Genomic DNA, 120113 nt, shown 5'->3' with positions numbered 1-120113 from the left:
GTGTTGTGTGGAATGAGAGTGCTGTGCTGTGTGGTATGGAATGAGAGTGCTGTGCTGTGTGGAATGAGAGTGCTGCGTTGTGGTGGAATGAGAGTGCTGTGCTGTGTTGTGTGGAATGAGAGTGCTGTGCTGTGTTGTGTGGAATGAGAGTGCTGTGTTGTGTGGAATGAGAGTGCTGTGCTGTGTTGTGTGGACTGAGAGTGCTGTGCTGTGCTGTGTGGAATGAGAGTGCTGTGTTGTGTGGAATGAGAGTGCTGTGCTGTGTTGTGTGGAATGAGAGTGCTGTGCTGTGTGGAATGAGAGTGCTGTGCTGTGTTGTGTGGAATGAGAGTGCTGTGCTGTGTTGTGTGGAATGAGAGTGCTGTGCTGTGTTGTGTGGAATGAGAGTGCTGTGTTGTGTGGAATGAGAGTGCTGTGCTGTGTTGTGTGGAATGAGAGTGCTGTGCTGTGTGGAATGAGAGTGCTGTGCTGTGTTGTGTGGAATGAGAGTGCTATGCTGTGTTGTGTGGAATGAGAGTGCTGTGCTGTGCTGTGTGGAATGAGAGTGCTGTGCTGTGTTGTGTGGAATGAGAGTGCTGTGTTGTGTGGAATGAGAGTGCTGTGCTGTGTTGTGTGGAATGAGAGTGCTGTGCTGTGTTGTGTGGAATGAGAGTGCTGTGTTGTGTGGAATGAGAGTGCTGTGTTGTGTGGAATGCGAGTGCTGTGCTGTGCGGAATGAGAGTGCTGTGTTGTGTGGAATGAGAGTGCTGTGCTGTGTGGAATGAGAGTGCTGTGCTGTGCGGAATGAGAGTGCTGTGTTGTGTGGAATGCGAGTGCTGTGCTGTGCGGAATGAGAGTGCTGTGTTGTGTGGAATGAGAGTGCTGTGCTGTGTGGAATGAGAGTGCTGTGCTGTGCGGAATGAGAGTGCTGTGTTGTGTGGAATGAGAGTGCCGTGCTGTGTTGTGTGGAATGAGAGTGCTGTGCTGTGTGGAATGAGAGTGCTGTGCTGTGCTGTGTGGAATGAGAGTGCTGTGCTGTGCTGTGTGGATTGAGAGTGCTGTGCTGTGTGGAATGAGAGTGCTGTGCTGTGTGGAATGAGAATGCTGTGTGGAATGAGAGTGCTGTGTTGTGTGGAATGAGAGTGCTGTGTTGTGTGGAATGAGAGTGCTGTGCTGTGTTGTGTGGACTGAGAGTGCTGTGCTGTGTGGAATGAGAGTGCTGTGTGGAATGAGAGTGCTGTGCTGTGTGGAATGAGAGTGCTGTGTGGAATGAGAGTGCTGTGCTGTGTGGAATGAGAGTGCTGTGTTGTGTGGAATGAGAGTGCTGTGCTGTGCTGTGTGGATTGAGAGTGCTGTGCTGTGTGGAATGAGAGTGCTGTGCTGTGTGGAATGAGAATGCTGTGTGGAATGAGAGTGCTGTGTTGTGTGGAATGAGAGTGCTGTGTTGTGTGGAATGAGAGTGCTGTGCTGTGCTGTGTGGATTGAGAGTGCTGTGCTGTGTGGAATGAGAGTGCTGTGCTGTGTGGAATGAGAATGCTGTGTGGAATGAGAGTGCTGTGTTGTGTGGAATGAGAGTGCTGTGCTGTGTTGTGTGGACTGAGAGTGCTGTGCTGTGCTGTGTGGAATGAGAGTGCTGTGTTGTGTGGAATGAGAGTGCTGTGTTGTGTGGAATGAGAGTGCTGTGTTGTGTGGAATGAGAGTGCTGTGCTGTGTGGAATGAGACTGCTGTGTGGAATGAGAGTGCTGTGTTGTGTGGAATGAGAGTGCTGTGTTGTGTGGAATGAGAGTGCTGTGCTGTGTTGTGTGGAATGAGAGTGCTGTGCTGTGCTGTGTGGAATGAGAGTGCTGTGCTGTGCTGTGTGGATTGAGAGTGCTGTGCTGTGTGGAATGAGAGTGCTGTGTTGTGTGGAATGAGAGTGCTGTGTTGTGTGGAATGAGAGTGCTGTGTTGTGTGGAATGAGAGTGCTGTGTTGTGGTGGCAGTCAATCTTATGCAGTAAAACATATCAAAGGCACCAATATGTAGTCTGAAAGTATTCAGTAATTTACATAAATGCTCTGGTGCAGTAGGTCTGCTTAAGCACATTCATGCTCAGATTAGTCTCCTTCAGTGGGAATGTGGCAGATGCCTTTAATTTTTAGGTGATTCCTTCATAGGATGTGGTCAATGGTTAAGAAGCTCAAATATTTTTCATTGTCATACTGTCTCAAATGATTTGACTTTGAATAGCTTTCATTCAAATCGCATTGTTCTGTAAAACCATATTCAGTATAGTGGTCCTTGACTCTAGTGTTAAGAGATGTCTTCCGGCAGCCTGAGGTGCTCTCCTTACAATTCTGTAAAACAATATACAGTAAATACATGCAAGACATGTTCTGTTCAACATATTGTCATAAGTATAAACATTCCAAATTTTATGCATGAAACACATTACAGTAACTGTGCTCCACTTGCAGTGTATGAGGTACAGTAATACCATGCAGATACGGATTGCTGCAGTATATAAGGTACAGTAGTACCATGCAGATACGGATTGCTGCAGTATATAAGGTACAGTAGTACCATGCAGATACGGATTGCTACAATACAGAAAAGAAGCGCAGACAGATTATTTCAGTGTTCGCTCATCGATTCTCATTCCTGAACGTCCTGATAATGGACAGGACAGTGAAGCTGCTAACCCTAACCCTCACAGACAAACCATAGTGGAACACACGGCCAATCAAAGCTGCTCTGATCTCATCTGAAATATGTCAACCCTGAATCACTGATCTGTGTGACATGTGTCTCCCATTCAGACAGACAGCACCACACAATGACAGATTTTATTTTAGTTTGAAAAATGGCACCATTGTACATAAGTTGGTACAGTACAGTTTGTCATACATTTAGATTTGTTTTGTAACATCAACTGTTGACAATGCCAACACTTTTAAAATGCATATATTGTGCAGGCAGTCTAACTCGTTTAACTTGTTAATGAATATAGGTTGGGAAAATGTACACTTTTAAACCCACAGGGGCCAGACAGTGAGACTGAAAAAACGGTGTTGGTTAAATGCACACAGGCTTCAGTCTTCTCTTTCCCACTTTAACAGAACACTCTACAGATGCAGCACTGGATATTTAAACTTCATGACCCTGCGACTGTATTTAACATCTGTATAACTGTATTTAACATCTATGTGACTGTATTTAACATCTGTATGACTGTATGTAACATCTATGTGACTGTATTTAACATCTGTATGACTGTATTTAACATCTGTATGACTGTATTATCATCTATGTGACTGCATTATCATCTGTGTGACTGTATTTATCATCTGTGTGACTGTAAATGGTAAATGGACTGCATTTATATAGCACTTTTATCCAAAGCACTTTACAATTGATGCCTCTCATTCACACACACACTCATACACCAATACACCAACTGTGAAAGGCTGCCATGCAAGGTACCAATCAGCTCGTTGGGAGCAATTAGAGGTTAGATGTCTTGCTCAGGGACACTTCGACACACCCAGGGCGGGGGATCGAACCGGCCATCCTCCGACTGCCAGACAACCGCTCTTACCTACTGAGCTATGTCGCCCCCCAACTGTATTTATCATCTGTGTCACTGTATTTATCATATGTGTGACTGTATTTATCATATGTGTGACTGTATTTAATGTATAACTGCAGCTCTAATTGTGGTTGCAGACAAGCAGGTATGTAAATCCAGCATGGTTTTAACCAGGACCATAACCACAGTCTTACATGGTTAAACATGTGGGGTGTACGGTATGGGGCACACTGTGTGTTCTGAGGGAACAGCCACAACAGTGGGCAGTAGCTGTAGCAGCAGAGGAAGAGGAGGAGGAGGAAGAGGCCACTCACTGTCTGTTGCAGCATGAGGTGAGACAGAATGCTGCAGCTCAAGTTCTCATGTGATCCAGCCTCGTATTGCTAATAAGATTATATTATTGATTAGCTTAGCGGACCCTTATTCTGAGAAAATCTGTACATAGCTTATTTCACATATTATTCATTTGTATTGGTGGAGTTACACTAGCTAACATTAACTACCAAGAAACTACCATTACCTACCCAGCTCACGGCAACACCTGCCTGCCCATCTCAGCCCAAAAATGGGAATATGTCCAGCTAGCCATGGACCAGGGCTGGGCGATATATCACAGTGATAATTATTGCATGCAATAACGGTCGTCGCCACCGTGTGGCGTACCGCCTTCCTTTTTGCCTTTTTCTCTTTAATTATATCTGACGCAATAGCAAACAATCACACTTTTGGAAGCCGCGTGAAACGCTTTCTGGAAAAAAAACCACCTATTGCTTGACCGTAAGATAGCCAATCAGCAGCAAGGCCTTGCAGCTTCCGTGCGATTGGCAGAAACACATCACATGATCACACGGAAGCTGTGCGACCTTGCTGCTGTTTGGCTGTCTTGGCTGTCAACACCCAGTAGGTAACAGCGGTTGTGTTTGCGAAACATTTTACACAGCCTCTTTAGTTGTTTAGTAACACTTCAGGTATAATTAAAAAGAAGAAGACAAAAGAAAGGTGATATGCCATATGGTGGAGACAACCCTTATTGCATGCGATAATTATCACTGCGATATATTGCCAAGCCCTACCATGGACTCCCACTTTCCAAAAAACCAGTCCCCAGGCCCCATCACTGATTGGCCACACAGTTCCCATCACTGATTAGCCACACAGTCCACATCTCTGATTGGCCACACAGTTCCCATCTCCGATTGCCCACACAGTTCCCATCACTGATTGGCCACACAGTACATATCACTGATTGGCCACATAGTCCCCATCACTGATTGGCCACACAGTCCCCATCACTGATTGGCCACACAGTCCATATCATTGATTGGCCACACAGTTCCCATCACTGATTGGCCACACAGTCCATATCACTGATTGGCCACACAGTCCATATCACTGATTGGCCACACAGTCCATATCTCTGATTGGCCACACAGTTCCCTGTTGTCCAGCGGATCTAGCACAGATTTTGAGATGTCAGTAAGGCACTCCCAAACCTGGTCCTGTACATTCAGGCTGAATCCCAGAATCATGGAAAATATGAATACTTCACCTGTCCATGGTAAATATAAAACTTTTAGGTAATAAATGTTGCCATGGTTCTTCCAGTTTCCAAACAACAGAGCACCTTTCCGTACTTCTCAGCATCTTTGGTAAGCATTCATTTGTACGTCAACAGTTAAATACGACTCCATCTTTAACACGATGACACTACTAATAAATATTCTGTAACAGTACTGATTTGAAAACAACAAAATGATCCCTGTTCAGACCAAACCTTTTTGGCTGCATAATCTTAACACTTATTTCATTTAGTTGAAGACTGCAGTTGCCGCAAAGGTTGGTTTGCCTACATTAGCTACTAACATCAGAAATATGGCTGCCAAGCCAAGCGAGAGGGCCCCCAAAGACTTCCTTCAATAGGGAACAATTCCCAGGGATGGTACAAATACAAAATACGCAACAAAGACAACAAAGTCCTCAATGAATTGAAGTAAGTAAGGCTGAACACTATGTTGCAAAAATTAAAATCATAAACTCAGTGCAGACACCAATATTCACCACCATCTTTGTGGTTTATGTACAGTGAGAGATTCCATTACAGAGTTCCTGTTTCCACTGATCCTGTATGTGATGTGTCCAAATGAGCGAAGCAAGATGTTCCCAGACCCAATCAGTGTGAAATATTATATTTGTGTTTCGAGATGGGTTTTATCTGTGGGGAAACTAGGCCTTTTTGTTGGGGATAATCTGGGGTACCCCATCCCTTAAAAGAGAGAGAAATATAGCTGTGTATTCAAGAATGCTACTCATTTTATCTCTCTGTCACACATACACTGAATTAACTGTTACTTACAGAATAATTTCTCCATTATCTCTTTGTACTAAACCCCACAGACCTGAAGCTGGTCATTAGAGGCATTAACACACATATGTACCATGAGCAAACGTCTACTGCAAACATAAATATGTACCATGAACACATATACATACTGTGAACGCACATGTACTGTGAACACACACGACTCTAGCTATACTCTCTCTGTGGGTGTTCAGTCTTACGATGGTTAAATAATACGCATTTGGTTAGGAGTGATTTTGCCTTTAATTCTATGAATAAATTAAACCAGAAAATAAAACTGCTGTATTCAAGCCTCATATTGACTCACTTCTGCAGGAGAAAAACCTGTTTATATTGAGTTAGGAAGACAACAACATGATTAAGCTGTATCTGAATGGACAACAACATGCAAAAAAGGCATCTGCAAGCTAACATGGCGGGGGGGGGGGGGGGGGGGGGGGGGGGCATTTTCCCTGACTGTACCACAGTCCACCACGGTCCACTCAACCAAGTGTAGACCCACAATCCAGCTGTCTGCTCTGATTTGCTCCAAGGTTAGTGGGCGGGGCCCCAGGTCACTCCTGCAATGATGGCTGGCATCAGTGGGAGGAAAGGGGGATTGTGGGAAATGTAGGAGGATTAACAGCTCAGCTCCTGGTCACTTAGCTCCCCTGTTTTTGTGGGTGAGGGTTGAGGTCCCCTCTGTCCCACTGCAGCTGCTCTCAAGCTCCCACAATGCCTCTGGCTCTAAGCCAATCAGCACACTCACCCAGTGCAGGCCCCCCAATAATAAACTGCACATCAGTCACCTTCTTTTATCAGCATCCACCCCATTGGCTACTTGTTCTTCGGTGCACCGGCAGCCAACTGGCTGTTGAGAGGGGTGTGATTGCTGTTTGGAGGGGTGGGATTACTGTTGGGATGGGCGGGGTTGCTGTTGAAAGGGGCGGGGTTACTTTTGGGAGGGGTGGGCTTGCCATAGAGAGGGGCGGGGTTTCTGTTGGGAGGGCCGGGCGTGCCGTTGGGAGAGGCAGGGTTTCTGTTGGGAGGGACGCGCTTGCCATTGGGAGGGGCAGATTTTCTGTTGGGAGGGACGGGCTTGCTGTTGGGAGGGGCGGGTGTGCCGTTGGGAGGGGCGGGCTTGCTTTTGGGAGGGCCGGGCTCAGCTGGGTTTTGCTTGTACGAGGCGTCGGGTTCCCACAGGAAGAACTCGTGCAGCAGAGTGTTGACGGTGTCTGGGCACTCGAGCATCACCATGTGGCTGCCCTCCTCAATCACCTTCAGAAACGCCATCAGCAGGATCTGCAGAATACACACCAACCATTACCATGGGAAACCGTTACCATGGGAAACACAAGCTGGTCCCTCCCCATTCACAGCCCTGTTGGGACGTCACGTTCATTTCCAATGTGACATCAACTCTCCTGCCCCAAACTGAATAATTCAAGTGTCAAAAATGTTTGGGGGTTGTTCTTTAAACAACATAAATGTAAAACATAATAAAGCCAGTACAACAACAGGTCTCCTCAGTCAGTACGAAACTACAGAGCAGAGCTTCAGAACCAATTTACACTTTACATCTCTCAAATGTTTCCTTAATGAAAGGATCACCAAACAACCAATAATACAGAGAACAGCTGGACTCTTTCATTCTGTAACTATCTCATTGGCTGCAGGCTTCTGGGTTTCTACTGGTTGACTCCTAGGAGGAAATGATGCGAGCTCCAAAGGAAGTGAGGGCCACAGGGTTGTACCTCCGCCATGCGCTGGTCCTCCTCCATGGGGACGAACTTGTCGTGCGCCCCGTGCAGCAGCAGGATGGGCGTGGTCAGCTCAGCGTGGTACACCTCGTCCCCCTCCGGCCAGTACTGGCCACTCATCATGGCCCGCAGAACAAAGGACGACACGTTAAATGCGTTTCCGTCCTTCAGCAGCTGCTTCTCCCGCGCACCCTGCTGCGCGAACGCCGCCCTGGGGGGGGAGAGGTAGTATACATGTTTGTGTACAGTAGGGCTGGTAGTATACATGTTTGTGGACAGTACGGCTGGTAGTATACATGTTTGTGTACAGTAGGGCTGGTAGTATACATGTTTGTGTACAGTAGGGCTGGTAGTATACATGTTTGTGTACAGTACGGCTGGTAGTATACATGTTTGTGGACAGTAGGGCTGGTAGAATACATGTTTGTGTACAGTAGGGCTGGTAGTATACATGTTTGTGTACAGTAGGGCTGGTAGTATACATGTTTGTGTACAGTAGGGCTGGTAGTATACATGTTTGTGTACAGTACGGCTGGTAGTATACATGTTTGTGGACAGTAGGGCTGGTAGAATACATGTTTGTGTACAGTAGGGCTGGTAGTATACATGTTTGTGTACAGTAGGGCTGGTAGTATACATGTTTGTGTACAGTAGGGCTGGTAGTATACATGTTTGTGGACAGTACGGCTGGTAGTATACATGTTTGTGGACAGTATGGCTGGTAGTATACATGTTTGTGGACAGTACGGCTGGTAGTATACATGTTTGTGTACAGTAGGGCTGGTAGTATACATGTTTGTGGACAGTACGGCTGGTAGTATACATGTTTGTGGACAGTACGGCTGGTAGTATACATGTTTGTGTACAGTAGGGCTGGTAGTATACATGTTTGTGGACAGTACGGCTGGTAGTATACATGTTTGTGGACAGTACGGCTGGTAGTATACATGTTTGTGTACAGTAGGGCTGGTAGTATGCATGTTTGTGGACAGTACGGCTGGTAGTATGCATGGCTGTGTACAGTAGGGCTGGTAGTATGCATGTTTGTGTACAGTAGGGCTGGTAGTATACATGTTTGTGGACAGTACGGCTGGTAGTATACATGTTTGTGTACAGTAGAGCTGGTAGTATACATGTTTGTGGACAGTACGGCTGGTAGTATACATGTTTGTGGACAGTACGGCTGGTAGTATACATGTTTGTGGACAGTACGGCTGGTAGTATACATGTTTGTGGACAGTACGGCTGGTAGTATACATGTTTGTGTACAGTAGGGCTGGTAGTATACATGTTTGTGTACAGTAGGGCTGGTAGGATGCATGTTTGTGTACAGTAGGGCTGGTAGGATGCATGTTTGTGGACAGTAGGGCTGGTAGGATGCATGTTTGTGGACAGTATGTTGGCGGTATGGCGGACTCACTTAAGGAAGCTCCAGGCCAGGAACGGGGACAGGCAGTGCAGCAGGCAGGCTGGCAGGTTGAAGATGGAGCAGAGGCTGGGCTCCAGTGCTGTGGGTCCTCCCCCGTTTATCATCACCACTTTATGCACCTGCTCAGGATACTCATGGGCCAGGAAGGTACAGAACGACACCCTGGAGACAGAGAGACAAGCAGGCACAGCATTACACATCCACAGAATTACATTATTAAAAAAAAAAAAAAAAGAGTATTGTTTACATACATTTGACAGTAAACATTTTCTTTCACTCACCCACCCCAATACTGCCTATACAAAACATAAGAAACTATCTAAACAGGGAATGATAATACCAAATTAAATAGTAAAATAAATGCACGTAAAATTGTACATGTACATGTACACATAAATGAACATTTCACACTCCTTGAGCAGTTCATGGGGAGGATCAATCATGAAGGATAGTTATAGTTCCAGTTTAATACAGTCCGGAATACAGTAGTCCAGAAGTTGTTCAGCCTATTACAAGACCAGAACATGTGGGTTAGGTCTGCTTTTTCTGTGTGACAACGATTGCATATTTCATTTACATTAGGGTAGATCTTGGACAGTCTAGCCTTACTATAATGAGAACCTTGAACTGAATTAAGCCAAGGCGAGCACATGAGGTTGACCTATGACCCCACAGAGTTACACACCGGTACACAGTGATACACACCATTACACAGATACACAGAGTTACACACTATTACACACACACACACACACACGTGTGCACACACACACACACACACACACTCACCCGTAGGAGTGTCCAATGAGGATGTTGCGTTTGCGGGCGTATCTCTTGAAGATGGCACGCAGGTCCTCGGCGAGAGCGTAGAAGGTATACGCGGCGGCGATGCGGGGGGCGGAGCTTGCGCCGTGCCCCGCCAGGTCGGGGGCGATGACCTCATAGCCCAGGCGGGAGAAGAAGTCCAGCTGCCGGCCCCAGATGTGCAGCGAGCCGCCCACGCCGTGCAGGAAGAAGAGCGCCAGGTCGCTCTGGCCGCCCTTGCAGCTGCTGACGCTGCGCTGCGTGTCAATCATCACCGAGCGCTTGGGCTTCCTGCGCCGCTGGCGCGGAGGCGGGGCCGGGGGCGTGGCCACTGGGGCGGGGGGTGGGGCCACGGGGGCAGGGGGTGTAGCGTTGCTGTTGTAGTCAGAGAGCTCTAGCTCCAGGGTGCTGTTGCGCTCAGCGCCCCCTCCTGGGCAGTGTAGGACATCACCCAGGTTCTCGATCACCAGCTGGCCGTCGCGGTACAGGCTGATCCGCCGCTTGCAGTGCACGCTGACGCTCGCCGTGGAAACCGGCTCTATCACCGGCCTCTCGGGCACGATGTGCCGAACGCGCAGGACGCGCCCGGGCTTCACCTCCACAAACTCCATCCCGTCGCCAGGCTCCAACGTCTCCACGGGAACCAGCACATCAGCAGACTTCCCCGTGAGACAGCACAGAATCCCATCTGTGATGGTGGTAAGCATGGCGCCGCACTGCAGGCAGAGAGAGAGCTGCACATTTCACTCTGGGCTAAATAACTGCTAACTGCCTTTCTGTGAAAGCCCAAAGCCAATGCTGAGTGTGTCAGTGCCTTTTTGTGAAAGCCCAAAGCCAATGCTGAGTGTGTCAGTGCCATTCTGTGAAAGCCCAAAGCCAATGCTGAGTGTGTCAGTGCCTTTCTGTGAAAGCCCAAAGCCAATGCAGTGTGTGTCAGTGCCATTCTGTGAAAGCCCAAAGCCAATGCTGAGTGTGTCAGTGCCTTTCTGTGAAAGCCCAAAGCCAATGCTGAGTGTCAGTGCCTTCCTGTGAAAGCCCAAAGCCAATGCTGAGTGTGTCAGTGCCATTCTGTGAAAGCCAAAAGCCAATGCTGAGTGTGTCAGTACCTTTTTGTGAAAGCCCAAAGCCAATGCTGAGTGTGTCAGTGCCTTCCTGTGAAAGCCCAAAGCCAATGCTGAGTGTGTCAGTGCCATTCTGTGAAAGCCCAAAGCCAATGCTGAGTGTGTCAGTGCCATTCTGTGAAAGCCAAAAGCCAATGCTGAGTGTGTCAGTACCTTTTTGTGAAAGCCCAAAGCCAATGCTGAGTGTGTCAGTGCCTTTCTGTGAAAGCCCAAAGCTAAAGCACACGTTTACAGTCATGATAGGATATGATTAGATTAAAATACTGCCAAACTGATATTCTCAACTACTCCAAAAGCATATGGCACTTTCATATTCTTATTGGATGTATCACTTCAAATTATCATTGAAAGGTGGGCTTTAAATTAGTCAAATCTGTATTCCTTTCCTCGTGATTAAAGTGAAGTCATTAACTCTCCAGTATCAGCTACGTACCCTCTTCCCTATTTTGTTTGGCAATACTTTTTGCTGACCAGAAAAAATCGAAAGAAAAGACGACACTGCAGATTCCGGGTGCCTGTGCAGGAGGACAAATGAACGCCCCTGTGAACCTGAGATCAGACATTTGATTCTCTTTTTCCCAGACAACAGTTCAGTATAAATAGACGAGACTCAACGCTATAAAAAGAGGAGGGAAACTGCACACCACTGAGTTTCCTCTGCAATCGAGAGAATGACTCAACATCAAGTGGATCCTTGCTAATATGGGGGTGTCTTGTGTCGAAAACAGGACTCCTGAATTTGGAATAGAATGAAATTGGGATTAGAACGTGTGGGTTGGCTCCATTTCAGTCCAGCACCACAGATCTGGTCTATTCCTAATGCACATCTGCAGCTGCACGCTGTCCCACTGCATGGCTGCAGAAGAGGTGCAGATGTGCAGCCCACTGAACACAGCTGCAACGCACAGCTCAGCGGGGGGGGGGGCTCAGCTGCAACACTGCTCAGCGGGGGGGGGGGGGGGGGGGGGGGGGCTCAGCTGCAACACACAGCTCAGCGGGGGGGGGGGGGGGGGGGGGGGGTCTGGTGGGGCTCAGGACATGCAGTCAGGCCCGTTAGCCAACAGCATCTCTTCACCATCAGGCTCACACTACAGCTCCTTAAGCACTGAATTCTGCACTGGGATCAATATCCCACAAACATTCCCTGCACAGAGAGAGGGAGGCAGAGAGAGGTTTAACCTTCCATCCCTTTATATTCACTGTGTGTGAAAGGGAGGCATATTCACAGTTTATGTGATTAAGGGTCACAGCATCTTTCTGCTGTTGTCACATTGAAAGCAAGTTCCCCTTTCTCTGCATCTGTTAATCCTAAACCTGCAGCATAAACAAGCTTCCCATCACCAACAGCTCCGCCCACCACCAACAGCTCCACCCATCACCAACAGCTCTGCCCATTACCCACAGCTCCGCCCATCACCAACAGCTCCACCCATCACCAACAACTCCGCCCATCACCCACAGTTCTGCCCATCACCAACAGCTCCGCCCATGACCCACAGCTCCGCCCACCACCAACAACTCTGCCCATCACCCACAGCTCTGCCCATTACCCACAGCTCCACCCATCACCCACAGCTCCACCCATCACCAACAGCTCCGCCCACCACCAACAGCTCCGCCCATCACCAACAGCTCCGCCCATCACCCACAGCTCCGCCCATCACCAACAACTCTGCCCATCACCCACAGCTCCGCCCATCACCAACAACTCTGCCCATCACCCACAGCTCCACCCATCACCAACAACTCTGCCCATCACCCACAGCTCCACCCATCACCAACAACTCTGCCCATCACCCACAGCTCCGCCCATCACCAACAACTCCGCCCATCACCCACAGCTCTGCCCATCACCCACAGCTCCGCCCATCACCCACAGCTCCACCCATCACCAACAACTCCGCCCATCACCTACAGCTCTGCCCATCACCCACAACTCCACCCACGAACAGGGTGGAATTATATATATCTGTAGAACAGAGAAGAATCGGAATTATATATCTGTAGAACAAGAGAATCAGTATTATATATCTGTAGAACAGAGGAGAATCAGTATTATATATTTGTAAAACAGAAGAGAATCAGTATTATATATTTGTAGCACAGAAGAGAATCAGTATTATATATTTGTAGCACAGATCTGTACTATACAGTACGTGCAGAACAGAGGAGCAGTATATGAAAGCAATAGAAACTGATACCGTAATGGTGCGTAAAGTGCACCTCGGATGGAGGCATCATTATTACAGCCTGCGGTGGATATTGCGTAATGCGTCTGCACAGAAAGAGAAAACAAACCCATGTCCTAATGCTCACCTTGCAGAGAGTGGCGGGGGGGGGGGATTGGAGCCGCAGGGGATTCCTGTGGGCCTTCAGATCCTGCACTCACAGGCCCCTCTAAAACCAGGTGTGCACCTGTGGCACAGGCCCCTCTAAAACCAGGTGTGCACCTGTGGCACAGGCCCCTCTAAAACCAGGTGTGCACCTGTGGCACAGGCCCCTCTAAAACCAGGTGTGCACCTGTGGCACAGGCCCCTCTTAAACCAGGTGTGCACCTGTGGCACAGGCCCCTCTAAAACCAGGTGTGCACCTGTGGCACAGGCCCCTCTAAAACCAGGTGTGCACCTGTGGCACAGGCCCCTCTAAAACCAGGTTTGCACCTGTGGCAGCTAGCGTTCCATGTGTACAAGGTTCCAGAGGGACACATACCCTGTTCCTATGTACCTCCTTAGAGACCATTAACACAAGGTTTACCTTTTACACGCTTTGTTAGAGCACAACCGTACCATCTCAATACCACTGTGATAATTATTGCAGTGCAAAAGTTTCAATTTAAAAGTTTTTAGTCTTTTAAAAATAAATCTGTGTAAAGGCAATATTACTTAAAATATATGCATGCATGATGCTGTTTTCTCCTTGTTTGGATATCAAGTTCACATAAAATATAAAAATAGAATAGCAAGTAGTCTGTAACTGAAGTTCATAAATCAATCATTACCCCTAGCCTCACGGGGCTGAACCCCCCCCCCCCCTTCACTGTTGCTATGACAGTAGGAGGAATCCGCCTGAAGCTAGCCAAGAATACAGCCCCCTGTGCTTCTAGCGTGGGCCCTCCCACTGGATACAGAGGGAACAGGCAGTTCCGGCAGTGGCCATGTGATCCTGCTGCAGCAGAATCTCCCCAAAAAAGGGCTCTCTGGATCTCTGAGAGGTTTCATAATCGACTTCACTGTTCCTCTGACTTTACAGCTGTATCATAGCCTGCTGCTGTTTGCACTACTGAAACAACTACACATCTCTGTCTCACACACACACGCACGCACTCTCTCTCTCTCTCTCTCTGTCACACACGCACACACTCTCTCTGTCACACACACACACGCACTCTCTGTCACACACACACACTCTCTCTCCCTCTGTCACACACACTCTGTCTCCCACTGTCCTACATGCATGCACACACACACACACTCTCTCTCTCTGTCACACACACAGGCACACACACTCTCTCCCTCTCTCTCTGTCACATACACACACACACAGGCAGACAGACTCTCTCTCTCATGCACACACACTCTCTCACACTCACACACTCTCCCACTCTCTGTCACACATACATGCACACATACACACTCTCCCCTATGTCTCTCTCTCTCTCTCTCACACACACACACACACACACAGGCAGACAGACTCTCTCTCCCACGCACACACACATACAGGCACACACTCTCTCTCCCACGCACACACACATACAGACACACACTCTCTCTCTCTCACAACACACACACACACACGCACACACACACACAGACGATTTAGGTCAGTCCAGCAGGTCTAGTCTGCCATTGTGATTGGTCTCTTGTTGTCTTACTGTAGTGCTGTGCAGACTCGATGCAGTAGTGTATTAATGGGTAATGTGTTAGCATGTATATTTCATCCAAAAAGATTGTATTGGACATGGCTGAGTATTATTGGGTTGATTTAATTGAATGGTCTTTGATAAAAAGACCATTTGTGCACATATCTGCCTAAAAATACATTTGTCAGAAGAGGTAACAAAACCGTACACGGATTTTCAACCTGTCGGTGAAGATGACTCATTACAGACATTTCAATCGCGCAGCACAAAAAGCAAACCACTAAGCATCTGAAGTAAATTCCTTCTTAACATTGTATTTTTAACCAAGAACATAGGTTCTGTTCTACAAACCACCGTCCTACGATGCATATTTATTTTTTATTAGTCATATAGCTGAAATGGCGATCTCCAATATTTTTAACCACCACAGAACAGATTATTTTAAAAATGGTAAAACATTAACATTCTCCGATGCACGATGCATTAACTCTTAGGTGCAGACACACACTCCTTCATTATCCTGTTCATCGCATTGCAAACCACAGACTGGCTCGTGCAGCGCAAAGCTGACCTATAATGCACAAAACCCGCGGCGGAGAGCTGGCTGGCAAACTGACCCAGTAAATGATGCGGCGAATTTTCTGTAAATGTCAGAACATTTTAAATCCTTCGTCGTTACAAAAATCCAACAGTTGTTCATAAAGGTGTGACACACACATTAAACATGAAAACCCCTGAATTTAGAAATGAATTAAATTTTGAGCGTGCTGCGCACCAAGGTCGGGATGCATCACAACGGCTCTACAACGTTACGGTTTTCAGTCCCTTATCACCTCACGTGCTCAACAATATCATTTTTCATTTATTACATTTCTATTGGCATGCTAGGAATTTCACCTCCTATTGAATGCAAAATCTTACCTGTAGGACGTTTTTTAAATGTTTTTTTTCTTAATTCTGCAAATCAGTTAGCGAAAAGGCGGAAAGACGAATTGGAGCTTGTCTGCTGCAGCCAATCCAATTGTTTGATTCCATTGGAATCTGCCGCGCTGAGTTTAGTGCTTATATTAAAGCCTCCCGTTTACATATTGGAGCTGAACAATGAATTCTGTTGGATTATATGACATGCGCTACATGTGCTGAGATTGCTCTGACACTAGATGTCATTACCGTCCCCATCCCTCCCAGAAGCAAATCTCCGTTCTCACCTTGCCCTTAAATTCTGCATCCACGGGGATATTTCCGATGTGACAGACAAGCATATGGGCCAATGATGGGTCACTACTGCCGTTTTTTCGCCAATGGGATGGCTTCTGTTCCTGTTGCCAGGGTAGGTGGGAACAAGAAGGTAACGAGGAGCTCCACTGGAGTGTACCACTAGGAACTCGTACACAACCCACAAAAAGAAGGTAACAACATGAATGAATAGACTCGTTACTTACGCATTCAAATATCCGTTTCACAGTTTCCATCGCAACTGAAGTTCACTTACCTACATTAACAACTGTAATATGGGATCGAGCCAACATCCAACAACATCACAAAGCGGGATTACTGAGTTAGTTGATAACTGCGCTGACTAAAAGCAGCTCTTTTTATCCCAGTCCGTATTCCACATTTGTGAGAGGCGCTGGTTTTATTTAGTGCGGTTATCCAGCTAACTCAGTAATCCTGAATTGTGAAACAGGGCTCTGGTGTGGGTGCAGATTTTTGTTTTTGTCCAGGACTACAACACCTGATTCATCTAATCTCTGTCTTAAATAAATACCTCAATAGGTAGAATTGGGTGTCATTGTGTGAATACAAAAACCTGCACCCACGCTAGCTGGCTCTTTTCGGATAAGACTGCACACCCTTGCTCTAAACTGTACACCGCTGTTTGTGATAACTAGACATCTGGTAAGGGTAATACCATGCCTGAAGGCAAAAGTAATAGAAACTAGAAGAGTCACTCGGTAGAGTGCAGATCTCCGCCAGGCGTGTTAGCTTTGCTGATGCAACAATAGAAGCTACACAATCAATGCAACCAGACAAATACAATATTGCAAGTATTTACCATGTGCCACTGAAAATCCCAAAAATGCCGATTCAGTGAAGTAACGCTAAAGGTGGTGACATGTTAGCTAATTTAATTCATATCAGCCACGATGTGTTAGACAGAGCTAACGCTGACGGTATAGTCTGGCACTTGCGTTTCAAATCCGGACGGGAACAATTCCAAAATGTCAATTTCAACGTGAAAATATCAACAAAATAATTGCCAAAGATTTAAACATTAACGTACCCCGTTTGTTGGCATTTTAACATTGAAATTGACATTCTACATCGCTGGTCTTTCATTCCAAACGGAAGCAGATGTTCATTTGCGGCCCCTACCGGCCGGTTAGGAGTTAAAACCGAATGTATTTCAATGGACAATAATGGAAATGAATTCAAATAAAATACTTGTCGTCGACCGATTTGCAAAATATTCGAGAATTCAGGTCCTTGGCCTGCTGCCAGCATGCACAACAAGTATTAGGCCGATCGCCCCAGTAGTATGCGAGATTAGCTGACCGATACACAAACACACGCACAAACGCATAATCCATTCCAGGCTCTCACCTGGCGGAGATAATGAATACAGCGGTTTTTTTATGTTATCGTGTAGATGATACAGCGGTATGGCCAAAATAATACAGATACTTGCTCCAATGCAACCTGCACACTGCTCAGTGCTCACGTGGTTACGTGACGGTCACGTTTTAAATACACAAGAAACCACAAATGCCTCCTCCCCGGCAGACGACTGTTTCGCTTGATCGCAGGGGAACAGACGGGAGTAATTGAGCGCGAGATTCGAAGTGGTGGAAGGAGGAAAGGTGTTATTGGTGTCAGGACTATGGACACGTGGCAGCAGTGTGTAGAAGGGATCACAGGTGTAGATGGGGTGGGAAAGATGAGTGTTCAGATGAGGACTGCATGGTGTCTAAAGACCAGGGAATATGCACTGTGGTGAAAATCATGAAGTGAGAGCAAAGCAATGTGAACGAAGGAAGAGGGAACATGAGGTGGAAAGAACATGAGTGCAGAATAAAATAAAGTACGCAGAAGCAACAAAGAGAGTGAGGGCAGAAACGGGAACTGTGAGAAAGGAACAGAATAGAACTGAAACAAAGGGAAAAGATAAAGTGAGATATGACAGAGAAATCATGCATATGGATAGAAGAAGGTTTTTGGCGTTTATTGCGATGGTGATTAGCAAGATAGAGACAAAATCAGAGAGGATCAGGGTGGTGATGGATGCCGCAAAAGAGATTTTGGGTATAATGAATGTGAAGGGGGATGAAATACAGGGAATTTGGCGAAAGGGTTTGGAAGGAATCAGACGCCAGGAATTTATGGAAATAATAAAGAATCGTGGTTCAGGTATAGGAGAGCTGGGTTGTTGTTAAAAACTAAAATTAGAAGACAATACACACAGTAGGTGGCGGTAAAGCACTAGTTTGTTAACCGCCATTGGAAACCTGAGAAGAAGAAGAATGCCTCCTCCCCGATCGCATATGCGCATTACACATGTGGCATCCAGACCGAGCGCCTGTGCAGGAGATGACATTGACGGACCGTAGCAGGTAGATATTCGCAAATAGTAAACAAACTACGATGAACGTATTGAAGTCCGCGTTTCGGCTGCCCCGTGGACTTGGATGTAATACGTGCAGGTATTGTACGATCTCCCACTGCAAATTAATGGTACCATTTTGCGATTCGTTGGCTAATTACTCCGGAAGCGTGTCATTATGACTTAGTTAGTATTATATAGCTACAATCATAGATGGCTACAATAGTATCGGCAGTAGTGTATTTGTATACTTGGTGTCAGCAGCCAATGAGTAGTCAGTTGGATAATTTAGCAATTAGCTAACGTACTGTTAACGTGCCTTATAACAAGCAATGTAACGTCAGTAGTCCAGCCGAACAGTAGCTAATTGTCAATCATACAATTTTATTCGTTATACCCTTCAAATTCGACGTTTTTCCGATCTAGCCTGATAGATTGTTACGTTATTAACTGGCTAATACAAGCCGAAATATAACTAACAAGACTAACATTAGTGCTCGAGAAGGGGACTGTAACAAACAAGCTAACGTTAGCTTGCCCTTAGCTAGTCCTGTGTTCAGCAGCTAGGAAGGATTATGGTCATGGGTGCTCTTTAAATAGTGCTTTTTTCTTAAGCGAGTTGGACAAGGGCATTGTGGTAAATAAAAGGGTATCTAGTCTGTCGAGGTACTACTAGTTACCCTTGTTATTTGCTGCAGTGTTAAGTGAAAAGTAGAATATATTAGCCGATTTGTTATTGAAGTACATGTCCAGGTCTGAATACGACTGATGTGAAGTTATTTAATTATAAATAAAATAAATGTATATGTATAAATAAAAAGTTATTTTAATGATATGAAATGGTTTCCCCCACAGTGTAGTGATGCAGCAGGCATTGCCGCTCTTGCGTGCAGCCAGCAGCTGGATTCTGTCCCGCACGCCTGCAGCGTGCGCAGTGGCTGGCAGAGGAGCCCTGGGGCCAGGGGCAGAAGGGGCTGGAATCTTCCGGAACCTGCCCTGGCGACACCAGCAGGTGCGCAGCGTGAAGCGAGGAGCGGAGTATCAGCCCAAGAACATCAAGAGGATGAGGACGCACGGCTGGGACAGGAGGGTCCGGACACGCGGCGGCATCGAGGTCATACTCCGCAGAATGCTGAAAGGACGCAAGTCCCTAACCGTCTGACGGCTGGCCAGGTGGACAGAACACACCTGTGCTCTTGCAGTGCGCACTGGCTTACCTGGACAGAACACATCTGGTCTCTTGCAGTGCACTGGCTTACCTGGACAGAACACACCTGTGCTCTTGCAGTGCACTGGCTTACCTGGACAGAACACACCTGGTCTCTTGCAGTGCACTGTCTTACCTAGGAGGTGCTCTGCTCCCCCAGACACATCACATGTTGGGGATTCTCTTTGTAATTCACTGATAAATAAAGCTTTGCAGATCAGCCAATCCAAGCCTAGCATTTTTGCTTGTTATAGAAGTGTACATTTTCATATACTCCCCATCTTTTGAATTTACCAGCAGTGCATATGCCATATGCCTACTGTAGGTACAATATGGGTATATTCTGCACATTAGACCTCTGTATTTGAACACTCTGAAGGAACCGTAGGTGTGAGCCAAGTGTGGGCAGTTCATCCGTCAGATCACCCCTCTCCAAGCAAAACTCACAATCTCCAGAGCCTGCTCAATAGATTTATTAATCATTCAATAGATTGTCCATCATTGATGACATACAGTATAACCCTTCCAAATTGAGGCCATTTTGTAAACCATTGCTTTTTTCTGATCCTTTATTTTTTGTCTGGAATATTGTTCTGATGTGCACGATTACTTTGTGGTACTTTATTGCATTCTAATGAATGACAAATACCTGTAATGTAATGTAATGTAATGACTTCAGTATGAAGAATGACCCTCAGTAACAGCTTGTTGGTTCAACATTGGGTCAGTTACAAGAAAAGCTTTAGAAAGAGCTTCTCGGGAAAATGGCTACTCGTGCATGAAAAAGGTGTTAATGAGAACTCCCTGGGAGCAAAACAGGTCTGTTTCTTGCCCAATTTTCCAGTTTCCTTCGTAAAGTGTCTTTGTGAAGGTGTCTGTGTTAAAAGCGCTGTACAAATAACAAATCAATTAATGAGGAATCTACAGGCAAAATAATCTGGTTGGGCTGATTATATCCCAGAGTATTAGACTACCTGGTGAAAATGACAGCCCAAGTAAATAATAGTTTTATTTGTAGTTGTGGCTTTTGTGAGTTTATAGTTAAAACTGATCATGAATCAGTTGCTTGCTACAGAGAAGGGTCACTTTAACATTGTTCCCTGTAAAAAGCGCTACACAAATAAAATTGAATTGGATTGGATCCCAATAACACCAGTACCTCGAATGGGTGACCTATGACCTTGCTGACGTTTGGTTGTCAACCTACCGCGCTTGGTAATGACGCCAGTGCCGTAGGCAGATATCTGACCAACGAGAGCTCAAAGGCTGCTCACCCCATTAGCCCATTGGCGGAGGGACACGGTAGACTCAACATGTAACCAATGAACAGGTCAGTTTGAATGGCAACGCCCAGCAAACTAGTGTGTTCTGCTAAATCGTGCGTGTATGTAGCTCCGAAACCGGTTGGGCTCAGTTCGCTTAAATAATATATTTTCGCAAATATATTAAGTCTTTCAAATCAGTCGTACCTGTAAGACAGATAAGAAACCTTAGCTGATGTGTTTTGTCATGGTTAAATCTAAAGCCATTTAAGTTGGCTAAAACAGTAACGTGCTGTTTTCTAGCTAACGCTACGACTTGGTTCTGTAGTTGAGCAACGTAATAGCTAATTTGACTTTAGCCGTCTCCGCACAATTTCAAAAACCGGGTCGACAAACCATGGATAAGGTAATCTGCAACGTAGCTAAAGCTTTTCGATTTTGTGCTAGTTGCTAAGTCCATATCTCGCTAATTAGCAGTGCGCTATTTTTAGTATTCTGGCACCCACCAACCAAGTATATAGCGAGCTTTAGTATACTGTTATTACCAACCTGTACTTGAACTGAAGACATTAATACCATTATTCAGTTTGTCGTGGGTTTACAGCGAGTTAGCTCTATATTATCGATCGTTTCCTGTATGCATCTGTGTGTAGCCGAGATTTTCAGCTACATATGCCGAGACACCACCCTAAACACTACAAACGTTATATTAATCTTATACGCCCAGTCGTTAACTTTATTTCGCCCGGAATATCCCCTAAAATGGCCTTGTTTGTAATTTAAGTATCCCGATTTGGTTAGACTGATTTAATAAAAAGGTACACTAAATGGATACATTGCTACTGCAGTTGTCGTCCTGTATCCTACAATGCAGGCTAACATTAGATTAGTTGGATCATCTAACCCAGGGGTGTCCGACCTTACCCGAAAAGTGCTGGTGTTAGTGCTGGTTTTTGTTTCATCCCTGCACTATGACACCCGATTCAACTAGTTAACTAAATTGTCTTCAATCAAGACCTTCATAAGCAGAATCGGGTGTCTTAGGGCTGGGCTAAAACAAAAGCGTGCACGGACACCGGCCGTTTTCGGATAAGAATGAACACACCTGATCTAATGCTTTGGGCCAGTTTTGTGGTGTTTGTTGTCTAGCCATGATCCCCAACCTTGCTACTGTGATTACTGCGATCAGCGGTGAAAATAAATGTTTTTTTGAAGTTAACTTCATTGCCGGCAGGACTCGAGGCAGTCTCGTGTTGCTGTGCTAACCCACTTGGGGCTGTTGCTACAGATTTATGTCGCTCGCTAGTCGCCGTTTCAGTTGCGATTGCGCCACTCTTTGCTGGCTTTGGTAGCCTATATGTGTAATTTCTGGCGGTATTGAATAGTGGGCATGGCATTGTGGTGTTGGTTAGCGTAAACCATATTGTTGCTACATCATTCAGACTTAAACCCAACAATAATGCCTCTCGCGGGAGCTCACGCATGTATTCATCTTGCTTTCCATCTAGTGGAGGCTCATGCCATAGAACTGTAGTTGCGGGCAGCGTAAGTGAAGAGCAAACATTGGGATCAGTCACACGCCCGTCTCCAAAGTCTCTCACATTTCAGCTAAAGCTACCATGTTCGACGGTGAATTTGGTAGGCCTATGGTGTTAGACCCAACTAACGATAAATTGGTATGTTTTATATGGAACTGTGTTAGGCACCCCCACGGTTCTATGGCATATGCAATTTGCCGACTTCAGATCTGCATTGTTGATGTTTGATGGCGCGGTTTGTTATGTTGGTGGTAAGATGGAGGTGCAAATGCCTGATGTTGCTGTCTTCAGTTTACAAAGTTCCTCTTGTCTTGTCTTGCAGGCTGATTTTCTAAAAGGCTTGCCTGTCTACAACAAGAGCAACTTCAGCAGATTCCACGCAGACTCTGTGTGCAAAGCCTCGGTAAGTCTCTTCCTGGGGCTGCAGTTGGGCAGTGGCAGAAGCAGGCTGTGTGAACCCTTATTTGCCTGATTAAACAGAATTGAGTTTTATTGTCTGAGCCAAGCAAGGGCACCTATAGAGTATTTATTACATACTTATTTAGGGTCGGGCAGAGATGCCCTTAAGGCCCAGTTCTTTCAGTGGCTGCTGCTCAGACTGATGGTGGCTGTGACTGCTCTGAAGGATTACTGCGCTAGCTGAGCCCCTGTTGCCTGGTAACTGCCACCGAGCTGGCAGATCCTGCAGGGGAACTGTTGCCAGTGGAGAAAGGCTGTGCCACGTCTGTGTCTCAAACCCTCAAACGTGTCGCTGGCAGCAGCTATGGCTTTCCAGAACATTGGTGCAGCAGATTCCAGAGTGCAGCTCAGTGGGTCTGGATTGGTCATATTTGCTGGCTGAGGTGAATCATAGGTGCCCCTGCTGGGTCACTGCTGGGTCACTGCTGTGGCTCTGCTGGGTCTTGGCAGCAGTGTCTGGTCCTGGGCTTTAGGGCTGTCAAATAATATCTGAAGTTCGAAAACTATTCAAAAGTCTTTTCTTTTTTTTTAAAGTTCCAACCTAAATTTGAGCATTCGAATATTAGTTTTGGATCCCGCGTTTTTGATTCCCCTTTTTGTAATTAACATAAATATACAGGCTTTAATTTCATGCAGTGAATCATGTTCATGCACGCAAAGTTCATTTCCTGTGCTAACGTTACTGGTCAGCTAACAATTTACATTACATTACATTACATTATAGGCATTTAGCAGACGCTCTTATCCAGAGCGATGTACAACAAGTGCATAGGTTTCATGATGTAGAGGCGCAAAAGAAACACTAGAGTGAAGTAAGGATCGTAGTGCCAGAAGTGACCACATCGATCAGGACTCCAACCCTGTAGAGTAAGCTTGTTCAGCAGCAAGAATCCTACCAAGTACAAAGTACAAACTAGCACTGGAATCACACCTAATCATACAAAAACAATCCTGCCAGATACACTAACATAATCAAATTATCCTAGCTAGGTACAATGAGCTGAACTATAGGCTAGGGAGGGGTGGGGAGAGGTGCAGCCTGAAGAGATGAGTCTTCAGTCTGCGTTTGAAAGTGGTGAGATTCTCTGCTGTTCTGACCATCACGGGGAGGTCATTCCACCAGCGAGGGGCCAGGACAGACAGCAGACGGGAGCGGGAAGTGCAGACGCGAAGAGGGGGAGGTGCCAAGCGGCCAGAGGTGGCAGAACGGAGAGGTCTGGCTGGTGTGTAGGGTCTGATGATCCTCTGAATGTACCCTGGTGCTGACCCCTTAGCTGCCTGGTATGCAAGCACCAAGGACTTAAATTTGATGCGAGCCATAACAGGCAGCCAGTGGAGGTCAGTGAGCAGGGGGGTGACATGGGAATGTCTGGGGAGGTTGTAGACCAGACGCGCTGCAGCATTCTGGATGAGCTGCAGGGGTCTGATGGCGGATGCTGGCAGACCAGCCAGTAGCGAGTTGCAGTAGTCCAAGCGGGACAGGACCATCGCTTGAACCAGGAGCTGGGTTGCGTAGGTGGTGAGGAAGGGGCGGATTCTCCGGATGTTGTACAGGAAGAACCTGCACGTTCGACTCACCGCCGTGATGTTCTGGGAGAGGGACAGTCTGTTGTCCATCACCACTCCAAGGTTTTTTGCGGTGGGTGATGATGACACCACAGTGTCCCCCAGGGAAATAGAAAAGTCAAGAAGGTTAGAGGATGGAGCAGGGATGAAGATCATCTCCGTCTTGCCTGGGTTCAGCTTAAGATGGTGGTTATCCATCCAGCTCTGGATGTCCCTCAGGCAGGCAGAGATCCGAGCAGAGACCTGAGTGTCAGAGGGCGGGAAGGAGAGAAAGAGTTGGGTGTCATCGGCATAACAATGATAGGACAACCCATGGGCAGAGATTACAGGACCAAGAGATTGGGTGTACAGGGAGAATAGGAGGGGACCAAGGACAGAGCCCTGGGGAACTCCTGTGGCAAGGGGGCGAGGTGCTGATACTGCACCAGCCCAGGCGACTTGGAAGGAGCGACCGGAGAGGTAGGACTCAATCCAGTCAAGTGCTGTGCCACAGATCCCCATAGCTGCCAGGGAGGACAGGAGGATGGGATGGTTGACGGTGTCAAAGGCAGCAGAAAGGTCTAGGAGGATCAGGACAGATGAATGGGAGGCTGCTTGTGCGGCGTGAAGCGACTCATTGACCGAGAGGAGTGCGGTCTCTGTCGAGTGGCCAGGTCTGAAGCCAGACTGGTAGGGGTCTAGGAGGTTGTTCAGGGAGAGAAAAGAGGAGAGTTGATTAGAAGCAGCTCGTTCAATTGTTTTGGATAGGAAAGGGAGAAGGGAGACAGGACGGTAGTTCTGGATGACAGAGGGATCCAGAGTGGGCTTTTTCAGCAGTGGGGTGACGTGGGCCAGCTTGAAAGAAGAGGGGAAACGTCCAGAAGACAAGGAGGAGTTCACGAGGGAGGTGACATATGGGAGGATGTCAGGTGTGATGGTCTGGAGGAGAGAGGAAGGGATAGGGTCAAGAGCACAGGTGGTAGGGCGGTGGGAGAGTAGGAGCTGGGAGCTGGGAAACATCAGATTTAGGCTAAATAATGTTCCCATGGCGGGCTATGTTTCCTTTCTGTTCTGAAGATTTTGATAAAATTGCATGATGAAAGAAGTTAAACTAAACCGAGCAAGTAATTTGTTGTTTTAGGCTACAGGTATTAGCCGTTTGAATAGCTTTTGTGTTAAGAAATAAACAGGGATTTCCTATAAACAATAATTTCCCTATTATTGTGTTAAATGCAGAGCTGTGGGAAATTACATCCATGAGAAAGTACTTTATTCATTTGTGCATTAGGCTATAGAAACTGCAGGGGGCTCATTTATAAAGTGAACTTGCCTACATACGTCAAGTGAAGAGCCACAACCGTTTCCATAGTCAAATCGAGTCATGTTGAAATTTTATAAATCACTACTTTGACGTGATTTTCTATGTACACGCCACACAGTTGATCTAAAATACGTTTTATAAATGAGGCCCCAGATGTAGTAACCTAGTATGAAAGTTCACCGTTGTCCTCTACTCTACTGCTCGCTTGTGGAAAATAATGCGCAGGCCAGCTTAGAGGGAACGTCACGTGCATATTGCGCCCGACAATAAGCAGCTTATTTTTGTGAATTATAGACAATATTCAAATATATGCAAACGCTAACTAATTACAAAAGCTAATATTCAAACCCAATTTCATGGCACTTTTGACAGCCTCACTGGGCTTAGAGCCGGGTCTTCAGACTTGATGCTGCTCAGCGAGTCATCCTTTCAGCCCGCAGGTCATACACACCGAGACTAAAAGGAGAACTGCTGTTTCCCACCCATAAGCTGTTCCTTTATGTGGCTGTTCTTCTGTGTGGCTGTTCCTCTAAGACTGTTTCTGTTTCTACAGAACAGAAGGCCATCGGTTTATCTTCCCACCCGCGAGTACCCTTCTGAGCAGAGTAAGTGCATTCAGCCTCATCGCACCCTTTATACAGCATGCATCTGTACATGTGAGTGTTTCACATATGCTTGGCAATAGCATTATTATTATTATTAATATTATTGTTGTTATTATTATTTTTATTCATAATAATAATGGTAATGATGAGAATAATAATGGTTCTTAGTGTGTCTTGAGATGCAGGACACTTTATCAGGGGGGTACCCTGCATATATATTTTAGGTATTTAGCTAGCACTCAATCAGAGCAAGTTACCCAGCTGCCATTCTTTACATTTAATTCACTTTCATAGCTCGATATGTACTGAAGCAGATCAGGTTAAGTTCGTTGTTCATGAGTATATGTGGCAGTGTTCCACTAACAAATCAAACCAGCAACCTGTCAGATACAAGTTCAGTTCTGTAAGTATCGTACTGCACTGCTACCCCCTGAACCCTTCAGTGCCTCAGTGGAGTCTCCGCGACTTCCCCCGGTGCCTCAGTGGAGTCTCCGCGACTTCCCCCGGTGCCTCAGTGGAGTCTCCGCGACTTCCCCCGGTGCCTCAGTGGAGTCTCCGCGACTTCCCCCGGTGCCTCAGTGGAGTCTCCGCGACTTCCCCCGGTGCCTCAGTGGAGTCTCCGCGACTTCCCCCGGTGCCTCAGTGGAGTCTCCGCGACTTCCCCCGGTGCCTCAGTGGAGTCTCCGTGACTTCCCCCGGTGCCTCAGTGGAGTCTCCGTGACTTCCCCCGGTGCCTCAGTGGAGTCTCCGTGACTTCCCCCGGTGCCTCAGTGGAGTCTCCGCGACTTCCCCCGGTGCCTCAGTGGAGTCTCCGTGACTTCCCCCGGTGCCTCAGTGGAGTCTCCGTGACTTCCCCCGGTGCCTCAGTGGAGTCTCCGCGACTTCCCCCGGTGCCTCAGTGGAGTCACCGCGACTTCCCCCGGTGCCTCAGTGGAGTCTCCGTGACTTCCCCCGGTGCCTCAGTGGAGTCTCCGTGACTTCCCCCGGTGCCTCAGTGGAGTCTCTGCGACTTCCCCCGGTGCCTCAGTGGAGTCGCCGCGACTTCCCCCGGTGCCTCAGTGGAGTCTCCGCGACTTCCCCCGGTGCCTCAGTGGAGTCGCCGCGACTACCTCCGGTCCCCCTGAGTCCGTCAGTAGGCAGGTCGTGTGATAATTTTCGCTCTGTAGAGGGAGAAATAGTTCTGGTTACAGTTGAATTTCTCTCTCTTCCAGTCATCGTCACGGAGAAGACCAATATTCTGCTGCGCTATCTTCACCAGCAGTGGAACAAGAAGGTGAGTGGCCAGACTGTCTGAGGAGTTCAGGCTGGGAAATAGCACCCCCTGCTGACCCTGTTTCTGTTTGCCTTTCTCCTGTGACAGAACGCAGCGAAGAAGCGGGAACAGGAGCAGGGGGAGGGGGAGAGCCCGGCCCCCCCTCGCAAAGTGGCCCGGAGAGACAGCCAGGAGATGACCGAGGACCCCTAAACCTGATCCGTGTCTGCGCTACATACATGTACATACCTGCACACGGATGTGGAATACTGGACTGGGTGTGGCCTGCCCTCATGTTGGGAAAGACTTGGACACCCTCTTTAATGTTAGAAAAGTACATTTCCCATAATACACTTTGAAAAGAGCTTCCAGCTGAGCTCTCTTCATCTGCATTTCCCTTCATGACCAGAGGGGGCAGTGTGCTCACTGTTAGCAGGGGAGAGGAACCTGTGGTCTATGTTCAGTGTGTGCATTAGAAGATTCTGGAGCGCCTGTGCTGTGCTATGCTAGCTTTATCCAGTTAATATTTTAGTTAGACTGTGTTTCTTGGCTTAGCTTGAATGTTTGTAGCAGTCTGTCAGAGTGGCTCAAACTGGGTAAAAGAAAGCAAGCTACCTTATTGCCAGATTTGCAATGAAATGGCCTGTGTTTTTTGCGTTCTTTGGATTCCTTGCACTGGAGTGTGCAGTCTCTGGATGTGATTTTATTTTTAGGGTGTGCTTCCTCTTGTCCCGAAGGGGTACTGCCCCATATTACTCAGTACTGCGCTGGGTTACTCGGTAGTACTTGGTAGCGCGCTGGGTCGCCAATGGTGTCCTGGGTTACGTGAACTCCATACAGTGTCTACCACATGACCTTACTGGCGTGCATGTGCGTGCGTGTGCAGGAGTGTGTGTGCAGGAGTGCGTGTGTGTGTGTGGTATAGGACTGAAATGGCCAAAGAGGGCGCTGTGTTGCTGCTTTAGTCGGGGGTTGGGGTGGTGGGCGAGGAGGAGGGGCATGGCAGTTGTGTACTAGTGCACCATGCCAGGGGGAGGAGTCAGTGGAACCTGTGCCAATCAGAAGCCTTCAGTTACTCATTGATGCGGAGTCCCCCAGCCCAGTCAGATGAGTCATGGCCCCGCCTGCTCAGTAACAGCCCCGCCCAGTTTATCAGACACACCCACTTTTGCCATTTCATCCTTTCTTTTATTGCTTCTAGTGTTGATATTTGTTGTATCAAAGCACATTTTCACTGTTTCAGAATGGCTTAAGGAATAGCGATTCAGTGTAATAAAGGCACAGTCCCTTTTTTTCACCTTTTTTTTATTGTGGTATTTTTCATAAAGGTAGCGGGCTGTGCTAGCGTGCAGCTTGGAGACCTGTTGATGTTTCATCTATAGATGGATTTATAGTCACCGTTAACACAGTGCCTGTAGCTGCTCAGGAAAAGCGTATGGTCACATGACCACCTTTGGAAGCACTAGCTATAGTTTAGTCTCTGTGGTAACATGGCGTCTAGCTGACCTGTTGTGTCTCTGTGGTAACAGGCCTTTTCGCTGACCATCTGTACTTGTGTCTCTATGGTAACAGGCCTTTAAGCTGAGCCCCGTTCACTGGCCTCAGGGCACTCATACACGTGAAAATGCACGCATACGCACATGCACATGCGCACACCAACACACTCTTCTGCCTCCTTGGATACGTGGCCTCTGATTGGTGGGTATGAGGAGATGTGGCACCAGGCCTGAAAACCCAGCCCATGCACCTGACTGTCTGCAGGTAAGCATGACTGAATAAAGTGGGCAGTTTTGGTGTCATGTGGAGGTCTGGGTGAACTAACAAGCAGAGGTTAGATTCTGCTTTTGATCCAATGAGGGTGACAGCAAGGTAAATTTTAGTTTGGGGTGAGGGGGCGGGGGGTTAGATGTGGAAATGAGATGTTTACTCACTGGTGATATAAATCTGGAGTTCTGTGCTAAAGCACAATGAGTTAAATGACATTCTTGTGTTATTAGAGTCAACTTCATTTCATTTACCTGCCATTGCCAAGGCTGTTTAATGAACATGTTTGGTGTTATAACTAGCCGAATGAATGGTCTTATAGCTGCATTTTATTATAATGTAATCTAATGCCAAATCATAACTACATTATAGACGCATTCTTTAGATTTTGGGACTTAGCTGTATCTAAAGATCGTATAATGCACCAAAATTGCAAAGTGTTTTGAAAATAGACTTAACAAAAAAATCAATCAAAAATGTAAATTCACATTTTTAGCATTTAGACAAATTAGACCAAATCAGCAGGATGCCAGTCACCTGCAGTCTTATCCTGCTGTTGCATAATTACGCCACTAGAGGTTGCTGTTGTGCAAGTGTAGAGTCTTCCGCCAGAATGGAATCAGTCGGGGGCAGTGAGTTGGTCTGTATGGTTGGTGTACTGCAGAATCAGGACTTCTGAACGTCTCCATTGCTATAGATACTGTATCTGCTAATGGGAGGCAGTTGGGCATCTGGGTTTTGTGTCAAATATGTTTTTGATGGGGGAAGTGGCTGTGACATTAATTTGCTCAGCCAGACCACCAAGCCACTGACACAGTCACCAAATGCCTCTGGTCCTCTGCTTCTCCCTATAGCCACTGAGCTAAGATATACTAACTCTCCATACAGATTAATGCACCAGCATGGCTTTAACCCTGGATTTATGGCTCTGAGCATTCCTCACTTGCATTTTTTGAACTTCACAACTTCATTGCAATGTTCAGCTTAAACTGTTTCCACTTTTATCTGGTAATTGAGCTCATGAATGATTGAATATATTCCACAGTACTCTTTGTTAATTCTTTTAAATGTAAAAGCTTCAATTACATTTTTCTGTTAGGTTACACTCATAAATCCACCTCTGTGCCTTCATGGTGATCTGTTTTTCATTGCTGTGTGTTCTGGATAAGAGTGTGCCAGGTGTTTGTAATATGACGTTTGCTGAAGCTAAAAAAGGTTAAAATGTTTTAAGTCCTCATAATGTACATAGCAGGATAGAGATTTGTTTCCCTTCTTTGTACTCTTTCTAGAGCTTTTCTGTGTGTGTGCATGTGAGGGATTGTGTGTCAGTGGTTATGTGTTATGTGTGTGTGAGTGTGAGTGTGTGTAAATGGTTGTGTGTGTTTATATGTGTGTGAGTGTGTGTAAGTGTGTGTGTGTGTGTTTTTGCGTGTGTGAGTGGTTGTGTATGTGTTTGTGTAAGTGTGTGTGTGAGTGGTTGTGTGTGTGTGTGTGTGTTCGTGAGTGTGTGTGTGGTTGCGTGTGTGTGTTCATGAGTGTGTAAGTAAGTGAATGAGTGGTTGTGTGTGTAAGTGAGTCTGTGAATGGTTGTGTGTGTTTATGTGTGTGTAAGTGTGTGTGTGTTTATGTGTGTGTAAGTGAGTCTGTGAGTGGTTGTGTGTGTGTGAGTGGTTGTGTGTGTTTATGTGTGTGTAAGTGTGTGTGTGTGTGTGTGGGTGTGTGGTTGTGTGTGTTTATGTGTGTGTAAGTGTGTGTGTATGGTTGTGTGTGTTTATGTGTGTGTAAGTGTGTGTGTGAGTGGTGGTCTCTGACTTCAGTTACGTAAGGGTTGTTTTGTGTGATCACAGCCATGTGGCCAGGCGGTAGATTAGCGATTAGCTCAGCTGCTTCCGGAATTTAGCTCGGGGGGCAACTCGAGGACGTAGAGGGACACTGTTTACCTCAGAGGAGGGCGGGGGTGTGGGAATGAGGCTTTGCCCCGTAATGTCTTTACCAGGCTGCCCAGCAGGTCCCGTGGAGCCGCACAGGAAGTGCAATCAGAGTCACAGCCTCAAACAAAGAGTGTGAGAGCCAGGAACCCGACAGGAACCTGACACAGGACAAACGGTGAAATCCTCTGTGCTCTCCCTCTCTCTCTGTCTTTCTCTCTGTTTCTGTCTCTTTCCATCTCTCTCATTCCCCCTCTCTCCACTCTCCCCCCTCCTATCTATATGTCTGTTTATATCTATCTATGCGTGCCCTTTAGAAACACCTCAGGACAGTTACACCCAGTCCTCCAAGCGTGATTCTGATATACACCAAGTTTTACGAGCATGATTCTGATATACACCCAGGCCTACAAGTGTGACTGATATACACCCAGCTTTACGAGCGTGATTCTGACATACACCCAGTCCTACAAGTGTGATTCTGATATACACCCAGATTTACGAGAGTGATTCTGATATACCCCCTGGCCTACAAGCGTGATTCTGATATGCACCCAGTTTTATGAGTGTGATTCTGATATACACTCAGTTTTACGAGTGTGATTCTGATATACACCCAGTCCTACAAGTGATTCTGATATACATCCAGATTTACGAGTGTGATTCTGATATACACCCAGTTTTACGAGTGTGATTCTGATATACACCCAGTCCTACAAGTGATTCTGATATACATCCAGATTTACGAGTGTGATTCTGATATACACTCAGTTTTACGAGTGTGATTCTGATATACACCCAGTCCTACAAGTGATTCTGATATACATCCAGATTTACGAGTGTGATTCTGATATACACCCAGTTTTACGAGTGTGATTCTGATATACACCCAGTCCTACAAGTGATTCTGATATACATCCAGATTTACGAGTGTGATTCTGATATACACCCAGTTTTACGAGTGTGATTCTGATATACACCCAGTTTTACGAGCGTGATTCTGATATACACCCAGTCCTACAAGTGATTCTGATATACATCCAGATTTACGAGTGTGATTCTGATATACACCCAGTTTTACGAGTGTGATTCTGATATACACCCAGTTTTACGAACGTGAATCTGATATACACCCAGGCCTACAAGCGTCATTCTGATATACACCCAGTTTTACAAGTCTGATTCTGATATACACCCAGTTTTACGAACGTGAATCTGATATACACCCAGTCCTACAAGTGTGATTCTGATATACACCCAGTTTTACGAGCGTGATTCTGATATACACCCAGTCCTACAAGTGTGATTCTGATATACACCCAGTTTTACAAGCGTGATTCTGATATACACCCAGTCCTACAAGTGTGATTCTGATATACACCCAGGCCTACGAGTGTGATTCTGATATACGCCCGGTCATAAATTGTGATTTAAGAAATATTTGTTCCTAAAAAACCCATTGGTAATCTGTAATTATTGTGCTTTTGGTTTCTGTGTTTGTTTTGATTAAAACTACACAATGAGTATGTAGGGTTACATTAGATAGCAGAAAAATTACTGTGACTCTTAGCTAGCTGATTAGATCCAGTGTGTATTGCATAGAAGGCATATTGAATTAATAATAGTAGGCTTATCATGGTGATCAACCCTGTCACTAGCAAACTGGCATGTCCAGCTACTGTAGCCGTTAGCTTGATGTGGGTATACCTTCATTTCAAAACTGTAATAAATTAAGCCACAATGGTTCTCATGATGATGACTTGGATGTGCTGTGTGAAAAATCCTTATGAATTAACCTTGTCTAGCTCAGTAATACGGTAGTGTCTGTGTGAACCTTGCCTAGCTCAGTAATACGGTAGTGTCTGTGTGAACCTTGTCTAGCTCAGTAATATGTAGTGTCTGTGTGAACCTTGCCTAGCTCAGTAATACGGTAGTGTCTGTGTGAACCTTGTCTAGCTCAGTAATACGGTAGTGTCTGTGTGAACCTTGTCTAGCTCAGTAATACGGTAGTGTCTGTGTGAGCCTTGCCTAGCTCAGTAATACGGTAGTGTCTGTGTGAACCTTGTCTAGCTCAGTAATACGGTAGTGTCTGTGTGAGCCTTGCCTAGCTCAGTAATACGGTAGTGTCTGTGTGAACCTTGCCTAGCTCAGTAATACGGTAGTGTCTGTGTGAACCTTGCCTAGCTCATTAATACGGTAGTGTCTGTGTGAACCTTGCCTAGCTCAGTAATATGTAGTGTCTGTGTGAACCTTGCCTAGCTCAGTAATGCGGTAGTGTCTGTGTGAACCTTGCCTAGCTCAGTAATACGGTAGTGTCTGTGTGAACCTTGTCTAGCTCAGTGATAGGTAGTGTCTGTGTGAACCTTGTCTAGCTCAGTAATATGTAGTGTCTGTGTGAACCTTGTCTAGCTCAGTAATACGGTAGTGTCTGTGTGAACCACACGCTGGCCGGCCTCTGGGGTTACTTCAGGGCAGGCCCACAGTACCAGAGGGAAAATGCAGTTTAACAGAGGATATCCTGATAATAGCAGGGGGTTCCTTCTCCTGAGTCTGCTGTTTGCTTTGAATGACACCTTGTGTCATTGAATGTGAGGGGTAACCTATGCAAGGAGCCCAATTCCACACGTTTACAGGACCTTACCTGCGGGGGGTCATCTGCGACCACACGCTTCACCAGGGTTTCCTAGGGAAGCTCCACTTAGACACAGAATGGAGCGTGGATGAATTTGGTTTCAAAACGGCCCTATGGCTTTTCGTCACAATGGCTGTCAATGTACCCCAGGAAGCAGGGTTAGTGTGGGAGGCCTGTCGGGTTTGGGTGTATCCCAGGAAGCAGGGTTAGTGTGGGAGGCCTGTGGGGTTTGGGTGTACCCCAGGAAGCAGGGTTAGTGTGGGAGGCCTGTGGGGTTTGGGTGTACCCCCGGAAGCAGGGTTAGTGTGGGAGGCCTGTGGGGTTTGGGTGTACCCCAGGAAGCAGGGTTAGTGTGGGAGGCCTGACGGGTTTGGGTGTACCCCAGGAAGCTGGGTTAGTGTGGATGGTCTGTGGGGTTTGGGTGTACCCCAGGAAGCTGGGTTAGTGTGGGAGGCCTGTGGGGTTTGGGTGTACCCCAGGAAGCAGGGTTAGTATAGGAGGCCTGTGGAGTTTGGAAGCAGACAGAACAATGCATTCCTGAGATCAGTGGCTGACGATGCCTGCAGTTTATGACAGGACTATGGGAAGGGCCCGTGTTTATTTTAAAGATACACTTCCCTATCATAATGCAACAGTAATGGGAGGTACCCTGTACAGTGGCCAAGGCTATTATAGCTGTGGAATTCTCCAGTGGATGCTCCATGTCTTGCTCTCTCTCTCTCTCTCTCTCTCTCTGTCTCTGTCTCTCATGCAATAATACAATTTTGCATCCATCTTAAGTGATGAAACATCCGCCTTTCTTGCGCAATGGGTTTTTCTCATTGTTTTCTCTGTAAACACCGGTGTTTTGGCTGGCCTCATCACCTCTGCGGTCCTCAATTACCCTGTCAACAGGTTGGAAGATTATCATAAACACTTGAGTGTTCCCAGAAGTCCACCAGCACTTTTAAGACAATAAGAATAAAACCCTGTGGGGGGGGGGGGGGGGGCGGGGCTGGGTGCTGCTGGGGACAGGTCTGCCCAAAACAAAACTACAAGCCGACTCCAAAGGTTCCCATAAAATATATTTATTTTTTATGAATGTATATACATCCCATACATTGCTGTTTACAAGGTGCTGGTGGTTAATTGGTCTGAGCGGTCTATGGCAGCTTTAAATGCGTGTACACAGGGAAAGCAACAGGACAGTTATGAGTGTGTCCTCTTCATATGCTCATAAAGTTCCAGAAGGCTGTAGATTAGAGCTGGCAGTGTGGCAGTCTCCTCTCTTCCCTGGAATTACCCAGAGACACTAGAGAAAAGAGAGATGGACAAAGTGAGATGCAGAAGGGGCTTGCAAGTTTTCATGTTGGCCAGATGTCACACTAAATTACAATTTTGTTTTCCCATTCTGGAGCACCCAGTCATACTTGTAAGTCTGTCCTGTCCCTGTAACACCCTCTCCCTGTAACACTGTACCTGTAACACTGTCTCTGTAACCCCCTCTCCCTGTAACACTGTCCCTGTAACCCCCTCTCCCTGTAACACTGTACCTGTAACCCCCTCTCCCTGTAACACTGCCCCTGTAACCCCCTCTCACTGTAACACGCTCCCTGTAACACTGCCCCTGTAACCCCCGCTCCCTGTAACACTGCCCCTGTAACCCCCTCTCCCTGAAACACTGCCCCTGTAACCCCCTCTCACTGTAACCCCCTCTCCCTGTAACACTGCCCCTGTAACCCCCCCTCCCTGTAACACTGTACCTGTAACCCCCTCTTACTGTAACCCCCTCTCCCTGTAACACTGCCCCTGTAACCCCCGCTCCCTGTAACCCCCCTCCCTGTAACACTGTCCCTGTAACCCCCCCTCCCTGTAACACTGTCCCTGTAACCCCCGCTCCCTGTAACACTGTCCCTGTAACCCCCTCTCCCTGTAACACTGCCCCTGTAACCCCCTCTCCCTGTAACACTGCCCCTGTAACCCCCTCTCACTGTAACACTGCCCCTGTAACCCCCGCTCCCTGTAACACCCTCTCCCTGTAACACTGCCCCTGTAACCCCCCTCCCTGTAACACTGTCCCTGTAACCCCCTCTCCCTGTAACACTGCCTCTGTAACCCCCTCTCACTGTAACACTGCCTCTGTAACCCCCTCTCCCTGTAACACTGCCCCTGTAACCCCCGCTCCCTGTAACACTGTCCCTGTAACACTGCCCCTGTAACCCCCTCTCCCTGTAACACTGTCCCTGTAACCCCCGCTCCCTGTAACACTGCCCCTGTAACCCCCTCTCCCTGTAACACTGCCCCTGTAACCCCCGCTCCCTGTAACACTGTCCCTGTAACCCCCTCTCGCTGTAGCACTCCGTCCCTGTAACTCTTTGCCCCTGTAACGCCTCCCCCCATGATGCTCTCTCCCTGTAATGCCTTGCCCCCTGTAACACACAGTCACTATAGCACACTGGCCCTATAACTGCTCTGCCCTGGTGACAAACTTCCTGTTTTGTCAGTGCTGTCTGAAGTACATGTCCTCTAACTTTACCAGAACACTTCAGAAGGTTTAAGCCCAGAACAGACTTACCCAGAGTCCTTGTTTGCCATTTCCTGGAGCTCCTTTAAGTGCTTCTGAAGATCTGTAGAATCAGAACAATCACAGCACAGCATCAACCACAGTATCAATTACATCACAACAGCAATCACTGCATCAATCACGGCACAGAATCAATCACACCATCAGTATATCACAGCACCAATCACTGCATCAATCACAGCTCAACATCAGTCACAGCACAGCATCAATCCCAGCACAAACACACGTGCACGCACTAAGCGCTGCACACAGGATATTTCACCACATTCAATGCCTTTTAAAAATGGCGAATAATACCAATATTAAAGCCTGAAGTCGTTCCGGGAACATTCATCCCCTGTGAATTCATCCCTGTTCCTCCAATTCCTGGTACATTCAATCCTGGTTTAGTTAGTCCCAGAAAATTAAATCCTGTTCCTCCCAGTCCTGGTTTGGTTAGAACTGGGAAAGTCCCTCCTGTTCCAGCGCTGCCGGGTAGCAGCCCTGGCAGTTTGGGGGAAGCCGGCTGAAAGGCAGAAAACGTGCCTGTGACCTGCAGTAAATACTCTTCCTACATGTGCCACTATCCTGCAGTAAATACCCTTCCTACATGTGTCACTGTCCTGCAGTAAATACTCTTCCTACATGTGCCACTATCCTGCAGTAAATACCCTTCCTACATGTGTCACTGTCCTGCAGTAAATACTCTTCCTACATGTGCCACTATCCTGCAGTAAATACCCTTCCTACATGTGTCACTATCCTGCAGTAAATACCCTTCCTACATGTGTCACTATCCTGCAGTAAATACTCTTCCTACATGTGCCACTATCCTGCAGTAAATACCCTTCCTACATGTGCCACTATCCTGCAGTAAATACTCTTCCTACATGTGCCACTATCCTGCAGTAAATACTCTTCCTACATGTGCCACTATCCTGCAGTAAATACCCTTCCTACATGTGCCACTATCCTGCAGTAAATACCCTTCCTACATGTGTCACTATCGCACAAAAATATGGAGAAACAATAGGACTCATTCGGGAGTCAGATTTGATTGTGTGTGTATTGCATGTGCGTGTTTGCATGTGTGTGTTGCTTGTTTGTGTGTGTGTATTGTGTGCGTGTGCTTGTGCGTGTGCGTGTGCGTGTGTGTGTATTGCGTGTGTGTGTATGTATGTTGCATGTGTGTCTGTGTGTGTATTGTGTGTGTGTTGCATCTGTGTGTGTGTGTGTCTGTCTGTGTGTACTGTGTGTGTGTGAGTGTTGCGTGCGTGTGTATGTGTCTATTGTATGCTTGTGTGTGTTTGTGTGTGTATTGTGTGAGTGTGTGTATTGCATGTGTGTTTGTGTATTGTTTGTGTTTGTGTGTGTATTGCATGTGTGTGTATTGTATGCTTGTGTGTGTATTGTGTGAGTGTGTGTATTGCGTGTGTGTGTGTTTGTGTATTGTTTGTGTTTGTGTGTGTATTGCGTGTGTTTGTGTGTATTGCGTGTTTGTGTATGTGTGTGTGTGTGTGTTTGTGTGTGTATTGCCTGTGTGTGTGTGTGTGTGTATTGCGTGCGTGCGTGCGTGCGTGCGTGCGTGTGCGCGTGCGTGTGTATTGCATGCGTGCATGTGTGAGTGCGTGCGTGTGTGCGTGTGTGTGTATTGTGTGTGTGTGTGTGTGTGTGTGTGTGTGTGTGAGTGCGTGCGTGCGTGTGTGCGTGCGTGTGTGTGTATTGTGTGTGTGTGTGTGTGTGTGTGAGAGAGAAGGCTTACCTTGGGGATGCAGTTTCTGAGTGACTGGTTGAGGTTGAGGACCTGGTTGGTGAGCAGGCTGATCTCGCTGCTCTTCACAGCGATGCCGTGTTTCTGAAGCTCATTCTCATTTCTCAGCTTGCTCTGCTCCTTCAGCAGGCGCTCCAGCTCCTTATCGTACCTGTCCTGCGCCTCCTGGCTCCTCCTGCGGCTCAGCGCGGCCTCGGCCGTGTGGTTCTGCCGGCTCCAGCGCAGGTCCTCCTGCAGCCGCGCGTTCTGCACATTCAGCCGGCTGCTCTCGGCCTGGATCCGCGACACCTGCGAGCCCACGCTGTCCAGGTAGCTCTGGAACTTGGTCTCCACCTCACGCGACAGGCTGCTGCAGTTGCTGCGGATCTGGTCCAGCTGCTCCTTCTGCTTCTCGCAGGTGAGCTGGAAGGGGAACACGACTGGGAACAGGCCATCAATCCGGGTCATGAAGGCGCGAGTCACCGTCTGGATGCCGTCCAGTGATTGGACAAAGTCGCCCTTGCACTTCCTGCCATAGGCGTCCAGCTGGCGCTGCAGGTCAGAGGAGTTCCTGCGCAGGCTGATGGCCTCCAGCGTCAGGCTGTCCCGCGCCCGGTTGGCCAGCTCCAGGTCCCGGCTCAGGTGCTGCACAGTCTGGGTGAAGTTGGCTTCCAGGAGTCTGTACATGGCCTGCAGCTGAATGAGCCGGTTGCTGGTGCTAGCTGAGGGGAGAGAGCACTGAATGACTTCCTGTAACTGTAACATAACCATATCGGCCAGAACATAACCCTAACAGCCACAACACAACCAGAACATAACCCTAACAGCTCTCAGTTTCTCCGAACATGCAGTTTAACATTGTTGTATGGATTTCATATGGTTCCTGTTACTTTTTGACACAGACAGTACATCAGTGGTCATTGCAAGTGGCCACAGAGAGAACAGCTTTGAATGATCCCTTATGAAAAAATCACGTGAAAGTTGCCTTTTTACATAAGAAAATCACAATTTCAAAAGTGAAGTTCACATTTTCTCATGTGAATTTAACAGAAAATGTAACATATGAACTGGAAATTCTCACGTGAAAAAATGTTTGACAATGTGAAAAGAAAATTGGATTTGCATGAAGTCATGAGAAATGTGCATCTTCTCCTTTATAAAACATTAAGTACAACTTTCACGTGAAAACAAAATGTGACTTTTTCTGCTATCATCTTATGAGCGGGATTATTTTTATAGTTCACGTGTACTCTTCACATGCTGGGCGTTCACATGTGGTTTTTGAGCACATGTGGTTTTTTAACATGCTATTTTTTTTGTAAGGGATGTCTGAGCAAATATGTGCATGTTTTTCTCATTAACACCCAGAACATCCTGAACTTATAAGTTATCCGAACTTCTTATCTATGAGCTACACACTTCAAAAGCATCAACACTCTGCTGTAGCAAAACGCCATACACACACTTATTGCATAACTAATTGCACCTTTCCTGTTACCCATCAGCAAGGAAGAATGATGTAGATGCCATGCATTAAGGAGCAGAGCAGGTGTAGACTTACGGTTCGAGCTCCCGGGGCATGCTGCGGGAAGCACAGGCGCTTTGTTCCTTTTCTCTATCTCACACACGTACTGCAGAAGAGAAAAATCAACAGTCACACAGTCCATTTTACACACATACCTCAGAGGAGAAAAATCAATAGTCACACAGTCCATTTTACACACATACCTCAGAGGAGAAAAATCAATAGTCACACAGTCCATTTTACACACATACCTCAGAGGAGAAAAATCAATAGTCACACAGTCCATTTTACACGCACTGCAGAGGAGAAAAATCAACAGTCACACAGTCCATTTTACACACATACTGCAGAGGAGAAAAATCAACAGTCACACAGTGGCATTCAGATCCTCCAAACATTTAATGGGTTTTGTTTTGTATAAAAGAACCAGTCATTTTGTAAATGATTCCTGAGTATTTGGGTAAAAAATGGTTTGTTGTGCCCTATTCATTACTATAGTCCGAGGGCCCTGTGTAGAGCCAACCATGTTCAGAATGAAAAGGCAAAAAAAGGCATATTAGGCCTAATTGTCACATTATCGGCATAATGAATTTTAATATATTCGGCAACTTAAAAACTGAAACATTTTCCTTAATTCAAACAAATATGATTTTTAAAAATAATTCATTTTATTTATATAGCACCATTCAAGCATAGAGCAAATTTCTTTCCAGAACAAAAAAGAATGAGGTACAAATTAAAATAAAATTACAACATAAAAACAAAGAAATAAAACAAGAAGAAATATGCACAGTAAAAGTAAACACAGTAAAAACAGAATTGAAACCCGGCAATACAAAATCTAAAAAGATGGATGGTAAATGGCTATTAGTCATTATGTAAGCCAATTTAATAAAAATAGGGTTTAAGGTGATATTTAAAAACAGGGACTGTACCAGATTTTCTTTAATGGTAGGTTACAAATATGGTGAATAAGGGGGGAAAAGTTCCCCATAAATTTAAGACCGTGTGTACTTCTATTTTTCAATGACTTACAGGGACAAATCCAGGCCTGTCAATAATGACAGATTTATGAATGGAGCATTATATATTTTAAATGATAATTTATTAAACGCCAGATATAAACCCAACAAAGTACTTATCAATGTAACTCCAAAGATCTGTTTGAGAACAAGCACAGATCTGTGCCTATGCACAAGCCCCTCTATATTAGATTTCAACACAAAATATATCCAGAACTTTAACTCCTCCTTTGAACACTAAAGAAATAAAAGATGTGTAAAATGTTTGGGTTACCCACCAGTTTGGTGTTGAAATTGAGGATGGTGGCAGCGGACACGTTGGCGAGTCTGCGCAGTCTGTGCAGGTCCTGGTCGTCCTTCAGCTTCTTGGTGAGGGTGGTGTTGAGCAGCCGCGTGAGGTTGCTCTTCAGCTGCTGCAGCTGCTTGTTTTCGGCGGTGAGCTGCGTGAAGCTTTGCTGCAGGTCCTGCGCCCGCTTTTCCTCTGACGACTGCTCCGGATGCCCGTACACCATGAACAGCACCAGGCTCACGATGATCAGCGACTGGATCAGTGAGCTGAAGAAGAAGATGATGCGCCAGTAGTAGCCACAGCTCTTTTCTTTGGACTTGTGCATTTTCTTTGCGTCCAGAGCGAACTTGGTCTGTGGATAGCTTCCGCTGTACATGGCTGTTTGAGCGGAGTTAGCCGCTGAGCTGGAGCCTGTCTGCTTGAGATTCTCCTCTTCAGGTCCTTGGGAAGTCAAACATCAGACACGTTCTGCTGAGAATGCCGGTCTCAGACGGGTGGGAAATATTCACTGTTTATAAACGAAGCTCCACTGTTCCTATTGCATGACTCCTTCCTGCTTTGCACTGCCCTTGAACATCGTTCCAGAGGTTATCATAACATCGCACATTGGGGCGGGGCGGGGGCGGGGGGGGGGGGTAGTGCGAACATTGTTCTCACTATGGCCTCCTGTACCCACCCCATCTAGCTTGACAGGTAATTGTAAATAAGTACAAGTAACAATTGCAATGGTTTTTTTTGGAACTTATTTGAGTCATTCCTAAACAATATCATCAACAGATTTCCGTATCGCATCAGTGTGTTTGGAAACAGACCAGATGTCAGCGGTGGAAAAAACCCAAGGGGCTGCTGGGAGGTTAGTGCTGTTTTAGTTTTTTTCTGTGAAGTGGTAACTGAGGCCATTGCCCTGGGTTTTACCTGCTCTATCCTGCAGGGACAGACGGGATTCTGCTGTAACTACACGTTCCCAGGCCCCAGCTGCGCAGAGGACAGTCTGCTGCAACTCCCAGCTGCGCAGAGGACAGTCCGCTGTAACTATAACATGTTTACAGGCCCCAGCTGCGAAGAGGAAGGCTTTAAACCCGCCATTTTAATTAGACTATTTTTATTATGAACTACAATTAAATCCAAAATATGATTTAAAAAAATAAGCTGTCACAACTTTAAGATTGTAGGAGGTTTCTGTGATTGGTCCCAATGTGTGCTGTACAGTCAGTTTCTGTCTCACCATGCTGACATGCTCTCAGGTGTTCTCATGGTTATTCACTCTTTGCATTCATGAGCTCTGGTTTGTTGTCTCATGCCAAAACTTCTACTATTTGAATTTGTCTGTGCTCTGAAGATGTGACTCTTAGACACAGCCAGGCTGTGCTCTGAAGATGTGACTCATACAACCAGGCTGTGCTCTGAAGATGTGACTCTTAGACACAGCCAAGCTGTGCTCTGAAGATGTGACTCTTAGACACAGCCAGGCTGTGCTCTGAAGATGTGACTCTTAGACACAGCCAGGCTGTGCTCTGAAGATGTGACTCTTAGACACAGCCAGGCTGTGCTCTGAAGACGTGACTCTTGGTCACAGCCAAAATACACAACCTGTTTAGTGGACCCACAAAATTCAAGCCATCAGAGAAATAAAAAAGAAATAAACACCTTTTCTTTTGCACAAAAAATTCTAAATCTTAAATTCATCAGAATAGCTACCATTTACAATACTAACTGCTGAGCATATTCCCTCTGCTTCTCTGCCTATAGACATCATCAGTACACAATCTCTGTTTTCCTATCCTGCAGACCATTTCAAGTCAAATTTTGGATAATAATGAATAATGAATTTCTGTTATGGTGCATTTTCAAATCTTGACCAAACGTGTCCTCAGAAGTCTCAGAGAGTTGTCAAGCAGTTTTGTGTTTGCTCAAAATTATGATGCATTGTCACTGTAAATAATTATAGTTCTTTGCGATAGAAGACAACATTTACAAGAGACAAAAATGAAACCAGTAGTTTCCTTAATCAGCACAGTGCTCTCTCTTATGTGATGGCTTTATCGGTTGTGTCTGGCCATCGGGTATTCAGTGTAATGCAGTATAATGCAGATGATGATGATGTTGATGATAATGGAGAACAAGTTTCTGATGTTAATGTAACTAATGTTATAACAGTCATATTTTGCTTTTATTACACTGAGTGTGTGCATGTGCAGTGTGCACGTGTAGGTAGCAGTGTGTGCTGTAGGGAGATGGGAGAGTAAACTTTTCCATAGTTTAACTCCTTCCTATTCCATGGTGGAACGCCAGAGTCAGAATGGATCCCTGTGGATCTGCCTGCACTCTGAGGGGTGAGAAGTGAAAGACTGTCCCCCTGGGTGGGGGGTGCAGGTGGGGGTGAAAGGTGCCCCCTGGGTGGGGGTGAAAGGTGCCCCCGTGGGTGGGTGGTGCAGGTGGGGGTGAAAGGTGCCCCCCTGGGTGGGGGGTGCAGGTTCCAGCAGCTCAGTTGGGATCAGTGAGTCCCTCACGGTTCCCATTTCTGACACTAGTTGGGGTCACACTCTCCTTCTTTAGGACGGGGTGTCTTTTAAGAGGGGGGTTTGGAGAGGGAAGTTGAGCACAGCACAGGGTCTTTCCTGTTAGGCAGCGAGTCCATGCCAGAGCCCATGACTGCAGGAAGCCATAGCTCATGGAGCCTTTTATTCTGACAAACTCTGAGTGCCTGTCAGGGCTGGATTTTACATAAACTTTAGAACAAAGGGCGGAAGCAGCATGTGCAGCCCTGCAGACGGTGGTGCTGCAGCCCACCATGGCCTTCCGTAATCTCCACACACAACACCTCTCCCTTTACCCACTGATTCATTCTCCAGACATGCACGGCACATTTTAGTTCTTGGTCAGTGAATCGGGTGTGGTGGGGAGATTCATGGCGTTTTGATGGTGATTCTGGGCGTTTTGATGGTGAGTCAGGAGGTTTTGTTGGTGATTTTGGGTATGTGGTGATATTGTGTAGTTGGTGAATTAAAATGGCATTTCAACAAAAACATTAGAAAAGTCCCCCTTGTATACACAGACTGACTTAATGAGGAAAATGGCCATATAATTAACTTAAGTAATCCCTGACAATGGCTGAACTGCAATGGCCCACAGAACGATAATGAGAAATATCAATGGGCTGGTATGTAAGAATAGCAGGCAGTTTTTTCTACAGTGGATCCACCTTTCTATGCAATATACTGCCATCCAGTGGCAGAAGTACTAATTGCATGCTATATTTTTCATACTTTGTTGACGGTATAATATTCTCACTGGATCATGCGCTTATATTTCCCTTTGTGACTCTGGTTTTACCCTTCCTTGAGAAGTGTTCAGTGTAGTATGAACACACACACACATGCATACACACACACACACACACACACACACACACGCATGCATACACGCACAGGCACACACATTCTCACTAAATCCCCAAAAAAGTTGTCTTGGTTAATTTTTAATTTAAAAAATATATTTTAAAAGTATATGAATGTTTCCCCATCTCTCAGGCTGAGAAACGTGTAACGTTTTTCATTGTTTAGGGAAAAACGTTTCATGTTTCTCAGCCTGAGAGCGCAATATGGAGCTCATGTGGCCTGTTCTTGTTACTCCACCAGATGGCAGTAGAGTGCTCATTGTGGCCACTGCAACAACATCGCTCAGTGCAACTATTACTGTGCTTTGGTCATTGCCTAGCAACAGACATCTACATGACACATTTTATGAGCTGGACTGAACATTGTGTGGGTTCCATGGTTACTGGCATTCACTGAGGAATGCACTGACGGGGGTCACTGTAAACGCTCCGAATGCAACACAGCCTTCACGATTGAATATTCACCCACAAAGCTACATACTGAACAGACTTCACATGTGGGGGCAGTCTTTCTGGGCCTTAAAAAGGCATTTGACACTGTTAGCCTTAATATTCTTATTATTACAAAGCCACACCCCCAGGGCCCAAACCCCACCTCTCTGTACAAAGCCACACCCCCAGGGCCCAAACCCCACCTCTCTGTACAAAGCCACACCCCCAGGGCCCAAACCCCACCTCTCTGTACAAAGCCACACCCCCAGCGACACAGAGTGTGGGTTTTTGTACTTGCCCCCCCCACACACACACATACTCATGTATAGAAGCACATACACAAATACACACACATGCGCATACACACATTCATGCATACAGATGCACACATACGCACACACACAAGCACACAATCATGTAGGCTATACAAACACACACACACAGACACATGCACACACACACATGCACACATATGCAGGCACACACACATGCACACCCACACACACATACGCACTCTCACACACACACACACACACACATCCACACACATACACACATACGCACTCTCACACACACACACACACACACATCCACACACATACACACTCTCACTCACACACACACTCTTGCAGAACTCCCATTCAGAGTGAGAACATTACAAAATGTCGCAAGCTAAACAATATAGCTAACATTATTTATTTAGCTAGTATGTATTCATCTAGTAATCAACAACATTGACCTTATGTTTTGTAGTGATGTAACTTTGCTAGCTGACGAAGTAAGCTACCTAGCTAGCTTCACAGAAACATAACGCGATTACCTTGCCAGCTAGCTCTATAGTTTGCAGAGACAGTTTTACCATTTTATTTATGCATCTCTGAAGCTGGTCATCTACCGGTTAGCTGCGAGTCTGTTTAGCTAATGTTATACTGGTAATGTTGGCTTGCTAGCAAACTTACTAGCTGCCAAAACTGCCTACCTAGTTACCAAAGCATATTAGCTACTATAGTGAATTTGTTACAGCCAACAAACAAAAAAGCAATAAAATTGAAGGCATACTATGCAGATTTTTTTATTTTAAAATATCATAAAATAAGTGAGCTCAAGCATATCTATGATGCACTGGAAATCTTTGTCTTTACACACTTTAGCTGAATTCATGCACCTGTTACCTGTATTTGTCATTCTAAAATGTGTTCTGGGTGTTTTCAATTTCAATTCAATTTAATTTCATTTGTATAGCACTTTTTAGAGAACTGTCACAAAGACACTTTACAGCAAGTAAGCAAGCAAGCAGTAGCAAGGCAAAGGACAGAGCAAAAAGCAAACGACAGACACCAGGCCTGAACCCCCAAATAGCAAGTACATAAGACAGAACTCCCAGTGGGGAGAAAACCCTCCAATGGTGGTTTGAAAATACTTACCTGCAGGTTTAGAATTACAGAGTTGGCTGGATAACTTCGTGGAGTAAAACCCAGAACAGCTCTTTTTACTTCAGTTCATGTTCCACATTTGGGAGGGTTCCAGGTTTTACTCAGTGCAGTTATCCAGTTAACGGAGTAATCCTGCTTCGTGAAATGGGGCCCAGAATAGCTAAATACTAAATGATGAAAAATATAAAATAGTTACAACAGCACTACAGATTAGCTATCGTACAATGTCCTCATGCACTAAGGGGTGCACTCAGTGTAGTGATCATTATAACTCTGCCTAATTACTTTTACCATCTATATGGAATAGTTCAAAAATTGCTATTTTCAATATCTCTCTATTTTCACCACCTCACCATTTTGCTTGACATTTTGCTTGTAGCGCTTGAGGGTGTGGTATAGGTGGGTTAAGGATGAAGGAACACACTTTTTTGTTTACGAACACAGAGACCCTGTTTACACCTGGTTTTAAAATGTGTCTTGGGCGATCGGATCACAAGTGGACAGCACTAAATACAAGTGTAAACGACCACCAAGATGCATTGTGATCCGATCACTCAACCACTTGCCGAGGTGGTCTGGGACGCATTTGACCACGTATCTTTTGTAGTGTAAACGCTAATGTGTCCTGATGCGTCCCTGACAAGGACGCAACAAGAAAATACGTCATCAATGCTGGACGTGGTGGTTGTTTTGCAAGTGACTTTGTCCTGCCAATCTCAACAGTTGGAATAGCTTGTACATGTATATTAGTTCTTGAAACATTTTTGCTTTCTTAGCTAGCCCGTGCGAAACAAATCTGGCACTTGTCTGGCGGCCTTCTAGCAGAAGTGACGTAGGCAGTAACGAAATCTGAACACAAGTGGTCAGCTGGACAATTTAGAGACGCATGATAGGCACAGGTGTGAAGGGCAATGTGTCTCGGCTGTCCACTTGTATTCGGATCACTGAAACGCATTTTAAAACCAAGTGTAAACAGAGTCTACAAGGGCCGCAAAATCCTACATAGTGTACCGTTAAGTGATGATTAACGTTAGTAAAAATGTACTTCACTGAAATTGCATTCAATTGCATTAGCCTAGGACACTGCTAGAATTCTCCTAGCAGTTACTGTAATAAAGGACACTTGTTTGTTCAGCTGCTGGACTGGTATTCTACTGTAAGCTGAGCCTTACAACAGTGTTACATCAGTGGGGGTTGTTTTTTGTAGCTTTATTATTTAAACGGTACAAATCATATTGCTTAACAACTTCAGAAGATACCAAGATACATTATGGTTAGGGTTAGGGTTATATTATTATTATATAACCCTATAAAAATAATAATCATCATCATCAACAAGAAATAAAAGAAGACAATGCAAATTGAAAAAAAACAATAGCTAAGAAATTAATTTTTTGATATTTATACATCAATTCACCATTTATTGAAAAAACACACAGCAAACAATAGCCTACAGACAATTAATTATTAGCTGTGTTTGTACAATAAAAGATGGATTAATGTATTGTGAATTAAAGATTAAGTCATATAGTGTGTTTACAATTAAAGTAAGTTCAAATTAACTTCCTAGGTGTTTCTGTTTTTTTAAATATTTATTTATTTATTTTTTATATTTATTTATTATACTGAACCCCCCATATTTGACAATGGACACCTAAAAACTATTTGGCCCCCTCTAAATGAACCCCTACCACTCACAGTAGGTCTTGGAGGAAGAAAGAAAGAAAGAGAGCTAGAATGACAGGAAGAGGTTCAGAAAAGAGCGAAAGATAAAGGGGGAGAGGGAGAGAGAGACCGAACAAGAGGGGGAGCCACAGAGAGAGGGAGGGAGGGAGAGAGGGAAAGAGCAAGAGAGGGAGGGAGAGAGAGAGTGAGGGGGGAGTGGGAGAGAGGTAAGGAGAGAGAGAGAGAAGGAGGGAGGGAGAGAGACTGAGGGGGGAGCGAGAGAGTGAGGGAGGGAGAGAGAGAGGGAGGGAGAGAGAGGGAAAGAGAGAGAGAGGGAGGGAGAGAGAGACACTGCAGTCGGCCTTTCTCTGCTCTCTGACTCCCATGTCCATATAAGGCAGGGTGCCATGGCAACCGGAGGGTTTGAATAGCAGTGTCAAATCCCTGAACACACTCACACACACGCTCACACAGACACACACACCAGGAGGAAAGAGAGGGTGAAAGGAGGGAGGGACAGAGAGAAAGAGAGACGGAGGGCGAGGATACTGCGGGCAGCAGCCAGCCTAAAGCACTTTAATCCTCTTTCTCTTTGCGCTGGCCAGACCCGAATGGGGGGAGGGAGAGAGATAGAGAGGGAAACGGAGAGCAGGGAAGAGAGAGATAGAGAGGGAATCGGAGAGCAGGAAAGAGAGAGATAGAGAGGGAATCGGAGGGAAGGAAAGTGAGAGATAGAGAGGGAATCGGAGAGCAGGAAAGAGAGATAGAGAGGGAATCGGAGAGCAGGGGAGACCCACGCTGGAGCACTCACTGCAGCTCACAGGGAAACCGCTCCAGGGACCCAGGGAGCAGGAGCCATTTATTCTTCCTCTGTCTTCCTCTTCATCCTCATTGTCTCACCGCCATCGAGAGAGAGAGAGAGCTGTGGAGTTCCTTCAGCTATGATCCTGTTTAAGAGAAAGGGAGGGACAGAGACTGTTTTTCTCCCGCTCTGATGGTGAATTGGAGCTGTGCTGTTTTTTTTACCGTGGATAATCACAGCAGCTGCCGTGTTCGAGTTCTGCTGACCTGGAAGATAAAACTGTAAACAAGAGAAGCAAAAACAGAAAGTCTGCAGCCCAGGGGGATTGTGGGAAGGCGCCAGCATGTGTGGTGTGCTCTCCTGGCTCAGCTCTGTGTTCCAGAGGAGGGGGGTATCCCGGAACAGCCAGCCTGTGAAAAAAGGCTGTTCCCACACTGCCTCCCTCCCCAGGTCTGACCGCGCAGCTGGAGAATAAAGGGACGGTCCGTGTGCACCCTCGCCTCTCGCGGTAAGGAGCTGTAACCGCGGCAGTAGGGCTATCTTCTGCAGTTTTAGCGGCTGTTTTATGTGCTGCTTGTTCTCTGAAGTGGACAGTGAGCAAGCGTTGGGGGTGGGGGGTGTTTCTGCCTGCTCAAACTGAAACTGGTTCAGCTGGTTTGGGGGCGGAGAGAAACACTCGGAAAGTCCATTTTTTACGCTTATTGTCAGAGGTGAAAGGAGAGAGAGAGAGAGAGAGAGAGAGAGGGAGGAGACTTTCTCTGCCCGCTTTCAGAGGGGAGCGGAGAACAGGAAAGTGTTTCTGTCTTGTTTTTCTGCAGGAGAGCGTGTGGCGTGCTCTGGGAGATTTACTGCTTCCTGTGAACCCAGCCGTGACTTTGAGACGTCTGAAAAGACGAAGAAGAGAGAGAAAGAGAAAGGGAGAGAGAGGGACAGAGTTCCTGCAGGGGAAGCGTTTCCGGGTCGCCACAGTGCAGGGGAAGCGTTTCCAGGTTACCCCACTGCCGACAGAAGCGGATTTGATCTGAACTGTTTACTCTTTACTCTTTATGATTTTCCATTTCCCCAGAAACAAACTGTTTATTTTTTTTCCATATGGGGATATTCTCTTGGTTTGAACTTGGTCTGAAAATCATCACCTTTTTTTGCTGACCAGAATAGCATCCTGAAGACCGAGGAGCTGAAAACCTGGAACTTAAAGCTGATTGTGTCCAAGCTTGCTGCATTCCCAGTGAGAGACAGCAGGGCGCAGGGCAATGGCCATGGTGACCGGGGGGTGGGGCGACCCAAACGGGGACACTAATGGGCTGGGGGGGGAGAAGGGGGGATACCTGCATGGAGGGGAGGGGGAGGAGTCTCCCCAGGCAGGGGGCAGTGACACAGAGCTGGGGGAGGATGATAAGGCCTGTGTAGTGGACTGTGTGGTGTGTGGGGACAAGTCCAGCGGTAAACACTATGGCGTCTTCACCTGTGAGGGCTGCAAGAGCTTCTTCAAGAGGAGCATTCGACGCAACCTCAGCTACACCTGCAGGTAAGGGCGCTATATCAGCTACACCTGCAGGTAAGAGCGCTATATCAGCTACACCTGCAGGTAAGACACTATATCAGCTACACCTGCAGGTAAGACACTATATCAGCTACACCTGCAGGTAAGGCACTATATCAGCTACACCTGCAGGTAAGACACTATATCAGCTACACCTGCAGGTAAGACACTATATCAGCTACACCTGCAGGTAAGACACTATATCAGCTACACCTGCAGGTAAGGCACTATATCAGCTACACCTGCAGGTAAGGCACTATATCAGCTACACCTGCAGGTAAGGCACAATATTAGTCATGCCTGCAGGTAAGACACTATATCAGCTGCACCTGCAGGTAAGAGCACTATATCAGCTACACCTGCAGGTAAGAACACTGTATTAGTTATACCTGCAGGTAAGAGCGCTATATCAGCTACACCTGCAGATAAAGATGTTTTGTCTGTGCTCTAATGGAGCAGGCATATGCTTTGTCTATGATTGGTAATGTTTCTGACATCTGTTAGCTGTTCATATCAATATTTAACTGTCAGGACTATGCATCTTGCCTTGATTCATGTTTAAAAGAGGGTTCCATGTGATTAAGCAATTGTTGAATATTGCAGCTGGTCTGTGCAGTAAACAGACTCTGCAGCTGGTCTGCGCAGTAAACAGACTCTGCAGCTGGTCTGCGCAGTAAACAGACTCTGCAGCTAGTCTGTGCAGTAAACAGACTCTGCAGCTAGTCTGCGCAGTAAACAGACTCTGCAGCTAGTCTGCTCTCTCCCTGATTGGCTGAGGACCTTGTGGAGATGGGGCGGGGAGGGGGGGGGGGGGGGGGGGGGAGGCTGGTGGTAGCCGGTCATGCTGATGGTGTGCTGGGCTGTGCTACAGGTCTAACAGGGACTGTCAGATTGACCAACACCATCGAAACCAGTGCCAGTACTGCCGACTGAAGAAGTGCTTCCGGGTTGGAATGCGCAAAGAAGGTAACTGTCTCACCCTGCACTTATACACATACATACACTCATACACACGCACTCATACACACTGACTCACACACACACACACACACTCACACTCATACACACTGACTCACACACTCATACACACTCACTCACACACACTGACTCGCACACACACACACTCATACACACTCACTCACACACAAACATACACACTAACTCACAGACACTCACTCACTCACACACACACGTACACACTGACTCACATGCACACACACACTCATACACACTCACTCACACACTCAGATGCACTCACTCACACACACAAACACACACTCACACAAACACTCACACACTCAGACGCACTCACTCACACACACACACACACACACTCACTCACACATACACACTGACTCATACACACTCACACACACACACTCACACACTAACACTATCATTCAATCAATCAATCAATTTTTATTTGTATAGCGCTTTTAACAAAAGAGCTTTGTCACAAAGCAAAGCACTAATGTTGCCTAAACACTGGCCAGTAGCACTACTTGAACACATTTTGCCCTCCTTAATAATACAAAATAATATGTAGCGATGACAAAATGCCCCGCATTAATGAACCGCCACTGAGGCCTAGATATATATGAATATCAATAAGAAGCAGGAGCACCCTTCCTCCCCAGAACAGCTTCAGTCCTGCTTGGAATGTTGTCATACAGGTTCTGATCTGTGTGTAGAGGAATATGAGCCCAATCTTCATGAAGGAAGCTTACTTTTACTCTGCATTCCAGAACTTTCCGTAAAGGGTGAACGGTATTTAGATCTGGTGATTATGGAGGCCATGTAAGGCATTTAACCTCTTCCTAGTGTTCATGAAACCACTCATGAATGTTTAGCAGTATGTATGGAGGCAATATCATCATGGAATACAGGAACATCTCGCTTCTTTGGACTCTGTCTGTTGCTTTGGAAACTGACATACCAAAGGGCTAATCTGACCTCTCTTATGACTGGCACACACTCATACACGCACACACGCTCATTGGCGTTAGTGAGTGAATGCGATGATAAGAATATTTTCGGTTACGCTGACCTATAAAACGCTATTCCGAAAGCAAAATTAGACATGTTATACATCGTTAGAAAGCTTATACCTACTAACGAATTGTCAATCAAGCCAGACTGTTCTAAAAGGGCGACAACGCCGTAAACGCCACATGTGGTATTATGCACAGCTATTTTGGAAGGTACCCAGGCATCACAAATGCATGTATATTTCACAAACGGATTGTCCAAGACAATATATGACCACGCAGTCTCAAAAGGGATATCTCTACGCGTAAAACCAATGGTAAGGTTATGTATTTATTCAATATTTAGTCCCAGATATTGACTGTAGAATGACATGGTATCATTTTTTAAAACTTTGTCTCATTTATTTCGTTATTCAGTGAGCAGAATTTTCACTGCTGTATTGGCATATCTTAGGGCTATTGTCGGGTTTATCTTGTTGCTATGACGGAATACGATATTTGAGTGGCATTTTTATTTATATTAGCTTCTCTACCGACCTAGCTTATGGAAGAAGACGTGAAGAGACCGGATGCGGAGTCACAAAACTGATGTAATGTGAAACCAATCAGTGAATACCTACGTCATTAAGTCCGCCCACCCGAACGGTTCTGCTGTACTGAGCACGGTTGTCTAATCATGCTGGGCACGGTTTGTAAGCGTTCCGCGCCAAACCGTTTCCAGGAGGAAACACCATTGGAACCGTTCCGCTCCATGCTCAGAACCGTTCGCCCCTACAGTGGAAAAGGGGCTTATCACTGAACTGTCGTCCTGAAACGTACATACAGAGATTTGCTAGCATTGGAAATTCATTACCCAGTTATCCATGATTCCCAAGTCACTTCCCTGTAATTTCCTGGTTAGTGTTGGTCTATTGCTGATCCAAGTTGGGCAGTGATAGTATACCAGCTTTATCAGGCTAATAAAGTGATGGTCACGTTGGTAGACCTGTCAGTCATTCAGCATTCCGGGCTGCCATGGTTACTGGCCCGTGCTGGTTTTTCTGCAGGGATATCACTATAAATGGGCTTCATTAGCCCTATAATGAGCTGTCAGTTACTGAGCTGTCTGAACAATTCAAAAGATTTGGCTTTCAACAAAAAAACACAATGACTGGTTGAGTGAGTGACAGTGAGTCAGCTCCGCCCCTCTCTCTCTCAGGACTGCATACAGTATGTCATTCAGAGCAGGCCAGTCCCAGCCCCACACAGCTGCTGTTACTCCATTTCTTCATCAGCCAAGTAGTGTGTCTTAGTTTCCTAAACAGTTGGTATTTTTTATAAGTCAGATGAAGCAGATAATTGAGCTAATTATAAATAATTAAGAACAGAAGACAGAAAGTCCTGCCCTGTGAAATCCTGAAACGGACCAGCCTTTGCTCTGCACCGCTGCTTTATGAAGTCACCATTTAAAATTTAGTTTTTACAGTAGAGGCCTGAAAATGACGAAAGAGCATTATGGAATTAAGCTGTTTCAAAAAGTGCTGCTTAAAATATTTTAGCAACTGTTGAGGAAAAAATCAAACAATAAATGTGTAATCTCCCAGTTTTTAACCCAGTTCATTAACTCAGTTTTGGGCTTTTCTCTTTCCCCTCCCCCAACCCCCCTCCCCCCCCAGCAGTCCAGCGTGGGCGTATCCCTCCCTCCCACTCCAGTATCAGCCCCTCCTCCACCCCAGGGGGTGCGGTGGGAGGATCAGTGGGCGGAGCGGGAGTGGGCGGGGCTGGAGTGGGCGGGGCCGAGTTTATTAACGGCCAGCCGGTTTCGGAGCTCATTGCCCAGCTGCTGCGGGCGGAGCCATACCCGCCGGCCCGCTACAGCACACAGTACGGCCAGCAGGGCGGCGCTGTCATGGGCATCGACAGTATCTGTGAGCTGGCGGCCCGGCTGCTGTTCAGCACCATCGAGTGGGCCCGCAGCATTCCCTTCTTCCCCGAGCTGCCCCTGTCCGAGCAGGTGGCCCTGCTGCGGCTCAGCTGGAGCGAGCTCTTCATCCTCAATGCCGCGCAGTCTGCTCTGCCGCTCCACGTCGCACCCCTGCTGGCCGCGGCCGGCTTCCACGCCTCCCCCATGTCCGCCGAGCGCGTGGTCTCCTTCATGGACCAGGTGCGCCTGTTCCAGGACCAGGTGGACAAGCTGACACGGCTGCAGGTGGATTCCGCAGAGTACAGCTGCCTGAAGGCCATCGCCCTCTTCTCCCCGGGTCAGTCACACGCTCTTACAGGCACCCCTTTCACACGCGCCAGCATACATTCTCTGCCTGCTCATTAATAAAAATGATAGCAGTAATAATAATAATAGTAAGAATAATAGCAACTTCAAGAGGCAGAGGTAGAGGTAAATGTGACAACCCTATATAATAGACATTTTTGGAAAGGCTAATGTATCAAGTGCATATAGTAGGGGTCTTGGTAGTACACTAAAATATGACAGTTGTGACATAACAGTTGTAAAGGTCTGGATTATGGAGGGGCAAAATGGATGACCTGATGTGGTGATGGCCATATGATATTTAGCACCCTCAGCTGGACAAGAAGTGCAAATGCAACCTCAGAAATTTCCTTGATTAATCTGTGAATGTCTCATTAACATTAAATGAGATTACTGGCTGGTTTGTCAGATTATAATTGCTGTTCTGATTCCACTGTGAAATGAGTACATGATCTGAATTATTTTAATTCTATATTTAATTCCACAAGTGCCACACGAATACATATTTAATGTGAATCTTCAGAAGTTCTTCAGAATGATCCAGTCACAACAACTTTAGCAGGGAGTTACTCCTCCGGTTTAGACATGTGAAGTCAAGCCCAGCTCCAGTTCCAGAAGAATGGTATTTAGTAGAACCACTGTGGCTAACGTGTCGCCAGTTTAAAGACAATTCTAACTGTTAGCAGCCCCACTGTGGCTAACGTGTCGCCAGTTTAAAGGGAATTATAACTGTTAGCAGCCCCACTGTGGCTAACGTGTAAACCGTTTAAAGTGAATTCTAACTGTTAGCAGCCCCACTGTGGCTAACGTGTATACCGTTTAAAGGGAATTCTAACTGTTAGCAGCCCCACAATGGCTAACGTGTAAACCGTTTAAAGGGAATTCTAACTGTTAGCAGCCCCACTGTGGCTAACGTGTCGCCAGTTTAAAGGGAATTATAACTGTTAGCAGCCCCACTGTGGCTAACGTGTAAACCGTTTAAAGGGAATTCTAACTGTTAGCAGCCCCACAGTGGCTAACGTGTAAACCGTTTAAAGGGAATTCTAACTGTTAGCAGCCCCACTGTGGCTAACATGTAAACCGTTTAAAGGGAATTCTAACTGTTAACAGCCCCACTGTGGCTAACGTGTAAACCGTTTAAAGGGAATTCTAACTGTTAGCGGCCCCACTGTGGCTAACGTGTCGCCAGTTTAAACGAAATTCGAACTGTTAGCATCACCACTGTGGCTAACGTGTCGCCAGTTTAAACGAAATTCGAACTGTTAGCAGCCCCACTGTGGCTATTGTGTAGTCATTTAAAGGTAAAGCCCTGCTAAACTCAATCCTCCAATATGGCAATGTGCCTACTGTGTGTAGCCATCATAATGGTGTGTGTGTGTGTGTATGTGTAAAATATTGTGCATGCGTCTATTAGTATGCATAATTCCGCATGTGTGTAAGGCTGTGTGTGCATAGTATTGTGTGCAACTGTGTGTGTATTAGTGTGTGTAATGCTGCGTGTGTGTTTCAGATGCGTGTGTAACGCTGTGTGTGTGCATGCGTGTGTAACGCTGTGTGTGTGTTTTAGATGCGTGTGTAATGCTGTGTGTGTGTTTCAGATGCGTGTGTAACGCTGTGTGTGCATGCGTGTGTAACGCTGTGTGTGTGTTTCAGATGTGTGTGTAATGCTGTGTGTGTGTTTCAGATGCGTGTGTAACGCTGTGTGTGTGCATGCGTGTGTAATGCTGTGTGTGTGCATGCGTGTGTAATGCTGTGTGTGTGTTTCAGATGTGTGTGTAACGCTGTGTGTGTGTTTCAGATGCATGTGTAATGCTGTGTGTGTGTTTCAGATGCGTGTGTAACGCTGTGTGTGCATGCGTGTGTAACGCTGTGTGTGTGTTTCAGATGTGTGTGTAATGCTGTGTGTGTGTTTCAGATGCGTGTGTAACGCTGTGTGTGTGCATGCGTGTGTAATGCTGTGTGTGTGTGTTTCAGATGCATGTGTAACGCTGTGTGTGTGTTTCAGATGCGTGTGTAACGCTGTGTGTGTGTTTCAGATGCGTGTGTAACGCTGTGTGTGTGTTTCAGATACGTGTGTAATGCTGTGTGTGTGTTTCAGATGCGTGTGTAATGCTGTGTGTGTGTTTCAGATGCGTGTGTAATGCTGTGTGTGTGCATGCGTGTGTAATGCTGTGTGTGTGTGTTTCAGATGCATGTGTAACGCTGTGTGTGTGTTTCAGATGCGTGTGGGCTGACAGACCCTGCTCAGGTGGAAGCACTGCAGGAGCGTGCTCAGGTGGCTCTGACGGAGTACGAGCGGGCGCAGTATCCAGGGCAACCGCAGCGTTTCGGCCGTCTGCTGCTGCGTCTGCCCGCGCTGCGAGCCGTGCCCGCCTCGCTCATCTCTCAGCTCTTCTTCGTGCGCCTGGTGGGCAAAACGCCCATCGAGACCCTCATCCGGGACATGCAGCTATCCGGCAGCTCCATCAGCTGGCCCTACATCCCGGGACAGTAACTGCCCAGAACAAACCCACACCGACCACACCCAGACCAACCTTCCCCACATCAACCGCGCCCACACCGACCACACCCACACCCACCACGCCTACACCAACCACACCCACATTGACCACGCTCACAGCCACCATATCTACACCAACCACTCCCATGCCCACCACACCCACACCAACCACACCCACCACACCTACACCAACCACGCCCATGTCCACCACAGCTACACCATCCACGCTGACCACACCCACACCGACCACGCCCACCACATCCACACTGACCACACCCACACCAACCACGCCGTCACCAACCACACCCACACCCACCACACTTACACTGGCCATGCCCACCACAGCCACGCCCACCACACCGACTACACCAACACTGACCATGCCCATGCCCACCACACCCACCACACCCACACCCACCACACCCGCACCAACCACACCCACCACGCCCACACCCACCACACCGCCCACACCAACCACGTCCACACCCACCCCAACCACACCCACCACACCAACCACATCCACTATGCCCACACCAACCACGTCCACACCGACCGCTCCCACCACACCCACACCAACCATGCCCACTCTCACCACTCACTCTCAGAAATCTGGTACTGCTGACCACTTTCTGGGCCTGAGACAGAGAAGGAGAGAGAAAGAAAAAGGGAGGGAGGCAAATGGGGTGAGAGAGAGCACACATGGGCTGTGTTGAACGTGGTGTTGTGGACAATCGAAGGCTTTATATTTCTGTGTTTTGGGGGTTTCAGTGGTGATGAGGAAAACTGGGCCGCAGCTGCTCAGAGAAAGAGGGAACTTAAATATTATTTTATTTGCTTTGTTTTTAAACTGGATTCTGACTATGACACTGGAATGAAAGATGGGGAATTACCTGAAAGCTAAAGCCACTAGCCTGGAAATAACTATGTGACTGACACTACTACGGAGTTATTGTAAACCAAACCTTTGCAACTCACCACTGAATAGGTCTTCACCACAGACTGCCTTCTTTTCAATGACAGTGTTTCACTTCCTGCCACGGACATCCCTGCAGGCACTACTGGATCAGAGACTGAACTCTTCTGGCAATCAACCAAATCTTCAAACACAGATTATTTCAAGAATAATCCTTCTCTTTCAGACATGACTATTTTAAGGGATTTGAAGTTAAATCCTCACCAAAGCAAAATGTGTTACAGAATTTTGGTGAAACTGTCACAAAATATCACCTTCAAATAGCAATTTTCAGTTTGTTTAAAGTGTCTATCCTTAATTTTTCAGTTTTGGAGGATTTAGCAAAATCTGTGGTGACTGGTGGTCACAAACATTCGTTTTCACTGTCCAAATTCCAGTTCCATTCGAAACTAAGCTATTACTAGAAGATAATCCAGTGGTACCATATTTTGGAGAAAAAAGACTGCCTAGACAACCAACATGTCATCTGACATGGTAATATTGAGCCACATATGAAACCTTGTTTTAAAGTAGCTTTTTGAATTTTCGGCACTTGCTGTTTTGCACTCGGCGTGTGTTCCGGTGCCTGCGTCATCATATTTGAATCCTTGGCGGGATTGGCGCACCCGACACCACCAATGAGGAGCAATTACAGAACGCAAACACACTGAAACAATATTGCTACAAAAAGTCAATTTGAAAAGGTACCTAATATGGCATTTTTTATATGAGAATGTAAGGATTGACACTTTAAAAAAGACAAGGCTGAAAGTTACAGGTGCTTGCCTGTGACCTTGGGTGCATTCGACCAGGGCCTGTATTCATCTGTGTCTCGGAGTAGGTGGGCAGATCTCGGCCCAGCCTGCGTTTTTAGCTCATCGTGCTTAATGTGGGGACATGGGTATGGGAAGCTGGATCCTAGATCAGCATGTGTACTGTTAAGCACCTAAAATACTGAGCATGAGTGATAAATATCTATCTGATAAATGATCTATATCTATCTGTACACATGCTTAGGGAACACATCTCCATAAATGTAAAAAAGAGCTCTGGGACCCACAGCAGAAAGCCAGGAAATAAGCCACGTGCTGCATATGTCACCTCCTAGATGCATTTTTTGTGACATCACAGAAGCAAACGATTATGTGACAATGTTGTCTCCAGGATAGGGTAAGAAAAATGATTTGTTTTATAACTTTTAAAAAACATTTTAAGATTGTATAGTTAGTTTCCTCTATGTGGTGTTCTTATATATGAATTATATGTTGACCAAAAACATTTAAATATTTGCTATACTTGGATTTTAAGCCATGTCCTCTTCAGCAATGATTCATTGGCATGCTTATTAATTGAAAACATGTACTAGACGTGTCTGTGTCATTCTCTGAAAACTATTAATTCTATCAAGTCTTATCATTTATTGCATTTGTTCATATATCTGACTGAGCTTAATTAAGATTTTCAACTGATAATTGTTAAAATATGAATGCTGTTTAAATGGGGTGATTAATAAATGCTTGGTGCAGCCAAGGGATATTCCACAGTTTAGAACATTGCTAGAATGTTTCAGAGAATGTCTGAAGGTGCCCTTTCAGAGAAAGTGAGAGAAAGATTTCCCTTAATTATCTTCAGCTGAATGTGATAACATGAAACAGCCTGTCTCAGAGTGATGGCTCGGTGTAGAGCTGGGAGAGGTGATGGGGTGCATCACAGACTCAGTGGATTTGTCCTCTGCCAAAGGGGATGATGAAGACACACAAACACACACCCTACAGTAATGCAGGGCAATGGCTGTGCTTTAGAATGGTTTTGGTCACATTACTTGGTATCCTACAGTGTGGTCTACTGTTCACAAAACGGACAACCCCACTCTGCCTAACCCTAACCCAACCCCACTCTGCCTAACTCTAACCCACCCCCACTTTGCCTAACCCTAACCCAACCCCACTCTGCCTAAACCTAATCCAACCCCACTCTGCCTAACCCTAACCCAACCCCACTCTGCCTAAACCTAATCCAACCCCACTCTGCCTAACCCTAACCCAACCCCACTCTGCCTAACCCTAACCCACCCCCACTCTGCCTAACCCTAACCCAACCCCACTCTGCCTAACCCTAACCCACCCCCACTCTGCCTAACCCTAACCCAACCCCACTCTGCCTAACTCTAACCCACCCCCACTTTGCCTAACCCTAACCCAACCCCACTCTGCCTAAACCTAATCCAACCCCACTCTGCCTAACCCTAACCCAACCCCACTCTGCCTAACCCTAACCCAACCCCACTCTGCCTAACCATAACCCACCCCCACTCTGCCTAACCCTAACCCAACCCCACTCTGCCTAACCCTAACCCAACCCCACTCTGCCTAACCCTAACCCACCCCCACTCTGCCTGACCCTAACCCAACCCCACTCTGCCTAACCCTAACCCAACCCCACTCTGCCTAACCCTAACCTAACCCCCACTCTGCCTAACCCTAACCCAACCCCACTCTGTCTAACCCTAACCCACCCCCAGTCTGCCTAACCCTAACCCAACCCCACTCTGCCTAACCCTAATCCAACCCCACTCTGCCTAACCCTAACCCAACCCCACTCTGCCTAACCCTAACCCACCCCCACTCTGCCTAACCCTAACCCAACCCCACTCTGCCTAACCCTAACCCACCCCCACTCTGCCTAACCCTAACCCAACCCCACTCTGCCTAACCCTAACCCACCCCCACTCTGCCTAACCATAACCCAACCCCACTCTGCCTAACCCTAACCCACCCCCACTTTGCCTAACCCTAAACCCAACCCCACTCTGCCTAACCCTAACCCACCCCCACTCTGCCTAACCCTAACCCAACCCCACTCTGCCTAACCCTAACCCAACCCCACTCTGCCTAACCCTAACCCACCCCCACTCTGCCTGACCCTAACCCAACCCCACTCTGCCTAACCCTAACCCAACCCCACTCTGCCTAACCCTAACCCAACCCCACTCTGCCTAACCCTAACCCAACCCCACTCTGCCTGACCCTAACCCACCCCCACTCTGCCTAACCCTAACCCACCCCCAGTCTGCCTGACCCTAACCCAACCCCACTCTGCCTAACCCTAACCCAACCCCACTCTGCCTAACCCTAACCCAACCCCACTCTGCCTAACCCTAACCCAACCCCACTCTGCCTGACCCTAACCCACCCCCACTCTGCCTAACCCTAACCCAACCCCACTCTGCCTAACCCTAACCCAACCCCACTCTGCCTGACCCTAACCCACCCCCACTCTGCCTAACCCTAACCCACCCCTGCCTCCACTGCACTATGAGTCCTGACTTTACACCACTTACGCCGAGGAAAGACTTTACTGATAAATGATTTACTTTGAATCTCTTTATTATTATTATTATTATTATTATTATTATTATTATGTCATTATTAAGGTCATCATCATTGTGTTGTTTGTTTTTTGTTTTTAGCTTTATAAGCTACCAAAATTACAACAAGAAGGAACTGAAAACCATGATTTTCCTTCTGAGATCAAAATGTCAAAGTTCAACAGACTTGAATCTATATAAATAAAGATGTTCATTTTGTTGGGGATTTGTTGTTTTCTCACTATACATAAGGTTTAGTGTGTGTGTGCGTGTGTGTGTGTGTTTGTGTGTGCGCGTACTGTGTGCGTGCGTGTGTATTTCTGTGTGTGCGTAGTGTGTGAGTGTGTGTGTGTACGTGTGTGGGTGAGTGCGTGTGTGTGTGAGTGCGTGTCTGTATATGTGGGTGAGTGCGTGTCTGTGTGTGTGTGTGCGCGTGTGTGTGTGTGGGTGAGTGCATGCATATGCATGTCTGTGTGTGTGTGTGTGTGTGTGTGTGTGTGTGTGTGTGTGTGTGAGTGCGTGTATGTGCGTGTGTGTGTGTGTGTGTGGGTGAGCGTATTATATGCACACACATACACATAAGTCATTGGTAACATGAAATATGTTTTCCAGCTTTGTGCTCCTGGGTTCTTTGATATAAAATGTTAAAATGATGACTCTGACGGCACGGCACTTCACCCTGCTGCCTGAGTTTATCTGACGCTCACATTCTGTTCTCCGGACAGAAAGGCGCTCCTATGTCCGGCTGTTCAATGACCAGCGCTACGTAACCGGCACTGCTTTATGCAGAATCACGCACTCTGAAGGAGCGTATGTGTTTGTGCGTGCGTGTGTGTGTGTGTGTGCGTGTGTGTGTGTGTGTGTGCCCGTGTGTGTGTGCCCGTGTGTGTTTGTGTGTGTGCGTGTGTGTGTGTGCGCGTGTGTGTGCGCGTGTGTGTGTGTGCGTGTGTGCGTGTGTGTGCGCGTGTGTGTGTGTGTGTGTGTATGTGTGTGTGCGTGTGTGTGTGTGTTTGTGTGTGTGCGTGTGTGTGTGTGCGCGTGTGTGCGTGTGTGTGCGCGTGTGTGTGTGTGTGTGCGTGTGTGTGTGTGTGTGCCCGTGTGTGTGTGCCCGTGTGTGTTTGTGTGTGTGCGTGTGTGTGTGTGTTTGTGTGTGTGCGTGTGTGTGTGTGCGCGTGTGTGCGTGTGTGTGCGCGTGTGTGTGTGTGTGTGTGCTGATTTATGCAGAATCACGCACTCCTGATGCAGCTGCTCCCTTGACCCGTAACTATACACCTGCTCCCAAATACAATTAGCTCCCATTCTTCAAGATAAAAACATGACACACAGATACACTAGGTAAATAAAATCATTCTCCAAGGGCACATATGTTATCTTTTCACAATGAGTGCCATAGAAATACGATCCAGATATTGTGTGGTTTTCTGTAAACTTGTGTGCTCTTCATTAGTTACGGATGAAAAATGTACATTAATTCATCCCGACATTAATATATATCTGCCTATCTATTGGTATTAATCTGAGATTAATATTTTGATGAAAGAGTAGGATTTTATGGGAGAAGCTAAAACACATAAACCAGTCATGAAGATTTAAAAACCAACTCCACCCTCCCCCACCCCTGCCCCCTGGCACTCAAATTTTTTAATTGCTCATGTCATCTTTAATGTTGGAGCCCCCACTTCCACGCACTGTCCCAAAGCAGACATTATGTCCTGGGAAAATATGCTTGTGTGAAAGATGGCAACTGAGGATGGAAGCCTGTGACACACCCTTATCTGGGGCAGTTCTGGCCTTGAGGCGTCCACTGCGATTCTGTCATCCTGAAGTCCAGAACATTCTGTGGCGAAGGCCAGCGGGGTCCCCTGGCCCATCCCATGGCTTCACCCCAGCAGTACTTAAGGCCCCAGGACGTCCCAGCAGCCACTCCTCAGCTGCGTCTTTGCTCTGCTCATCGCCCAGGAAACCTGCTGTCTCTGTATCTCCCCCTCATCCTGCCCTGGGACGCTGCCATGGCTGCCTGGCGGACTGTGTTAGTTTGTGTGCTGCTCGCAGTGAGCCTGCAGGGGGCGCACTGCCAGGATGTGCGGGTGAAACTCTGTGGGCGCGAGTTCATCCGCATGGTGGTCACTTCCTGTGGGAGCTCTCGCCTAAGGCGCTCCGCTGCAGAGATTGGCCATCCCCATGGCAACCAGTCCTACCCTGATGCCAACGGTAAGGACAATTTTGTCTTTTCAAGAGTAGGCAGGGTGCGGGGTATGGTAGCTCAGGCAGTGTGTGGGGTATGTTAGCGGGGGCAGTGTGTGGGGTATGTTAGCGGGGGCAGTGTGTGGGGTATGTTAGCGGGGGTAGTGTGTGGGGTATGTTAGCGGGGGTAGTGTGTGGGGTATGTTAGCTCGGGCAGTGTGTGGGGTATGTTAGCGGGGGTAGTGTGTGGGGTATGTTAGCTCGGGCAGTGTGTGGGGTATGTTAGCGGGGGCAGTGTGTGGAGTATGTTAGCGGGGGTAGTGTGTGGGGTATGTTAGCGGGGGCAGTGTGGATGGCATCTGTCAGTGTGTCTAGAAATGCTCATTTAAACACTAATTTTATTGCTCTAAAGAAATTTGTAAGTTTCATTTCTTATTCAAAGCTCTCTTTTTCTAAATATCCATATGCAAATATTTATCAATTCACGATTTTCATCAGGATGCAAAACTCTACCACTGAACTGTCACAACTTCTGCTGAAAGCAGGCTGTGGAGCAATGGTTCTAAAAGTGAACAGTATTATCCATATTATCTATGGTTTTCAGTCAGACTGCAGGTAAAACAGGGAGTATGGGTAAGATGGAGCGGAGCCAAACATAACCCTCCTCACTGATCAGTATCTCCCACATTCAGCCTGTCTGTCTGTCTGTCTGCAGGCCAGGTCCCTCTTCAGGGGGATCACCCACCCATTGATGATCCCACCGGCCCGAGGGCAAAGGTCACAGGAGGTCCTCCCGCCATTGAGTTGTGGCGAAGCCGCCGCAGTGCAGGCCCTGCTGGGGTGTGCTGCAGATCGGGCTGTACATTGAGCGAGCTGGTGCAGTACTGCTGAACCTGGGACAAAACGTCCCTCTCTGTACACCCTTGCCCACTCATGCCCCACGGGCCTCTGATTTCCCCCTGTCCCGATTTCCCCCTGCCCCCGCCATATCCCCATACCCCCAAACCCCCACTCGTATGCAGCAATGGGTTTATTTTTCATTTTTGTTTGTTTTTATATTTATTATCTGTTTGTCATCCTGTGCCTGCTGAATTCATGATAATGTGACTGTTGAAAAAGCTAAAAACCAATAAATACTGTGGAACAGTAAGACTCTGTGATTTTTTATTTATTATTTTTATGTAATGCACAGCAATTTCTCGCATAATGAAAAGCACCTCACTAAGAACAATTAACAGCTGGTTAAACGTCTAGGATTTGCTATTGTGGTTATAATGAAATCAGCATACATACCAGGTAACTGTGTAGCCCTGCAGGCTAATGCACTGCTACATGGCATGGAGGAGAGTAGCCCTGCAGGCTAATGCACTGCTACATGGAGGAGTGTAGCCCTGTGGGCTAATGCACTGCTACATGGAGGAGCGTAGCCCTGTGGGCTAATGCACTGCTACATGGAGGAGTGTAGCCCTGTGGGCTAATGCACTGCTACATGGAGGAGTGTAGCCCTGTGGGCTAATGCACTGCTACATGGAGGAGTGTAGCCCTGTGGGCTAATGCACTGCTACATGGAGGAGCGTAGCCCTGTGGGCTAATGCACTGCTACATGGAGGAGTGTAGCCCTGTGGGCTAATGCACTGCTACATGGAAGAGAGTTTAGCCCTGTTTTATTACATGCTCTCTTTTTAGAAATAATCTGGAAAGAAACTGCAAACTGAACTTTGGTATTAATAAACAACATAATTACTCATCTTTCTACAGTACATGCATACATTTTAGCTATAAACCTGCCATGCGTTGATCTGTAAAGGCCATAGGCCTTTATGATACAATAGAACTTTAGTTAGAAGTAGCAGTCAGCTGAACTGATCTGAAACCAGCAAAAGGAATTTGATCTTTTCCAGCTACTGAGCAGCACTGATGCAGTTACGCTTTCCACTTTACGTCCTATCAGTCCTTGAGATTGAGAGTTGTCTGCTATTTTTGGCAGCTTAGGCTCAAGGCCCACTGCTCATCTTTGCCTAAAATTCTACACCTGAAGACCCAGGGGATAGAATCAGGTGGGGGACAGGAGTGGGGTTGACATGCCAGGACCATGTGGTGAATGGGCACTGCGGAACTCAGTTTTGGTTCTGGTTCTCATTCTGGTTGTGGTTGCGGTTGTGGGCCCTGCACTCCTCCTCTTCCTCAGAGTGCGGACCGAGGCAGTGGTGCAGCCGACGCTGGAGCCGGGTCTTCAGCTCCAGGCGGTGCTGCTTGTTGATGTAGGTGTGCTCCTGGGCCTTCAGCTTGGCGTAGTAGTCAGAGAACTTGTTGAAGAGGATGGAGATAGGCATACCATTGAGGATGATGCCAAAGGAGATGCAGCAGAATGCCACTATCCGGCCCAGCACCGTAACTGGCACCACATCCCCGTACCCCACGGTGGAGATGCTCACCTGCAAGGACACCCCAAAACATGCCATTGGTTTTAGTTGCTGTTCATGGTCACTTCATCTACTGATCTGCTCAGCAGAGGCCTTTGCACCATCTGAATTGTTATTTGTTCTTAATTTTCCAGTGCTGGGGCACTGACATGGATGCTGTCACTGATACACCACTCACATATACTGCGCCAGGCTGTGTGGCTGACAGGCACCAACCCTGGTGGTGTAACCATGCAATTGCTACTTATAAACAGTATGCAGTTAATATTGCAAACAGGTTGGGAAACCACTGTAATCACTGACTTAATGAATTATTGAATATTGGGATCTGTACTTTCCACTTTTAAGTTGAAGTAATACATTTGTTATTTATAAATAGCTATTGCTTTGGCGTATAGATTTCATTGCATTTTCTGTATTTTAATTCCCAAGTCAGAAGTGAGTGCAAGTTGCCATTATGGAGCTGCTGGGATGTGTTGTGTTATGGATGTGAGACAGTGGGATGTGTTGTGTTATGGGTGTGAGACAGTGGGATGTGTCGGTGTTACGGGTGTGAGACAGTGTGATGTGTTGTGTTACGGGGTAAGATAGTGGGATGTGTTGGTGTTACGGGTGTGAGACAGTGTGATGTGTTGGTGTTATGGGTGTGAGACAGTGGGATGTGTTGGTGTTACGGGTGTGAGACAGTGGGATGTGTTGTGTTATGGGTGTGAGATAGTGGGATGTGTTGTGTTATGGGTGTGAGACAGTGGGATGTGTTGGTGTTATGGGTGTGAGACAGTGGGATGTGTTGGCGTTATGGGTGTGAGACAGTGGGATGTGTTGTGTTATGGGTGTGAGACAGTGGGATGTGTAGTGTTACGGGTGTGAGACAGTGGGATGTGTTGTGTTATGGGTGTGAGACAGTGGGATGTGTTGGTGTTATGGGTGTGAGACAGTGGGATGTGTTGGTGTTATGGGTGTGAGACAGTGGGATGTGTTGTGTTATGGGTGTGAGACAGTGGGATGTGTTAGTGTTACGGGGTGAGACAGTGGGATGTGTTAGTGTTACGGGGTGAGACAGTGGGATGTGTTGTGTTATGGGTGTGAGACAGTGGGGTGTGTTGTGTTATGGGTGTGAGACAGTGGGATGTGTTGGTGTTACGGGTGTGAGACAGTGGGATGTGTTGGTGTTACGGGGTGAGACAGTGGGATGTGTTGTGTTATGGGGTGAGACAGTGGGATGTGTTGTGTTACGGGGTGAGACAGTGGGATGTGTTGTGTTACGGGGTGAGACAGTGGGATGTGTTGTGTTATGGGGTGAGACAGTGGGATGTGTTGTGTTATGGGGTGAGACAGTGGGATGTGTTGTGTTATGGGTGTGAGACAGTGGAATGTGTTGTGTTATGGGTGTGAGACAGTGGGATGTGTTGGTGTTACGGGTGTGAGACAGTGGGATGTGTTGGTGTTACGGGGTGAGACAGTGGGATGTGTTGGTGTTACGGGTGTGAGACAGTGGGATGTGTTGTGTTATGGGGTGAGACAGTGGGATGTGTTGTGTTATGGGTGTGAGATAGTGGGATTTGTTGGTGTTACGGGGGTGAGACAGTGGGGTGTGTTGTGTTATGGGTGTGAGATAGTGGGATGTGTTGTGTTATGGGGTGAGACAATGGGATGTGTTGTGTTATGGGTGTGAGACAGTGGGATTTGTTGGTGTTACGGGGGTGAGACAGTGGGATGTGTTGTGTTATGGGGTGAGACAGTGGGATGTGTTGTGTTATGGGGTGAGACAGTGGGATGTGTTGTGTTATGGGTGTGAGATAGTGGGATGTGTTGGTGTTACGGGGTGAGACAGTGGGATGTGTTGTGTTATGGGGTGAGACAGTGGGATGTGTTGTGTTATGGGGTGAGACAGTGGGATGTGTTGTGTTATGGGTGTGAGATAGTGGGATTTGTTGGTGTTACGGGGGTGAGACAGTGGGATATTTCACCATTATTCAACTCAATTCTATTCTTGTATTTTATAGTTTTTTCAGAGACATTGTCACAAAGACACTTTAAATAAAAACAGTACAACGGTACTCACCGCTGCCCACCACCAGGTGTCAGGGATGCTGCTGAAGGGGGTTCCCTCCATCTTGTGCTCCACTGAATACATGAGGGCAGAGAAGGTGAAGATTCCCATGGTGATGAAGAGGAAGAGGCAACACACTTGCTCACAACACTGCCGCAAGGTGAATCCGAATGCTCGCATACCGGTGGAGTGACGTGCTAGCTTTAGGATGCGGAATATGCGCATCAGCTTGACCACCTTCAGCACCTTGCTGGCCTTGCTAACACGTGACATTGCCCCTCGGAGATCATCCTGCACATTTAGATCCTCTTGGTCTGACATTGCCTCAAATACAATCTGGATGAAGTAAGGCATGACGGCCACCAGGTCCACAAAGTTCAGGGTGCTCTTCAGGAAGTTTGTGATGTTACAGGTGGTGAGCAAGCGCAGGAAGTACTCCAGGGTGAAGAAGAGGATTGAGGCAATCTCCACAAACTCCACATAGGTTTTCCCATAGATGGTATAAATTCGGAGCTCAGAGACAGTGTTCAGAGTCATGGCAGCAATGGAGGTGATCACAAAGATGCTGGAGAAGATGGCAAAGGCCTTGGCGGCTGGCGAGGAGTAAGGGTTCTCAATTAAATCCCAGACAGCCTTGCGCAGGCCGCCCAGGAACATGGTCTTAAAGCCCTCCTCATTGTGCTGGGGGTCAATCTCAGCCATCAGTTCACGTTCAACTTTCAGCTGGTCTCGCAGCTCATCCACCTTCTCTTCAAACAGGATTCTGCAGCAGCGCTGCATGTCTCGCATGCGCAGGCCCCAGAAGGCCATCTCCTCCTCGAAGTTTACAGGACACAATCCGTCCATTACCCACAGCACCTTGGAGCGGTAGAAGTGAGAGATGTAGTGGAAGAATGTGGGGTCCCGGTCGAAGAAGAACTCGTTAGTGTGCACGGAGTAATCGTCACACAGCTGCTGCCGTCTGGCAGGGTCTGTGCAAAGGGCCAGCTTCCCAATGCGGGTGTGAGGGTGCCGTACCGCCATGCGCGTGGGGATGCGGAACAGCTTGCCCCCCACGTTTATATTGATGGTAGTGGATTGCCTCTTTGGAGGTTTCCGGGCCTCCGTGGCTGCCCCTGCCTCGGGCTCCTCCATTATGGGGGTAGGGCTGTCCAGGTGGTCCATGGAGGTCCAGGCCTTGATGGAGCTGTCCTGGGCAAAGGGGAAGGCGCTGGACTCGACCTCCATGCTTTGGGAGAAACTTCCAGCAAACTTGAGGTTGGCAAAAAGGCTGGAACGCCTCTTCTTCAGCTTCTTATGGGCATGTCTCCTTGGAGGATCCATTGTGACAGACTCTTTGGGGGGGGGGGGGGGGGGGTTAGCAGAAGGAGAATGGGAGTGAAGGAAATGAACCCAAACTCTCCCCACAGGAGGATCTTTTGTGGGGTCTCTGAGTGGTAGATCCTGTCTCTGCCTGCCTGTTAGTGCCTGTTTTGGGATGTCCACAGTCCACCAGGTTTTGAGGTTCAGGGGGAAAGGTCCTCTCCTCCCTCCATGCCGTGCTGAGAGAGACAGAGTTAAGAAAACAATCAAGAGCATGACACGCCCCACCCACCCAGAGACCTCCCCTGTGGGGTCATAATCTGCCTGCAGTCCTTTAGGCCCTAAGCGTAGTCATAAATACTGCCCATGGGATTAGTTCAATGTGCTTTAAGGATTTAGTTCTAAGTAAAGGCAAACTATAAGAAGCCACCATTAACCTTTGGCTGTTATAGGCTTACAGGCACTTACTGCTCAGGCAAAATGCGACTGCAAGAACCCTGACACAAGCCCAAAAGAGAGCATGCAGCACCCCTGAACTTCAAAAGAGAGCGTGCAGCACCCCTGCACTTCAGTCTTTGCATTAATTTACTGTGAGATTCAGAAATGACTTTAAAATGATTCTAATGACTGTGGTAGCACCAGGCTGCATTTCTGACCATTTAATTATATCAGACTCCTATTTTTATCCTGTGAAGCACTTGGGCCTGTAAATTGGTATGCTATATTATTATTATATAATTAATATTACATATTATATAATAATAATAATAATAATAATAATAACCACATAAATGGTTTTTTTTCGTCATTCTTGTTTTCATATCATTACTTTTGGACGGCTTTCGATCTGTAATGCTAATATATATATTTTTTTTTTGCTATCTCTATGTTTTTTCTTGAATATTGGGTTTAAACTTTTCTAACCTTTATTTTTGGGATTATCTCTTCTGTTGCACTGTTACTAATGTTAGCGATTTTTTTTTAAAGACACAACTACAAATATGTCTGCCTGAAGCCCAGCCGGTTCCCAAATGTTTTCAAAATGCCGCGCAATGTCCGCCGGGAGGACGAACGGAATGTAAGTTTCCATTTTTTTTTGTTTTTGTTTTCTTTTTCTTTTTTTGCATAAATAGCCTTAAATTGCATAAATGTGTATTATTTATTTTGAAGTTGTAAATATATGAATTCGGTTAAATATTTGAATGTGTATTTCGTTTCGGAGTTCATAAACTCTCCTGTCTCCACGTGACTTCCTTTCTGTTTCGGGCTACCAACATGGACGCCAGTCGCGTGCAGCCTATCAAGCTCGCAAGAGTAAGAAACTTTAGTAATTTATGTTTTGCTTGCGATAAATAAACGAACGAATTTCTGTTAATCGCATACGACTCTTGAGTAATCCCTGAATATATTGTTCAAGTTATAAATCGGTGGACTGTGTGGTCGTGATCCAGGTTGTGGATTAAGCTCATTTTCCCATTTTCAGGCACGATGATACACTTCCTCCCTGCCCCGGTGTAGCAAGGATATAAATTCGGACCACCTGGGTATAATATCTTGCAATTGTTAACTAAGTCGTTGGCAATGCAATAGCAAAATATGCACAAACATAGGTGATAAGCTTATTACGCAGCTTCGTGGCTGTAATTCTAATGTATACTTGACCTTTTTGCAGTGGGGTATTTTGTTAGTCTAAAAATAGACAGTAACGTTAGCTTAATGGATAGCAAGGTAACGTTTGGTTCCTGTCCACTGTTAATTTCCTCATTGTAGTATTACTTTAACCGTGTAAATAGATGAAGATGGGTCTTTCATTTTCTGTTTTTAATTTACATGTTTGTTGGATATGCGCGGTTTTCATTTGCATTCTGTATGACGGTGTACTTTGTGACCGAGTACTTGGTCAACGAGATTGTGATTTTGTCTACAGCGCCTGACTGAATGGTTTACAGGATGCACAGAAAATCGTAAAATTCTGTAATAACTGAAACATTCCACACGTTAACGAATGCAATTATATTCTTACAGTGAACGGTTTACAGGATGCACAGAATATAAAATGTCTAATTGCTATGAAACATTCCAGAAGTTAAAAAACTAATTCTACTCATTGCCAACCTCAGGGCAAACACACAAGTCAGATGAAAAGAAATAGTGCAGTCAAGTCTCATTTGAAGATTTAAATGTAAAAAGTGGTTTAAATTAATGTAGCTACCTACCTGCTCACTGTGTTACTGTCATGAGAAGACTAGAATGTTTGATTGGGTATATAAATAAAAGCAATGTTTCATGATGCGAACAGTCAGCTCAGTCCACTGATGCTCATCTGGGAAGGCTATGCGGTCTGCTGGTTTTGGAGCTTCGCAGCAGTTAAATGCTTAATTTAAGTCTCTAATTGGCTAAGTAGCTCCCACAGCTTTTGCAAAAGCCTGTATTGGCTCCTGATTGAAAAGAAACTACATACACTGCAGGCCTCCGATACTGAAGTTTGAGTTCCCTGGTCTCTAGCACTGTCAAATCTGGTCTTGAACATGACCTTGCAAGAGAATTTCAGTATTAATACGCTGCTCTGAGTGTGTTTCCATTTTATCCAAAAACAGTGAAGGTGAATAAATCCAGTGGGTGCACATTGGAGCCCAGTTAGCTGATAGCTGCATGGCTTTCCCTCATGAATTGTTATAAATGTTTTTCAGAAGTAATCTGCCATTGATCCGGCCATCAGTAGTGTTGGCTTCTAGTTTACTCATTGAATGTAAATCTGTGAATATATCTGTAAATTTGTTTTCTACAAAGTATTTTTCCTTTTATTTCAGGTAACCAAGGTTCTGGGAAGGACAGGTTCGCAGGGGCAGTGTACCCAGGTAAGTCATCAGGGTTAGGGTTCAGTTAACTGTTGTGTTACGTCTCTAACGAATCAGGTCACCTTTTGTGTAGCCAGCAAAAATAGATGGACTTTCAACCAGCAGACATTTACATTTTGAGCCTTTAGCTTGTATCCAGACTGACTTGGTGTAGAGGGCAGGTTGGGGAGGGGGAGGGGCAGGGGAGGGGAGGGGAGGAGCAGAGTGTAGAGCGCAGGTTGGGGGAGCAGAGTGTTGAGCGCAGGTTGGGGGAGCAGAGTGTTGAGCGCAGGTTGGGGGGAGAGCAGAGTGTAGAGCGCAGGTTGGGGTGGAGCAGAGTGTAGAGCGCGGGTTGGGGTGGAGCAGAGTGTAGAGGGCGGGTTGGGGTGGAGCAGAGTGTAGGGCGCAGGTTGGGGGAGCAGAGTGTAGAGCGTGGGTTGGGGTGGAGCAGAGTGTAGGGTGCAGGTTGGGGGAGTAGAGTGTAGAGCGCAGGTTGGGGTGGAGCAGAGTATAGAGCGCGGGTTGGGGTGGAGGGCTGGACTGTGGCCTGAAGGTATGGGTGGCAGCTCCTTTAGCCCCCTTGTACCCCAATACCAGAATTTTGATTTGATTTGAGCACAGGAGGGGGGTGACATGAGACGTCCGAATATTGCAGTGTGTAAATGCAAAACTCAACTCGGAAAGCCTGGCAACTGTGTTTACCAAATAAGTGCACATTCAAGGGTTTAGAGGAAGGGTACTCCCATGCTGAAGTGTTGACCCATACCCCCCCCCCCCCCCCCCCCCCCCCCCCCGCTCTTAAGATTACTTTATTTTGAATGTTGATGTTTCCAGGTTCGAGTGGAGTTCATGGACGACAGCAACCGATCGATCATCCGGAATGTGAAGGGGCCGGTGAGGGAGGGGGACGTGCTGACTCTGCTGGAGTCTGAGAGGGAGGCCCGGAGACTGCGCTAGCAGGTGACCCACAGCCGGCCAGTTGCACACAGTCAGCCAATCACAGCCGGCCGCTCACACACAGCCAGTATCTTCCCTGTTTGTCACACTCCTCAGTCAGAAGGGTCTGTAATCTAGTACTTCTGGGAAAATAAACAACCACCTGAAAAGTATCAAGGTTTGTTTTTATTTAATTTTTTAACAATAGCAAACTTTGTCTCAGGGAAACAGGGATATTTAACTTTGTTGTGTTTCTTTTTAGAGTAGGCGTTCATTACAGTTTTGTGTGGTTTTCCTGCAGGTCACTGTGGAGACGGGATGAATTGAGTTCTGCCTGAGCATGTGCCGATTCACAATAAAAGCAAAGCGATGCTTGAACATTAAATTTGTTTTGTATTTCATGGGAAGGTGTTGCATTGTGAAAGTTGAACCACAAGTGTTTCAGGTTGTGCTCTCAGTTGTGAGGCTTGGTTCAGCTGATTCCCTAATACTGATCTTTCTAAAAACATGTCTTCCTGAAAGCCATACATTCTTTGTGGGTAACTGTAGGCTAACATTATAAATATGTTCGCTAAATATGTTCGCTAAATAGCTTTAATCATATCTGCACCTTGGAACATATTTGTCACAGCTGTCTCTCTATTGCCTATGGAATACCAGTAAGCAATCTTACTAAATCTGGAAAAAACAGCCTTTTAGGGATTGTGAATCCTTTACATTTTCCTTTTCAGAAGAAACTCATTTCGCAGCAACTCTGTATTCAGCGCTGTAGCTAAAATTGGTATTCAGATAATTGCTCAACAAAACCTGTTGGACTGAGGGCAGAAATGATTCGGTGGCAGATCCTTGTGCCCCACAAATTCTCAAAATTTGTTTACTAGGCCTTGGTTACTTCAGTTACCAGGCCATCGTTACCTTGGTTACTAGGTTATGGTTACTTCAGTTACTAGGCCATTGTTACCTTGGTTACTATGTCATGGTTATTTCAGTTACTAGGCCATATTTTCCCCTGGTTATTACTAGGCCTTGGTTACTTCAGGTACTCGGCCTTGGTTGAAAGGCTGGAAAATTTCAAAATGAAGTTAGAAGCATTTACGTATGAGGCTGATGTCTTGGCCACTCGAACAGCCCTGCCAGGCTCCATATTGTCCTCATGTCACATGAAGCATGGAGGCTGTTGCCATGGCAACTGTCCTTACCTGAGCAGCTAGCTGCTCATGATTTGCCATAAATATGGAAACATTAGTGCATAAATTCAGAACATAGTTTTCTACATATCCTTATATTTCAATTTGTTTGATTGGTTAAATGAAAATGTCAATTTGTTTTTTCTTACTTTCATAAAACCAGAGTGTAATATCCAACGGTGCATTGTCAAGGCATGTGTTTGCAAGGGGGCAGTAGTGTGTGAATTAAGAATGACAAAACAAAAAAATGATTAAACAAATAGAAGAAAGACTAAAGAATCAAGGGCAACAAAAATGACTGAAAACATCAAAGATATTTACGTGATGTTTATCCACAAATTCATAAAATCTCATTTGCACAATCATGTACTGTGATATACACCAACCACCACTTGTATTGCACAGTTTCATGAAGATATGAGAAAACACTTGTAGGTAAATCCTCTTGCACAGGTAGCGTTCTAAAGGTACCGAATTAGAGACATTGTAGCTGTACAGTAGCATGTGTGCACACACTGAAATATAGTGTGCTGTCCCTTTAATCCTCATGGGTTAATTGTTGTTGTGCTGTCTGACAGTACAGTCCAGTGGTTCTGGGGAGAGGGGGAATAGTCCTGGACAGCACAGTCCAGTGGTTCTGGGGATAGGGGGAATAGTCCTGGACAGCACAGTCCAGTGGTTCTGGGGATAGGGGGAATAGTCCTGGACAGCACAGTCCAGTGGTTCTGGGGATAGGGGGAATAGTCCTGGACAGCACAGTCCAGTGGTTCTGGGGATAGGGGGAATAGTCCTGGACAGCACAGTCCAGTGGTTCTGGGGATAGGGGGAATAGTCCTGGACAGCACAGTCCAGTGGCGGGATGAGCAGTTTGAACGTGGGCAGTGGGGCAGAGCATAGAGAGATTGAGAGGTTCCAAACCAATGTGCTTCAGCACTCCTGACCAGAAGCCCCATTCCTCTCTATCAGAAGCCTGTTCTGCATCAGTCAACTGCTAAAATATGATCTACATTTTGTACATAAAAAGTGGATGAAAATGTAGCATTAAGGGATGAATTAACTTAAAATGCTGTATTATGTCACATTTAAAATATCAGAAAAGTATTATTGTTAATATTGGTTTAGCACAGTGGTCTTGTACCACTTGTACAGTGTTGGTAGAAAACAACACTGGCTGATGTGTTTTATGGAGGAATTATAAATGCTTTGATATATTTTTTAAACAGTTTGGCTGTTTGCAGGAAGAGTGGAACGTCCTTTCAGTTTCTCCGTCTTTGCAGCTTCATGCCGCCTCTGTATCCCCATCTTTTTGGGTAAAGGGGGTCTTCCAGAGATAGCCTTGGTGGTCTCCTGAAATAAAATCATAAATAATCCACACTGGAAATGCATTTGAAAAATTTGAACTTTAGTGGTTTAGATAGCGGATAATGTAATTTAAAAGGTGAAAAGCACATAATTAAGAGCTTTATATTTGGTAAATGAACTGCATTTATATAGCGCTTTACAATTGATGCCTGTCATTCACCAGTTCACACCAACGCTGAAAGGATGGCATGCAAGGTACCAATCCGCTCGTTGCGAGCAATTAGGCGTTAGGTGTATTGCTCAGGGACACTTCGACACGCCCAGGGCGGCGGGATTGAACCGGCAACCCTCCGACTGCCAGACAAACACTCTTTCTTCCTGAGCTATGTCGCCCCTACATATTTGTAACCAAGCTTAAGAACCACTGGTGGAGGGGATGGAACAAACTGATTCTGTTGTGGAGGGGATGGAACTCACTGATTCTGTTGTGGAGGGGATGGAACTCACTGATTCTGTTGTGGAAGGGATGGAACAAACTGATTCTGCTATGGAGGGGATGGAACTCACTGATTCTGTTATGGAGGGGATGAACTCACTGATTCTGTTATGGAGGGGATGAACTCACTGATTCTGTTGTGGAGGGGATGAACTCACTGATTCTGTTGTGGAGGGGGTGGATCTCATGGAAGTGGAACTCAGGGCTGTGGGAGTGGGAGGAGGGATGCTTCTGTTCATATGAGTGTAAAGCAGCACAGCAATGTCACTGCGCGAGGCCCCCAGAGCAATGGAGAGTGCAGTATCCCCAGCCTGCAGAGAGAGAGGGGGCGGGGGGCGTGCATGTACACATTAGTGGCCCAGTGCTAGACACCAGGCAGGTGTACTGTGTAAACCACAGTAAAGGTGCACTTAGCAGGATGGTTGGGGTGAAGTGGGAGGAGGTGGACTGTGCTGTACCCACATTGTTCCTCAGGGTGATGTCACAGCGGGGGTGCTGTAGGAGCAAAGAGACTGTGTGGGCGTGGCCGTGCTGGCAGGCGCTCATCAGGGCGGTGCATCCCTCCCCATCCTGAGCGTTCACATCCGCCCCGCTGTCCAGCAGCGCCCACACCATCTCCATCCGCCTGCGAGCGACCGCCAGCATGAGCGCCGTCTGGCCTGTCTGCACACACACACACACACACACACCCGCACGACACACACACACACCCGCACCCGCAGGACACACACACACACCCGCACGACACACACACGCGCACGCACCCGCAGGACACACACACACACCCGCACCCGCACGACACGCGCACGCACCCGCACAACACACACACACGAACGCACCCGCACGACACACACACCCGCACACACGCACACACACCCGCACGACACACACACCCGCACCCGCACGACACACACACACACCCGCACCCGCACGACACACACACGCACCCGCACGACACACACACCCGCACCCGCACGACACACACACACACCCGCACCCGCACGACACACACACGCACCCGCACGACACACACACACACCCGCACCCGCACGACACACACACACACACACACACACACACACACACACACACCCGCACCCGCACGACACACACACACACACACACACACACACACCCGCACCCGCACGACACACACACACACACACACACACACACACACACACACACACCCGCACCCGCACGACACACACACACACACACACACACACACACACACCCGCACCCGCACGACACACACACACACACACACACACACACACACACCCGCACCCGCACGACACACACACACACACACACACACACACACACCCGCACCCGCACGACACACACACACACACACACACACACACACACACACACACCCGCACCCGCACGACACACACACACACACGCACCCGCACGACACACACACACACACGCACCCGCACCCGCACAACACACACACACACCCGCACCCGCACAACACACACACACACACACACACACCCGCACCCGCACAACACACACACGCACCCGCACAACACACACCCGCACCCGCACGACACACACACACGACACACACACACGACACACACACACGCACCCGCACAACACACACACACGACACACACACACACACGACACACACACACGACACACACACACGCACCCGCACAACACACACACACGCATCCACACACACACGCACACACACGCACCCGCACGACACACACACACGACACACATACCACACACGCATGTATGCACGCACCCGCACAACACACACACACACACACCCGCACCCGCACGACACACACACACACACACACACACCCGCACCCGCACGACACACACACACACACACACACACACACACACCCGCACCCGCACGACACACACACACACACGCACCCGCACCCGCACAACACACACACACACCCGCACCCGCACAACACACACACACACACACACACACCCGCACCCGCACAACACACACACGCACCCGCACAACACACACACACGACACACACACACGCACCCGCACAACACACACACACGACACACACACACACACGACACACACACACGACACACACACACGACACACACACACGCACCCGCACAACACACACACACGCATCCACACACACACGCACACACACGCACCCGCACGACACACACACACGACACACATACCACACACGCATGTATGCACGCACCCGCACAACACACACACACACACACACGCACCCGCACAACACACACAAATGCATCCATGCACGCACGCACGCACACACGACACACATACCACACACGCATGCAAGCACACGCATGACACACGAAACCGTTAGGGTTAGGATTAGGGTTAGACAGAAGTAGCCAGCACACAAAACCGTTAAACAAAGGTAAATGGCAAAGTAGGAGAAAATGAAAATCTGCAGGTCTGAGTAACTGTTTTGATGCAGATGCGATTGGGATGTGGACAGTATTGAATTACCAAGGGCAATAGGGAGTTTACTGAAGAGAGAGGAAGTAGCTGCTAGGTTGAACACCTAAGATATGACCAAACTGAGTGTGAGATGTTGACTAATCAATAAACTGAAAATATTACTAATACGGGCTTTAATGCGTGATGAAATATGTTCCTCTGACAATCCATCTAAGGACACTACTGAGCCCAGAGATCTAGAGCCACAATGAAACAGGAAGAGGGGTCTGAGACGAAGGAGAGGTCTGAGACGCAGGACGGCTCTGAGGGTCTGAGACGCAGGAGGGGTCTGAGACGTAGGAGGGGTCTGAGGGTCTGAGATGCAGGAGGGGTCTGAGGGTCTGAGACGCAGGAGGGGTCTGAGGCGCAGGAGGGGTCTGAGATGCAGGAGGGCTCTGAGGGTCTGAGGCGCAGGAGGGGTCTGAGATGCAGGAGTGGTCTGAGGGTCTGAGACGCAGGAGGGGTCTGAGGCGCAGGAGGGGTCTGAGACGCAGGAGGGGTCTGAGGGTCTGAGGCGCAGGAGGGGTCTGAGATGCAGGAGGGGTCTGAGGGTCTGAGACGCAGGAGGGGTCTGAGGCGCAGGAGGGGTCTGAGATGCAGGAGGGGTCTGGGGGTCTGAGGCGCAGGAGGGGTCTGAGATGCAGGAGGGGTCTGGGGGTCTGAGGTGCAGGAGGGGTCTGAGATGCAGGAGGGGTCTGAGGGTCTGAGACGCAGGAGGGCTGAGGCGCAGGAGGGGTCTGAGGCGCAGGAGGGGTCTGAGATGCAGGAGGGGTCTGAGGGTCTGAGACGCAGGAGGGGTCTGGGGGTCTGAGATGCAGGAGGGGTCTGGGGGTCTGAGGCGCAGGAGGGGTCTGAGGTGCAGGAGGGGTCTGAGATGCAGGAGGGGTCTGAGGCTCTGAGACGCAGGAGGGCTGAGGCGCAGCTCTGCGAGTGGGACTCTCACATGCAGCCCTGCCAGCTCACCCGAGGGGAGCAGACAACCTGAGATCTCAATATCAGCCAGGGTTCCCAAAAAGATCCTTATGACCAGGTGTATGGTCTGCAGCAGAGATCACATAGGATGTTTCTGCAGATTCCAGTGATTCCATCACAGACAGGAGAGCCATCTCTACATGACTACAGATCCCCAGCCAGAATTATTAGACTCTAGGAGACTTTTCTGAGATATCCTGCACTAGTGTGGACACAACCTTCAGCACACCTGTACAGTCGCTGAGCGGCTGAACTTCAGGACATCTGTGCAGACACTGAGCGGCTGATCTTCAGCACACCTGTACAGCTGCTGGCCCACTGTGCAGAGATCTGTGGAAGGATGGAGCTCACCTGGTGGAGCTCGAGCTTACCTGTTTGGCCTTGGCATTGACGTTGCCCTGGCTGAAGAGCCGTCTGATCAGCTGCATGTTGTCTGCTGTTCTCATTGTGGCCACAGCTGCCAGCATGACAGGTGTGTACCCGGCCTTATTCCACTGGTCGACACAGCACACACCTGCAGCATATACACATACACACACACACACACACACACACACATACACATTCGGTGTATATTTATAGACAGAGAGAGAGGGACACGTCAAATATTTATGAATCGTTTTCTCAGGAATTGGTGACAGTCATTGCTATACACATTTTTTATGTGAAGAACTGACCGGTGTCCAGTAGGACACGGACCACTGCAAAGTTCGAATAGGAAAGGCTGTAGTGCAGAGCGGTGTTGCCGTTGAGGTCGGCCATGTTGACCACGCACTCCACCAAGCCAGGAAACAGCTGAGAGAAGGCCACCAGGAAACTGGTCACATGGGCAGGTCTGGCGGTCTTAGAGCTGGACACTCGGAACCATTCCAGCTCCACAGTGTGACTGCTGGACAGCTGTAGTACAGAGACAACATTACTGCAACATTACTGCAACATTACTGTAGAATTACTGTAGCGTCACTGCAACATTACTGTAGCATTACTGTAGCATTACTGCAACATTACTGCCAGCATTACTGTAGCATTACTGCAGCATTACTGTAGCATCACTGCAACATTACCACAACATTACTGCAACATTACTATAGCATTACTGCCAGCATTACTGTAGCATTACTGCAACATTACTGCCACATTACTGTAACATTATTGTAGCATTACTGTAGCATCACTGCAACATTACCACAACATTACTGCAACATTACCACAACATTACTGCAACTTTACTGCAACTTTACTGTAGCATTGCTGCAACATTACTGCCAGCATTACTGTAGCATTACTGCAACATTACTGCCACATTACTGTAACATTATTGTAGCATTACTGTAGCATCACTGCAACATTACCACAACATTACTGCAACATTACCACAACATTACTGCAACATTACCACAAAATTACTGCAACATTACTGCAACATTACTATAGCATTACCACAACATTACTATAGCATTACTGCAACATTACAGCAACTTTACTGTAGCATTACTACAGCATTACTGTAGCATTACTGCAACATTACTGCCAGCATTACTGTAGCATCACTGCAACATTACCACAACATTACTGCAACATTACTGTAACATTACTTTAACATTACTGAAACATTTCTGTAGCATTACTGCAACATTTCTGTAGCATTACTTTAACATTACTGAAACATTTCTGTAGCATTACTGCAATATTACTGTAGAATTACTGAAATATTACTGTAACATTGCTGCAGCATTACTGCAACATTACTGCAACATTGCTGCAACATTAGTGAAGCATCACTGAAGTGTTAGTAATACTAATCTATCATTGAGGCATTCGATTTCAGCCGGACTGTAACATTACTGAAGCATTAGACGGTAATGTTACTGTAACTGTAATAGATGCATTAACATTACCATGATAATACTAAAGCATTACCATGTTACTGTCATGTAGCTTTCTGACAGCACTCATACATTTAAGATCAAATCAGAAACTCATTAAATCAGGTCTGGGCACTAAAGGAAATCTGAGCTTGCATTTCCTGGGGTTTCTATTTTACTCCAGTGAGTGTTTCATTTCAATGGACCAGTGACCTTAATTTTCCTTTTACAAGCTGTGATAGATTATGAATGACAGACCATTTAATTTTAAGAAGCACTACAGCAGGGAACATAACCAATTGGGTCATTAACTGCAGGATGTGAGTCAGAGTGACAGAGGCATGCTGGGATACACACCACAACGTCCCCGTGCACAGCGCTGATGTCATCATCCAGGTGGCTCTTCAGGATGAGACAGGCCTCCCGCATTTTAGCACTCAGCTCGAACCTGGGACACAGTGAAGCCCATTTAGCACTCAGCTCGAACCTGCAACACAGTGAAGCCCATTCAGCACTCAGCTCTAACCTGCGACACAGTGAAGCCCATTTAGCACTCAGCTCGAACCTGCAACACAGTGAAGCCCATTTAGCACTCAGCTCGAACCTGCGACACAGTGAAGCCCATTTAGCACTCAGCTCGAACCTGCGACACAGTGAAGCCCATTCAGCACTCAGCTCTAACCTGCGACACAGTGAAGCCCATTTAGCACTCAGCTCGAACCTGCGACACAGTCAAGCCCATTTAGCACTCAGCTCGAACCTGCGACACAGTGAAGCCCATTCAGCACTCAGCTCGAACCTGCAACACAGTGAAGCCCATTCAGCACTCAGCTCGAACCTGCAACACAGTGAAGCCCATTTAGCACTCAGCTCGAACCTGCGACACAGTGAAGCCCATTTAGCACTCAGCTCTAACCTGCGACACAGTGAAGCCCATTTAGCACTCAGCTCGAACCTGCGACACAGTGAAGCCCATTTAGCACTCAGCTCGAACCTGCGACACAGTGAAGCCCATTTAGCACTCAGCTCGAACCTGCGACACAGTGAAGCCCATTTAGCACTCAGCTCGAACCTGCGACACAGTGAAGCCCATTCAGCACTCAGCTCGAACCTGCGACACAGTGAAGCCCATTTAGCACTCAGCTCTAACCTGCGACACAGTGAAGCCCATTCAGCACTCAGCTCGAACCTGCGACACAGTGAAGCCCATTCAGCACTCAGCTCTAACCTGCGACAGTCACACCCATTTTACGTGATTCACTCTAGAGCGTATGTGCAGGGGTCTATCTAGGCCTTGGAAACAAGCTGTGCAGGTGCTTCAGTCAACAAATGACTTAAATTAAGCACTTAAGTGCACAAAAACCAGCAGCCTTGCAGGATCTGAGTTTGTGATCTCTGCTTGAGAAGTGATGTGCAGCTGCATGTCCGCGTTTAACACTAGAACTTAAAGACGGGCTTTCCTGAACAACAGGACCACAGTACACTCTCAATGACTTCAGATAACTTTGACTAAAGCATCACTGCTTCACCCTCCCGATTGCAATACCAGAGGCTTTACATAGGGGGCGTACTTCTCTTTTTCCTCTTCAATCTCTGGTTCGTTTCCGCTGTCTGGGTTGATGTTCCTCTCCTGAAAGGAGGAGTCTTCCAGAGACTCCTCCGCTCCTCCACTGCTGTCTGAGGCTCCTGAGAAGCTGCCTTCTTCTTCATCTTCCTCTTCCTCGCTGGAGGTTGACTCATACCTGCAGGATGATACACCCTTGTCCAACAGCTCAGGAAGTGGTTTTGTAACCCAGACATTTGCTATCAACACAGAGTACTAGTTTACAATTATTACAGTAAAAGGATCAATCCCAGCATGGAGCTTTAAAACTTTGTTTTTACTCTTTCGTTCATTGCAGGTCACAGTGGACTGTGCAGTGCATCCTGGGAGCTGTATCAATGTTTCATGTGTCAATGTGTGTGGGGCTAGGGTTCGGTTTAAGGGTTAGGGGTAGCTTGTGTGGCTCACATAAATGTGTGTGTGTGTGTGTGCATGAATGTGTGTGCCTGTGTGAGTGTGAGAGTGTGTGTGTGAGTGAGTGTGTGAGTGTGTGTGAGTGAGTACGTGAGTGTGTGAGTGTGAGAGTGTGAGTGTGTGAGTGAGTGAGTGAGTGAATGAGTGAATGAGTGAGTGTGAGTGAGTGAGTGAGTGAGTGTGTGAGTGAGTGAGTGAGTGTGTGAGTGAGAGTGTGAGTGTGTGTGAGTGAGTACGTGAGTGTGTGAGTGTGAGAGTGTGAGAGTGAGTGAGTGAATGAGTGAGTGTGAGTGAGTGAGTGAGTGTGTGAGTGCGTGCGTGCGTGTGTGCGTGTCTGAGGCTCTCACCCTCCCTTAAGTATCCCCACAAACTGCAGGCACTTTCTGTGGCCAGCACTGAGCCTTGAAGCCCTGTCCTCACCTGGCCTTTTCATAATGGACTTCGGCATACCTGCAGTACAGGAACATGCCACCAGGGGGACCAATGAGTCTACACCAACAGTGAGTAAAGAAAGCCTAGTTTGTTATTTCATGCCACATTGTTTTTTATTATTTCATGAAATAATTATCTTAATTACTGAATTAGCCCAATCATATAAGCAATTTAAGATTTTACCTACATTTCCTGCTAAGCTGAAAATGACAGCCAAATTGGTGTAAACAAAATGACAATTCCATTCTGTCATGAATAGAATTGCCCATTCCTGTTGTTGCTACAAAATCACACTACTTAACAGAAACATGAACACACATACATGTATGCATACACACACACATGCCTGCATGTATGTACCATACACACAAAAACACACCAAAAGCTCATAAACATGTAGCTCCCACCTGCAGCTGGTTTGGATGGCATGACCTCCCCATTTTGCACTGCAGGGATGATGGATTTGTCCTTGTCCTCATCAGGGCTCTCCCACTGACTCCCCCTGCTGGTCACTGTCAGTGAAGCATTTTCTCTCAGGCTCCCAGTGAAGTCTGTCTGAGTGCTCTGGTCATTTTGCTGGAGTGTGGCGCTCTGGGTACTGCCAGCACCTTGTCCAAGAAACCCCTGCACCTTACAGCCACCTGTGTCTTCAGGTAATTCCAAGTGACTACTTGCCCAGGTGCAGCCTGGACAGGGCTCTGTTTCCACCTGAGTCTTGTGCATCAGTGCTTTGGTACACACCTTCCCTCCCCCTGTTTGTGACTTATCCTGTTCCTGCTGAGGCTTCAGCGCTTCCTGTTCCTGCTCAGGCCTCCGTGTTTCCTGTTGTTGCTGAGCGAGGCTGAGTTGGGCCTCCAGGTCCTGGATACGCTGGCGCTGAATCTCCACGGTGTGCCGCAGGGCATCCAGCTCCCTCTCCGTCTGGCCCTTTGGCACAGATGAGGCCTCATCCGTCCCAACTCCTATTTCACAGGTCTCCACAAGCTCCGTCGCCACGGCAACATCCCGTAAGTCCCTGCTCTCCTCCAGGGGCCTGTCATCTCCCACAGCAACAGACCACCAGTCCCGCCCCAATCTGCCTGCTTCCCCCCGCCGCCCCCCCTTTCCCAGCTCGGCCAGGTCTGGCCCCACCCCTGAGTCCTGGCTGCTAGCAGGGTCATCACTGCAGGCTGGGCTGTATGTGGGGCTAAGGGGAGAGGATGCATGTGATTGGCAGAACTCTGGGTCTGAGGAGTTGCTAGGAGAGACATGCGGGATGTCGGGCTCGCCCAGTTCTGCCAGGCTGTCGGACCGGGCCAGCCTTGCCAGCTGGAGTCTCTGGCTCACTTCCATCAGCGCCTGCTCCACCCTGCCCCACCTGGGACTTGTTCTGGGACCCCTCTGGGGGGGTCTGCACTGGGGCCTGCGGGGAGCCCAGCCCTTACAGCCGCTCTCTATCTCCTCCACATACTTCAGGAAGTCCAGGTCCAGCTGGTAGCCATACGGCGTTTGGACAGAGTATGTGCCCCCCCGAGTGCACAAGAGTGAAGGAGCTGCAGGGCCCAGACAGCACAAGTCACCTACTGCTAGCACTAATGCTAATGTCTCCACATCAACTAGCTAACAATTCTACTACTACTGCTAACACCCCACCTCTGTCTACCACCAGTGCTAGTGCCTTTCTACCATTAGTGCTAATGTCTTCATCTACTACCAGTGCTACTGCCTTGCTACCATTAGCACTAATGTATGAATCTACCACCAGTGCTAGTGCCTTTCTACCATTAGTGTTAATATCTTTATCTACCAGCAGTGCTAGTGACTTTCTACCATTAGTGTTAATATCTTCATCTACCAGCAGTGCTAGGTCCTCTACCGACTACAAGTGCCGGCATTTTGGTCTATCAGTAGAATTAACAATTCAACAATCAACTAACAGAACATGAGGTGGTTTAGCTTCTTACCAGGTCGTTTCTGTGTGCCCTCCACAGGCTCCATCTTCCATCAGTTACAGGCAGACGGACCGATGCCTTGCGCCTGCAAAAACAATCACTGATTGTCACACGATGCGGTCTGTGAGTTTGGAGAAGCAGTTTTTTATACTCCTACGCACACTCCACATTCCATGCTTCATTTTACATGGAATCACATGACTACTGGAAGCAATACTTTGAAATTGAAGTTAAAAATACTCCAGAACTTCCTGGTGTTTCACACACAAACACATACATAAAGCATAGACCCTCCCTTGTAAAGTTAATTGGGTCTGGTGAATGCTGGGAAATGTTTGTTTTGATTTGTGTTTGGATTTGCTATATGTGAAACCGAACCCGCGGGTGGGGTGGGAGGGTGGGGGGCTTGTGGGGTTGGGGGGGGTCACAGCCGGTCACAGCCCCTGTGGCTCCATCCCCCAGTGCATTCCACTGTCCCCAGACAGCAGTGCAGACATGCCCATTCTATTTAGAGCCTGCCTGAGCAGCACTCATACCACCCCAACCTGAGCAGCACTCACACCAGCCTGAGCAGCACTTATACCAGCCTGAGCAACACTCATACCACCCCAGCCTGAGCAGCACTCATACCAGCCTGAGCAGCACTCACACCAGCCTGAGCAGCACTTATACCACCCCAGCCTGAGCAGCACTCACACCAGCCTGAGCAGCACTTATACCACCCCAGCCTGAGCAGCACTCACACCAGCCTGAGCAGCACTTATACCACCCCAGCCTGAGCAGCACTCACACCAGCCTGAGCAGCACTCATACCACCCCAGCCTGAGCAGCACTCATTCCACCCCAGCCTGAGCAGCACTCATACCACCCCAGCCTGAGCAGCACTTATACCAGCCTGAGCAGCACTCACACCAGCCTGAGCAGCACTTATACCACCCCAGCCTGAGCAGCACTCACACCACCCCAGCCTGAGCAGCACTCACACCAGCCTGAGCAGCACTTATACCAGCCTGAGCAACACTCATACCACCCCAGCCTGAGCAGCACTCATACCACCCCAGCCTGAGCAGCACTCATACCACCCAAGCCTGAGCAGCACTCATACCACCCCAGCCTGAGCAGCACTCACACCACCCCAGCCTGAGCAGCACTCACACCAACCTGAGCAGCACTCATACAACCCCAGCCTGAGCAGCACTCATACCACCCCAGCCTGAGCAGCACTCACACCAGCCCCAGTAGCCCTCATACCAGCCCGAGCAGCACTCACACCAGCCTGAGCAGCACTCATACAACCCCAGCCTGAGCAGCACTTATACCACCCCAGCCTGAGCAGCACTAACACCAGCCCGAGCAGCACTCACCCCAGCCCGAGCAGCACTCACCCCAGCCCGAGCAGCACTCATACCAGCCCGAGCAGCACTAACACTAGCCCGAGCAGCACTCACCCCAGCCCGAGCAGCACTCATACCAGCCCAAGCAGCACTCATACCAGCCCGAGCAGCACTCACACCAGCCTGAGCAGCACTCATACCACCCCAGCCCGAGCAGCACTCACCCCAGCCCGAGCAGCACTCATACCAGCCCAAGCAGCACTCACACCAGCCCAGCCTGAGCAGCACTCACACCACCCCAGCCCAAGCAGCACTCATACCACCCCAGCCCGAGCAGCACTCACCCCAGCCCAGCCCGAGCAGCACTCACACCAGCCCAGCCCGAGCAGCACTCATACCACCCCAGCCTGAGCAGCACTCACCCCAGCCCAGCCTGAGCAGCACTCACCCCAGCCCCAGTAGCCCTCATACCAGCCCGAGCAGCACTCACACCAGCCCAGCCTGAGCAGCACTCACACCAGCCCCAGTAGCCCTCATACCAGCCCGAGCAGCACTCACACCAGCCCGAGCAGCACTCACACCAGCCCGAGCAGCACTTATACCAGCCCGAGCAGCACTCACATCAGCCCGAGCCAGTTATCTGATTTGGAAAACATTGACCTGGGTGTTCTTACCTTTTGTGATTTCACCGCGAAGAACGAAAAAGCACTGCGCTAAAAATGTGTTTAAGTAGGACATAGGTTCAGGAGAAGAGTATACATGCCACCCGCGCACTCCTCAAAGAGAAACTGCCCAGTTACGCGCAGTTACCCAATGGGTGCCGAGCCAAAGATGGTGGCTGGATGGTAGCTTGCTTAGGCTGTTGTTAAGGGAAAGGAGTTTTTATAACTGTCGTGTTTATATGTGGAACTGATATCCGATTCATAAATGTTTTATGCTATTTTTAATGTACGCGACGTGTTTTGATCTGACATCACAGTTCACTACTTATTTTCAACAAATGACAATACTGGATAATTATTTGATCATTTTGTCTGTCCTGGAGGTGCAATTAACATATAGCTTAGAATATTTTTTTTGTTGAGACTAAATTTTGCAATGAATGGCAAAATGACGTGATTATTTTATCAATGAGTGTATGTATCCTTCTGTTATGTTAATAGAAAATATTATGTCACTGTAACACAATATAGATAAGAAAATAATTAATATGAAAGTAATTGCAAAAAAGCTTATGTTCATTTGATTGTTGTAACATGTGCTGATGCTGCACTTACAGGGTAATTAAGGATAACATGCTGTATCTGTCTAACTTACAGGGTAATTAAAGATAACATGCTGCATCTGTCTGACTTACAGGGTAATTAAGGATAACATGCTGTATCTGTCTAACTTACAGGGTAATTAAAGATAACATGCTGCATCTGTCTGACTTACAGGGTAATTAAGGATAACATGCTGTATCTGTCTGACTTACAGGATAATTAAGGATAACATGCTGCATCTGTCTGTGGTCTGAGCTCATGTTCCCATGACACCTCCCTCCCGTGCTCCCTCCACTTGGGGGGGGGGGGGGGGGGGAATGCCTGTATCAAATTCAGGGATCTGCCATTGGTTTACCGCTAGGCCACAGTCCAGGACTACACCCCCACCTGCTCTCTGCTGCTGCTTCTGAGGACCTGACTCCCCCCTCCCTGTGCTGGCCTGCTCATCCCTCCTACTTGCCTTGGCACTTCTCCCTACTGCTCCCCGATGGTTAAGAGCCATTTTGTTTTAACAATGTTGACACTGCGTCCCTGAATCCTGGCCAGCTTTGGTTGAGACTGCGCAGAGTTGGTGTACTTAAGTAGAAAGTAGTTTTCAATGAAATCACGCACAGCAAGGTTTGTGGATGTTCGTAGGATACCAGGGCATTATACAATGTGCTGGAGTACAGAACCAAAACGACAAATATTGTGTCACTGTCCAAATACTTACAGACTGCCCAGTCTGACTTGAGTGGATCTGAAGATAATGAATTTGTTTCATTGTTGCAGTGTTTAATTTGTGTCATCATAGCTTTCCAAAAAGTAAGATTTTAATTCTTAACTAGAATAAATGATGATTGTAGTGAGATCAGTAGTTGTTATCTGTGTTCCTTTATGTCAGGGTCACAGTTTGAGCGATAAGGCAGGACATAATCCTGGAGGTACGGGAATGAAGTGTTTCATTCTATCCAGGAGAGGGCAGTGTTGTACTTAGTACAGTCTCTATTCAGTACCATGCATTAAAGTAGTTTAGAGGTCCTCCAAAGTGGCTCAGAATGTAGGAGAAGCACTAGCGTACTCACCTAATTACCTGACTCTCATACTCACCTGCTTACTATGAGTGCTTGGCTGTGCTCACAGGCTGCTGTGATGTGGGATATGCTCACAGGCTGCTGTGGTGTGGGATATGCTCACAGGCTGCTGTGGTGTGGGATGTGCTCACAGGCTGCTGTGGTGTGGGATGTGCTCACAGGCTGCTGTGGTGTGGGATGTGCTCACAGGCTGCTGTGGTGTGGGATGTGCTCACAGGCTGCTGTGGTGTGGGATGTGCTCACAGGCTGCTGTGGTGTGGGATATGCTCACAGGCTGCTGTGGTGTGGGATGTGCTCACAGGCTGCTGTGGTGTGGGATGTGCTCACAGGCTGCTGTGGTGTGGGATGTGCTCACAGGCTGCTGTGGTGTGGGATATGCTTGGCTGTGCACAGCACCCAGAAGGCGGCGCAATCCTGCCTAATTCCAGGCTGTGGGGGAGGAGAGGGGGTTATGTTTGCTTCTTCCATTCCTACCCCCTGCTTGTCCTTGTGGCCCCCCAGGGGTAACAGGGGTTAAAGAACTGTTGCATTTCACAAACTGTGGTGTACCCCTCTAACACTGCATGTTTTTGGAACAATGTGTTGTGAACTGATTAAACAAAACTTAACTCTTTGGCCACAACCACCTACATTAAAACTTCTATATAATGATAATGATAATGATAATAATAATAACACAATTGTTTGCAAAAATGAATTATTCATAGGTGGCATGTGCAATTACAACATGTACATGATGATATAATCTCTTATATACTGAATAATCAAATTTGTATAAGCATCTTCATTCAAGTGGCTAAGCAGTCACACTGGCTAAGCAGTCGCATAAGCTATCATTGTCAGGTTTAAAAACATTTCTAACATTTAAAGAAAAGGTTAAAAAAAATTAATTTGAGTAAATTGTCCCTTAAAAAAGCACTGGCAACCTTGTAGAGGCAACAAATGCTGACAATCTCTTCCCTCCTGACCCTAACCCCACCCTGACCCCACCCTAACCCCACCCTGACCCCACCCTCACCTTCCCAGGAAAACATGTAAAATTCAGGAAGTTAAAGAGAATCAGCAAACCCCAAGGACAGTGAATGTGTTCCCACCACACCCCTCAAGCCGGGCCTGCTGTCCACCCCACCCTGTTTTTAGGTGACGTTTGCCAAATGTCAACGTTCAAAATCAGTAGAATACAAGCCCCATCCCTAGGTGAGTAGTCTGGGACTCCCTAAAAGATGTGTGTGACCTCCACAATTAGCATCAGTCATTCTTATTTTATGTGCGTAATTAAAGATGGCTTCCGGATCGATAAAAAAGCGACACTAGAGAGTGCCTTATACTGATTGAATCCTATCTGTATTAAAAAGCTATAATCTTTAATAATCTGTCAACCTTTAGTGCCTCTTTTGCTAAAACAGTGGATTCTTTTAGTAAAATTCTGTGGAATTAGGCTGGATCAGTCAGTGTTGTGGTTTTTACAGCCGGCTGTAACCTTTCACCCAAATAGCCTGCAGGGTAAGGGAGACCAGAAAGGGTTAAACTTCTCAGTGTCCGCTGATTCACTGTGCGTTGTGGAAGCCTCAGTTTCGTCATATTTAACGGGCTTGAACTTTCCCCTACTTCTCACACTGCTCCCTCAGTCTCCCCACATACCCCGACTCTCCAAACAGGCCGGACTGCACAGTCTGTCTCCTGCCAACAGTCACATGCATCTATGAAACCAGTCCAGACTGCACAGCCCATCTCCTGCCAACAGTCACACGCATCTATTAAACCAGTCCAGACTGCACAGTCTGTCTCCTGCCAACAGTCACACGCATCTATTAAACCAGTCCAGACTGCACAGCCCATCTCCTGCCAACAGTCACACGCATCTATTAAACCAGTCCAGACTGCACAGCCCATCTCCTGCCAACAGTCACACGCATCTATTAAACCAGTCCAGACTGCACAGTCTGTCTCCTGCCAACAGTCACACGCATCTATTAAACCATTCCAGACTGCACAGTCCATCTCCTGCCAACAGTCACACGCATCTATTAAACCAGTCCAGACTGCACAGTCTGTTTCCTGCCAACAATCACACGCATCCATTAAATGGTAAATGGACTGCATTTATATAGTGCTTTTATCCAAAGTGCTTTACAAATGATGCCTCTCATTCCAAGTTAAACTATACGGTTGTTCCCTGCACTTGGAACAATACTTCCCTTCAGGGTTTTCGACACACTTGTTCCTGGTTATGGTTATACACTTTGGTGTACGTCGCTCTGGATAAGAGCGTCTGCCAAATGCCTGTAATCTAATGTCATTCACCCATTCACACTCACACCAACGGTGAAAGGCTGCCAAGCAAGGTACCAATCAGCTCATTGAGAGCAATTAGGGGTTAGGTGTCTTTCTCAGGGACACTTCGACACGCCCAGGGTGGAGGATCTAACGGGCAACCCTCCAACTGCCAGACAACTGCTCTTACCTCCTGAGCTATGTCGCCCCAACCCAATCCATTAAACCAAAATTCCTCTCATTTTCATCTTTAAGCTATTTGGAATTTCATTATTGAACTTATGACCCAACGGGAGAATCATAAGACAATGTATTGTAACATAATGTAATTCCAGAATCCAGAATCAGCACGGACAATTGGAATACAATTCTATTACTATAAAAAGGAAGGAATAATAAATATGTAAATCTTAAACTTAAAAATAAAGCAATTGCATAAATGTATATGGAGAGAGAGAGGGTGCATGATATCCACTATGTAAAATCTATACAGCAGTAAAATAACTGAACAGTTAACAATCTAAATAATAGTCCTTTTGATAGAAAACAAATTTTTGGTTTCTTAAATTATTGAGAGCAGGAGTTCCCTCCTCAAAAGCAGTTAGGTAGCTTGAGTAGCCATGATTATCTATATGTATATATATATATATATATATATATATATGACCATTAAATTATGTCCATATACATGGCTAATGTGAAGTGGGCTGAATAAACACTGAATAATTCTACCGGCATTTAAAATAAAAAGAATGTTTTTCTTTCCACAGTTTTAAATGTATTTAAAGATGCAAAACTCTGGTTCATGTTCTTTTCATTCCATTTGTGTTCTATTATCTTGACTAAGCTCACTCTCAATCTGTAAATGAACGTGATTCTATAGCATTTCATTCACCACGCGGCTTCTGGGCTGCATTATGGTCTTTTGTCCTGTGTGCTGAAACAGTTAACTGCCAGAGGGGGAGAAATCTGAGCAGGACATGCCCCCTTTCTGGGGAGCCAATCAGAGCGGCACTCTGGCGGGAGCTCAGAAAGTATAAGACTCCTCTGCTGTGCTGCACTCAGAAAGCCTGTGAGCTCAGAGCAGTACTGTGACCCGCACCGACGCCCAAAAGCACCTGAGCAACAGCAAGATGAGCACCGGCACACTGACCCGTCCAGCCCTGGCACTGTGCTTCACTGTCCTGGCCGCCATTAGCGCCAGCTGCTTCCCCCTGGAGAGGAAGGGGGCGGGGGGGGCGAAGGACACCCGGGGGCAGTTCGCCTCCTGGGACGACGTGAACGTGCTCGCCCACGGGCTGCTGCAGCTGGGGCAGGGGCTGAAGGAGCACGTGGACAGGACCAAGGGGCAGGTGCGGGACATTGCGGCCCGACTGCGCGCCTTCGACGGGACGGTGGCGGAGCTGGGCCGGCAGACGCAGCGGCTGGAGCGGGACGGGGTGGCGCTGCGGGGGGGCGCGGGGGTGCTGCGGGAGCGCGAGGAGCGTGTGCTCAATGCCTCGGCCCAGCTGCGCCAGCATGCGGAGGAGCTGCGCAGGGAGAGCCAGCGCTTCGGTGACAGGGTGGCGCGCCTGGAGGAGAAGGTGGACGGCATGCTGCAGAGGGAGGACATGGGGGTCGCCAACGGAAACTACAGCGACCATCGCACCATCCAGGTACGAGCCCTCGTCTGCCATCCCTGAGCACTGAATGAGAAAAGTGCAGACCATGTTTATTCAAAAGGGTTAAAACTATTTTTTAGCATTTAAATCCTTCAGATGTACCTGTAAGAACAATAAGAGTTTAACAACAATAGGGTACAGTTGACCAGAAAATGAAAAACAAAATTCAATACAACTATATTATCACTGAAAGCAAAAACAGGTAATACATCATACCTGCATGAACAGAAAGGCTAAATGATGGTACATTCAGAAGAGCTGGAACAGGACACTATGCGAGTGGGCGTGTTTGTGGGGCTTGCAGTCTGTGTGCTTACTACATGCAACACATGCACAGAAGCACTTCAGCATCACGAAACAAAGAAACTGCAGGAAACGTTCCAGAAATGTGTAACATCCCACAATGAGTTCTCTTTACACAGCTTTCTCTCACATGGACTAGAAATGAAAAATGGCCAGACCTTTGTCCCGTACTAGAGTAATTCCATTAATAACACTTTCAGTCTATTTAAGGACACAGATTGAAGAGCAGGTTTGAAATTGAGGCTCTGTGGCTAACTTATATAAACCTCGCTATTACATAACAGCAGCTCTGTCTGCAAGCACCAAGTAGAGCTGAATAAAATAAAAACGTATTCCTTATAATCATCAACAAATCACAGAAATAAAAATTAAATTTTTATTTATCTTTTTAGTTTGTTTAGTTTACAAAAAATCTAGATACTCAAATGAAAAATTAATAATGTTAGGCTATGTACAAATATATTAAGTTGTAAAGCATTTATGTTACAATAAAGGGTCCTTCAGTAATTCTTCAGACAAATGCAAAGTTACCTTTCTGTCCTGGCTTCAGTGGATGTTGGAGACACAGAACAAGCGGATTGATGACCTTGTGGAAAGAATCCGCCAACAGCAAGAAAAACTCGAAAAGCAGAACGTGCGCATTCGGACCCTCAAGAACCAGGTACAAAACAACCTAACCTGGCCTGTTTTTCCGTTCGATCCGTGTGAACATTTTCCAAAATCAGATGACAGCAACGAACAGAAAGTTAACGAGTAACTATGGTGATCAACAGATCCAGCTGAGGAAAGCAAGGCCTTTTCTGAGACGCAAAGCAGAGGAAGACACCCAGAATGACAGCACTGAGCAAAGCGATCCACCCCTGAGTAAGTGCTTTTAAAACGAGTGAGTCATACTGTGATCAATAAGTGCTTTTCAAACCAATGAGTCATACTGTGATCAATAACTGCTTTAAAATGAGTGAGTCGTACTGTGATCAATAAGTATTAACAAACAGTGATAGTACATTAACAGACAGTGATAGTACATTAACAGACAGTGATAGTGTATTAACAGACAGTGATAGTGTCTTTACAGACAGTGATAGTGTATTAACAGACAGCGATAGTGTATTAACAGACAGTGATAGTACATTAACAGACAGTGATAGTGTATTAACAGACAGCGGGCAGGACCTGAACTGTTTCAATACAGCAGCTGAGTGCCAACCTCAGGCCATCAGCACTTTAGATGCACTCTCAAAAAGGAGGTGTTGTATCCAACATACTTTTTGGCTGGACCGCAACAGCGGGGCCAAACTCTACAAATGCGAATGTCTGTGACTGAGTGACTGAGTGATGAAGTTACACCATTGGTCAGCCAAGTTATGAAGTTATACCATTGGTCAGATGTGTGTCCAGCCATATACTAAGTTTTGACCTGGTCTTGTTTGTTACTACTTTCGTGTTACTTTCAATACATTTTGTATCAAAGTTACAATTTTTGCGTTTCAAATATACAATTTATGTGTTACAAAGGGAGACTTCTTAATTCAGATCATGCTGTCCTCAACTACATATGGAGTTGTTTTAATGATGTATTGAGTCTTGTTTTAACACATTTTTGTTTTGAGAGTTTACAGGCAGGAAAAATTATGTAATTTTATTTATTCTCTTCCAGTTGCGTGGCATGCCCTATCTGTTTGTGAGCCCCTATCCTCACTATAGTGTGTTTGTGAGTCCCTGTCCTCACTATAGTGTGTTTGTGAGTCCCTGTCCTCACTATAGTGTGCTTGTGAGTCCCTGTCCTCACTATAGTGTGCCCGTGAGCTCCTGTCCTCACTATAGTGTGCTTGTGAGCCCGTCCTCACTATAGTGTGCCCGTGAGCCCCTGTCCTCGCTATAGTGTGCCCGTGAGCCCCTGTCCTCACGATAGTGTGCTTGTGAGCTCCTGTCCTCACTATAGTGTGCTTGTGAGCCTCTGTCCTCACTATAGTGTGCCTGTGAGCCCCTGTCCTCACTATAGTGTGCTTGTGAGCCCCTATCCTCACTATAGTGTGTTTGTGAGTCCCTGTCCTCACTATAGTGTGTTTGTGAGTCCCTGTCCTCACTATAGTGTGCTTGTGAGTCCCTGTCCTCACTATAGTGTGCCCGTGAGCTCCTGTCCTCACTATAGTGTGCTTGTGAGCCCGTCCTCACTATAGTGTGCCCGTGAGCCCCTGTCCTCGCTATAGTGTGCCCGTGAGCCCCTGTCCTCACGATAGTGTGCTTGTGAGCTCCTGTCCTCACTATAGTGTGCTTGTGAGCCTCTGTCCTCACTATAGTGTGCCTGTGAGCCCCTGTCCTCACTATAGTGTGCTTGTGAGCCCCTATCCTCACTATAGTGTGTTTGTGAGTCCCTGTCCTCACTATAGTGTGTTTGTGAGTCCCTGTCCTCACTATAGTGTGCTTGTGAGTCCCTGTCCTCACTATAGTGTGCCCGTGAGCCCCTGTCCTCACGATAGTGTGCTTGTGAGCTCCTGTCCTCACTATAGTGTGCTTGTGAGCCTCTGTCCTCACTATAGTGTGCCCGTGAGCCCCTGTCCTCACTATAGTGTGCTTGTGAGCCCCTGTCCTCACTATAGTGTGTTTGTGAGCCCCTGTCCTCACTATAGTGTGCTTGTGAGTCCCTGTACTCACTATAGTGCGCTTGTGAGCCCCTGTAACTCTGAAATAATAGTAGTGTGAATGTAACACTGAATGCACGGCCGTAACTGGGTGAAAGGGCAGCCAGAGCAGTAGAGGGTGAACAGTGAGGGAGAACATCACAAACGCCTCCAGCAGAAAGAGTGACGACAGCGAGAGCTGAGGAATGTGGTGCAGAAAGCAGCCCTTCTGGCTGCAGCCCATCTGGGTGAAAGTTCACTCGTCTCAGATGGCGCTAAATCAGCGTCACAGTTCAGTCACAATAGGAGGGTTAGATTATGGGGGGGGGGAGGGGGAAATGCAGAACGTGATGTTTTCTGGCGCTGTGCCAAAAGATTTATGGATGGGGTGGGGGATTTAAGCTTGTGACCTTTGTACACACTTCCTTTGTTGTTTTAAAGACACTGCCTCCTCCACAAAAAAGTCATCCCTCAAGAACGTGTAACCTTTCCCCCAGTTCTGTGAGAAGCAGACAGCCCCCTCCTTATACACATTTTCTAAACATTCCAGCTGGTGGGGATGAGAACTGGGACAAAGTTGAACAACCCCCCTCCCCCCCCCCCCCCACATAGCCATTCCTGGGACTTCCTCACCCCAAACACATTGCTCTGGGGGCTCTCTCTTTTAAAAGGTTCTTTTAACCCTAACCCTAACCCCCCCTCCCCAAACACACTGCTCCGGGGACTCTCTCTCTTTTAAAAGGTACCTATTTGCGGTGCTGCCAACATTGTTTTGCAAGCACAAGAGAGAGAGTGTGTATTTGCATGCGTATGTGTGTGTGTGGATGTGTGTATGTCTGTGTATGAGTCTGTATGTTTGTGGAATCAATGGAGAAGGTTTGCAGGAGGGATGGTGGAAGGGTTATCAGTTATCACTGGGGTTAGTAGAAGGATTAGTAGTTAGCAGGAGGGTTAGTGGAAGGGTTAGCAGTTAGCTTAAGGGTTGGTAATTGACCGGTGTCTCTGTAAGCAATAAACCAGGCTGTGTGTGAGATCTGGGATTCATTTCATGTTTACTATAAAGAGCCCTTATTGTACAGGACAGCCTTCACCACTGGAGTAAACACTACACTACTAATGATAAGCCAGTGTGTGTGTGTGTGTGTGTATGTCTGTGTGTGTGTGTGAGTGTCTTTGTGTCTGTGTGTCTGTGTGTGTATGTCTGTGTGTATGTGTGTGAGTGTCTTTGTGTCTGTGTGTGTGTGTGTCTTTGTGTTTGTGTGTGTTATTGTGTGTGTGTGTGAGTGTCTTTGTGTCTGTGTGTGTTGTTGTGCGTGTACGTGTGTGTGTGTGTGTCTCTGTGTGTGTCATATTAAAGACATGCTCTGAACCCAATAAGGACAAGAAGAGAATCATCCTGTACAAAGTCTCTATTGAAACACTGCCTGAGGAAAGCGCCTTTTGTTTTTGTTTTTATCAGGTAGCACTGACTTGAAAGACTCTAACAGCTAAACAGGAGAAAGTTGGTAAAATTTTAGTCATGTGTCAAGTAGGGGTTAAACCAGGGAGGAACCACAAACGCTTTAACCGAGGGCAGCAAAGTGAACCTGTTACCTCAGCTTTCTGCTGGACTCTGACCTGCCAAACTGTTATTTGTGTCCACAACAGGCTTTTTCTGTTTTGTTCATTTTAATGGTGAGACTGGAATAAACTGCTAATTTATGCAGGTGAATACAAAAGTCTCCTCTTGGAATGTCAGACCTCAGTAGTCATCCTATTGCAGGGGCTGACAGAGAGGTGTTCAGGTGAGAAAGTGCTCATGCTCACTGCGATTTCCCTTTGTGTCCTTTCAGAGGTGGCCTCCGACTGCCACCAGCTCTTCCTGGGAGGGGAGCGCAGCAGCGGTGTCTACACCCTCCAGCCGGCTGGCTCGCAGCCCTTCCAGGTGTTCTGCGAAATGACATCTGGTGAGTATATGATACGGTGGAGGTGTTTGGGGCAAACTTCCAATCCAAACAAAAACACATCCAGCACACACACACACACACACACACACAAAAACACACACAGACACACACACAAACATACACACACACAGACACACCGCACACACACACACACACACCACACAACACAACACAAACACATACACACACACAGACACACCGCACACACACACACACACAGACACACACACACACCACACAACACAACACAAACACATACACATACACACACACAGACACAAAGACACACATACACACAGACACACAGACACACACCACACAGACACAAAGACACACACACACACACATACACACACACACACACACATACCACACACAAACACACAACACAAACACACACACACACAGATAATGTGAACTGTGCTCCCTGGTCTTGTTCCGCAGAAGGTGGCTGGACTGTCATTCAAAGGCGGCAGGATGGTTCGGTGGATTTTGACCAGCAGTGGCAGGCGTATCGCAATGGCTTTGGCAACCTGAAAGGTACACACACGTCATACCACGCATCACCTCAGAATTTCCCCCAAGTTTTGGTATAGGGAGTTTTGTATAGCGCAGTGTGATCGGGCCACATGCTTACATCGACATGATGTGAACCCCCACTCACAAGCTGGACGAGACGATTAATAGCATCTCATTAAATCCTTTTTGAATCTTCTCAGGCGAAATGCAATCTAAGCCCTGCTCCTGAAGGCATTATCACATTTCTGTCTGTGACTAAATCACATTTATATTTTATCGTAAAAATATTTACTGTAAATTGTGGGGACATTGCAGGGACAGTAATTGTGGGGACATTGCAAGGACAGTAATTGTGGGGACATTGCAGGGACAGTAATGCAGTAATTGTGGGGACATTGCAGGGACAGTAATTGTGGGGACATTGCAGGGACAGTAATTGTGGGGACATTGCAGGGGTGGATTTTCGTGTCTGCATTGGGATGAGCAGCGTTAACCCTTCCTTGGTCCTGTTCTCCTCAGGAGAGTTCTGGCTTGGGCTGGAGAAGACTCACTCCATCATTAAGGACCGGGAGTATGTCCTGCAGGTGGCACTGTCCGACTGGAGGGATGCTGCACAGTCCATCCGCTATGTCTTCCGTCTAGATGGGGAGGAGAAAGCCTATGCCCTGCACCTGCAAGACACGACCATCGGGGGGCTGGGGTCTGCTCTGAGCACAGAGCCCTCTGGCCTGCTCTTCTCTACCCGTGACCATGACAATGACCAGAAGGCCGACAGCAACTGTGCCAAGCTGCTGTCAGGTATGTGCTCCAAACCACAGCTGCGTGGCACCTGGCTCTCTGTGCACCTGCAGTCTGATCATCTGACTAAAGTGCTGCTCTTTCACTCCTGCAGGCGGATGGTGGTTTGGCAGCTGTGAGCACTCTAACCTTAATGGCCGCTACGTCCCTGGGCAGCCATCGAAGCCGCGACACCAGTGGAAGCAGGGCATGTTCTGGAAGACCTGGCGGGGGCGCTATCACCCACTGAAGACCACGGTGATGAAGATTGCCCCGGCAGAGATCCAGCACAGCTCATAGGATGTGGAGAAATGCTCTTCCCATTGTGGGGAAGAACAGGAGCTGCTGAGAACTTTACTGACAGGAAGTTAACACTTCCAAAACTTCCTGTTTCAAATGGCCCTCATGCCTTTGGTAGGGTAATGCAACTGAGCAATGCAGCAATGTGGTAAGATTATATACTGTATGTGTAGATTTATGTGCGTGTGTGTCTTTCTGTTTGTTTGTTGAGAAAGTGCAGTCAGTTTGCCCCTTGTGCTGTCAGGTAGGCTTTTCTCTGTGGAGAGCGCAGTTCAGACAGTGTGTATTTGCAGGGTGGTGATGCATTTTGCTGCATGCTGTAGATATGCTTTAATCTTGAGCAGAACTTTGGCAGGTTCAGACTGTTCCTGTCTATGACTCCTTGGAGGGAGTATCTCCCCAACCCCCCTCCTCACCCCACCACTGACCAAACTGATGCATACACTGGTGGGGTGGAATTTCTGTGTGTGTATGTGTGCACGCTCATGTGCGTAAGTGTGTGCATGGATGGTGTATGTGTGTGTGTGTGCATGTATAGAGGGCATTTGTTACCAAATTAACAACACCAAGCCCAGAGATTCATAGCAATGTTTCTAAAACATATCATTGTTTAGGGCCTAAAAAATGTAAACATGTAAAAAACAAATTAATTAGTTATAACTGAAAGCACTGCTGACTTTCCATCATACATTCCAGCTCTGCCAACCAGCACAAAGTCCCGTTCTTTTCGCTGTTGCTCACAGTGGATGTGTTCCTTCAGTCATACTGACTGGCCAGTGAAGCCATGACCCCCCCCTCTCCCCTCCCCACAGGCAGAGCCTGTAGATGTTTCCTAGGAAGTAGTAATGTGTTTTGTCACAGCTGTAGTGTCTGACTTATGTGCCATTCATGTTGTGAGTTCTTGTTCCCATTGTTCATGAAAGCAGTTTAAGAGTGAATATACTAATCTGTTTACCTTTTTATTGTGTAATTTATATTTTGTGTCAAAAATTTTCAAATGTAAAATTCCATTTTTAAATGTTTTTTTTTAAAGAAAAAGTTCTGTCTTATGGCTTGAAGGTATTTAGGTTTGGTTGTGCCAATTAAACGATTGAAAAAAATACATGCTTTGTATAATTTTTGGCTGGACCGCAACAGTGGGACCAGCCCTACAAACGCAAATGTCTGTGACTGATTGAGTGACTGAGTGATGAAGTTGGTCGCCCATTGGTCGCCCGGATCACGTGTGTCATGAAAACCAATAAACAACAGCACGAGTACAGCATTTTCTCCTCAGGCAGAGTGACAAACAGGGCAGAGGATAGGATTATGTTACCGGAGAACAAGAAAAAAAGTAGATTTAACTAGCTAACGTTAAGTTAGATAGATTTTACAGTTTAAATAAACGTTCGCAATGTATTCTCTATTGATGTTCATGGCCAACTAATTCTTATTAATATTAATAATATATCGTGAAATAATGTTCCAGCTAACGTTAGCTAGGTAATGTAAACTGATTTGCAACTATATATGAAATAGGCGAAATATCGGTAACAACCTGTACCTAGTTATATAGGAAAAAATGTCCTGGTTATCCTCCAGTGGTTATTTTTTCAATACTTTCACGATTGTTTTCAGTGCCGGCAAATAAGTCAAAGGTGGCCCAGCGCTAGCTTTTGGTTGCTAAGGGGACGTGTATCGACCACCCTATATAAATGAATGGAACTTGATGGGACATTCATTTGCTAGCATATTGTATATGTGTCCTGTCTTGCATTTTTGAGGTTAATATGAGAAAGGGTGGTCGCTATCGGCACGTTCAGGAATCCGTACATATTCCCAGTTGTAACCCAAGTCGCAGGACACAAAATAGCCATTAGGTAAGCAGTTTGAAATTATGAAGCAACATCTGTGCCATTGGGTTTAGTGAGTCGCGATGAGATAATTCTGAGCGTGTTTCTTGTCTTAAAGTTGATATAGTAAATAAGACTGTATTAATATAACTAAATGTATATGTATGAAGTTGGTTTTTCACATTTAGACAGTTTATTATGTGTATTTTTACAGGACTTACATTTTAATAGGTAACGATGTCCAGTTCTCTCTAATAAATTACAAAGTAAATACACTAGTGGTTCAGGTGGTCGATACGCGTTCCGCCCCTTGTGTGGTCGAGTATGTCCTCTCGCTCTAACATTACTTTCGCTAGAGAGGGTCTCAAGGTTCTTAGCTATGCCCCGAAGTTTTGAAGGGAAGGAAATGCCTTCTAGTTCTAAAATATGTAACTTTAGTGGTGGCTACTACAATATTTCAATGTTCTTACTGATTGCGTGATCAACTATTTGTGATGTGAAAGAATTATCTAATGTTACTCATTCTCAAATGTAACCTTATTAGACAATTAGACAGGCAGGAGTATTGGAGGCGAGTGGAGCAGGAGAGCAGAGTGAAGCAGGAGAGAAGGCAGAAAGAGATGAGTGGTGAGGAGCGTGGAGGAGGACAGGAGAGAGGAGAAAAAATGAAGACTAAGCACAGGCTATCAGCCTGAGACCCTAAATGGGTAGACAAGACAAGGTTCCACCCATGGCTCTCAGCCAGGCTGCAAACTTTGCCACTGAGGCTAATATACAGTGCCATCTGCAAGTAGTGGCTCAAAGAGGCATTATGTATGAATAAATAGATGTCAACAATATGTTCTAATGTTTGTTTTGCTGTCAAGTGTCATTTTATTTCATATTTTTAAATGACCTATTGATATTCACTCCGACGTCGGCGGCACCCGCGTACCGCCCAGGTACAACAAAACCCTTTCCCCCCGCTGCTGAAAAACATCCCAGAGGAAACAGTTAGGTCCAGCCGTATACTAGGTTTTAACCTGGTCTTGTTTAAAAGAAGAGTGGGCACGCTGTGCTCCTTTCATTTTGTGCTGTATTGGAATGGGAAGCAGAGAGGATAACCGCAATGAGATGGCTGCTCAGAACCCCGCCTGGTGGACTCGCCACTGATCTCAGTTTGAGTCCTTTCCTTTCCAGAGTATGAATACTGTACATTAAGAATACTGTAAGCACAAAGTAACAGTACTGTTTTACAGCATTGAAAGTTTGAGTAGACAAATTCCACCCGTACAACCAAAGTCTTTAAAGTGTTGCTGTCTTTCTTGTGAAAATTTGATATTTTATTATGAATGTTTGGAGAGAGGAAATATCCATAACTACACAGAAATGTCAGCATAATAACAGGATAACAGGCTGTAGATATTTAACCATAAGAACATTCCTAGAATTCAGACTAATAAACCCTCCATGTTCCCCAGTCAGCCACCAACACCCTCCAAACCTATCTTATCCCACCCTGAATGGGAATGTGCAGGTTTCCTACTTTATCCCACCCTGAATGGGAATGTCCAGGTTTCCTACCTTATCCCACCCTGAATGGGAATGTGCAGGTTTCCTACCTTATCCCACCCTGGATGGGAATGCCCCAGGCTCTGTAATCAGCCACACTAAATTTCGCTGTATCTGGGTCTTAAAAAACAATTAGGAAAGTTCTCTGCAAAGAAGCTTCCCTGCCTGTCTATTGGTCCTGTTGTGTGTTTTCAGAGCTGCCTGAGGAGACAATGTGGGGTTAGGGGCTCCACAGATGAGACCAGAGCAGAGATATGGCACTGAGTACTAAAGCCTGTAAAAAACCATAGGTTCAGATATTCTAGACAGCTAATGCTGCTACAACAAAAATGGCAGCGAAAAATATGTCAAAAGCAGTTCTGTCACTACTTGCCAGGTAACTACTTGCCAGGTAACTACTCGCTAGGTAACTTAGTTACTAGCATCTGTTTTGTCGTTATGTGTGAAACGTGCTGTAGGAAAAAATAACATTTAATTCTAAATAAAGTTTGACTGTGGTCTATCACTAACTTACTTCTTTTTAGCTTTGTTACTACATCCAGGTAACACTATCTACTGCTGCCTAGACAGCAATACTTCATCACAAGTAATTTCTGCCAATTTCTGCTTGTTATGTTCATTATGATGTCATGATGTGTTTTCTTTACTACCTGGCAAGGAGACAGGATGTGCTGCACTCCTCTCCATACTTTCTTCCCTCTCTCTCCGGTGTTAGATGTCAGGCGTTCGAAGAGAGGGACTTTGGAGGAAGAGCTGAGGGTAGGACCGGATGGTGAATCATTTTTTCCCCTAAATCTCGTTCTCTTCTTCATTTTCTTTAAACTTACTGCACCTTTAATGTTTCCTTCTCCAGCGCTTGCTGAACCCTACCATAGAGGTTAGGGTTAGGGTTAGCTAACCTTAACCTTACCATAGAGATTACATTAATATTTCCACAGTCATGGTGTGTGCGGTTTGGTACAGCTGTGGAGCGATCCGGCTATCTTTCTGTGATTAAAATGTGCGCTGTTTGACTGACTGGCATTGGGAGTCAGGCCTGCTTCCTGAACAGCTGTACTTCTGAGCAATAGATCTGCCCCACTGTCTGCTATAAAAGTGCTATCAATCACTGGCAACCATGGCAACCATTCCGCTGGGAGTAGTAGTCAGCCCATCACCCCTCCCACACACCTGCCTGCAGCACAGCTATAAAACGCCCGCACACATGCAGTTATGCTGAGCCTGCTTCTGACAGCCAATAGGAATCCCAGCTGAACTAACCACATCCATCTCTACTGATTTAAAGAATAATAAAGTCAATCAGTGGCCAATGAACACAGAAAACCCAACCACTCCAACAGCTGGGCCAGCATGTGCACAGCACATTAAAAAGCATCTGTTTGGACATCTACCACCATATACCTATACACAATATACTATATAAAAAATCCCCCATGGTTCTATAACATATTTGCAGTCTATGTTTTTCCAAGGGAAAAGAAATCCTAACATGTTCATGCACTTTTTGAAAAGCAAAAATAGAAGACAGCAGATATAAAGATAATGATTTAGGTGTAGGGCACAGCTTTGTCATAGTGCACCCATTCCTGGGACCCCTGTTAGGTTAGGGTTAGGGTGTAGAATATTACAATGGCTCCCCCCATCACAGTACATAGACTGCATGGTTGGTCGGGGGAGACCAAGCACGGGCCTACGCCTGTCGAGCACAACTCTCAATCTATAATCCGGGATGAAGGTTTGATAATTTAACGGGAGTATGTTCTGGTGAGAAAGAGAGGAGTCTTTCACCGCGGGATTGTGCTGGCTACTTTCCATTGTCCCTGTCCCTATAAAATTATTAATAAATACTTTGTTAAATATCATGTCTGATACACAAATCTATTGTCTGATACACATTCCGGAGCAGAAGGTGGCGGTAATTCACCAATAAGCTGTGGACCACTCGCTGTTAAACAAGAAGAAGACGGTATATCCAATCACATGCGCATGTTGCTGTGACGTGCTCTTGGAAGAAGGTCCTTGTGATTTCAAATTCTCCGTGGAAAAATTTGGGTTTGACGGCGTTCAAGAGCAGGTAAGCGTTTCATTATGCCTTTATATTTTTAACTGAATGTATTAATGCAACAATACTGGATGCCAACCGCCATAAAAGCTAACAAGAAGAACTGAATGCATTGGAGATCTTTTCAGTTAGTAGTATTTGCAATGTAATGATGGAGTCCTACTTTGAACATGCATGTTTGCAGTTCTAGGTGAATGTTGCTAATGCTTTAAGTTAGTAGGTGAAATGGCGTCTGTTTGGGCTTAATTTGAGTTAGTGTTCTGTTAGATAACATATTGGCTACTTTGAGTATGTAACGCTAATAGCCCAGTGCAAATGTAATGTAAGACCAGCTAACATTACCTAGCTGATCTCGGCTATGGCCTGTTTAGTTAGCTAACAATTGAGCTAATTCGACATGTATAAACGGCGCTCCGTAAAGCACCTTTATTCATGTCCTTTTAGCTAGAATTGTTGCCAGCGCCTCTTTTGAAATCTAACGTATGTGGTGCTCTTTTGAAAGCTTTAATTCACCTTGTTGACGTCCTACTGAGATGTCAACATATTGGTTAAAATATGCATCATAAATATGATATAAAATAGTTGTGTGGTCTTCATTTGGTTTTTGGTGTTTGACAAACTGGAGCTAGCAAGCCTTTTCAAGCTAGCATTGTTGGCGCCTCTTTTGAAAGCTATTTTTCCGCTCTTTTGAAAGCATTTAGCTAAACATTATTTCCATTAGAAATACAAAAACTCAACTTTTTTTTCACCAATATCCTCTATCATTATTATTCTATACCTGGTGTAATCATGGCCTTAAAAAAATTAAATAAATAAATAAATTTGCTTTGGCTTCGCGCCCGTGCATTGTGTAATCAATATTAATCAAGAGTATTTCTCTGTATTTTCACCAAATACTGACTTAAATTGATTTTCTTTTGCAGAGCTCTCTACATTTGGACCAACAGCTCAAATGGAAACTAGAGCACAAGATCAGAATGAAGGTAGTTATGGATATTTTATGGAAACAGCTCTTTGCTCATTGACTGTTTGTCATTGTCAAAACACAATTACGATTTTAGCCTGCTGCGTGTGTTACACAATGTATTTTTCTTACTTGGTCCAATTTCATATCCTTTCAGCTCCCACACATGGCCTTATGACTGTTGCCCCAGTGAAGAACCTGAGGTCCAGCCTTCCCCACTCAAGACATGCCTGAGACAAGAGTGACTGTATTCCAAGTTGATCCAAGGTGATCCTAACTTAAATGTAGTTCACCGCTTGAAAAAGAAAAAATACTCAACACTATTAATGTTGAAATCATTGGTCTATGGTTATTACTGTCCTGAAACTACCCTTCACCCTTTTTATGTTTTTGTATCTAGTTTTGTATGTTTGTCTCATCTTCTGTACCATAATTATGCTTGCACATATTGCCTACCTAGAAATGTAACTTGAACCTGATCTCAATGGTTGGGATGGCAGGTATGCCATCCCGCCAAGTTACGCCTTGGTGGGGGCATGCCCCATACCTATACAGCACCGAGAGTTTGGCACTTTTCAGGGTTCCCCACAGAAATAACCACAACAGCCACAGACACTCAGCCCTTAAAAACATTAAATTCTGTACATTCTGACCCCATTTCAACAGACAGAATTCATAAACAACTTCACATGTCCACACAATAAAGCCCCAAACTAAGGAGATTTCGCGTTTTCTCCTTCTTCTTCTTCTACTTCTTCTCTTTCTTCTTCTTCTTCTCATTCTTATTTTTCCTGCTGCCTATCCCACTAACAACATGTCTCCCCATTGGATATTTCACTGACACCAGCCAAATCTTCACCTACACGACCCAATCAAAAACGCGCATACACACGCAAAATACCCATACCTTTTTACTCTGAAACATTTCCACTTTAAACAGTGAGTCAGCCTGTGGCCTAGTGGGCAAGGTTACAGTCTTTGGAGCACGGGGTCGTAGGTTCAAGCCCAGCTAGGAACATGTTTCTTTAACCTGCTTTGACCCTCACTAATAATTGTCTACTACTTATCAATTATTGCTTTTGCACCATATCTACCCGCCGTTCACCGTTCAGTTATTAACCGGCTACAATATTGCTAAGCCATATGGATTCAACGGGAGCTCTTCTGTGCTTACTGGCCTGTGTTCTTCTTTAATACCATGGACAGGTTTGGGATATTTCACGCATTGCTATGTCATGGTGCTGCACTAACAAAGTCACAGACTGGTAAACCTCCGGTTGAAGGCTAACTATTTTCCAGAATAATCTGAAGACATTACTACCTGTTACAGCCAATAAAACTAATTAGGGATGCAAAACAAGTCCTCCTAACACATTATGTAGGGAGCCTCCCTTTCTTAAAGCTACAGGACTCTTTTAAAATGTTGCTATTTTTCTATATCCTCAATTATTTCCAGTCCCATCTCCTGACTCTGTAACCAGGGAAGCCCAGCTCCTGACTGTCAAACCAGGGAGGTATCAGACAACATTCCATGCCTGTTGTGTAAACCTTCAGCATGAAAATATTGAAGTATTTTAAAGGCCGAGCAATAGCAATATTCTCTTTGAAGCTCTCACGGGCATAAGCGAACATGAAAAACACAGACAGATGACAAAAAAAATGAGTAAATGTGAGGGCGGCTCACATTTCCGGTAGCGTGCCACGAGAGATCTGGAGACGGCCTGGCGGATTGCTGCAGAGAGAGAGAGAGAGAGAGAGAGAGAGAGAGAGATAGTGGAAATTGCGATCTCAGGGGTCACATCTCTCCTGCATCCTGTCAACAATCAGGCTGTTAACAATCATTCTGATTATCAAGACATTTTATAAAGCAATAACTGTGACAGACAGCTACAATACAATATAAAGCTTGCACACCCTGGACCACATTGACGAAGTTCTCCTAGGCGGCAAGATTCTTCTTTAAAATGGTGCATATGACATGTTGATTGAGTGAAATTGTAGCTGTGTGCAACAGACTCCTTGTGAATGCGTGCATTACTGGAAAGTACACAGACTGTCAGGCTGTCACGCCGACCTCCTTGACAGTCTGTCTTTATTGGACACCGAATAAATAAAATAAGAGATGCAATGAAAAGTCTCGTTAGGGTAATGTCTGTATTACTTAGGTGAACACATCTTACACATCCATGATAATTTTGGCGTAGAAAATAACGTTAGGTAGCTACCTAGTAAGTGCTATGCATAAGAGTGGCTAACAACAAGACTAAGGTGGTCATAAAATTTTTCCCGACCGTGAAGAACGCCTTACTCGTTTACATTTTGAATAGATGTGGCTAGACTGGCTAAATCTATCGTGGTTTCCGTGGCAGCACTGTCGACACAAGCAATATCGGAAGGGAATTTTGACTAGGTAGTTAAGCAAAAACTTGAACGACAGCTAAGGCTGATATATAACAGCGGTTAAGAAAGCATGTTACAATGTTGTAGGTAGAGAATGAAGAGCAGATGAAGCACACAGCATTACCCAACGTTAGACAGATAGTTAATGTTAGCGACCATGTAGAACGGAGGCTAGTATTTGAGGTTAATTAGCATTAGCTAGTGAGTCAGTTAAGAGTTGTTTTCTTACCTTGGTAGTTGCAAAAATACACATGGCATGTAATGAATAGCCTTTCTCCAATTTGCCGGTTGAGTCTTTAGTCGTTGTCGTTGTCGTTGTGAAAATCCTATGAACGCGAGTGATGTTTATATTTGGGAGCTCCTATTGACAGCGGGTGTAGAAGGTCGCCATTGCTAAACCGGGAACAACCGAACAGCACTAATTACGGGAGCTAGCCTGGAGCTATGAGGCTAAGGGCACGTCATCGTTGATGATCCTTGATAGTTTACCAAGCAAGCATTGTAATCGGTGGCACGGTGGCTCAGTGGGTAGCGCTGTCGCCTCACAGTAAGAAGGTCGTGATATCGAATCTCGGCTCTGTGCGGAGTTTGCATGTTCTCCCCGTGTCCACCTAGGTTTCCCCAATCCGAAAAACATGCATACAGGTTAATCGGAGATACTAAATCGGCCACGGTTGTGAGTTAGAGGCAGGAATACACTTTGAGTGTATTCCTGCCCCTCGCTCAGAACCAGCTGGGGTAGTCCCCCCCCAGCCATCTTGCTGAGGTACGGTAGATAAGGTAGGGTCGTTTTTTGAAATAGATCCATAATAGACATAGTCTAGATCCGTGTTTATTGTGTATCTATGAGGTGTTTGCCATACTTCCCAGCGAACGCGAGACGTGCAGACGATATGTTTATTGCGTTGACTTATTAACCGGCTACAATATTGCAAAGGAATGTGGTGGATTGAACGTGAGCTCTTGTGCGCTTACCGGCCGGCCTGTGTTGTTCTTTAATCGGGGTTCGTACGGTCATGAAAAACCTGGAAAAGTCATTGAAATTTAAAATGCAATTTCCAGGCCCTGGAAAAGTTATGGAAAATTATATTTTTTGAAAAGTTTTGGAAAAGTAATGGAAATATAGCTAAAGTTGCATCAAATATAATTACTAATTAATCCAAGCATAAAAATAGTATGTATAGTAATAAAACGTAAATTGGCACGGTATTTTGGTGGTGTGAGAAGTTAATTCGGTCTGGCTCAGTCTGTTTACAGGCACGCCCACCAGGCACGCTTCTGCTAATGTAGCAGTTAGTAAACGTAGGCCCTACTGTGCCAACAATATGCCAGGGAAGTGCAGCTTCAATAATATATCAGGGCTCGAAATTAACTTTTTTACTTGGTAGCACTGGTGCTCCCAACTTCAAAAAGCTAGGAGCACCCACCAAAATGTAAGGAGCACCAACAATATATGCAATAGATTTTTTATTGATAAACGACAATATAACAGTACGGTTTACAAGTAACAGTTAAACTGTCACGCCTAAAATGTGTCGACTCTTCAAGGAATTGCGTGTTATGCATTCAAACTACAAAGCGTTTCTCGTCACATTAATACCGCTAATTAAATCACGAGACATTCAATAGCAGTAAACTGCATCGGAGAAATTAGCTGTTTCAACCGGGTCGCTACACAAAACATTACGTTAACGTTTCAAAAAAAAAAAAAAAATGCCGTAGCCTAATCGTTCGCTTCAACTTTTCAGCTTTCGATAACGCTAATAAATTGAACATAAACTTTTGTCTTCAGGTAACATTAGTTAACGCGTTAGCTCTCTGTGTCGCGTGACAGTGGAGTGCAGCGAAAGGGGGTGATTGAAGGCTAATATTAACCAATTTAAAATCAGCATTAAAGGTAAGAATGTCAAGCTCACGATTGGTTAGAAGGGTCACCGTCAGCTCACAAGACACATACTGAGTGTACTAGCTGTTTGAGACATTGACAAAAATGTTAAACTATTCGAATTAAAATATGAGAGAATGTATCTAAGTGTGTCTGTCTGGTGTTTATTTGTTTTAGAGAGGCACCATATGTTTCAGATGCAGACCTAATTTTACTTAGTGTTACAATACATAATTTTAAATCGTCCCGCTGAGAGAGTAATTTGTTTTGGTCATGGAAATTCAGTTAAAGGTTGTGGAGAAGTCATGGAAAAGTCATTGAAAATCATTGGTGAAAAAGTGTATGAACCCTGTTTAATACCACGGACAGGTTTGCTAATGATATTTGACGTATTGCATAGCTATGTCATGGTGCTGCACTAAGAAAGTGACAGTGTGGTGAACCTCCGGTTGAAGGATTGAATCCCGCCTCGCACTCAGGCAGATAATTTCCTCTTTTACACTAAGGTTTTCTTACGCTTATATTTGCTTTAGCAAAACTGACTGACGGCCACCTATATGCATTTCATGACGGCAAACGTATTCCTTTTATTTAAAAGTTACCAGTTCACCACTCCGCCATTTCTACTAACTACATTTCTTCACTTGGCTACCGTACAAAACCTTATCGGCAAACGCCACGTTTCTACATTTATGTCACCTCGCCCTGTTCTCTATCTATCTGTACGTTGTGCAACTCCCCATTAAAACATTACATTTAAAATCAAGTTTCACCCAAAAGTATAGCTACTAGTGCTGAACATGAGAAAAACACAACATCTCTCTTGTTACTTAACCTTCCACTTAATAATTACATACTTATAGCGACTGTTATATATACCGCCCGATAAGGATTAAAAGCTCGCTCATGGTTAGATTAGGCCTACTCCATTAACTTGGCACTATGCTCCGTGATCATGTCAACCTTCACCTACATGCCCATCCTGCTGAAAACATATTGTTTCAAATAGGCAATTTGATCATTTCGTCCTAATTTCTCTCACACTGTTGTTATTTCCTCATATGCAAAGCCTGCTGGGACATATGCGTCTGCTCCTATTCTCCACAATCAAGTTTTCCGGTTGTAGCTTAGTAAAACAGCGAAGAGGATTCCCACCTGCAGATAAGCATATGAAAATGGCTTATAAACCTTAGGAAGACTGAAAGTGCATCTCCAGGAAATAACAGACAACGGAGCAGGACAACAGGCTACAGAAATTGCGACCTAGGAAGCTTTAATTCTACGGGCTTGCTGATTGTTTTCTCTATCAAGGCTCGTTGGATGGCCGGCAAATCCGTGAGTACAACATATTTCAGCTGCGTTTCTGTTGCGTTTAGACGCTTTGTGACAGCCACTGTTTGTATACATAAGATGTATTTGAAAGCAATGCTACCCAATATTTGCTGAATTCTTTCAAGTCACTTGGCCCTGTGTTTTGTAACAACGTGACTCACTGCAACAGAATAGCAGGTGAACTGAGGGTAACGGCTTGGTGCTTCGGTGCTAGCCAGCAAGCTAACAGAGACACTCATTCATGCTAAAGTTGGGTATACATAAGTGCGTTTGAACATGATTATTCACAAGACTACTGTACAAAATCCCACAGGCTATTTACAGTTAAGCAGCGCTATGTTGGCCTACATGCAAACAGTTTGGCTATTTACAACAATAATATACATTTCATGCAACACCCCCCCACATTGCTTTGCAGCCCCGCTAGCTAGCTTGCTTAGTCTTTGTCAGGATCGCCACAATATTATTTGTGACTGTGAGGCTATGCTAACTACAAATATTGCACTTCGCTTAGCTGCGACGCTAGCTATGGCCTATGTGGAACGTTTGTGGAGCACGTTGTTAATGTAGATTTCTATCTTTCAATGCAAGTGGGAACAAGTTGTAGCGATCCATCGATGTAGTTATATCAGCCATTTGGCTGACGATCGCTGTGTTAATATGGATTCCTTACAATAGAAAAGACGTGTCATTTCATGCCATGCTTTACATGGCCGTACGTTGTTCATATGGGAACGATAAATTTATAAGTGGTCCTCTGCTGCCACCCTGTGGAATGTTTTATGAACTGCAGGTAAGCTGGCTTATTGCACTCTAGACGGCCAAACGGTCATCGCATGGGAACAATGCATTTGTAAGTGGTCCTCTGCTGCCACCCTGTGGAATGTTTCATGAAGTGCAGGTGCGCTGGCTTATTGCACTCTAGACGGCCAAACGGTCATCGCATGGGAACAATGCATTTGTAAGTGGTCCTCTGCTGCCACCCTGTGGAATGTTTCATGAAGTGCAGGTGCGCTGGGTTAGGGTTTACAAAGTTTGCATGACATTGTGAAACGGTAAGATTACAAAACACAGGGCCAATTGACTAGGAAAAAATGTAAATACTTTGAAATACATGTTATGTCATTTGTGTGAGGCAAGGTAGCCTATATTGTTTGTAGTACTGTAACATGGCGTCATTGTGATATCAGTAGTTTTGAGTAACTTGGCATTTTTGAATGTTGAGAATGTGTTTTTATGAGATATCATGTGTTTTTGCAAAGAGTTTTATTATGGAAGTGAGAAATGTGTCCCTGTAAGAAACGGTTGTGGATTATGACTGTCGTTGTGTGAATGTGTATTGCCTGATGAATGTGTGCTGTTTAGCAGTTTATACATAAGGGTATACATAAGTGCGTTTGAACATGATTATTCACAAGACTACTGTACAAAATCCCACAGGCTATTTACAGTTAAGCAACGCTATGTTGGCCTACATGCAAACAGTTTGGCTATTTACAACAATAATATACATTTCATGCAAACCCCCCCCCCCCCCCCCACATTGCTTTGCAGCCCCGCTAGCTAGCTAGCTAGCTAGCTTAGTCTTTGTCAGGATCGCCACAATATTATTTGTGACTGTGAGGCTATGCTAACTGGGTCATTCTACAGAAACGGTGGCATTTGGAATTGCAACATGTCTTGAAATGCATTTAATTTTACTTAATCAAAACTTATTGTACAATATTAATTAACCTCTTGCCTTTAACAATCCACAAAAATGAAAGCTTAATGTATTTTAATTATTTTTATACATTGACTCAAAGAATGCTTGTGCCATCTTTTTGTCATTGGTATTACTCATACCAAAAACAACATTAAAAGCTTATCAGAATAGTATTTCTGTATTCAATCTGCACATATACTCAAAGACATAGTAGGTTGATAATAATTTAAAGAAAAATGTTTTATTATTTATTTATTTATTTCAATCAGGTATGTGTAAAGTTGTATTGTGTGACATGTTTTCATTTACGCCATCAGGTTTTTGCTATAATATCAACAATAACCGAAGGACAGTCTCAAAATGGAATGATACTATCCTTAAAATGCCAACTCATAAATAAAGCAACAATCAACAAACACAAAATTATTATAAAGTGAAAAACGGCCCCTTTAATATCAAATCAGCAAACAAACATGCAGTAACACCAGTGACACATTATAACACCAATGACTTGGTATAGTCATCCACCTAGAAGCCTCCCAGTCTGCTGCCTTCCTAGCACTACTTCACTCCTTTGACCTCTCCCTACAACACTCTCTTCCAACCCACAAGGCAGGCAACCTCCTAGACCTGATCTTCCTGAGGACCTGCTCCAGCTCCAATCTTACGGTTACCCCCCTGCATACGTCTGAGCATCATTTCATCTCCTTCTCCCTCCCCCTCTCCCCACACCCTCCCTCTCCCCCTCCCATCCCCACTGTCACTGTCCGCCGTAACCTCCGCTCCCTATCAGCCTCTTCTCTTGCTCCCAGTGACTGCTTCCCTCCCCCCTCTTCAATCATTTTCCAAGCTCCCCACTAACTCTGCATCCTCCACCCTGACGTGATCTCTCTCCTCAACACTCGACTCCCTATGCCCCTTTGTCCCTAGGCCAGCACGTTCATCCCCTCCCAGTCCATGGATGTCTGACATCCTACGCACCTCCAGAGCCAGCCTCTGTGCTGCTGAGAGGAAGTGGGACAAATCCAGGGACCCATCTGACCTCTGAGCCTATCAGTCTCTCCTGACAGAGAAGAGTTGATGAGGGTTAGAAATGGAGTTATGAATTTTGGTTTGGTAGAATTTTGCCTTAGCGGCAGTGACAAAAGAAGAGAAGTCTATTTTCTCTTCTCTCCTCAGCGTGCCACCTCCTCCACCCCAGTCTTCCTTCACTGCAGATGACTTTGCAGCATTCTTTGATGAAAAGATTGCAGACATCCGCAGCTCCTTTGCCCCCTCTGCGTCCTCCGCCCCGTTTCTCCACATTTTCTCTCCTCTCAGACGCTGAAGTCTCCCAGCTTCTGCTCACCCACCGCCCTACCACCTGCGCCCTCGACCCTATCCCCTCATCTCTCCTTCAAGCAATCACACCAGACATCCTCCCTTTTGTCGCCTCCCTTGTGAACTCATCCCTATCTTCTGGATGTTTCCCCTCATCCTTCAAGAAGGCCCACATCACCCCGCTGCTGAAGAAACCCACACTAGATCCTTCAGTCATTCAGAACTACCGGCCGGTATCTCTCCTCCCTTTCCTATCCAAAACACTTGAACGTGCTGCATCTAACCAGCTCTCTGCTTTCTTCTCTGAGAACAACCTGCTTGATCCCCAGCAGTCTGGCTTCAGGCCTGGCCACTCGACCGAGACTGCACTCCTCTGGGTCAGTGAGTCACTCCATGCCGCATGAGCAGCCTCCCTCTCTTCTGTCCTGATTCTTCTAGACCTCTCCGCTGCATTTGACACTGTGGACCACTCTACCCTCCTGTCCTCCCTGGCAGCAACAGGGATCCGCGGCACAGTCCTTGACTGGATTGAGTCCTACCTCTCTGACCGCTCCTTCCAGGTTGCCTGGGCGGGTAAGGTATCACCACCCCGTCCCCTCACCACCGGAGTTCCCCAGGGCTCAGTCCTTGGTCCCCTTCTCTTCTCCATGTACACCAGATCCCTTGGCCCTGTAATATCTGCCCATGGCTTGTCCTATCATTCCTATGCCGACGACACGCAACTCTTTCTCTCCTTCTCCCCATGGGACACACAGGTCCCCGCCCGCATCTCCGCTTGCCTGAGGGACATACAGAGCTGGATGGACAATCACCACCTGAAGCTCAACCCGGGAAAGACGGAGCTAATCTTTATTCCTGCTCCAACCTCTCCCCTCCTCGACTTTTCCATTTCCTTAGGGGACACCGTAGTGACATCATCACCCTGCGCCAAGAATCTCGGAGTGATGATGGACAACAGGCTGTCCCTCTCCAACAACATTGCAGCAGTAACCCGGGCATGCAGATTTTTCCTATACAACATCCGCAGAATCCGCCCCTTTCTCACCACCTACTCAACCCAGCTCCTGGTCCAAGCAATGGTTCTATCCCGCCTGGACTACTGCAACTCTCTTCTGGCTGGACTACCGGCATCTGCCACCAGACCCCTGCAGCTCATTCAGAATGCTGTGGCTCGTCTGGTCTTCAACCTCCCCAGACACTCCCACGTAACTCCCCTGCTCACTACCCTCCACTGGCTGCCTGTTATAGCTGGCATAAAATTGAAAACATTGGTCCTAGCATACCAGGCAGTCAAGGGATCAGCCCCAGCATACCTTCAGAAGATATTCAAACCCTACATGCCAGCCAGATCCCTCCGTTCTGCTACCTCAGGACGCCTAGGACCTCCCCCTCTTCGCACCTGCACTTCCAGAACACGTCTCCTGTCTGTTCTGGCCCCACGATGGTGGAATGACCTCCCTGTGGAGGTCAGAACAGCTGAGACTGTGACCCATTTCAAATGACGACTGAAGACCCACCTCTTCAGGCTGCACCTCTCCCCATCCCTCCCTTCCCCCCTGTAAATGACTAAACTTAGGGTTGTAACTAGGCAGCTGTTTCATAGGTGACTTAGTTGATGCGCCCGTCTTAACGACTACTTGTATTTTTATTTATTTTTATTTTTCCATAGATTGCGTTGTTGCCGTTCTCGTTGTTAGTGTTAATCAGTTTAACCATCAGGGTCCAAGTTGAACCATGCGGTTGTTCCCTGTACTTGGACCGGTACTTCTCTCTAGGGGTTTCGTCATACTTGTTCCTGGTTATGGTTATACACTTTGTTGTACGTCGCTCTGGATAAGAGCGTCTGCCAAATGCCTGTAATGTAATGTAATGTAGTCAGGGAGCACTGTATTTATTAAAGCAATATCTTTAATATAGATATACAAAGTTCATAATCATGGCAGTTAATCCCCAAACTACACAGTGTAGCTTTATTATTATAATAATAATAATAATAATAATAATAATGATAATAAGCTGCTTGGCCACATTATTGCAGCTTGCAGCTTATTTTTTTTTATTCAAAGCTACACTGTGTAGTATGCATACTATGCTTAAATAAATCCTTGTACTGTGACATATTTTAGTCCTGATATCTGAATTCCAGGTTTGTTTGAATACGCTTGTAATTTCCTATATACATAATGGGTTTCATTCACTAACGGTGTATATGCAAAGATATTCAATTGTTTATTTTGGTTTATCTTTTGATTTTGAATCTTGGTTAAGCAAGAAGCCGTTATATGGGCTTTTCTGGAGCGTGTATTATGCTAATTCAAAATGACCTGCACATGCAAACCACTTTACAATAATAGTGAATGAGACCCAATATCTTCAGTTCTACCTTGAGATGCTGGGTTAACTCCCTGGAGATGATGGGGGGGTCAAGACTGTCTCTCCTGCTCTCATGTGTTGCCTGTGTCTTGCCTGGTTGACTCGCCATGCCTTGCGCTGACCTCTCTTTGCCCTTTCACTGAGATCATTTATGTTGTGTCTTTTTCCTGTTGCTATATCATTAGCATAACCCTGTTGCCTTTTCACTAAATACTCTGCTCTACGTGTAGGGTCAGCATCCCTGCGCTGTCTATAAAACCTCTGCTTCTCAGCTGCACTCAATTTCGCCATACCTGACAAAAATAATAATAATAGGAAGTTATGAAAAAGAAACAATGTGCTATTTTGCTTTAAATACTTATGTTGAAGCTTTTATAAAAGCTCATTTACACAAGAATGTCATTGGTGTTACTGATTGTCATTGGTGTTACCAGGAGGAGTAGTAACACCAATGACGGTAACACCAATGACAATTTGTCGAACAAATGGTTTTTTACAAAATGGACACTGCAGTACCTCAAACCACATGTCTTCAATCATATTAAAATCATTCAAATATATAATTTAATCCATTTCTATTATCTATTTCTAATTCCCCTTCCTATGAAATGACTAACACCAATGACATATTTAAAAGCCTCATGTAGAATTAACACATAAATCATCAAATTTATAACAAATGAAGAGAGACAGCAGACTCACCATGTGCATATGTTGATCACACTTCTTCCAATGACCTCTTGAACCAAAAATTACTTATAAAAGTCATTTCATTTTTTTCAAAATAAAAGTTTTGTGAGGCAGCAACACCAATGACATGATATGGGGTGACCACTATTACAGTTATATTATTTATAATTTCATTTGTATTTCAGCTTTTTAAGTTCTCCATTCCATGAATGTGACATTTGTGTTTACTTTATGACATTTAAATTGGAGAAAAATAAATTTTTTAAACTCAAAATATGGCACTAAACTTCGATACATGGTTTGAGTGACAAGCAAATTGCTTGTGTAAGGGGGTTCTCCTCTGTAACAAGTGCTTCAATATTAACACCGTTACTAGAATGGATAAAATCAGGTAAGTATGGACCAGATCAGAAGACAAGAGATTCGACTTGCGAGAGAGAGGCGGTTTGCACATCAAGAATGAAGCACATGGAAGCAGGATCTATATTTCAAAGGTAAGAGAATGATTTTTTTTCTTTTAAATTTAAATTTTCCCTTTTTGGTTCTCTGTACCCTTTGTTTTTATTACAAAGTAGAAAGCATTAAACAACAACAGTACACATATCTACAAAATGGGGAAAGGAAAAAAATACAAGTTGGTCCCAAGCCCTTTTACTTTGTGTCTGTATTTATATTTTCTCTGGTTCCACTAATTTGACTATTTTTCCTATCTTTATACCTTAACCATACTTTTAGTATTTCTTTGATGTGTTTCAGTTAATCCCTATTATTAGTTATTTGGTTCTAGTATGATTTGTCACTAATTAGATTTTAGGACTTTTATTTTGAAACCAAGACCCTTATATGTAGTACTACTGAAAGTACCTATGCAAAGGAAACTTATCACACTATAACACCAAAACACTTTTCTAAAACACTATCTGTGCAAATCAGTTTAGTCCGTGTGGTTGTTGGACCACTTGTTGCTGAGTTCCAGTTTGTAGAATTCAAACTCTTGTCCTACCACCATCTTAGAAAGCACAATTGAACTCTTTCCTTCTCTTTAAGATTTCAGGTCGATCACATGGGTGGCTCGCCAGTCCGCGCGCCGCTGTAGCTCTCCAGGGAAGGCAAGCAGGGCGGACGAATCCAGGATCCAGCACAGCAGTTCAAATCAAACAAAAAAACAACTCCAACAAAAAAAAAAACCCGGCCTTGCAACACAAAGCCAAAGACTCATCAGTAGTCTGTACATTCAGATTAAGACATAGTATACACTGTGAACATCTAAATTGTATAACACTTGTAACCTTCCATTTACTCTGTGAAATAAACTTGGATAAAGCTTATATCAATTGTCAATCTGTTCTCATTCTGTCAGCATATCTAGATTCTGATTAACTGGAAGTAGAATTAGCCACCATTAGCTCACTCAATTCACTACTCATATCTTGCAGTGCTTCCAAACTCACCCACTGACGTTTCCTCGCAGCACTAGCTAGCTAACTAGTTACGTTAGCTTTCTAATAAAAGGTACCACAACATACATTCGTTTTAAACAGGGGTCCTCAATCTTATCCAGAAAGGGCCAGTGTGGATGCAGGCTTTCATTCCAACCAAGCGGTTACACACCTGATTCCACTAATCAAAATTCTTAGCAGAGATTCTTGTGGTTGATTAGTGGAATCAGGTGTGTTACTGCTTGGTTGGAACAAAAGCCTACACGCACACCGGCCCTTTCTGGAAAAGATTGAGGACCCCTGGTTTTAAATAACATTTAACAAAGAGTACGCCGATGTGGCTGCGATATGCGATTACACAGGAGATACACTTTCAGAACACAACCGGAGAATTTTCAAATGCCCTTCTTCTAGCTAACGTTACATCACATTGTCCCCGCTTCAATATATTTTCAGCTTGCTATGTGGCGAACTGCCTGGTTCGTCTACCACCACAGTCACAAAGCAGGAAACAGCCCTGCTGTTAGCCCGGCCTACACCCCACACATCAATTATACACATTTGCCGGTTTAGCCGCGAGTTGCTATAGCTAGCCAAGTTAGCTAGCTGCTACTACCAGAGCTTTAAATCAC

At 46.3% G+C, this 120113-nt stretch overlaps 10 protein-coding genes and 1 long non-coding RNA gene across 23 annotated transcripts; 7 read left to right on the top strand and 4 right to left on the bottom strand.

The window, feature by feature from the left end:
* Positions 1-3453: 3453 nt before the first annotated feature.
* LOC118230637 (protein ABHD8-like) lies at positions 3454-17627 on the bottom strand. Of its 9 annotated transcripts, none has more exons than XM_035423812.1 (7): positions 17466-17627; positions 16070-16180; positions 12915-12968; positions 9864-10594; positions 9066-9236; positions 7640-7856; positions 3454-7187 (listed from the first exon to the last, which is right to left on the bottom strand). In XM_035423812.1, exons 2-7 carry the CDS (start codon positions 16121-16123, stop codon positions 6723-6725), a joined length of 1692 nt encoding a protein of 563 aa, XP_035279703.1. In that variant the 5' UTR covers positions 16124-16180; positions 17466-17627; the 3' UTR covers positions 3454-6722. The 9 variants fall into 9 exon arrangements, with proteins under 9 accessions (XP_035279703.1, XP_035279701.1, XP_035279700.1 ...); XM_035423810.1 differs by lacking the exon at positions 17466-17627 and adding an exon at positions 17146-17196; XM_035423809.1 differs by lacking the exon at positions 17466-17627 and adding an exon at positions 16304-16847.
* Positions 17628-18336: 709 nt separating this feature from the next.
* On the top strand, positions 18337-19894 carry mrpl34 (mitochondrial ribosomal protein L34). 2 transcript variants are annotated; one of them, XM_035423821.1, is made up of 2 exons: positions 18337-18472; positions 19318-19894. In XM_035423821.1, the coding sequence occupies exons 1-2, from the start codon at positions 18417-18419 to the stop codon at positions 19622-19624; spliced, it is 363 nt and encodes a 120-aa protein (XP_035279712.1). In that variant the 5' UTR covers positions 18337-18416; the 3' UTR covers positions 19625-19894. The 2 variants fall into 2 exon arrangements, with proteins under 2 accessions (XP_035279712.1, XP_035279711.1); XM_035423820.1 differs by having other exon boundaries at positions 18385-18562.
* Positions 19895-21015: 1121 nt separating this feature from the next.
* Positions 21016-28953, top strand: LOC118229045 (DET1- and DDB1-associated protein 1-like). Its single transcript, XM_035420699.1, has 5 exons — positions 21016-21337; positions 22792-22872; positions 26348-26399; positions 27611-27672; positions 27760-28953. Exons 1-5 carry the CDS (start codon positions 21329-21331, stop codon positions 27862-27864), a joined length of 309 nt encoding a protein of 102 aa, XP_035276590.1. The 5' UTR covers positions 21016-21328; the 3' UTR covers positions 27865-28953.
* Positions 28954-35026: 6073 nt separating this feature from the next.
* LOC118230780 (plasmalemma vesicle-associated protein-like) lies at positions 35027-41680 on the bottom strand. 2 transcript variants are annotated; one of them, XM_035424091.1, is made up of 6 exons: positions 41093-41678; positions 39829-39898; positions 38280-38989; positions 36836-37043; positions 36530-36581; positions 35027-35266 (listed from the first exon to the last, which is right to left on the bottom strand). In XM_035424091.1, the coding sequence occupies exons 1-6, from the start codon at positions 41477-41479 to the stop codon at positions 35254-35256; spliced, it is 1440 nt and encodes a 479-aa protein (XP_035279982.1). In that variant the 5' UTR covers positions 41480-41678; the 3' UTR covers positions 35027-35253. The 2 variants fall into 2 exon arrangements, with proteins under 2 accessions (XP_035279982.1, XP_035279983.1); XM_035424092.1 differs by lacking the exon at positions 36836-37043 and having other exon boundaries at positions 41093-41680.
* A 63-nt stretch (positions 41681-41743) lies between these two features.
* LOC118230779 lies at positions 41744-43496 on the top strand. Its single transcript, XR_004765921.1, has 3 exons — positions 41744-41796; positions 41881-41956; positions 42035-43496. It is a non-coding gene; the product is annotated as an uncharacterized LOC118230779 (long non-coding RNA).
* A 5474-nt stretch (positions 43497-48970) lies between these two features.
* Positions 48971-57246, top strand: LOC118230409 (nuclear receptor subfamily 2 group F member 6-like). 2 transcript variants are annotated; one of them, XM_035423409.1, is made up of 5 exons: positions 48971-49340; positions 49651-50360; positions 51247-51341; positions 54019-54603; positions 56831-57246. In XM_035423409.1, the coding sequence occupies exons 2-5, from the start codon at positions 50086-50088 to the stop codon at positions 57103-57105; spliced, it is 1230 nt and encodes a 409-aa protein (XP_035279300.1). In that variant the 5' UTR covers positions 48971-49340; positions 49651-50085; the 3' UTR covers positions 57106-57246. The 2 variants fall into 2 exon arrangements, with proteins under 2 accessions (XP_035279300.1, XP_035279301.1); XM_035423410.1 differs by having other exon boundaries at positions 48971-50360; positions 54022-54603.
* Positions 57247-63439: 6193 nt separating this feature from the next.
* Positions 63440-64505, top strand: insl3 (insulin-like 3 (Leydig cell)). The gene is made up of 2 exons (XM_035421550.1): positions 63440-63641; positions 64330-64505. Exons 1-2 carry the CDS (start codon positions 63440-63442, stop codon positions 64503-64505), a joined length of 378 nt encoding a protein of 125 aa, XP_035277441.1.
* Positions 64506-65195: 690 nt separating this feature from the next.
* Positions 65196-69413, bottom strand: si:rp71-39b20.4 (potassium voltage-gated channel subfamily V member 2). The gene is made up of 2 exons (XM_035423710.1): positions 68103-69413; positions 65196-66049 (listed from the first exon to the last, which is right to left on the bottom strand). The coding sequence occupies exons 1-2, from the start codon at positions 69411-69413 to the stop codon at positions 65732-65734; spliced, it is 1629 nt and encodes a 542-aa protein (XP_035279601.1). The 3' UTR covers positions 65196-65731.
* A 1192-nt stretch (positions 69414-70605) lies between these two features.
* On the top strand, positions 70606-73550 carry rps28 (ribosomal protein S28). The gene is made up of 4 exons (XM_035422962.1): positions 70606-70706; positions 72203-72250; positions 73064-73189; positions 73467-73550. Exons 1-3 carry the CDS (start codon positions 70668-70670, stop codon positions 73184-73186), a joined length of 210 nt encoding a protein of 69 aa, XP_035278853.1. The 5' UTR covers positions 70606-70667; the 3' UTR covers positions 73187-73189; positions 73467-73550.
* A 698-nt stretch (positions 73551-74248) lies between these two features.
* On the bottom strand, positions 74249-109663 carry LOC118230150 (KN motif and ankyrin repeat domain-containing protein 2-like). 2 transcript variants are annotated; one of them, XM_035422960.1, is made up of 12 exons: positions 108967-109663; positions 108022-108069; positions 85868-85940; positions 84332-85456; positions 83840-83942; positions 83047-83217; positions 81833-81962; positions 80288-80507; positions 79982-80124; positions 76613-76813; positions 76309-76461; positions 74249-75699 (listed from the first exon to the last, which is right to left on the bottom strand). In XM_035422960.1, exons 3-12 carry the CDS (start codon positions 85899-85901, stop codon positions 75568-75570), a joined length of 2412 nt encoding a protein of 803 aa, XP_035278851.1. In that variant the 5' UTR covers positions 85902-85940; positions 108022-108069; positions 108967-109663; the 3' UTR covers positions 74249-75567. The 2 variants fall into 2 exon arrangements, with proteins under 2 accessions (XP_035278851.1, XP_035278850.1); XM_035422959.1 differs by lacking the exons at positions 108022-108069; positions 108967-109663 and adding an exon at positions 87864-87955 and having other exon boundaries at positions 83840-83981.
* Positions 92855-101030, top strand: LOC118230151 (angiopoietin-related protein 4-like). Its single transcript, XM_035422961.1, has 7 exons — positions 92855-93456; positions 94316-94426; positions 94539-94629; positions 98219-98332; positions 98777-98872; positions 99371-99649; positions 99744-101030. The coding sequence occupies exons 1-7, from the start codon at positions 92935-92937 to the stop codon at positions 99926-99928; spliced, it is 1398 nt and encodes a 465-aa protein (XP_035278852.1). The 5' UTR covers positions 92855-92934; the 3' UTR covers positions 99929-101030.
* Positions 109664-120113: the final 10450 nt, after the last annotated feature.

The sequence above is a fragment of the Anguilla anguilla genome, chromosome 6 (genome assembly GCF_013347855.1).
Source record: "Anguilla anguilla isolate fAngAng1 chromosome 6, fAngAng1.pri, whole genome shotgun sequence".
Lineage (NCBI taxonomy): Eukaryota > Metazoa > Chordata > Actinopteri > Anguilliformes > Anguillidae > Anguilla > Anguilla anguilla.
This window is presented reverse-complemented; position numbering and strand designations above follow the sequence as displayed.

Excerpts from the sequence above, each read along its gene's own strand:
- LOC118230637 (XM_035423809.1), bottom strand. The coding sequence starts at position 16,333 with ATGGAAACTGTGAAACGGATATTTGAATGC. Across the intron at positions 16,181-16,303 it reads TGAAACGGATATTTGAATGC|GAACAGAAGCCATCCCATTG; the intron begins GTAAGTAACGAG and ends CCCTGGCAACAG. Across the intron at positions 12,969-16,069 it reads ATGCAGAATTTAAGGGCAAG|ATATATATAATTCCACCCTG; the intron begins GTGAGAACGGAG and ends TCTGTTCTACAG.
- mrpl34 (XM_035423820.1), top strand. The coding sequence starts at position 18,504 with ATGAACGTATTGAAGTCCGCGTTTCGGCTGCCCCGTGGACTTGGATGT. Across the intron at positions 18,563-19,317 it reads CTTGGATGTAATACGTGCAG|TGTAGTGATGCAGCAGGCAT; the intron begins GTATTGTACGAT and ends TTTCCCCCACAG.
- LOC118229045 (XM_035420699.1), top strand. Across the intron at positions 22,873-26,347 it reads ACTCTGTGTGCAAAGCCTCG|AACAGAAGGCCATCGGTTTA; the intron begins GTAAGTCTCTTC and ends CTGTTTCTACAG. Across the intron at positions 27,673-27,759 it reads ACCAGCAGTGGAACAAGAAG|AACGCAGCGAAGAAGCGGGA; the intron begins GTGAGTGGCCAG and ends CTCCTGTGACAG.
- LOC118230780 (XM_035424091.1), bottom strand. The coding sequence starts at position 41,479 with ATGTACAGCGGAAGCTATCCACAGACCAAGTTCGCTCTGGACGCAAAG. Across the intron at positions 37,044-38,279 it reads TCAGAAACTGCATCCCCAAG|CCGGCTTCCCCCAAACTGCC; the intron begins GTAAGCCTTCTC and ends TCTGCCTTTCAG. Across the intron at positions 36,582-36,835 it reads GACTTCAGGCTTTAATATTG|ATCTTCAGAAGCACTTAAAG; the intron begins GTATTATTCGCC and ends CTGATTCTACAG.
- LOC118230409 (XM_035423409.1), top strand. The coding sequence starts at position 50,086 with ATGGCCATGGTGACCGGGGGGTGGGGCGACCCAAACGGGGACACTAAT. Across the intron at positions 50,361-51,246 it reads AACCTCAGCTACACCTGCAG|GTCTAACAGGGACTGTCAGA; the intron begins GTAAGGGCGCTA and ends GCTGTGCTACAG. Across the intron at positions 51,342-54,018 it reads GGTTGGAATGCGCAAAGAAG|CAGTCCAGCGTGGGCGTATC; the intron begins GTAACTGTCTCA and ends CTCCCCCCCCAG.
- insl3 (XM_035421550.1), top strand. The coding sequence starts at position 63,440 with ATGGCTGCCTGGCGGACTGTGTTAGTTTGTGTGCTGCTCGCAGTGAGC. Across the intron at positions 63,642-64,329 it reads GTCCTACCCTGATGCCAACG|GCCAGGTCCCTCTTCAGGGG; the intron begins GTAAGGACAATT and ends GTCTGTCTGCAG.
- si:rp71-39b20.4 (XM_035423710.1), bottom strand. The coding sequence starts at position 69,413 with ATGGATCCTCCAAGGAGACATGCCCATAAGAAGCTGAAGAAGAGGCGT. Across the intron at positions 66,050-68,102 it reads ACACCTGGTGGTGGGCAGCG|GTGAGCATCTCCACCGTGGG; the intron begins GTGAGTACCGTT and ends GTGTCCTTGCAG.
- rps28 (XM_035422962.1), top strand. The coding sequence starts at position 70,668 with ATGGACGCCAGTCGCGTGCAGCCTATCAAGCTCGCAAGA. Across the intron at positions 70,707-72,202 it reads AGCCTATCAAGCTCGCAAGA|GTAACCAAGGTTCTGGGAAG; the intron begins GTAAGAAACTTT and ends CTTTTATTTCAG. Across the intron at positions 72,251-73,063 it reads CGCAGGGGCAGTGTACCCAG|GTTCGAGTGGAGTTCATGGA; the intron begins GTAAGTCATCAG and ends TGATGTTTCCAG.
- LOC118230150 (XM_035422959.1), bottom strand. The coding sequence starts at position 85,901 with ATGGAGCCTGTGGAGGGCACACAGAAACGACCTG. Across the intron at positions 80,508-81,832 it reads CTGTGCACGGGGACGTTGTG|CTGTCCAGCAGTCACACTGT; the intron begins GTGTGTATCCCA and ends TCTGTACTACAG. Across the intron at positions 76,814-79,981 it reads TCAATGCCAAGGCCAAACAG|ACAGGCCAGACGGCGCTCAT; the intron begins GTAAGCTCGAGC and ends GTGTGTGTGCAG.
- LOC118230151 (XM_035422961.1), top strand. The coding sequence starts at position 92,935 with ATGAGCACCGGCACACTGACCCGTCCAGCCCTGGCACTGTGCTTCACT. Across the intron at positions 94,427-94,538 it reads TTCGGACCCTCAAGAACCAG|ATCCAGCTGAGGAAAGCAAG; the intron begins GTACAAAACAAC and ends GGTGATCAACAG. Across the intron at positions 99,650-99,743 it reads CTGTGCCAAGCTGCTGTCAG|GCGGATGGTGGTTTGGCAGC; the intron begins GTATGTGCTCCA and ends TCACTCCTGCAG.